Source organism: Pipistrellus kuhlii, unplaced genomic scaffold (genome assembly GCF_014108245.1).
Source record: "Pipistrellus kuhlii isolate mPipKuh1 unplaced genomic scaffold, mPipKuh1.p scaffold_m20_p_16, whole genome shotgun sequence".
NCBI lineage: Eukaryota > Metazoa > Chordata > Mammalia > Chiroptera > Vespertilionidae > Pipistrellus > Pipistrellus kuhlii.
In genome coordinates this window covers 34,161,350-34,305,528 of record NW_023425471.1, presented here as the reverse complement: position 1 = coordinate 34,305,528, position 144,179 = coordinate 34,161,350, and the positions used below count along the sequence as shown (strand labels likewise).

Sequence of the window (144,179 nt, the reverse complement as noted above, 5' to 3'; positions counted from 1 at the left end):
ATATGATCACTAGTAGCCTGGTGCACAAATTTGTGCACATTAAAAGGAAATTAATTAGAAGATATATTTTAATATCGCTATTCGCCCTTTCTCTATAATAGAAGTGTAAACCAAATTCATGATGGACAATGACAGATCAAAATGTGTGCAATTGGCACCACCAAGAGCTTTATATGTACCATGCATACGCAAGTCAATTTAGCCTTTTATAGATATAAAATAAACTTGCTTAATTAGACCAGTTTTCTGATGTAGCTAAACTTTTTTCCAGCCCAGTAAAGCATCCAACTTCTCTTTCAGGTCATTGTCAGCAGTATAGCAGTAAATATCAACATGAAGCACATTATTATTGTAGATCACACAGGGAGAACAAGAGTAAAATATTGAACTGCAACAGTGTTTGACTATATTCTGTGCAGTGAGAAAACCTGGAGACATTTTCAAGGTCCACCATTTCTAACTTCTTTTCAGTCAGGTCAAGTTTGTAAGCTTTCTAAATCTCTGTTTTCTGGCTAATGAAAAGGAAATAGGATTCCACCAAGTCTCCTATCTACCTACTACAGTACTTCTGTGAGGATCAAATGAGATGAGGCACAGGAAAATACTTCAGAGACATTTGGGTTAAAGTATAAATGTTTGCACCTAGCTATAAAGCAAGTTGTGTTCCTGGGCTGAAGAAAACTGCAAGGAGGCTAGTTGCTAGGGATAGGAAGCCCAGTGTTGCTATGTGACGAAGTTACCCTGTGTGGCCACAGCCACTGTTTCCAGGCTGGGCTGGGCTGTGGGCCACATTTTATGCCATGGCAGCATGTGCTGCAATTTGGTGAAGTGTGGCTCTAGGGTGGATATGGGGTCTGTGTACCACTTGGGGGAAGCCTAGTATTGCTTTGTGGGCACCAGGTCCGAGGTGCCACTTCTCTATGCACCTCATGGTAGCTCCTGGATTGAGCGTCTGTCCCCTTGTGGTCAGTGCGTGTCATAGCTACCAGTCAGACAGGTAGAGGGACACTTAGCATGTTAGCCTTTTATATATATACTAGAGGCCTAGTGCACAAAATTCATGCATGGGGTGGGTGGGGGGTGTCCCTCAGCCCAGCCTGCACCCTTTCCAATCTGAGACCCCTCAATCCAGGACTGCTGACTCCCAACTGTGCATCTCCCTGCCTTCCTGATTGCCCGTAACTGCTTCTGCCTGCGAGCCTGATCACCCCCTAATCACTCTCATGCCAGCTTGATTGATGTCTAACTGCTCCCCTCCGGCCTGTTTGCCCCCAACTTCCCTCCTCTGCTGGCCTGGCCACCTCTAACTGCCATCTCCTGCAGGGTTGATCACTTCCATCTGCCCTCCCTTGCAGGCCTGGTGCCTCCCAATTGTCCTCCCCTGCTGGCCACCTTGTGGTGGCCATCTTGTGTCCACATAGGGGCAGGATCTTTGACCACATGGCTACAGCCATATTGTGTGTTGGAGTCACTGTCAATTTGCATATTACTCTTTTATTACATAGGATAGAGGTCTGGTGTACAGGTGGGGGCCAGCTGATTTACCCTGAAGGGTGTCCTGGATCAGAGTGGGGGTTCCCTCGGAGTGTGGGGCGGCCTGAGTGAGGGGCCTGTGGTGGTTTAGGCCAGCCAATCCCGCTTGCAACCCAAGCAGAGGCCTTGGTATCTGGAATTTATTTACCTTCTACAATTGAAACTTTGTAGCCTTGAGCAGAGCCAAGCCTCTTGCTCACTCGGTGGCTGCAGCCATTTGTTTGGATTTGTTTACCTTCTATAATTGAAACTTTGTAGCCTTGAGTGGAGGCTTAGGCCAGGTAGGGCAGGCAGAAAGCTTGGCTTCCTCTATTGCCTGGGAAACCCAAGCCTCCATCCTACTCTCTGTGGCTGTAGCCATCTTAGTTGGGTTGATTTGGATACTTGCTCTGATTGGCTGGTGGGTGTTGTGGAGTGATGGTTAATTTGCATATTGCTTTTTTATTAGGTAGGACTAGTGACCCGGTGGATGAAATTAATGCACATTAAAAGGGAATTAGAGGAAATATTTTAATTTTGCTATTTCCCCTTTCTCTATAATAGAAGTGTCAAAGATGAAAGAAAATTAGTAAAATGTATATAAAAATCTTCCTCCTGTCAGAGTCAGGGGTGCACCATGGGAACCATAGTCAAGTCCCCACCCACCCATGGGTGCCTTGAAATTGCATAAGACCCAGACCCAGCCGCCACCACCTCCATCAAGCTTCGACAGGTGAGGAATGTGGCCTGAGGTTCCCTGGCCCAGACCTGAGCAGGGGGCATGCCTTGAGGTCCCAATCAAGCCCTGCCAGGTGGGGGGTTGTAGCCTCAGATGTTATGGCCCAGCACTGGGGTGAGGGGAGGGGAGTGAAGCCTGAGGTCCCCTGTCTAGCTCTGCGTGGCATGGGGGCTTGGCCTGAGGTCCCTGTCAAGCTCCACTGGGCGGGGGAGATGGCCTGAAGTCTCCTGTTAAGCCCTGCTGGATTGGGGGCACAGCCTAAGGTCCCTCAGCCTGGTGCCAGGGTGGGGGGCGTGGCCTGAGGCCCCCCCATCAAGCCCTTTGCAAAGCAATTGGGGCCGGTGCCAGCAGCGGTTGCAAGTGGCAGCTGCTGCCCTGATTGCTCCTCAGGAGCAGAGGGAGGTGGAGAAGCCTTCAGGGGCAATCAGGGCCTGCAGGTGCTGACAGTGCCAACTGATTGGGACTGGTGCTGGCTACGGGTGCAGGTGAGGCCAGCGCTGGCAGTGGGTGTGGGTGGGGCTGTCACCAGCTGCAGGTGCGAGCAGGGGCTGCTGGTCCTGAACACCCCTCAGAAGTGGAGAAGTCACTGCCACTCACACCCACTGACAGTGCTGAGTGATTGGGGCTGGCATAGGGCACCAGCAGCTGGTGCAAGTGGATGCTCCCGCACTGGCAGTGGGTACTAGTGGGGGCTGGTGCTGACAGAGGTGCGAGTACCAGGAAGGACTGCAGTGCATGGGAGCAAAGAATTTTCAGTAACTACCAGAGGCTTGTCCCAATGACAGTGACTGGCACCCCCGCTCACCTGCTCCACCATCCCACCTTGGCCAATGCTGGCCATGTTCTGTGCTCTGCCTCCTGCTGCCAAAGCCCACCATGTTCTGCACACACCCGCTGGTGGTCAGTGCATGTCATAGCAACTGGTTGTTCTGCAGTTTTATCTATTTGCATATTAGGGTTTTATATAAAGAGATATTATAATGCATCTTATTATGTATTGCCCCAATAGAATATAAACTTCCTGATGGCATAAACCTTCATTCTATTATTCAATACTAGAGGCCCGGTGCACGAAATTTGTACACGGGGGGGGGGGGGGGGCGTGGAGGTGTCCTTCAGCCCAGCCTGGACATCCCTCTCATAATCCAGGACTGCTGGCTCCCAACTGATCACCTGACTGCCTGCCTGCCTGCCTGATTGCCCATAACTGCTTCTGCCCTGCCAGCCTAATTGATGTCTAACTGTCCCCCTGCCAGCCTGTTTGCCCCCAACTTCCTCCTCTGCCAGCCTGGTCACCCCTAACTGCCCTCTCCTGCTGGCTTGATTGATCCCAACTGCCCTCTTCTGCAGGCCTGGTGCCTCCCAACTGCCCTCCCCTACAGGCCTGGTGCCTCCCAACTGCCCTCCCCTGCTGGCTATCTTGTTGTGGCCATCTTGTGTCCACATGGGGGCAGGGTCTTTGACCAAATGGGGACAGCTATCTTGTGTGTTGGAGTAATGGTCAATCTGTATATTATTCTTTTACTAGATAGGATAGAGGCCTGGTACATGGGAAGGGGCCAGCTGGTTTGCCCTGAGGGGTGTCCTGGATCAGGGTGGGGGTTCCCTTGGGGTGTGGGGCAGCCTGAGCAAGGGCCTGTGGTGGTTTGCAGGCCAGCCACACCCCCTGGCAACCCAAGCAGAGTCCCTGGTATCTGTAATTTATCTTCTACAATTGAAACTTTGTAGCCTTAAGTGGAGGCCTGGGCTGGCCAGGGTGTGTGGAAAGCTTGGCTTCCTCTATCACCTGGGAAACTCAAGCCTCCCTTCTGCTTTTTCTGTGGCCGCAGCCATCTTGGCTGGGTTAATTTGCATACTCGCTCTGATTAGCTTGTGGGTGTGGCTTGTGGGTATAGCAGAGTTATGGTTAATTTGCATATTACTTTTTTATTATATAGTATTACACTTGTAGTGCCTTGAACAGTGTGTAGCACATGGTAAGAAGAATTACATTCATCTTTTAGCCTTATGTCTTTTGCAAATGAGTTAGAAACCAAGGTAGAACCAGGGCTCCATATACAATCATAGAGATGACATTATGCTAGCTTTACTACCTTTTATGAATCAATCTTATAGAACAGAATCAGAATTTACCTTTGGTTCTAAGAATTTTTGAATTTATGAAAAGTGTGCATCTTTCTGAGTCTTTGGACTTTGAGTTTTCTGATATTGAAAGGCTATATTTTTTTAACATGCCATTTGTAAGAAATAGAGCAGAGTTGCCTTATTCATCTGGGGCAGCTCAAGCAAGCCTTAATACCCTGAGCCTTTTATGAATATGGCTGTGACTACATATCAAGGATAGGATACAGTCTACCAAATAGTCCTTATGTGTGCTTTTAACAGCAAATACATGATTCTAGTTTCATTTATTTTTGGGTTTATTACTATTTCATTTACATCTTATATATACTGAGTGGCCAGATTATTATGATCCTGGATGCATATAATATATGAGTGTATATACTATATAATAAAAGGCTAATATGCAAATTGTCCCCTTGACAAGGAGTTCGACCAACACCCATGTCCCCACCCCCTGGCCAGGCTGGCCAGACCCCACCCATGCACAAATTCATGTACCAGGCCTCAAAGATAAGAATAATCTGGACACTCAGTATAATAAAACACAAATAAGATGTAGGAAGTGTTCTGAATTTTTTCTCCATATAACAATGAATTAGCTAAAACATTGACCTTGCTTATATATCAATAATTGCCCATCTAGACTGTACTGTTTTTATTCCACATTCCCAAGCATTTATTGAGCAGACTAGCAGTTAATCCTCTTCTAGGTGAGACATACAAAGTAGTATAAAATATGGTCCTTATCTTCAGCAGGTTCACCATTTAGCAAAAGAAATCAGGTGCAACTTTCTAAGTGAATACTTTCATAGCTTCTATCCACATAAGACCTGTAACCATCAATATATATAGACAAACCTACTGTTACACTTAGTCCAGTAATATGAGTGATGGTTGCATATGTATAGTTTAAGGATGTTAAGTCTCTTTAAGGAAACAGATTTAAAAAAATCTATTTAGAGACTCCTGCATAAAACAGGCAATAAAGCAGCATGAACCTGGATGGATATGTACACTTCCCAGTTCTCCACAGTGACTTACAACCACTGATGATAGCATGGTTCGAGGAATCTGTGAAGTGTGAGCCACTCATCTTTGTCAATCTCATAGGTGTTACTATACACTCTAGTCCCACTCTCCCATCAATTATTTTCCAGACTATGGTTATTTGTCTGTATGCTCACAAAGTACAAGTAAAAAGGGGCCAAAGAACCCCATTATATTCCTATTTATAGTGAGGGTTGGTAATCTCAAGTCAATTCACCTAGTATAGCAACTCTCAGCAAGACAAGGCCTGGAAAAGGGTCCTCTGTATTGTCCAAGTCAGAGGATGGCATATTTCTTTTCTATAAAGGGGCACATAGTAAATATTTTTAGCTTTGTAAGTCATATGTAAATAAATGTGATTGTGCTCAAATAACACTTGCAAACAAGGTGGTAGGCTGGCTTTGGCCCATTAACCATAGTTTGGAGAACCCCTGGCCCTAAGCAAGAGGATATCATTCAATGGAAGTACCCAGCCTGTGAAGCCATAGAGTTCATTGCTGCCTAAAGCCTGAGATATGTTCCAGAAACAAATATTTCTAAGATACTTGAGTCATCCTTACCCCATCCACAATATTGGATTTAATGTACAAAATCTATACAGGCCCCAACATCTTTTCACAGTTTGAATGGGTTAGGAAATCACATTTAAAATGAGAGTTGAAAACTAAGCAAAATTAAGCCAAGTAAAGAGGGAGGTAGAGTATTTGGATAGAGGAAACAGCATATATAAAGATAAGGATTTGAGGAAGAAGGTGTCATCCATGGTAGACACTGTTCATTGCCTTCTTTACATTCATTTACCCTTTTCTTACTCTGAATGTGGTTGCAATTTTTATTTTCAGATGTCCAATCCAATCTCTGGATGGTCAGGATAAGCTGATTAGTTCAAGCTAATCAGTGGATGGCATGCCTTTGGTAACTATCCTATATAATAAAAGAGTAATATGTAAATTAGCCACTCCTTGACATAGCAGACACTGGTGACATCACCTTGGCAATGGGAGCCCAGCATCTGCTCCTTGGCCGTGGATGGAGGGGAGGGGTCTCTGGCCAGAGGACTGGGAGCATCCGAGCCATGGCCGTGCAGCGGGAGGGAAGGGGCCTGTGAGGCCACGAGCCCAGAGTCCATGCCACAGCCGTGTAGCTGGGGCCTCTGGGGCGTGAATGCAGAGTCCACGCCAGGGCCATGAGGCGGGAGGTAAGGAGCCTCTGGGGCCCCAAGCTCAGCGTCACAGCGGCAGGGGAAGAACCAGAAAAGTGGATCTTTCCAGTTCCTGATGCTGACAGAGCCCTGTGGGTGCCGGGGTCCTTCACCTACAGCCCTCAGTTGCAGACTGGGAGGGCCCTGCCAGCAGTCCAGACGGGACCAGCATGGTGCCACAGAGGGGGGGGCGGGGGGGTTGTCCGGCAGGCAGGCTACAGACATCAAATCCCTGCCACCGAGGCCACCCCCACCACACACACTGGCAAATAGTATGGTCTAAGACACATGTGTCAAACACAAGGCCCGCAGGCCAAATCCATCCCGCCAGGCCTTGCAATGTGGCCCGCACCGCGCTGTCATCACTGCACTCCACTGCGTTTCCATCACAATGACAGTTTATGACTGTTCAGTAAACCATTTGGCCCGCGATTTAGGCTGGATTTTAGATTTTGGCCCCTTCTCTGATTGAGTTCGACACCCCTAGTCTAAGGGGATGACTCCTAAGGCAAGGCTCCCATGGCAGCTGATGCTCACCATGCCAGGTGAGGAAGCCAGACCTGAAAGCCCAAGCCCTGAGTACCCGAGCTGCAGGGCATCATGGGCTGGTGCCCTGAAGAAGCCCCAGGACAAGCATCTTCCCAGAGGCTATGCAGAAGGAGGGCATGAATCTCTGACTAGAGGCCGGGGTGAGGGATGCTGGCATCTTTGCAGGCCAAGACCAGGCTGAGGGACACCCCAACCACAACCCCCATGCACGAATTTTGTGCACTGGGCCTCTGGTCCTATATAATAAAAGAGAAACATGTAAATTGACCATACCTCCACTATACTCATCAGCCAATCAGGAGTATGAAAATTAACATGCCATCTTTGTCAGATTAATTTGCATACACAGCTGCCTAGCGGCCTGGGTCCTGGGAACATCCTCAGGACCCAGGCTGCTCCTAGCCTGTAGGCCTGCGCATAAGCTCTGAGAGGCTGGGGTTCCAGAATGCCCCCGGGCCTATGGGCACAGATGCCAACCGGCTGGTGGTGGGGCAGGACACCTGGGTTGTTGCCAAGCGACAAATGCAGGCATCTGCCTCGCCCTGGCTTCTCTGGGCCAGTGGGCAGTGCATGGAGGTGTGGGGTTGCTAGTGGGTGGGGCGGGATGCCTGCTCACCAGCCTACCTAGAGCGTACTGCCCAAGGCAATGAAGCCAGGTGCCAGCTCTGGGCCTGTTGGGAGCATGTGCAGGCACAAAGAGGCTCGTGGGTTGGGCGAGGTGAGATGCCTGCCTTCCTTGCCTTGGGCAGCACACTCCAGACATGGGCAAAGCAGGGAGGTGCAGAGCTGCCAGTGGGCAGGGTGTTTTAGGCCAGTGGGCAACACGCACAGGTGTCCCATCCCACCCAGGCTGCTCCAGTCCTATGGAGAGTGCTCGTGGAGAGACTCTGGGTGGGGGAACCGAGCGGTGGAGGGCACAGTACTCGCCACATGGCTGCAGTGGCAGCCATGAGTGTGCCAAGTGGAGCCTGCAGAATGAGTTGAAGTAATGCCTGCAGGTCAGCAGTGCCAAGGAGTGACTGCACAAGTCTCGCCTTCGGGCCCAGAAGGTGTGTGATCGCAGGGACAGCCACTGTGGCAGGCCAGATTGAAGTCCTCATGGCCTTACCATGGGAATTTGCAGATCTGCACAGCCTTTAGGCCTCAGGTGCACACATTCTCTTCTCCCCATCTGGTGTGCAAACATCTCCCAGCATACTATCACCCATACACGCACATGCAACAGTCCGGGACCAAGGCACACACAAGTTCTCCTCTGCCCCTACACCACACTTCCATCAACCCCAGCATGCTTATGTCCTCCACAGGATATGTGCACAACCCCTCTGGCGTGCTCACACCTTTGGAGTATCTGGGTGTTCTGGGTGCTGAGGGTGGGCGCCTGTGACATGACATTGAGAGGGCCCAGTGATGATGCCCTATTCCCGCAGAGGCCAGTGCAGTGACAAGATCACCTCCATGGGGCTAATGCAGGTGCTGAGGTGGGAGCAGGTGTGGACAGATACACCTGGCAGCCCTTGCTGAGGTGCCTTCAGTCAGCGTTCAAGATCAGGAACCCAGAAGAGGTGAGGAATTCCTTCCTCTCAGTGAAACGGTGGGATAGTTGGGGAGACTGCAGAGAACCATGCACTTAGGGTGCCGGCATCCAAGAGCAAAGCTGCCCTGACTGAGCCTCGCTCACTCACTCTTGCTGGGTGACAGGACATGCTTTTCCAAGTTAATGAGAGAAAACGTTGATTTTCCTGCTGCCCGTGAAGGTGGAAAGTGGGGAGACATGCAGGGAGTTAGCAAGGTTCCCTGTCTGGGGGTTCCAAATCCGCCATTGGTTCCTTTCACAGCTGACTAGAGATATATAGGGTGTCCCCCCAAAATGTATACACACTTTGAATACCTACTAATTCCAATGGTTTAAGAATGAAAAGAAACAACAATGGAGCTTCCATCTGTTAAAAGTGCGAGCACAAACCAGCAATCAGACATTCCCTGAGGGGTCCTGGATTGGAGAGAGTGCAGGCTGGACTGAGGGATCCTCCTAACCCCCGTGGGCACAAATTTTGTGCACCGGGCCTCTACTTACTAATATTTGTCCAACAGCTGCCACCAGACTTAGGTTAGATCAGTGGTCAGCAAACCATGGCTCATGAGCCACATGTGGCTCTTTGGCCTCTTGAGTAGCTAGGCATTAGACCCACTTCTTCAAAATGGACTCGCCCTGGCTGAAAACCAACTTCTGCACATGGGCCATGAAGTTTCAATCGCACTTGTGTGCCCGCATGTGGTATTTTGTGGAAAAGCAACACCTAAGGGGCCAAAGAGCTGCATGTGGCTCTTGAGCCATGGTTTGCTGGCCACTGGATTAGATCAATAAAACCCACTCAGAGAGGGTGGGCAGCAAACATGCAGCTAGCTTTCTCATTTGGGAGGGAAACAAAACCTCCTCACTGCACTGAAATCCAGTTCCGAGTGAGACTTTGGGTACCTAGACTCATTTGAGGAGAAACTGAACTGTCTGGCAGCGGGCAACACTCAAGGACAGCCTTCTCTCAGAAGTGCATGCATCCATTGCTGTGGGACAAATAGACACAAGGGTCTCTTAGGGTGGGGCTGATGGGAAACCAAGGCTGTCTGCTCAGCCCTGAGACTCCACTCCATCCAAGCTGAGCACAGAAGCTCTCCCAGCAAAGGCACAGCTGATCTTCACAGCCAATTGGCCTGGAGGTCAACTCCCCCCAGTGATACCAACAACAATCAAGGTTTAACTACAACAAGACTATGAACACAACCCACAAAGGGGTGTACCAAGAGTGTCCACCTTAGGTAACTGGGGAGGCTGAACCACTGGGCCCTGCTAGGACATCTACCGTGTTTCCCTGAAAATAAGACATCCCCTGAAAATAAGACCTATCGCAACTTTGGGAGAAAAAATTAATATAAGACACTGTCTTATTTTCGTTGAAACAGGGTAGCAGACAAAGCCACTCTATCAACTTTGGGAAGCACCCAAAATACGGAGACAAAGAGGCAGGTCACAAATGAAAGAAATGAAGGAAAGGAAACAACTGGATATAAAGTTTAAAACCATGGTTATAAGGTTTTTCAAGAATTCCTTAGAAAGGGCCAATAAATTTAACAAGACCCTTGAGGATATGAAAAAGGATCAACTAGAAATTAAGCATACACTGACTGAAATTAAAATATATATTATACAGAGACCTAAAAGCAGACTAGATGATTGCAAGAACCAAGTCAAAGTTTGGAATACAAAGAAACAACAACAACAACAACAAAATACTCAACTAGAACAGCAAAAAGAAAAAAAAAAATCCAAAAAGTTGAAGATAGTGTAAAAAGCCTCTGGGACAACTTCAAGTATACCAACATCAGAATTATGGGGGTCCCAGAAGAAGAGAGAGAGCAAGATACTGAAAACCTATTTGAAGAAATAGTGACTGAAAACTTCCCCCACCTGGTGAAAGAAGTAGACTTACAAGTCCAGGAAGTGCAGAGAACCCCAAACAAAAGGAATCCAAAGAGGACCACATTGAGACACATCATAATTAAAATGCCAAGAGCAAAAGACAAAGGGAGAATATTAAAAGCAGCAAGATAAAAACAGTTATCTACAAGAGAGTTTCCATACAATTGTCAGCTGATTTCTCAACAGAAACTATGCAGCCCAGATGGGAATGGCAAGAAATATTAAAAATGATGAATAACAAGAAACTACAACCAAGATTACCCAGCAAAGCTATCATTCAGAATTGAAGATCAGATAAAGAGCTTCACAAATAAGAAAAAGCTAAATGAATTCATTACCACCAAACAAGAATTATATGAAATGCTGAAAATTCTTTAAGAAGAGGAAGAAGAAGAAAAAGGTAAAGATAAAAATTATGAACAACAAATAAGTATCTATCAACAAGTGAATCTAAAAACCAAGGGAATAAAAAAATCTGATGAATAGTATTAACTGGTGAATATAATAGAATCAGGGGCATAGAAAGGGAGTGGACTGACAATTCTTGGGGGAAAAGGGGAGTGGGGTTTGCGGGAAGAGACTAGACAAAAAGCATACACCTATGGATGAGGACAGTAAGGGGGAGGGCAGAGGGTGGGTAGGAACCAGGTGGAGGGGAGCTATGGGGGGAAAAAAGAACAATTGTAATAATCTGAACAATAAAGGTTTATTAAATTTAAAAACAAAACAAAAAAAGAAAATAAAGCTGCACTAAGTGACACATGGATAATTTTTTTTAAAAGGAAACTTTGAGCTAAAAAGGGTCAATATAATACAAAGTAAATGAGGCAAGCAAGACCAGACATTTCCTGGTTGGAATTTTTAAAATTCAAAATTTATAAGTAAGTCTTATGAACATTTAGCTATATAAAATAATTTCTCTATTTTAAACTAAAATTGTGTGGGGAGAAAGGGAGAAATAAAACAATACTGTTATATTTTCTTATCAAGGTTAAGTAAAGTACAACTTTTAAACACAAAGGTGAATTAAAAGATGTTTAATTTGTTCCAATTATCTAAACAAAAACAAGAAAAAAAGAAAAATGTAGTATATAAACCAAATAGCATGAAAATATAATATTAAAAAAGGAGCTTATAAAAGATAAAGCAAATATAAATGAGTTAATTCCCCTAATAAGAGTTTCAGACTGAATTGACAAAAGAAAAACAGCTATTTGCAACTATGAGATATCTAAAATAAAGTCCCCTAAAAGTTAAAAATATTTTTATTTCAAGTATATAAGTGACCCTTAATAATCAAAGTAGAATTTAATAAATGAGGCAAAGTCATTTTATGTTGATAAAATAGCATATGGTCAATGAAAATAAGAGGTGTTGGCCTTTATATAATAATAAATAATGAAGCCTGGACTGAGCTACCATTTTCACTTACATTAGCTAATTTAATGTTCAGAGCAACACTATGTAATAGACATGATTATTATTCTCATTTTACAGATGAAACAGCTGAGCACAAAGAAGCTCAATAACTTGTTCCAAGTGCTCACTGTTGAGGACCTAACTGGGTTTAGACCTTGGTCTCTAAGACTTGAGACCCTCTAAGATACTATGTTAGTGTATAAGAAAGGTTAATCCTTGCTTTATCTGCTTACTCAAAATGCAAACTCCTGGCATCACCTCAGATATATTCTAGAGCTATGACATTTGCATTTTAACAAGTACTCCAGTTCATTCTCATGCATGCTAAAATTTGAGAACCACTATACTACATGTGCTGCCTCCAAGAAAATGAGAGAAACACAGCTGAAGTGGAAATCTTTAATCTGCCCTTTCTATCTTAAAGAGATTAAGTAGAAAAAAAAAACAAATGATTTAAATATTAATCAAGCTGTCAGAACAAAGGTAAAACAGTACAGAAAATCTGTATTACTTCCACATATTCCTTGTATAATTACAAAACTGATCACACAGACTCTAAAAGAAAACAAATTTTAAAAAGCAGAGGTAATAAAGGCCACGTGAGTTGATCACAACGTGCTACAACCAAAGTTTAATAATAATTTAAAGAAAATGATACAGCTAGTTGATTTTTAAAATAACTTTCCTAAATAGCTATTTAATTAACAAAGAAAACCTAAAGCTTCACTTATAGAACTTCTAGAGGTCCAGTGCATGAAAATCTATGCACTGGAGGGGGGGTCCCTCATCCCAGCCTGCTCCCTCTCACAGCCCAAGAGACCTCAGGGTTGAGAGGCAGCACGGCAATCAGGGGAAGGTGATGCCCTATAACACCTCTGCTGCTGCCACTGTTGGCAGTGCAAGCCTCAGCCAGCCCTGGTTATCTGAGCCTTGGGCGGCCCTGGGAAGCTGGGAAGCCACCATCTGAGGTTTGCCTGCACCTCAGGCGTTAGCTGGGCAGCCGCCATCCAAGACTTGCCTGCGCCTTGGGCCAGCCCTCGGAAGCTGGGTGGCTGAGGAGACTGGGGGACTCTGGAGGCAGATGTGCAGAGCAGCCAGGCCCACCTGGAGGCAGGCTCAGCCTTGCAGTGTGCCTGCAGCCCTGGCGGGGCTGAGGGGACTGGGCACAGCCATCTTTGAGGGTGGGGCAGTCAATTAACACATTCCCTCCTTATTGGCTGTGGGCACCGCCATCTTTTCGGTTTCTATATCTGGAAGCTGATGACACAAGTGTGTTGATAAATAGAAAGCCATTTCATAATTGACACGGTGGAGATGGAGATGGGGAGACAGAAGGACAGGGTCATGTCTACATTTCAGAAGAATCACTCTACTAGCTATCGCAGTGCAGAATTGAGTGTAGCAAAACTAGAAAGACATTTGTTATGTAGATTATTCTATCCAGAGATGATGGTGACATGAACCCAGGCAGGACTGGTAAAGAAGAGTGCATGCACAAGTCAAATTGTTAAGTGTTCTCCAAGTCCTTATTGAAAGAATGAATATGATTATCTCAGAATTGTCCCCCTAAAATATTTTATTCTAGTAATTTATCTTAAGGTAAATTAGAATTACCCACAAAGATGTATGTAAAAGATATTTATAAACAGTGTGAATTAGGTTTTTCAAAATATTAAATATAACCTACAGGTCCAACAGTAAAGAAGAGGTTAAATAAATTACAGCAAAGCCCTAAAGTCAAATAATATTTAGCATTAAAAATCATGTGTGTTTTCTTTTAAAAGTTTAATGATCTAGAAAAATTCTCAAAATATAAGTACAGTGGAAGGAAAGCAAGATATAATTTTGTATGTTCCCAATGGCAGAAAAATATTTTTAAATCTACACGAAAATATTTGTGTGGTAAGCACCACAATAATGCACTCTCACCTCCAAAGATGTCCATGCCCTAACTCTCCAAACCTGTAAATAAGTTACTTTACGTGGCAAAAGGAACTTTGCACATGTAGTTATCTTTAAGGACCTTGAGATGAGGATAGTGGGTTTGATGTATTCACAAGGGTCCTTAAAAGCAGAGAATCTTTCCATTGGTATTTTTAAAAATATGTTTCCACTGATTTCAGAAAGGGAGAGAGGAAAGGAAGGAGGGAGGGAGGGAGAAAGGGAGGAAGGGAGGGAGGAAGGGGGAGACAAGGAGAGGAGGAGGGAGAGGGAGAGGGAGAGGGGGAGGGAGAGGGAGAGGGAGAGGGAGAGGGAGAGAGAGAGACATCATGGATTATCAGCTGCCTCCTGCACGCCTCCTACTGGGGATCAAGCCACAACTCGGGCATGTGCCCTGACCAGGAATTGAATCGTAACCTCTTTAGTTCATAGGTCGATGCTCAACCACTGAGCCACACCAGCCAGGCTTTCCATTGGTGTTTGAAGGAAGATATATCTATGAAAGAAAAGCTGGCTTTGAAGATAAAGGAATGAGGCCATTAGCCACCATAGGGGTGGCCTCTACAAGCTTGAAAATAAAATAAAATCTCACTTAGATCCTCTAGAAAGGAAAGCAGCCCTGGCAATATCTTGATTTTAGCCCAGTAAGGCTTGTATTGGACTTCTGACCCACAGATTTGTGTTGTTTTAAGCCACTAAGTTTGTGGTAATTTGTTAGGGCCTCAAATAGAGAACAGCTCAGTGTGCAAGAAAATAACACCAAGAAGAGTGTAATTACAGTGATTGTCCCAGGCAGTGGAATTACAGGTGATTCTTACTATCATGACCATGTTTTTTTGTAGTCTCTAACTTAGCTATAATGGAAGCAAGGGGAGAGAGAGAATATTGTTAGTTTTCTTTCATTTTGTGTATAAAACCTTACATATAATATATTTGATTATTTCCTTAAGATTTCTTTTCTTTTCTTTTCTTTTTTTTTTTTCTTTTTCTTTTTTTTTTTTTTTTTTTTGTGGAATGAGTGAGTCAAAGACTATAAATATTTTTAAGGGCCATGAAATTCAATGCAAATTTCCTCCAGAAAAGTTATACCAATTTCTACTCCAACCCAATATTTCTCTTCACTAAAACTTTGGGTGAATTAGTTCTGCCAGTTCTCTTTCACTCACTTGTAAGTAAATTAAACTACACAAAAAATATAGAGCCAGGAAAAAGGAAGCAAAATTGAAATAAAAGTCAAATACTCAATTTCACATTACCTTGTAACATGCATTTAGGGCCACTTTACCCTACAGAGTATGCTAAGGGGTAATTCTTAAGCCACTCAAAGTTAAGACTCCAGTGTAATATTACTTATTTTCTCACCACTTTGTTGAAATCAAGAAAGACCAGGCGCTTCTTCAGAATAGTCTCTTTCTGAAACATCCAGGAGTGCCCATATTTTCAAAAAGCCATTACTTTGGACTATAACCTCCCTTCTAACTTTTTTTCTTTCTTTCTGACATCTTACCTCTCTCCCGGAGCTTCTCTCTGCAACAAGTTTCCAATATAAGTCCCTAAGCACCTGAACTTCTACTCAGTACTGCTGGGGGCGGGGGCACCATTCTTCAGCTGATTCTAGTCAAGACACTCAGGCTGGCAAATAACTTTAAGGTGGAGATTTAAGAACAAAACTTTTGAAATAGAAACAAAATATATGTGATTCTCATTTGCTGCACTGTGTTCCTAAGAACGATCATAAACTGAATTAAAATTTTCATAGGTACAATTATTATTGAAATTTAGTAACTTCACAAGGAACCAAAAGCAAAAAAAAAAAAAAAAGTGACAGCTTTAAGTAGTGATACATAATATTCATGCCCTCAACATATTTTGGAGAGCATGTATTATTGTTAATTATCATGTAAAAAATGCAACTATCACTAATCACTATCCCTTCTAAATCAAAATTTTGAAAAAATACAGTGTATATCCCACATTGTATATAGTAAATATAGTAAAGTACTATTTTTTTCTTGGCTTCTTAGAATTTAGAAGACACATGTGGGAATGGTTTAGAAGATAACCCAGCTGTCTTTTAAAAAGCCATCCAAGCAATTTCCAACTGATGTCTTCTTTTTTTTTTTGATAAATCTCCAAGCACTAAGCAGTGACATTTAAAATCATTCCTCTGACCTTAGAACTACTCTCAAAGTACTAAGTACTCAACAAATGTTTGTTGTTGATGATGATGATATTTTTCAGACCAAAAAACATTTTCAAATCAAAGTAAGGGCTGACCCACCATTTTTCCCCTTCACCCTTCCCTACCTCCCTCAGTTTATTTAAAGGTACAAATGGAACTAGTCAAACATTGAGTGAAGTAATGTCACTAGCAAGCACTAAAGGCTGTTAAGTCATTTTTTTTTTTTTTAGCAACCTTCATTGCCACAGTGGTATGCACAGCTCTATTCAATGTGATGGTTTCAGTATGACTACTCTGCTGTAAAAGATTTGAGCAGCCACCCGGGTATCCTTTGCCCTTGATCCTCTCTCAGTCTCAATCCAAAAGAACATCCTTTTTCTTTTTTTTATTTTCAATATGCTTTTATTGATTTTTGGAGAAAGAGGAAGGGAGAGGGAGATAGAAACAGTGATGAAACATTGATTGGCTGCCTCCTGCAAACGCCTCCCCCCACCCCCAATTGGGGATTGAGCCCGCAACCTAGACATGTGCCCTAATTGGGGATCTAACCATGACCTCCTGGTTCATAGGTTGATGCTCAACTACTGAGCCACACTGGCTGGGCTAGAATCTTCTTTTTTTCTCACAGCATTTCTTTCTGTTTTATGAAATACAAGCCAGCTTTCCCTCTTTAATTTTTTTTTTCTTGTTGCCCATTCAATTGCCCTTACCTATTTAAATGTCAGAAATAAGCCCTTCTCATTCAATCCCACTCTTTTTAGGACTATCAATAATGGTCCAATTCCATTTTATCCACACACTTTTTTTATTGATTGATTGATTGATTATGGTGTTAAATATGTGTCCTTATTTCCCCATTACTCCCACCTATATCCCCCTCATGCCCTCACCTCCCTGTTTTCTGTGTCCATTGGTTAGGCTTATATGCATGCACACAAGTCCTTTGGTTGATCTCTTCCCCTTACCCTGACTCGCCCCTACCTTCCCTCTGAGGTTTAATGATCTGATCAAAGTTTCTCTGTATCTTGATCTATTTTTGTTCATCAGTTTATGTTTATTATATACCATGAATGAGTGAGATCATGTGATATTTATCTTTCTCTTCCTGGCTTATTTCACTTAGCATAATGCTATCCAGTTCCAACCATGCTGTTGCAAATGGTAAGAACTCCTTTTTTACTGAAGCATAGTATTCCATTGCATCCACACACTTCTTACATCTTCTATGTTTTCTCTCCTCTAGCTTAGCTTATTCTCCTTAGCTATGAAGCATGATCAGGTATTCCCATATCCAAAAAAAAAAAAAAAATCACACAACACTTTCTCAACTCTGTGACTTTTTTAAAGGCACTTCTTCTTAAGCTAGCACTATGTTCCACAACTTTATCAAACTTAACTGTTTGCATGATTTATTTCATTTCATCCTCACCTCTACTTTATGAGGTAGGTAATTATACTCAATAGACAAACTATTATACTCAATAGACATACAAAACTGAGGCTCCTAATTTTAAGCAACTTGTCTCAAATCATGCAAGTATGCAAGTATTTAGTGGTGGAACTGGGTTTTAAATACCTAACAGTCTGATTCCAAAGCCTAAGATTTTAACCACTGCATTGGGCTTTCTCTCCTATTTCTCTCTCTTTCTGTTTTCTGCCATCCCCTCCCTCTCTCAACCTGCCTCCCTTCTTATCTTTCTCTCCCTCTCTTACTTGTTTTAAATATATTTTTTATTGATTTCAGAGAGGATGGGAGAGGGAGAAAGAGATAGAAACATCAATGATGAGAGAGAATCATTGATCGGCTGCCTCCTGCACACCCCATACTGGGGATTGAACCCACAACCTGGAAATATGCCCTGGCTGGGAATCGAACCATGACCGTCTGGTCCATAGATCACTGTTCAACCACCAAGCCACACTGACCAGGCCCTCCTTTTCCTTTAATTATCCTTTTTCTCAGAAGGATATTCACAGTCTTTATGCTTTCCTACCTCACTCATTTACCTTCTGGCAATGATTTCCTCTTCCACAACAGCATTATAACTAGTCTATCAAGTAAATAGAGTGTTTTTTCTTTTTCCAGTGTCATCTTCTATCTTTCTACAGCATTTGACACAGAGGATTCTATCATTGTTTTTTGTAACCCTTTTCTTCTTGACCACAATATAATATTGCACAATCCAAGTTCTAATGTGACTTCTCCAAAAATCCAGTTTTTCATTCATTCCTTCACCTATTAATTCACTCAATAAATATTTATTGGATATTTACCACGTGTTAGGCCTTCTTCTATGCTCTGGGAATACCACCAGGAACCCAACAAAGTTCCTGCCCTTAGTGGGCTTACATTTTGGTGGATGGTGAGAGGCATATATATTATATATATAAAACACGTTTATACCAAAAAAGAGGTAAATCTGGGGAAACAGAATTCAGGCAGAGGAACAGCAGAAAGAAAGGCTTTGAGGTAGGAACAGCATGGAAGCCATTGTTGCACAGCATAATGAGCAGGAGAGAGGAAGGTATGCTGGCAGAGACAAGTCATGTAGGGCTCTATAGAACATGTAAGGACATTGGCTTTTGCTTGGGGTAGGACAGGAAGTCATAGGAGGATTTGAACAAAATAGTAGCATGGTATGACTTTTATTTTAAATAACCACTTTGCTGTGTTGACAATAGACTATAGGAGAACAAAGATAGAAGCAGGAAGACTAAGTAAAAGACTATTGTAGTAATCTCTGTGAGAGACGGCTTTGATGTGAAGAAGCATGGTAACAGCAGCGGTTGTGATATGTGAAGGAATTTGGGATATACACTGAGTGGCCAGATTATTATGATCTCTGAATGCATAATAATCTGGCCACTCAGTTTATATCCTATATAATAAAAGGCTAATATGCAAATTGTCCTCTCAACCAGGAGTTCTACCAGCAGGCAGGCCAGCCAACTGCCCATGTCCCCTCCCCCTGGCCAGACTGGCCGGACCCCACCCATACACAAATATATATACTGAGTGGCCAGATTATTGTGTGTTCAGAGATCACTCAGTGTATTTTGAAGGTATACCTAATAAGAGGTACTAACAGACCAACTATGGGGTATGAGACAAGGAGAAAAGTCAAGAGTTATTGGAGATCTGCCCTGGTCTGTGGAGTTCAGTTGGTTGAAGGGTCATTCCTTACATGAAAAGGTGGCAGGTTTGATTCTGGGTCAGGGCATATACCCAAGATGCGAGTTTGATCCCCAGTTGGGGCTCATGTGGGAGGCAGCTGATGGATGTTTCTCTTTTGCATCAATGTATTCTCTCTCCCTTTCCCTCTGTAAAATAAATTTTTAAAAATTATTATTATTATTGCCCTAGCCAGTTTTGCTCAATGGATACAGCTTTAGCCTGTGGACGGAAGGGTCAGGGGTTTGATTCTGGTCAAGGGCACAGGCCTGCGTTATGTGTTCAATCCCCAGTAGGGGACATGCAGGAGCCAGCCAATCAATGATTCTCTCTCATCACTGCTCGCTCTCTCTCTCTCTCTCTCTCTCTCTCTCTCTCTATCTCTCCCTTCCTCTCTACAATAAATAAAAATATACTTAAAAATTTTTAAAAAACTGTTATTGGAGATCCACGTGCTGTTGAAATGAAAAAGTATACATGTAATATATATAAAATTACAAATGAAAGTGAGGTGTGAAAGTAAAATTTTTATTTTTATGTTTAATGAGTGTGACCTTCTTCCAAGATGGTCCCAGATGTCTTGACTGAAGTTTCATAAGAGATCCTGAATTAGAATCACCCAGCTAAGCCATTCCTGAATTCCTGACCCAAAGGAACTGTGTGAGGTAATACATGGTTATTATTTTAAGACACTAAATTTTGGGCTAATTTGTTTTGCCGGAGAGATATGTAATACCGCTTTTGGTGCCAGGAATGGAGTGCTATCATAATAAAACTCTAAAATATAGAGAAGCTGCCGAAACCGGTTTGGCTCAGTGGCAGAGCATCGGTCTGTAGACTGAAAGGTCCCAGGTTCGATTCTGGTCAAGGGCATGTATGTTGGTTGCAGGCACATCCCCGGTAGGGGGTGTGCAAGAGGCAGCTGGTCGATGTTTCTCTCTCATCGACGTTTCTAGCTCTCTATCTCTCTCCCTTCTTCTCTGTAAAAAAAATCAATAAAATATATTTAAAAAAAATAAATATAGAGAAGCATTGGGACTAGGTAATGAACAGAAACTAGAAGATATTGAGGAGATGTTAGAGAAAACCTAAAAAACATTAACAAGACTGCTAGTAGAATCATGATGGGCTTTAAGGAAGCTGCAGATGGTTTAAAAGAAAGTGAGAAAATGTTACTGGAAACTGAAGAAAAGAGGATCCTTGTTATATAGGGGTTAAACGTTTAACAACATTGTCATCTGTGCTAATAGGGAAAGTAGGAAATATATGTAGGGAACTGGGTGATCTAGCTATAGAGATTTTTAGGCAGAGTGTTGAGGGTGCCTCCTAATGTCTTCTAGCTGTTGATAATAAAATGTGGCAAGAGAATGCTAAGCTTAAGAAAGGACCAAGGTACCTCCAAGTTTTTAACAAAAAGTAGCCATCTTAAAATTCAAAAGTTGCTGAGAGAGTAAATCTTTTATTTATTATTTTTTATTTTTATTTATTTCAAAGAGAAGGAGAGAGAGAGAGACAGATAGAAACATCAATGATGAGAGAGAATCATTGGTTGGCTGCCTCCTGCTTGCCCCAACCCCCTGTGGATCAAGCCCACAACCCAGGCATGTGCCCTTGACCAGAATCAAAACTGGGACCCTTCAGTCCACAAGCTGATGCTCTATCCACTGAGCAAAACTGGCCAAGTAGAGAGAGTAAATCTTAAAAGTTCTCATCACAGGGTGGGGGGGAGAGAAAGAAACCAAGATGGCAGCATAGGTAAACACGTTAACTTGCTACCTCACACAACAACTTCAAAACTACAACTAAAAACCAAAACAGACATCATTCAGAACGACAGGAAGACTGGCTGAGTGGAAATTCTACAACTAGAAGGAAAGAGAAAAGCATACTAAGACTCGGAGGAACTGTGGAAAACAGAGGTATGGAGGTATGTGTGTGGAGAGGGCTAGCAACTGAGTATGCAGCTGGCAATCCTCAGGGGGAAAGGGGTGTGAGATGTGCGGGAAGAGACTCAACAAAAATCATACACCTGTAGATGAGGACAGTGGGAGTGGGTAAGGGCATGGTGTGGGGTGGGTTGGGAACTGGGTGGAGGGGAGCTATTGGGGGGGAAGAGGAACAACTGTAATAATCTGAACAATAAGAATTTTTTTAAAAAAGGAAAGAAATACAATCTCTGTGGAGTGCAACAGAGTGAAGCACCATGAAAAAAAAAAAGTCACTATGTGAGGTGATGGATGTTAACTAAACTTATTGTAACCATTTCACAATATATACATACCGTATATTAAACCATTATGATGTATACCTTCCATTCATATAATGTTATATGTCAATTCTATCTGAAATAAATAAAATTTATATCTCAATAAAACAAGAAATATTAAAACAAAAACAAACAAACAAACAAAAAACAGGAGCTACAATAGTTTGAAGGTTTTGAGAATTCTCAATTTCTCCAGATGGCAGACATTGCTAAACTTAAGGGATGGTTCAGGGGCAAGGATCAAATTCTGTTCACTTTCTGGAAAATGGGATATAAAGACAGAGATCAGACTGTGGCTGTAAAATTAAGACCTCAAAAAATGCAACACAGTGCTTCACAGGTCCATTTAGTTAAACAATAAGACTTTTAAGAAGCTTAGGAGTGATGCTCCTCCTCACTTTGAGCAAAAGCCCAAGTCAGAAACTGCTTATCTCAAGATTTTATCTAATGGAGTGAACCCCCAATAAGATTCATGGTATGTTCACACAGTTTTTAAAATAATTATATTGGAAAAATACTGCTAGCTTGTATTAAAAAGGATGGAAAAGCACATGAAAAGAGAACTTTGAATCCTCTAACTTCTCCAGATGGGAAACAGGTTGAGAAAACTATACCAACTTCAAACAGGGACTCAGATGGTTGAACCAAGAGCACATGAGGCAGAGCCAAGGATCATGCAGAATAATACCTGAGCAGGAGGAAGATGTGAAACTAATCAAGAAACTTCCATTTGCCTAGCTAATTTTCAGAATTTCTTAGGACTAGGGTACCTCCCAGTTGTTTTTCCCCCTCTTGAGCGAGATGCCTAAAATGGTTATAATAGCTATGCCTTTCCCTCTATTGCATATTGGGCACATTGAGAGCAGGTAGGTTATCTCTTTAGTTGATATGTCTTAGTATCAAGAAGAACCTTTCTCCCTCGGCACTGCTGGTGGGAATGCAGACTGGTGCCGCCACTGTGGAAGACAGTGTGGAATTTCCTTAAAAAATTAAAAATGGAACTACTATTTGACCCAGTGATCCCACTTCTAGAAATATATCCCAGAAACCAGAAACACCAATTAGAAAGGATATATGCACCCCTATGTTCATAGAAACACAATTTACAATAGCTAAGATTTGGAAACAGCCTAAGTACCCATCAGCAAATGAGTGGATTAGAAACCTGTGGTACATCTATACAATGAAATACTATGCCTCTATAAAAAAAAGTAGGTACTTTTAACATTTGCAACAGTATGGATGGAACTGGAGAGTATTATGATAAGTGAAATAAGCCAGTTGGAAAAAAAATAAATATTGCATGATCTCACTCATATGTGGAATATAATGATCAACATAATTTGATGAACAAAAATAGATGCAGAAACAAATGGCAGGGAGTGGGGGAAGGAGGTGTTAGAGAGCAACCAAAGGACTTTTATGCATGCATATTAGCATAACCAATGGACACAGACACTGGGGTGGTGGGGGCTTGCCCAGGGTGGGAATGGTTGGGGGGGGGGAGGGGGAATCTTTCGTGGCCAGAGGGAAGACTGTGGTAGCAAGCCTTCAAGACTACCTTTAATTATTCTTGCTTCCTGATATTTATGATCTTGAGTAGTCTCTTCACAAACTAACAGTACTGAGCTTTGTATCAGTAGAATAGTGCCATAATGATGGTATGGGACTCCAGAAGCTAAATGATCAAACAAAAACAACAAAGTAAAACAACTTTGTGGAATTTATCTCTTAAATATATATTTTATTGGTTTTTTACAGAGAGGAGGGGAGAACTAGAAACATTAATCAGCTGCCTCCTGCACACCTCCCACTGGGGATGTGCCCTCAACCAACGTACGTGCCCCTGAGGTACGTGCCCCTGACCAGAATTGAACCTGGGACCCTCCAGTTCGCAGGCCAACGTTCTATCCACTGAGCCAAACCGGTTTCAGCAATCTTGTTCTTTCTTGAATCACTTACCACTCTAGGGGAGGTCAGCTATCATGTTGTAAGAAATCCAATTAAGAGGTCCACGTGGGGAGAAACTGAGGCTTCCCACCATCAGCCAGCAAAGTTGGTTTTGAGGCAGCCGGAAATAGATCCTCCAGCCTCAATCAAGCCTTGGCATGTGCGCTGCCCCAGCCGACATCTTAACTGCAGCCTCCTGAAAGACCCTGAATGAGAACCTCCAAGTTAAGACACTTCTGAATTCTTGACTCACAGATGTGAAATAATACGTGTTATTATTTAAGTTTTTGGATAATTTGTTATACAACAATAGAGAGTAACAGTTGTTATGGGGTGGGTGAGAAAAGGTATCACAATTTACTTTTTTAAAAGGTTACAAATATCACAAACATGACACAAATCCAGAAAAATAACATTATACTCATTAAATAAACAGCCTGGTACACTGCTGTATTATCTTTTTGCCTATAGTTTTTTGTTTGTTTGTTTGTTTTACCACCTTCTCAATATATTATTGGTAATGTCATATATAGTTGATGGATTTTTGTCAAATTTGAGTAAATTCTATTAAGTTTATTTAATTTATGAATTGTAAGACTTCAGAGTATTTAAAATTTTCTTGTACAGTGACTAATATTAAATACTATTTGAATTGATGACACTCATTAACCACTTTGGTGTCAACGTGCTCATTGTAGTAGCATTATTATGAGTTTTATGTTATTTTCATCAGTGTCAGTATTTTGTATCAAATCAGCAAAATTTTAAATCTCCTCCTGATACATCATATGATTCACTTTTCTTCACTATTTGGATTCTTAAACAATCCAAGAACCTATTCATTGCTTCTATTCAAAATTTATATCTTTCTCTTAATGAATTACTGCTTTTGGCATAACCTGGAAAAAATGTTTCAATTCACTTCTCTCCATGTCAGGATAATTTCTATTGATTCAATCACTCATCTTTATCACTTTGGCTTTATATTTCATTAATTTTTTACCAGAATTTTCTCTCTCTGCTTTAATAAATAAATTTAAAGATAACAAAAGGAGTACCTTTCATAATCAGCCAAGTCAGGAGTCTATACATTTTCATTTGTTTTAAAGAACCTTTCCAAAACACCTTTTTCAAATTTGCTTCTTAACATCAGAATAATTTGTATCTTACTTCATAAATTTTATAAAACTATATAGGAATACATATCTGCACTTAGGGTCTTAGCAGGACACATGAAAGGAAGGAGACCTTGAGACTTTATCATCTACACAGTAAGTCAGCCTCTGGTTCTAAGAAGCTGCATGAGCAGTGATGTCCTTCACTGAGATCAAGAAGAGTGTGGCAGGCTTGGGAGAAAATCAGGAGTTTCTTTTTTAACATGTTCAATGTGAGATATCTAGGTAGGATGACCATATAATTTCTTATACAGTCTACTAGTAGCCCTGTGCACAAATCCATGTGCCAGTAGCTCTCTGTGGGGCCTGGCCACTCTGTGGGGTCTGATGCCCAGAGGCTCTCCATGGCCCAAAAGCTCATCCATAACCAGGCATGGAATTCTTGCCTCATCACCATGGAGGCAAAGCAAGCATTCTGCCAGGCCAGTCACGCTGCCTGCTCTCAGCGTCTGCCCCGCTGGTACTGGGGGACTCTGGTGGGGCTGAGATAACTAGGTGCTGCCATCTTGTGGCTATGGGTGCCACCATCTTTGTGACAGAGTGATGGTTAATTTGCATATTACCCTTTTATTAGATAGGATTACACTTTTGAGTGAGAAAGAGAATACTATTTATAAACAATAGATATTAATCAAACTGTCCCAGAAAAATACCGAGTCCTCCTATCTAAGGAACATCCAAGTAGATATACAGAGTGGGGCAAAATTAGGCTTACAGTTGTGAATACACAAAACAGTTTATTCTTCTACTACGATTGATTAATTATTGTATAATTTTCCATACTAACAACTATAAACCTACCATTACCCCACCCTGTATTGATTAAAGAATTGTTTATAGAAACTTAAGAGTTCAGAAGAAAATTTCTGACTCAGAGGTGTAAATGTGTGTGAAGTGCATTAGTATTTAAATGCTATTTAATAACTTGAAACTAAATAAAATTACTGAGAGAAGAAACATAGCTGGAGAAGATGAAAACACTGAGATCTGAACTCTTGAATATTCAACATTTTAGAGGTCAGGAAAATGAGGACTAACCAGGTAAGAGAGCCAGAGAGATAGGAGAACCAAAATCATGGTGCTCACAAGCAATGTAAACAAAGGGTTTCAAGAAGTGTATGATCAGTTAGAGCAAATGCTGCTAAGCAGAATGAGAACTCAGAATGACTTTTGGATAGAACCAGCAATATAATTTTCTGGGTCCAGTGAAAAAATGAAATTGTGGGGCCCCTTTTTTAAAAGTTATAAGAATTTTAGGATGACAACAGCAAAGCATTAAGCAAAGCACTGGGCTCTTCTAAGCATGTGGCCCAGTGCTATTTCATAGGTTGCATGCCATAATACTGGCCCTGTCTTTGGATCTTACAATGGGGGGGGGGGGGTTGGTGACAATTACTGGAGCAGTTTTGATAGAGTTGTCAGGACAAAAACCTAACTGGATTGGTTTCTAGAGAGAATGCAAGGAGAGGAAGTCTGGATATTAAGGTAGATAACTATCTGAAGGTTTTCTTTTTTTTCTTTTTTCTTTTTTTTCCTTTCCCTTTTAAAATTTTAGCAGAGATATGGGGTGGTGGCTGGAGGGAGTGCTGAGATCAAGGGCATGTTTGTTTAAGATGAAAGAATAACAGAATATTTCTGTGCTGATTACAATGATCCATTAGAGGGGGAAATTTTGATGGTGCAAAACAGCTGGGCATTTATGAGAGTGATGTCCTTGAGGGGGTGACAGGGAATGAGATTCAAGACACACATGAAGGGGTGGACAGGTCTTCCATTTTAACAGGAAGAAAGGCAGAATATCTGTTATAAGGTATAGTGATATTAGTAGACTTGGAGGTAGGACTGTGAATAAATTCTCTTCTGATTGCTTTCATTTTTCAGACCATTAGTTGAGAGTGAGGAGTGAGTGAGGTTTGTTGAAGGTTTGGGGAGTGAGAAGGTGAATTTTGTTTACTGTTATGCAATCTACATTACCACATTATCTAGTACATATTAGGCATAGCTACCCATGAAAAGTCATCAAATTCTCTTCTTCATATTCTCAGGATATCTCTTGATTTTTGTCCCTTTCTTTGCATCTCACACTAACCACCCTGTTTCAGGCATGCAACTTTCCTTGCCTAACTGGTCTCCCATCTTTAGTTTTCCTTCTGCCAAACTATCTCCCAATCATATATAATAAAAGCCTAATATGCTAAGTGTCTGAGTCATCCAGTCATTCAACCAATCAAAGTGTAATATGCTAATGAGATGCTAAGGCTGCTCAACCACTCACTATGATGGGCACTGACCACCAGGGGCAGATGCTCTGACCAGTAAATTAGCTTGCTGCTGGAGTCTGGCTGATCAGGACTGAGCGAGATGTGCTGGACACACCCTGGAGCCCTCTTGTGGTCCCTCCCCAGCTGGCCAACCTCCCACGTCCCTCCCTGGCCCTGGCCCCAGCTCCAATCATGCACCAGTAGGGTCCCTCGACCTGGCTTGCACCCTCTCACAATCCAGGACTCCTCTGGGGATGTTGGAGAGCTGATTTCAGCCTGATCCCACAGGCCAGGCTGAAGGACCCCACCTGAGCATGAATTCATGCACCAGGCCTCTAGTAACGTAATAATATGCCTGTGTTCCTCAATACCAGACTGTTGAGTGAATTCATAAACAAATAAATGACTATACAAACATTAAAATTTGACAATTATAAGCCCAACAGCTATCTTTACAGAAGAAACTAAATGTAATCTGAAATGGAATGTTTCAAGCTTGGATTTATAGAACTCTCAAGTATGAGGGTCACATACCCTAACATAGAGAGAGAGCAATAGAAAGAGTATTAAAAGTAAAATTCTTTCACTCTTGCCCTTTATCAGAATAACTTTTGTCTCTAGAAAAATAAAAAGAAGTCAACTTATGTTACTTGCCTGAAAATAAATGGACATTTTTAACTTTAAGAAAAGCAAATATATGCTCATAAGATATTTGAAAAATAAAGTATAAAACATCAAATAAAAACACCACCAAAGATACTCATTAACATGAATGTTTCTTTTTTCCTAGTTATATGTTTTAATTAAGTTCATACTGTCACTGTTGTAATTATATAGTTATTAATAGTAGGAATGGAGCAAAGGGGAGGCCATACATTATAAACATGGCCATCTGGGCAACTTCACCAGGAAGCTACAATTTCACACTCCCCAGGAATGTGTCCTGCCAGCACAGTCAAGGGTGAACCTGAGTAGTGGGGGTGGCTGGAAGGTTTAGAAAAGACAGACAAGAGAATGAAAGCTGGATCTCAGTGGGACGCTGCTTCTCTGAGAGACAATGACCACACCCACAAGCCATGTCTTTATTTTATAGCCGATGCCATGAGGCAAAGTAAGGGCATGATCAAGATGTTTACAACATTCTCGTGAGTTTCAGTCCTACTCAACTACATGCACCTAAACTCTATCAAGCCTACATTACTCAGGCATGTACGGCCAAGTGTTTGGACCAATAGGTTCAAGCTTACTACTATAGCTGTTGGCTATAATTGTGCTGGGAGGGTCCTGCTCTCCAAGCTGGGACTTGCATGTGGCCACGAGAGGACTGTGCCCTCTCATCAGTCCTAGGCTTGAACCTGTCCAAACACTGTAGCCACTTTCCACACAGGAAACCACCAGTCTATTCCCTGCAGATCACTGGGGTAAGGGGCCCACCAAAGGGAGATGGGCACATGTGCAGTGAAGTAGGGGTGATGAAGGGATAGTGCCCGTCAGTCTAGTCTGGGAACAAAGATAATTGGCTAGGAGGTGCACAGCCACTGCAAATGCATGAAATCCTAAAGGCTTAATTGGTCATGCTCCTAGTTAAAATCCCCCAAATAAAGAAATTCTTGCTCTTTGGTATGTCTCTTGTGCTCCTGGTTTTGCTCCTGCTTCCTTGCATTTGCCCATGTTCCTAGAAGCTGCATAGTCCACAGCTATGCAGACTACACACACAATGGACTGATGGACTGCAGCTGGGAACACAAGCTATGCTAGCCTGATGCTGGACTGGACTGTGCAAATACTGAATGGCAACTTCTGGCAATGGCTTTAAGAACACAGCTACATTTCTTCCATGGTGAGATGGAGGAAAAGGGACCTGGGAAGCACAGGGGTTTAATTCCACACAAATGAATGCCACTGATTCTCAACCAGTGGGGACATGGTGAACTCACCATTGATAGCAATACTCTTCTTACAATTTTGTATTCTGTTATTTTTATTCAGTTATATTATATTTTAAATCTGTTATTAAGTGTTCTTCTAAAGCATTTGTTATAATGGCTGCAGCATATTTCTATCATACAGGCATTCATAATTTAAGCACTTCTTTACAATTGGTCATTCATGTTAAGACTTTGTTTTTAGATAAGTTAAAAATATCAGGAGACAAAAGTACAGTCATGACCTGGCCGGTGTGGATCAGTGGTTGAGCATTGGCATATAAACCAGGAGGTCACGATTTGATTCTCAGTCAGGGCACATATCCAGTTAGAAGCTACCCCCCAGTAAGGGCATTCCCCTCCAGAGATAATCCCCCCAATAAGGGCATTCAGGAGGCAGTCAATTAATGGTTCTCTCTCGTTATTGATTCTCTCTCTCTCTCCCTTCCTCTCTGCAATCAATAAAACTATATATATTTTTTAAAAGTACAGTCATAATGATTATCTTTCTATTAAATTATGATTTCATGAGTTCAGAGGAATGGAATTAAGAGGGTAGTTTTCAGCTTCTTTTTTTTTTCCTCCTTGATCTTTGTCACATCATCTTATATCTTATATCTAAAATAAAATTTATACCCTTCCTTCTGAAAAATAATTCCAGGGAAGCAGTCTACATTTTTAAAAACCATCTGAGCTCTGAAGCAAACAGTTTTGCTACTCTCCTTTTTGGTTTTCTTTTAATCCTTTAAGATAACACAGCAGGGACAAAACACTTGAAAGAAAAATACCGGTATAAAAGCAACAGAATCATTTTTAGATAGCGTTGCTACATCACTTTTTAAATCGGACTCTACTTGTAGTTTACATTTTGTTATAACTGAATTTATTAAGATCACATGAAGATGAAAGTAATGTGGGAGCTGAGACTAGATATCTCCTACTTTCTGACTTTCTTTATTCCTATTTGCAAGTGATTTGGAAATCCCAAAATTAGAGAATATAAAACAAACTTTTATTATAGAGGTTCTGAATTCCCAGAACATCTGTTTTAAAGGCATGCTTCTCTGTTAATGAATCACCCAAGCTTTATAACACGATTCATCATCAATCATTATAAAAAACAGGCTTAACAATTCATAAGCTTAAAATAATACTATTTTATTAGCTTCACATTTTTTAAAACTGTAGTACTTTGACTACGCCTGGAAACAAACAAAAAAAAAATTCAAAAAGTTTACTCCTGGAAGTGACAGACCTTTCCATTCTTTCAATGCTCTATTTAGCGAGATCCATCAAGGTGACATTTAGTAGCAGAGGGAAAACTTGGTAAATGGCTTTCTTTTCCCCTAAAGGGGAATAGGTCTTTTGTTCTTTTTCCTGTATAGAGCATATACTTAACTCCATACAGAACACTGTATTGTTATATATCAAGGATGACAGTGTAGGTTCTTAAAATTTCCTGTCACCTAGGATCTGTTTCAAAGTATTCCATGTCTCCATGTCTGAGTCACAGATAAGAAAACTGAGGCCAGCATGGTTCATTAGAGAGATCAAGGTCACATCTGTGCTCAAACAAAGCTTTTGGGAGAATTAACAGCCCCTGGGATTTCAATCTGTTGCTAAACCAGCCAGTGATTGTGTTATCCAGGTGTAAGTATACTGCAATTCTGCTCTCCCACACCTGCCTGGGACTCTTTCTAATCAGTGTCAGACCAGGAGTTTCAATGCTAGCGCCTTTACTTATGTGCTTTAGCAGCATGCTCTCTTCAGGGGAAGCTATACACTGTGATGAATACATGGAATTCTATGAACATTGTACCAACTTTAGAGCAGCTTCGCATTTAACGGGGCAGATAAGCTTTCAGCCTCAGTTGTCTCCTGTGTACAGTGGGTACATCTAAGTATCTATGTCTGAGGATCTTTATAGTATTTAATGAGTTAACTTATGTATGACACTTAGCACACGTGGCACTTAATAAGCACTTTATGTTTTCTCTACAGGGATATGCACACGACTGTGCTGGCAAAATCTTAGATTGCAGATCCATCTTTTTGTTATTGTTCCGTCAACGAATTTATGAAGGTTGTTTGGTTGTTTTCTATTATATGAGTAAATGAAGCACTTAATTCTAGGATTAACATGATAGAAGAATGCTAAACGTAGTTATTTTCCAGAAGCCTAAATAACATTGTAATTTTTTTAAAAAAATGACTTCAAAGTTTCCCCAGGAAAAACAGTAATGGGCAGAATTTCTTTCTCATGCCTCTGTTTCATTAAACATGAAACTAGAAACTTAAGAAATGCTAAGAGAAGCCACCCACTCATTTTATTGAAGCTGCCTTTCCCCTCCCCCCAGGATGACATTAATTGCTTCTTGAATAGTTCCAGTGATTGCTTTTAAAATTGTGACTTTATGTTTCTAAAAGCATTTTTTATATATCTGACTGGAAAGAATATGAGGCTATACAAAATTTACACTTGTTCTTTAGCTTAAAACATGTGCTCTGCACAGAACAGCCTAATATACTGAAACAAATAACAGGTCCCGAATCAAAAAGAACTCAACCACTTTATCACTGCACCTTGCTGTTAGCTGCCTTGGACCCTGGGTAATTTCTCTTAAGGGAAAAAAAATGTTGGAGCTGTAAGACATAGGATTAATTACTTTAACCTACTTCTGTTTACAAATGTACAATTCCCATGGATTAGTCTCAACCCCACTGCTTCTGAAGAACATAACAGCATAATTTAGGCTCACCCACTAAGGTCCTGTCCTCATTACTGCAAACTAGACCAAGAACTGTCCCTTCCTTGATAATGGCATATTCCTGGCCATTTTGGTAATGTTTTAAGATCATATTAAGACAGTTTTTCATTAATTACAAAAAGCCAAAACCAAAAACCCTTTATTATTATTTCAAATTTTAGACCAATTGGATCATATCAAACTTTTTGGCGGAAAGAAACCCTAGAATGTATACAAGCATGCCTAGTTTTATTGTTCTTCACTTTAATATGCTCTTCAGATTTTGCATTTTTTACCAATTAGAGGTTTGTGGCAACCTTGTATTAAGCAAGTATATTGGTGCCATTTTTGTAACAGTGTTTTCTCACTTTGTGTCTCTGTGTTAAATTTTGGTAATTGTTATAATATTTTCAAACTTTTTCATTGTTGTTATGGTGACCTGTGATCAGTGATCTTCAATATTATCATTGTAATTGTTTCAGGGCTCCACAAATGGTACCCGTATAAATTGGTGAACTCACCTGGCCTGCATGGCTCAGTGATTGAGTGTTGACCTATGAATCAGGAGGTCACAGTTTCTTTCCTGGTCGGGGCACATGTCTAGGTTGTGGGCTTGATCCCCAGTGTGGGGCATGCAGAAGCAGCCAAATGATGTTTCCCTCTCTTCATTGATGTTTCTTTCTCTCTTTCCTTCTTCTTTCCTCTCTGAAATCAATAAAAAAATTTTAAAGAGAATGAATAAAATGGCTAACTCAATTGATAAATGTGTGTGAGTTCTGACTGCTTCATTGACTTGTGGTTCCCCATCTTTCTCCCTCTCCTCAGGCCTTCCTGTTCCCTGAGTCACAATAATATGAAATTAGGCTAATTAATAATCCTACCTTGAACTCTAAGTGTTCAAGAAAAAGGAAGAGGTGCATGTCTCTTCAAAAGCTAAATCAAACACTAAAAAATAATGAACTTTAGTGAGGAAGGCATGTTGATAGCTGAGACAGGGCAAAAGCTAGACTTCTTGCACCAAACATTTAACCCAGTTGTGAATGCAAAGGAAATATTCTTGAGGAAAATTAAAATTGCTACTCCAGTGAGCACATATGATAAGAGAGCAAAGCAGCCTTATTGCTGATATGGAGAAAGTATTAGTGGTCTGGATAGAAGATCAAACCTGCCACCACTTTCTCTTCAAGCCAAAACAAAATCCAGAGCAAAAGTCCTAACTCTTAAATTCTATGAAGTCTAAGAGAAGTGAGAAAGTTGCAGAAGAAAAGTTTGAAGCTAGAAGAGTTTAATTCATAAGATTGAAGGAAAGAATGGTTTATTCCATTAAAAGAATATAATGTCAAATGCAAGGTGAAGCAGTAGGTGCTAATGTAGAAGCTACAGCCAGTTATCCAAAAGATCTAGCTAAGCTAAGGAAGATGGGTACACTAAACAGATTTTCATTGTAGATGAAACAGCCTTAACTTTCATAGCGATAGAGGTCAAGGCAATGCATGGCTTCAGAGCTTTAAGGGACAGGCTGACTCTCTTGTTGCAGGCTAATGCAGCTGATGACTTTAAGTTTAAGGCAATCCTCATTTACCATCCTAAAAACCTTAGGACCCTTAAGAACTATGCTAAAAAAATTATGCTAAATTTACTCTGCTTGTGCTTTCTAAATAGAACAATAAAGCCTGGATGACAGCACATCTGTGTATAACATGGTTTATAGAATATTTTAAATCCACTATTGATAACCACTGTTCAGGAAAAAAAAAATTCGTTCAAAATATTACTAATCATTGACAATTTACCTTGTCACCCAAGAGCTCTGATGGAGATGTATAATGAAATTAATGTTATTTTCATGCCTGCAAATATAACATCTATTCTGCAGTCCATGGATCAAGGAGTAATTTCAGCTTTCAAGTCTTATTATTTAAGAAATACATTTCTTAAGGTTATACCTACCATAGATAGTGATTTTTTCTGATGGATCTGGACAAACTCAATTGAAAACTGTCTGGAAAGGATTCACCATTTTAGATGTTATTAAGAACATTTATGCCAAAACCGGTTTGGCTCAGTGGTAGAGCGTTGGTCCCAGGTTTGATTCCGGTCAAGGGCATGTACCCGAGTTGCAGGCACATCCCCAGTAGGGGATGTGCAAGAGGCAGCTGGTCGATGTTTCTCTCTCATCGGTGTTTCTAGCTCTCTATATCTCTCCCTTCCTCTCTGTAAAAAATCAATAAAATATATTTAAAAAAAAGAACATTTATGATTCATGAGAAAAGCTCAGATTATCAACATTAACAGGAGTTTGGAAGAAGCTGATTCCAAAGCTCATTGATGATGTTGGGGAATCAAGACTTCAGTGGAGAAAGTAACTGCAGATATAATGGAAATAGCAAGAGAACTAAAATTAAAAGTGGAGCCTGAAGATGTGACTAAATTGCTATAATCTCATGATAAAACTGCAATGGATGAGCAAAGAAAGTAATTTCTTGAGGTGGAATCTACTGGTAAAGATGCTGTGAAGATTGTTGAAATGACAACAAAGAACTTAGAATCCTATCTAGCAGAAGAGTAATATGCAAATTTACCATACATCCACTATACCCACAAGTCATACCCACAAGCCAATCAGGAGTGAGTATGCAAATTAACCCAACCAAGATAGCTGCAGCCACAGAGCGAGCAGGAAGCTTGGTTTTCCCAGGAAATGGAAGAAGCCAAGCTTTCTGCCTGCCCTGGCCTTTGCTCAAGGCTACAAAGTTTCAATTATAGAAGATAAATAAATCCCAACAAAAGTAGTTGCAGCCACAGAGCCAACAGGAGGCTTGGGTTTCCCCAGCATTGGAAGAAGCCTAAGTTCCTGGCCGGCCCAGGCCTCCACTAAAGGCTACAAAATTTCAATTATAGAAGATAAATAAATCCCAGATACCAGGGTCTCCACTTGGTTCACTGGGGGGAGTGGCCAGCCTGCAAACCCCTACCCTGAATCAGGATAGGAGTTCCCTTGCCACCTCATACCCCAAGGGAACCCCTACCCTGATCCAGGACACCTTTCAGGGCAAACCAGTTGGCCCCCACCCATGTACCAGGCCTCTATCCTATCTAATAAAAGAGTAATATGCAAATTGACTTTCACTCCAACACACAAGATTGCCTCCACAAGATGGCCAGAAGAGGAGGGCAGTTGGGAGGAACCAGGCCTGCAGGGGAGATTGGTTAGGGATGACCAGGCTGGTAGAGGAGGGAAGTTGGGGGCGACCAGGCCTGCAGGGAAGGGCAGTTGTTGAGGACCAGTACTGCAGGGGAAGGCAGTTAGGGGCAATAAGGCTGGCAGGGGAGCAGTTAAGCATCAATCAGGCTGGCAGGGGAGTGGTTAGGGGATTATCAGGCTGGCAGGAAGAAGCAGTTAGGGGCAATCAGGAAGGCAAGCAAGTGAGCAGTTGGGAGCCAGCTGTTCTGGATTGTGAGAGTGTTGTCTGACTGCCTGTTTAGGCCTGATTCCATAGGGGTCCCAGATTGGAGAGGGTGCAGGCTGAACTGAGGAACATCCCCCTCTCTGTGCATGAATTTTGTGCACTGGGCCTTTAGTATTACATAAACTTAGTTGATAATACAGTGGCAGGGCTTGAGAGAATTGACTCTAATTTTGAAATAATTTCTGGAAGATGAGACAGCAGGCCGGAGACCAGGACACAGGCTTTATTAGAGGAGAAGGAACCCTGTTGGGCTGCCTTTCATAGGAAGAGAGCACATGTGCAGGGGTGAACAAACCTTTTGAGGGGAGAAACGGGAAGGGATGGGGCTTAGGGTACTTGGCACACACTGATTGGTGGTTTCATATAAGGCACATGATTAGGCACTTAGGGACTTAGGAATCGGGAGCTTAGGGTGTAAAGTGGAGAGAAACCAGAATGCCGCAATAAACGTAAGGTTGAGTAAATAAACGTAATGTTTGTCATAAAATATTACATTTTATGACAAACATTAAAGCAGGGCTAGGTCCCGAGGGAGTGTTTCATCCTGTAGGTACAACATCTCATGATATTCATCTTATGAAGACCAACCTCACTGCTGTGGAATTCTCCTCCTGGGAACTGAGCTGAATGCCGCGGAATGTACCTCCTGGGAACAGACCAGCCTTACCTGTAATTACGAGAGATGACCACCCTGGAGATGCCAAAATGGCGAACGAGGACTTACACAAGGGAACAGGAAGAGGGGAGGCAAATGGTGCTTGCTTGCATAGCTGGGCTAGAGTATAAAACTGAGAAACTTAGTGCGGGGTCCGAGTTTGGAATGGGTGAGTGCCACTGCGCTGGTGCCCTGGCTCGGACTCTAACCCGGGTTAGCTTAATAAAGACTTTCTGCATTTGCATCAGACTTGGCTCCGTGGTGGTCTGTGGGTTCCAGAATTTACTGGGCACAACAAGGGTATTTGGCAGGTGCTGATTGGTGGTTCAATGTACAGTTATATGAGGTGCCCTGGTTAGGTGTTTGGGAATGTCCATGCTGCAGGTGGAGTTTACATCATTCTCTGTCCATCAGTTGGGGGAAGGGAGTGATAAATTAAATAGAGAAGGTAGACCGGAGACCGGGATGGCAGGACACACAGGCTTTATTGGAGGGAAGGGTACCCCTGCTGGCTGTTTCCACGGAGAGGTGTGGAAGAGAGCGAGTGAGGGGCTTACAAGCACCTTTAAGGATAGAGGGCGGAGCTTAGGGCTCTCAGCACATGATGATTGATTAGGGACCTAGGGACTTAGGAATGGGGGCTTAGGGTATTTGGCAGGTGCTGATTGGTGGTTCAGAACTCAGGAATGTCTGGCCGCAGGTGGGGTTTACATCTGTCCATCAACTGAGGGAAGGGAGGATCTATCAGGGAGGATCTATCAATTTCTAGGGTGGGTAAAATGTGATTAAAATATCATCACATGCTACACAGAAATTGTTTGTGAAAGGAAGAGTCAATTGATACAGCAAACTTAATTGTTGTGATGAAGAAAATAAGGCATTTTGGGAGACATTTGGGGCTGTGGGGTATAGCAGCCTGTTAATCAGTATCCCAATGCACATTCTTATTAGCCTATAATCAAGTCACTGCCCCTTCCTTAACTTTCTGGTCTTGCAAGACCTGTTTAAATGCTTACATTTTACAGAAGCCATAAACCATGAACGTTACACTATCTCCGAGGGGTTATCAGCGCTGGCACCAGACCAGGCCTTTGGGTGTGGTATCAGGGCCCCCATCCCAATACACAGGGCTTTTTGCAAAGCCTGTGAAAGTTCCAGAAGTCTGATCCATATTTGGAGACAAAGAAACCAAAGTGTATAAAGAGAAAGCTTTCTCCATATTGGCTTGCTCAGGATTTGGAAAGAGGCTCCCTGAGTCATAGTACATCTGGAAATAAATGGGTTTTTCCTGTATCTCTGAGTACTCCTGTGCGTATTTTCCAGTAAATTCTGTGACAGTTGTCCTATCTTAAGAAATTGCCACAGCCATCTCACCTTTAACAACCACCACCCTAATCAGTCAGCAGCCATAAACATCAAGGCAAGACCCTCCACAGTGTAAAGGTTAGGACTTGCTGAAGTCTCAGATAATGGTTAACATTTTTTAGCAATAAAGTAATTTAAATTAAGGATATACTAAAGTATTTTAAATTAAGGATATATACACTGTAATATTCATCCAGTTTATTGCAGCTGTCTGGAACCAAACCTGCAATACCTTTGAGGTACATCTTTAGCTACTGAAGATATAAAGTAGTAACTACATAAGGTGACAAGAAAAATTCCCTAACCAAGAAGATCAATTGTCTTTTCATTTTACATAAAGTATGTGTTTACTCCCTTTGCCTAGAAAACAATCAGGATCAGCAGAATCTAGATTTTATTGTGTTCATTGGAAAATGCTTATCTCACTGAAAAACTTAAGGAGAATGTATAGAAAAATAAAATTCAAGAAAAGATGCAGGGAAAGAGTGGATGTGTGAATTTGAAGTCCTAAGGCTTTACCAAAATGGACTCTACTCCACCCTAAAATATACAATTGTTAAATGATAGAATTTGCTGCAAGTTTCACTCTCCATACAAACTTTTCAGGACCCTTTGCCAGTCTCCAAATGCTTCAGGTATAATTAATTTCTTTTGTTTGGAAGATTACCCATTATTAAAATGTAAATCCCCAGGGGGATTAAACTGAAAGAATCCTTTTGTTCCTAGCTATATTAGGTTACTATGCACTTCCCAGCAGGGAGGTGATTGGAGTTTAGAAAGAAGATGGAAGGACACACAAAGGTTAGAGGAAGTGGTCATTGTAAGGAATGCATTGAGGGCTTTGGAAGGTGCTAAAAACAAACTGAGAAATTGAATAGTGAAAGGCTTTTCTTCCTGCAGGCAGCTGGAGGCCAAGAAGAAAAGGTCTAACTTTAGAGCAGAAACCAAATATTTCAAAAGAACAAGTGCACTTTGTCTTGGGGGCAGGGGTGCAGACTGACTGAGCAGCCTTGGACTGGGCAGCCTTGAGAGCTGCTTTTAAATTAAACAAGATAGTATTTTTGTGTGCATACGTTGAGTGTGGGGGTGGGGTCTGAGTTCCTTAAGGAGTAGCTGAAGAGTTTTCCATTTCTGGAGATGTGGTTAGTAGCTTAAAACTTTTTTGAGGCCAGAGCATTATAATGTTTATTTGTAGCTCTCCATGCCTTGTGGATTGTATGCTAGTGTCAAAAAAAAAATGTAACTGAGTAAATTTTGAAGATCTTATTGGCTTTATTTAACAATTCGCTAATTGGGTAACCTTCCATCTAGCAACAGAAAGGGCACTCTAGGAGCTGTACAAAATTGAATACTTTGATAGGCAGAAGGAGGTGGGGCAAGGAAGTTATTCTAGCAAAGAATGGATTGTTTCAGGCGAGGTCACCTGGGATAAAGCAGGAGTCTATCAGGCAGATAACCTCACAAGTGCTGACCAGGTAATACCAGATTCACTGATTAAAGTTACAATCCTGGGAGAGGCTGAAACTGAAATTAGGTTAAGTATTAAATCTTGCTTTGCTGGCTTAGGGCCTAGCACAAGTATCAAGTATCTCCATTATGTGTGGGCCCTTTTCTTCCTTTCTCTCTCTCTCTCTCTCTCTCTCTCTCTCTCTCTCTCTCTCTCTCTCTCTCTCTCTCTCTCTCTCTCTCTCTCTCTTTCTTTCCTTTTTACCACTAGTATGGGAAAGTGCTACCAACTGTAACCCAGATATTCAATGACTTGCTAACTTCCAACTGTGTAGAAGGCAGGTCTCAGACTTACAACCTGCAAATGTTCCCCCAGTTATTTCTGAGAGTCCCCAGAGGAGTGCTTCACATGAACCTACAAAACAGCCTGTCAGTTGCTTTCATCAGTGCGGTCTTCTATATTCTTCCTCTCTGACCCTATTTGTTTGTGTCTACTGTGCTTAAAATATTCCAGTGGGACCTCACTGCTTTATAGACCATAATGATGAAGGGAAACAGAAAATGCCACCCCAAAACATGCCTCATTGGCCTAAAGATTTTTTTATCTGATTATTTTTGACAAACATTAGAAAAATAGTCTCTGAAACCAGAGTAGAAGTTTCCCTTTTGTTAGGGACATTTACATTTATAAAGGAAATCTCCATTTGTAATTGTCTCTCTCTGTACCAGGAAGAAAATGTTATCAATGGAGAAGGTGCTAACTTAAATCTGCATCATAACTTTACCCTTGCTTACTGTGCTTTTCCTGGTCATTTCCCATAACTGACTCCCCTTCCCCCCGCCCCTCACCCCCCCCCCCCACACACACACCATATCATTCTTTTGTTTTTAGCTGAAGACGGTATTTTAAGATCGTGGCTTGGGCCACCTTCCCATTCTCCCCCATGGGAAAAGCCTGCTCTCTCACTTGCTCTAATAGGAAAATCAATCTAAAAAAAATATGTCTTGTGTCCCTATGTCTCCGGTTTATATATGTTTTTCTTTGTTTGAACCTGACCTTTTAAAATTGGTCCTTTTCCTTAATTTGGGACACCCCTCACCCCCTTGCTTTTCTCATTGGTCATTCTGTTGCAAAGAATTAATTTCAAAGCTCTAAGTGTTGTGATGTACCCCGAATCTCACAAAGGACGCTTCAAGAAAAGTTGAATTATGGAGTTATTTATTAAAAGCCAGAGGCTGACGAGGGGCAAAAGGGTCCAAATCTCACAGTCCCAAACAGTTTGCCACTCTGGCTTATATTGGCAGAATATCACAAAAGTATTGATTACATCTTTGGGTCTGGAATGAGGAACCTGTTTTACGATTTTAACAGAAGTGAAACTGAGCAAGTTAGTTATCTAAAGTATCTATGAATCACTGAATCAACAGAAACACACTATCTGTAGTGTTAATGGAAAAAAAAAAAACATTGAAACCTGTAAAAAAATTTTGTGAGTTTATTTGAGCCAAACTGTCAGCATATTCTGGGAAGCAGAACCTCAATGTGTTGCGATAATGCTCAAAAGAATGGCGGGTTACATTTCTATTTATACATTGCAATCAAAGGAGGGACATAGGTGGGTTTCATGAAATTCATTGGTGATGGATTAAGGAGGCAGAAGAAAGCAAAAAAGTGGGAAACCTCTGGGATTGGATAAAAAGTAAAAAGATAGATGCCTACTTAGGTGAGTGCAGGAACAATTAACAAGCTAACAAAGGAATTTGAGGCATCTGTCCTGGCGCCCACCATATGTGGTTGTGCCCCAAAGGCTCCAGAAAAAGGGAAGTTCCAAGTTACCCAGACATCTCATAGACATGTTATCTTAGAGGCAGGAAGGCAAATAGGCTCAGTAAAGAAGATCTAAGTTGATCTTTGTCAGGTGAAATATCAGTCTAGGACATGACTACCCACTATAACCTGTTTGTAGTTAGATATTTAATTTTCAAACCATCTTTTGTGGTTATTTTAGGTCTCTGAGTTTGCAAGACTGCCACGCAGGCCTCCCCTGAGCTTGTCAGGTTAGCATATGGCTCTTTTCCTTCACAGTAGCTACTGAGGCAATTTAGGATAATTTGTGCTGTCCAGATTCTGGGATCACTGAGTCAACCGAAACTCAGTTATTTATCCTGGGTCCCAGAAAAATGTGCTTCGATGACCAGTGAGATCACAATCAATGGGACATTCAAACCATCATCAATCGAGTATTAGAATAGCATACATAAGTTCAGAAAATCAAAATAACTTTTAAATGAGTACAGAACACAAAACAGCAAGGTTAAAATATTAAACACCAATTTTTACCCAAGTATGGTTGCTACCATACTTCAAAAGCTCACATGGTGCTCCCTTCTTTTTTTCCTCCTTGTCTTGCTGGTTGGAGTTGCCCTTGATCTCCTGGCTGCTCAGGCCAGAGATATCTCTTTCCTTGGTTTATAACTGTTTTAATTGCCCAGGCCAGAAATATTTCCATCTGCTTAGACCCCATCTTCCTCTGGCATTTCTCTATCCTCTGTATAAGATAAACACCCTGGCATCTTGAAGTCTCCATCTATGCATTCCTCTCCTATGGACCCTCCTCATTCCCTAAACTTTCCTAAATAAACTAGCTAGCTAACCCTTTCATTTTGAACTCTCTCTCCCTTTTTTGAAATAAATAAAAAATATATAGTAGAAAAAGATATAGGCAAAATTGAGGTAGACTTTTCAGAGATTTTGGAAGATTGAAAAAACTTCCAACAGCTTCTAGGTTATTTAGATGAGCACATTGGGACCCTAATGTTTCCTTCTCTTCATCAATATTAAAATATCCTCTAGAAATCATGGAGTCCATGGATCACACTAGAGGCACATAGTAGGCTCTCAGTAAATACCTGCTGAACCCAACTAAATTGGAGGCTGCCATTTTACCTTTGGTTGCTTTTGTTTCAGGCTATGAATCCAAACAATTCATCAGTTCAGGGAATAAATACTATACATGCATTTATTGAGAGGGCAGGGCGGGGCGAGGATGAGCTCCCAACTCAGCCCTGCAGGGTGGAGTTATCCCTAGCCTTCACCCAACCAATCAGGGTTAGCCAAAGCAGTGACATCACCACCGACCGGAGTAAAACCCCTGGACTGGGAGAAGTTCACTCTCTCTTCTGCCATGCTGCCGGCGTGGGTGGGAGGAGCCCATGCTAGCATGGTACAGGCTCTTTTGTTTATTGCATCGGACTTGGCTCCCTGGTGGTCCTTGGGGATCACGAAGTCTGGGTGTAACATTTATCATATTTGCCTAACAACTAAAAGTGTCAAAGGCATAGACTTGCCCAAGACAGTACCACAGAAATGCTGTTGGAAGATTGTATTTTGTCATCTGAGTATATTCAATTGTCTTGGAGGTGGTCCTTTGCTAAATGCTAGAAGCAGGAGGTACTATTTGTAATGGCCCTTTTAGCTCTATAACCAGAGGATGTGGATGCTTCAAATCACTGATGGAGATATTGAGATACTCTCCACTTTCCCAGTGATTTCAAGATTGATGCCTTAAATTGCTTTTAATATAGAGAGGAAAAATTCCACCTTGTAAAATAAAGAAACAAAATAAAAGTCTCTTAAAATAAACAAGAACTTTTTTAAGGGATTCAACACCACCACCACCACCACCACATACACACACACACACACACACACACACACACACACACACACACAAAGCCCTTAAGGGCAAGCAAACACTGTTTTAAATAAAATCAAGTTTGCATAGCCAAACCAATTGAGTGGGAAGGATAAGCAAGGGTGTGTGTAGTGATACTCAAGGTTAAGTAAAACTAACAGTGTTGCAGAAGACCAAAGAAATCCAAGGACACTTCTGGGAAAAGGGGAGGACACTGTTTAATAATGCCAGTGGACTCAAGGAACAGCTTTCTAAATCTGAGTGAAGGAACATGCATGGGGCCCTTCCTTATATCTCCCTGTGGTCCTTGTCCCACAGACATGGATTATGCTTCTGCTCCTTTTTGCGGGCCTTGCAAGAAGGCTCCCGGGTGTTGGGGGTCTCCGGGCCATATTTGATGGTCTGGCCTGGCTCAGAGTTAATAGCCCTCCCTCTGGGCAGTGCACTGTCCACAGTCTCTCTAACCGGTTCTGCAAGACCAGTATCTGGGAAGGAGAGAGGGACTTAATTATAGGTTATCAGGAATGTACACTGAGCTTGCTGGCTTGGATTCAGATCACTAGCATCCAAATATGTGGGTTACATTGGAATTACCCCTTTTAGCCTCCTCAATGGGGCTAGACCCAAAATAGAGTGATTATGGACCAAAAATAACTAGACTTGTGAGAATGGAAGAAAGCTTTAAAACATTGAAATCTCAGTAAAGGTTTAGGTAAAAAAGATTGAAACCAAGGTATTAAAACATATTTAAAAGATAATAAAGTCATGTACACTAAACTGGAAACTAGAAAATCGAGATTTTAGTAACACTTTCTCCTGAAGGGGAGAGAAGCTACGCATTTAGAAAACAAAGAAAATTTTTTATAAAGATAATAGGGGGACTGATTAACTGGGAGAAACATACAAAGCAAAGCACATGATACAGGGAACATCTGGGAAATGGTTGTTATTGATTTCATTTTTATAACTAATCCTATTGATGATAAGGAAACAAACTTTAAAGAAATAATTTTTTTGGGAGGGAGAAAATGTGGCAAAGGCTGATGGGAAGAAATGGAGAATTTCCTGTCATGCTACTTAGGGGAAAACAAGCTACAAATGCAACATAAGAGACAAGCAATGTTATGCAAAAATGTTTTCTATAAATAAATATAACTAAAGGAAAAACGAATCATTGGAGCACTGTTTCAATACAAGCCAGGATGTAGTGCTAATGTGAGAAAGAAAGAGGGGGAATCTGAGCATGTGGGGAACCGGATGGCTAACTAGGGCCCTGGAGGATGGATGCAGTAAGTATTTGTGGAGCCCTGTGGCAATCTCCTAGGCTCTTACCTACATTAGCTTATCTTACTTTTGACAACCACCCAAGGAGGTTATGTGTGAAAAGGGCCACCTGAAAACCTGACTAGCTCAGGGAGAGCCTGTGTGGTGGGCAGCCTTGAAAACTCAGAGACCTAAAGTAACCACAAAGATTGGTCTGAAATTAAAACTTTATAAAGTAGAAAGCAGTTTATGGTGGGTAGTCATGTCCTAGGCCGGATCTTCCCTGACAAAGGTCAATCTTTACCTTAACGGAGCCTATTGTCTTTTTGCATCTATGATAACACATTTTAGGAATGTCAAAGTAATTTTCCTTTTCCTGGACCCCTCAAAGCACAGGCATACTCTTCGGAGACTACAAATCCCCTTATTCTCATTAGTTCATTGTTGACTGTTAACTATTCTGCACCCATAAGTAAAAGAAGTGTGTGTTATCGTTTTACTTTTTATCTAATCCCAGAGGTTTCCCCACTTAGCTTTCTTCCAACACCTCCGTAATCTATTACCAATGGATTTCATGTAACACACATCTCTTCTTTTTATTGTAATGTATAAAACAAGATCCATTCTCTGGAGCATTATCTCAATGAGACTCTGCTTCCTGGCAATTGTCAAGTTTAGCTCAAATAAACTCACAAAAAAAATTCTTTATAGGTTTGAATGTTTCTTATATTAACAAGGTGGTGGTGAAGTGACCTACCAGTATGTAAGCAGAGCTGCAACTTAGCCCACATTATTCTGACTATAAAGCCTATGTTCTTGTCATCAAACTGGTATTTATGCAGAAAATACCAGGTGATCCTTTCAATACATTCAGTACAAAGTGCAGTTTTCAGAAGGTTTGCTTTCTCAGCTCCACAATCCCAATCTCATTAAGATCAAGAGGTGTTTTAGGGGTTCAGAATGAGTTGCCCAAAATGTGCCACTCTGGGATTTCAAGCTGGAAATAATCAAGGGCCAGAAGGTTCAGGAAGAACCTTTGAACTTCCCCCAAACTGCCTGAAAGAATTGAAGATAGGAGGCTTGTGCCAGGAAGGAGCTATCATCATAGATGAGATGACTATAGCTTCATCTGGACTGGGTGTGGTAGACGGAGGATCCTAGCAAAGCCCCTTGGATCAAAGTCCTCTCTTTGTTCCATTGTTTCAAGATGGCCCAGCAAAAAAATTGTTTACTAAACTTGAACTTTTTTTCAATGCCCTGTGAATTGCTTTATTTCCTTTTGAAGTCCCAAATACCTACCTCCTCCTCCTTAGTCCAGAATGACATATATATCCCAATGTGTCTTTCTGTCTTTGGAATTTTCATGCTTATGTGAATTCCCTGTGCACACATGTTAAACCTTGATTTTCTCTTGTTAATCTACCTTAATTCATTTTAATTATTCAAACTGCCATAAGAATCCTGAGGGGAAATTCCATCCCCTTCCCTCCAGTGTGTTTGAAATGCCTCAAATCTGAAAACACAGCAATGAAAAGTAATAAATAAATTCCTATTTACTTAGAAGAAAAGATAGATCTGGAGATGGGCATAAATAAGTTAAAATACTCTATCTCCACACGCCCAATAGTATAATAGATGATGGAGATGGAATGTTCTTAATTGCTAAAATAGACTGAAGGAAAACATTTTAATACAGGATATTATAAAGAATATCATTATAAAGAACATAATTATAAAGAAGACATTGGTATAACAAACTGATTTTTATTTTCCATAAGGTAGTTCAAGCAAATTTGATGTGGTAATGAGAAATTATCTACAATAAATAATCCCATACAACAATTTTTTTTATCTACTCCTTCCATTTATGTTAATTATCCTTGTAAAAAAAGTGATTATATTGTATTTGCATATTTTATTTTTTTGAGCTGACATATAAACACTAACCCTTCCATTCACCTCCCACACTCCAACAGCCTCATAAATAGTTTCCTTCACTCCAGTCTAGACCTTCTGGGTCATGTCCTTCATGCTGCTGCAACAATGGAAACACAAATGTGTAAACCACATATCTGACAATGTCAGTTCTTTGCTCAGAGGTTGTCAATGACATCCCATAGCTGGAGCCTGCCTTTCCAGACTCATATCGGGTCACTTCCCTTCAGCACTCTTCACTTTAACTGTAGCGAATTACTCACTGTTCCCAAAGGGAGGATGTGCACTGGCTTTGTTCACAGTCTTCTCCATGTCCAAATGCCTTTTCCCAACTTTTTGAAACCTGACAATGCCATCTTCCCATTAGCTCAAATGACATGTGCCCAGTGAAACCTTACAGAGCCTATTAGGCAGAATTATCATTAATTTTTATACATTATTTTTAAGATTAATATTTCTAACTCTGGATATGTCTTAACAATAAGGATATTTATTATGGTGGTGATTCTCCACCCCACTGAAAATCTGTTATTCATTAAAGAGTACATCTTAGAATAAAGAAACTGTTATAGCCCTGGCTAGTTTGGCTCAGTGAATAGAGCACCAGCCTGCAGACAGGTTCAATTCTGGTCAAGGTCACATACCCGAGTTACAGGCTCAATCCCCATTAAGGCTTGCAGAGGGCAGCCGATCAATGATTCTCTCTCATTATTGATGTTTCTATCTCTCTTTCCCTCTGGAACTGGAACTATTATAGTATTTCCTCTTTTTTATTTTTATTTTTATTTTTATTTTTATTTTTATTTTTATTTTTATTTACAATAGTACTGGCATTCATTCATTTAACAATTCTACCTGCCTATGAAGTACCAGACACTATACCCAGTGGTGGGAATACAATAGTGGAAAACACAGACATGGTCATTGTCCTCAATATATTCTTGTTGGGGAGACAGACAAAACAAAACAACGGGTAAACCTCAAACTAATCAATAGATAGAGTAATGGCATTTTGTGGTGTGTTACAAAGTCAACAAATAAGGTGCTCTCAAGGTGCATCATTTGAAATGTGTTTATTGTTGTTTCAAGTACAACTCATTTCCTTCCCTTTCTTGGGCATTTCACATTTCCTAGTCTCTTGCATCTAGGTGGGTCTATGTGATTATTTCTTGTCCACGGAAAATGAGTGGAGGCTATGCATGTCATGGCTTTGCTAAGGCTGTTAAAAGCTGGTGAATCTTTTCCATATTCTCTTCTCTTGTCACCCAGACAGATGAAAAGGATCCAATGTAGGACTCCGAGGCACTGGGGGAATGGCAGGCCACACCTTAGGAGAAATCTGGGATCCTGAATGGTTTTGTAGAGGTTTCTCACTCATCACCAAATTGGTTTATGCAATGAATGAGAACTCAACCTTTATTCTGTATAGTCACTCAGATATTGAAATCCGTTGTTACCAGAGTTAGGCTGCCTTAGTTTATAGGGTGATCATAGCCTCTCATGGGCCAGGGTCAACATCAAGATTTGAGACAGTGGTATGAGTATCTCAGAAAGCATTTATTCCCTCTTGGGGGCTGTCACAAAGAATCCTAATTTCACAATTCAGGAATTGCTCTGTAGGTAATTCAACTCTTCCCATTGTGTGTCTATTGCTCTATCAAGGACCTGACATTAACAACCCTGCCTAAGCAAAAAGAACCCTGACCTGGCCCAGAGCAAAGCTTAGTAGTTAGGTAAGCAAACTTTCTAAGTGTCTTTTGTCATTCTAATGTTTAGTTAGCTAATTGTTGCTATAGACACTTTTTATAGTGTTTAATCATTCTTGTAACTACTAAATGGTATCATATGTCAATTGGAAACTTGAAGCAAAACAAGATGAAAGATGTGGCCTCTGTCTTGGTGTGATGACCCATATGAACACACTGCTCCAACAGGAACTGGGATATGGAGAAGACATATTCTACCTGTCAATTAATTAAGCTCATGGTTTTTTAGTACTATTGGTTCATGACATACAGGTTAATTTGGTCAAGCATTACCAATTATAGAGAAACATTTGCTAAGACTGCAGCGGAGATAATGTATTAATAGTTGCCTCCAAGTCGAGCCACACACATTCTAGAAATAAAGAACCCAGAATATAGCCTCTAACCCACTTTGTCTAGGCTGGGTGATTTCTGCAAGATGAGAAATAAATAATAATAATTTCATTAAGTACCATGAACCTACATGGATATGTTAAAATAAAAATGGGAGAGCTTAATAAACTTAATGAATACAGTTCAATTTAATACTTGAGAATATGGATGGGACTTAATCACTCCTTTAAGAGGGGGGCCAAGTGGACTATTCCTGTGCAATGGGCCCAAACAACATCAAAGCTTTCACATGTTACTGCAATCGAGGATATAATATTTAGAAACTTCATTAAAAACTGTCAAAACTGCCCTATCCAGTTTGGTCTAGTGGATAGAGTGTCAGCCGGTGGACTAAAGGGTCCCGGGTTCGATTCTGGTCAAGGGCATCTGCCTTGGTTGCAGGCTCAATCTCTGGCCCTTATTGGGGTGTGTTTGGGAGAAAACCAATTGATATCTCTCTCTCACATCTATGTTTCTCAGTCTCTCTCTCCCCTCCTCTCCACCCTTCTAAAAAACAATGAAAAATATCCTCAGGTGAGGATTACCAGCAAAACTAAAATAAAAAATAAAAACCCTTCTCTAAATGAACATCTCTAAGGCTGATAAAAAAATTGATGAACAGAAATATGATTGTGTTTTATGCAGTATTTTCTAGGGAATCAAGTGCTGCTGGGAGTGCTCTAGGAATAAATCAAAAGAAAACCAAGCAATGTGTTAAGACTGCAGGTGAGAGGCAAAAGGCAGTTCCTGGCAGCCAAACTGGACAGGATGTCCATGGCTCTAAGCTGTAAAGGAGTGAGCAGTTGATAAATTCTTCTAGAGATTCTACCAGGCACTTAACAAAAATCTAAATTTCTAATGGGCTCAGTATACAAAGAATTATAGGTCATACTCTTGCCATTCCAGACATCTAAATCAAAAGCAGCAAACTGCTAACAGCCTGAATCTATTAATATAAAAAACCCTGGGTATAATACTGTCATGGCAGAAGTTCCACCAACCGGAAGGAAGTCAGTCCTGCAGGGGTCACCTTGGCAATGGCTGCACCCTCCCCAAGCTGTTTCCCTCCAGGCTTGAGAAAAGAACCCACCCTGGGAGTGCCAGGAGCACCCAGTGGATATCAGTCCTGGGTTGCCGAGGCAGAGGCCACTGTGTGGTAGAACTCTGGGTCTGGCCCAACAGGGGGTGTGGCCGTCCTTCAAACCAGACCCTGACAGGAGGAAGGAGGGAGCCCCATTCCTCACAGAATCTGCTATTGGATAGCTTGCTGTCAGTGGCCTGCCAGCCAGAAACCCCATTCACCTGCATATCTGTATGTGCCATGCCAGCACAGCAAAGGGTTTACCTGAGTGGGGGTGGTGAAAGGCTTAGAAAAGACAGACAAGAGAATGAAAGCTGGATCTCGGTGAGACTCTGCTTCTCTGAGAGACAGCGACCACGTCCACAAGCTGTGTCTTTATTTTATAGCCGATGCCACGAGGCAAAGTAAGGGAGTGATCAAGATGCTTACAACTTTCTTGTGGGTTTCAATCCCACTCAACTACATGCATCTGAACTCTATCAAGCCCACATCACTTTAAGTGTTTCCCAAACTTCTCTCATGATGAGAATCACCTGGTGGGGTTGTTAAAATACAGATTCCTGAATCTCAACTAAGAAGTGCTAAACTAGAATTTTTGGGAACATATAGGTAAAATTGTAAACTTAACTAGTGCTCATACAATTTTACCTATATGTTCCCAAAAATTCTTGTTTAGCACTTCTTAGTTGAGATTCAGGAATCTGTATTTTAACAACCCCACCAGGTGATTCTCATCATGAGAGAAGTTTGGGAAACACTGAGTCTTAAGCCATAGGTTCAAGCTCACAATCATAGTTGTTGGCTATAATTGTACTGGGAGGGCCCTGCCCTCCAAGCTGGGACTTGCACGTGGCAATGAGAGGACTGTGCCCTCTCATTAGTCCAAGTCTTGAACCTGTCCAAACACTGTAGCTGTTTCCCACATCTGTATAAAGTTTTAATACATTATATTAGAGGTCATGGTGGTACTGTTTTACCCACAGCATCTACAGGAATTGCTGCAAATTTACTTCTCAGTGGAAGAACCTTTCATTCCCAATATACTTACTGTAAATTACCAATTCCATTAAATGAAATTTCAATTTCTAGACTTGATAGTAACAGTGAAGTTGCTAAAACTATTTAAAAAGCCCAACTTCTCATTACTAATGAATGCACTGTTACGCCCAGACTTCGTAATCCCCAAGGACCACCAGGGAGCAGAGTCCGATGCAATAAACAAAAGAGCCTCTTCCATGCTAGCATGGGCTCTGTCCACTCATGCCAGCAGCATGGCGGAAGAGAGCAAATTTCACCAAGTTCTGGGGTTTTACTCCGGTGGTGATGTCACTGCTTTGGCTGACCCTGATTGGGCTAGTGTCCAGTTAATGGAGGATAACTCCGCCTGCCCCACAGTGGAGTCAGGAATTTTATCCTCGCCCCGCCCTGCCCTCTCAGCACCATGGCATCCAGTCATGCTATAAATGCCATAGACAGATTACTAAGAGAAATTATTCATTTCAATGTTGTATTTGGTGGGAAAGTTCTCCTTCTTGGGGGATTTTTGACAATGTCTCAGTATTGTACCACATGCTATGCAATCGGCCATAGTACAAATAAGTTTAAACTACTGTGATGTTTGGGGATGTTTCAGAAAGTTGTCTCTTACAACAAATATGAGATCAGAAGATTCTGCTTATAGAAAATGGTTAGTAAAACTTGGAGATGACAAACTTGATAGCAGTTTTCATTTAGGAATGTATATTATTGAAATCCTTTGTGAAATTATTTGTAATGGATCTATTATTGAAGCTACCTTTGGAAATAATATATCTATAGATAATATTTAAAATATATCTAAACATGCAAATTTTTGTCCAAAAAATAAGCATGTTTAAAAATTAAATGAAGAAATTTTGAATATACTAGATGGAGATTTTTAGACATATTTGAGTGATGATTCCATTGACTCATCAGATAATCTGAAAAGGAAATTTTTCCCATCGAATTTCTTAATAGTATCATAAATTAAAAGTGGGTGCAATCATCATGCTATTGAGAAATCTTAATAGTAAGTGGGGTCTTAGTAATGGTACCAGATTTATTATAAAAAGATTACAACCTAACATTATCAAAGCTGAAGTATTAACAGGATCTGCAGAGGGAGAGGTTGTTCTGATTCCAAGAATTGATTTTTCCCCACCTGACACTGGCCTTCCATTTAAATTAATTTGAAGACAGTTTCCCGTGATGCTAGCATTTGCCTTGACTATTAATAAATCACAAGGACAAACTGTAGATAGAGCAGAAATATTCCTATCTGAACCTATTTTTGAACATGGTCAGTTATATGTTGCTTTCTCTTGAGTTTGAAGAGTGTGTGACATTAAAGTTGTAAATACTTCATCACAAGGGAAATTAGTCAAGCACTCTGAAAGTGTTTTCACTCTTAATGTGGTTTTAAGGGAGATATAAGAATAAGTTTAATCACTTTATCAGTCATTGTTTGCATCACTGTTGTTTTTATATCATATTTTTGTTGTTCTTATATCATGTTTTTATTGTTTTCATATCATGTTTTTGTTGTTTTTATAGCATGTCTCTGTTGTTGTTATATCCTTTTGTTACTGTTTATTTATTGATAAATTTATATATAACTTTCATATACATTTTACTAATTTCCTTCCATCTCTCACATTTCTATTATACAGAAAGGGCAAATAGCAATATTAAAATATTTCCTCTAATTAATTCCCTTTCAATGTGTATGAATTTTGTGTACCAGGCCACTAGTGTGGAAATAAAAGACATTCCTTTGAATCTTGGCTAAATAAGTTACAACAATGTGACCATGCACATATGATTCAACCTCTCTGGGCTTTATTTTTCTCAAATGTGAAATGGGGATAAAAACACCTATTTGATATTAAATGACATGATATAAGAACAGCATTTACTTAGCATGATGACTAGCACATTTCAAGAGTCCAATAAATGGAAGATATTAATCATACTGCCTTCCCAAATGAACTGCGTCCAATCCCCCCTCAACCCTCCACTGCAGTCTCAACAGGAGCAGGATACACTCGGGTAATTTTGGCAAACAGACTAATATTATGAAGCATATCCACAAATCTAAGTTATAGCAATTTCAAAGTATTTTAAATCAATGCCAGAAAGGGAAATAGACATGTTAGTAATTATGACACAGTAAGATTTTGTTGATAAGTAAATTGTCTTCTTTCACAAAAGGAAAATCTGTCAACTTTGGTCTTGAAAAAAATCACAGATGTGATTAAAAACCTCAGAGAATTAGTGGAATTATTTAAATTATATTCCATGGCTCTATATTTCATAATTATGAGAAGCTGCTTATTCAAAATTGTGTGTAACAGCATGATTGTGGAATTTCCTTGCTAATAAGGATAAAATACTAATAAAGAAATCAATTTTTCATCAGTTCCATAGTGCTTATCAGAGTAACCAATCTCAGTGGTGTTATTTCATTAATACTAATTGAAAGAGGAACAAACTTTTCCAGTTCAGATTTAAATTATGTGGGAGAGTTTAAAAATAACAGCTATAGAAAACAAACTGTTCTTCTGTTTGTCATTACTGTGTGAATGACTTTAATAATTTCTCATTGGTGGGCCCTGCAAAGCGTATATTGACCATTTCTTGTGCACCACTTCAAATCCTCTGCTTTTATCTCTATCCAGTCACATCTGGGCAACTGAGTAGGCTTTGACCAGTCTCCATGCCAGGAGCCCCTGGCAGTGCCTTGTTTTTTGGCCAGCCACAAATGACTCTCACTTCTTGTTGGGGAGCACATGAGATTGGTTGGAAAGTTTGTAAGGAGGACATTTTGAGAAAAGGGAAGTGTGTGGAAAGCTGCCTGCCCTGTTTACCAGAAATCCGACTTAGGGGAGTGCCGAAGGCGGAGCCCCTAATTATTCCTTGACTTTTCCAAACAAGTCTGTGCACAAGTGCAAACCCCCAGATGTTTACTGGAATTCTTATGCTTAATCCCTGGATGCCCTTGCCTTGAGAATAATGTAAACACTTACGTCTTCCCAAGATTACTCATCCTACTGATTGTGCCTAAAAGATAAACTTGACCTCAAACTGCTGTTATAATAAAAGGCTAATGAGGCAGGCAAACGAGGCAGGCAAGTGAGGCTGCTTGGTACCTTGAGCCAGGCAATCCCTTAGTCCTCCCTTTCACAGGGAAACTGTATTGGAGTAATCTATTCATCTGTCGCTAAGGATCTGCTAGTCAGCCCCAGAAACTTCTGGGCCCAGAGTTTCTCTGATTCCTCGCCCAGGGATGCTCCAAGAAGGCAACTGGCATTCAAACAGGAGCAACCCGGGAGCAGGTGGGGAAATTTACCACCCTGTAGGGTAACTTTTAGCCAATAGGAAATAGAGATGTTGGTTAAATGCTTTTCCTTTTTAGGTGGTTGGTCTTGGATTGCATTTCATGAGGTAAATTTAAATTAGATGGTCCTATAATGACTGAACACTCTGAGTGGTGGTCCACCTGGTAATGCATCATTGACCTGGTTCTCTTTTCTTCCTGTTTCATGCCTGCTGTCTATCATTTCTGGCTTGTTCCATAAACCAACTCCGAATGCCTGGGAGTAGGCCTGGTTGAATCTTGCGGGTACTCAATGAGAAAGAATCCATGATTCATTACCCCCACTAAGTGCTTTCCATTCTTGATTTAGAGGGTTAAGGTTGTCACCTGAGGGATTTCCTCCTCACTAAAATCTATCCAGTTCATGAAAATCTTATATAAATTTGATATCTGATAAACCCCAGTAGATTCAATATCACAAAAACCCAAGTAGGATGTGATTTCTGAAAAAGTTGCTTTGCCAAAATTGTGGTCATCTTCCGGAAATATGACTTTTTATAGAAATCAGATCTTATTCTCTATTCTGAAGTGTATACTAAGTTCTCATCCTGAAAACTCCAGAGGACTTAAGAGTAAATGAACTTGAATATAGCACTACGTGTGTGTCAAGTAATTTCTTAAATTCAATTTTTAAATTTAGATGAACTATTTTACATTTAACACATGAGCACCCTCTAAATCTCAGATAAAATCACAAAATTCAAGCAAACTAGAGTTACATCAAATTATATTCTTTTTTTCCGCCTCAGCCTACAATACTTTGACCAAACAGAATACAAGTGGCATAACTTTGAGCCTAGAATGCTGTAAGTATTTTAAATATTCCCCATAAGTTATCTTTATTGACAATTTAAATATTGGGAAAATTTGCAGTGCAGTTAGATGATATTGCAACCCTTGAGTGAACCCTTCTTGCCTCTTATGAGCTGGGAAAGACTGATCTAAATGTTTTCTTATATTTTAAAATTTTACTACCGATTTAAAAACAAGTTCCTTGTGGGGCAGCCAAAGTCTCTCTGCACAATTCATGATTATGTTTACTGCTCTTTATTTCTTCTGATGGACATGTCTACTCTGCAAGAGACATAAGATCCTGGGTATTTGAAAATTAAAGAACAGCAGCAAAGGGCCAGATGCTACAGTTATAAAAGTTGCAAAAGTATAAACACCAGGTGTGCCATATAAATGCACAGGTTCTTTTACCCTGCCACACTATTATCATATGGTTCTAACATCTGCTCATTTCTGTCCAGGCTTCCCACAGACAGCATTTATTAAAATTAAATATGAACTTATTTTCACTTATATGCCTTGAGCAGGAAGTGCCACAGTGGCCTTATTATGGAGAATAAGTGAGCCGATAAAAATTGATTTTTATCAGTAAACTAACAATTATCCTTACAAGCCAAAATAGTGTCATTTGCCTTTGATGTGCCTTCTATTGGGTCGGCAACTAAGTACGTGCGGATTTTTTAAAGAAAATCAAAGGCAATTTTTTCATGGAACTAAATAACTTTATTCTGTAATGTATTGCCCATTTTGATCAATGACCTTTTGCCATCTTTCAGGCAGCATCATAATCCCACGTTCAAAAAACTTCTGGTTTTTGTTAGCAAAAAACTGAATCAGGTACGATTTGACATCATCATCATTATTGAAATTTTTACCATTCAAGGAGTTTTGTAAAGATCGAAACAAAAAGTAATCAGATGGTGCAAGGTCAGGACTATATGGTGGATGTGGCAAAACATCCCAACCAAGCTCCATTAATTTTTGCCGAGTGACCAAAGATGTGTGTGGCCTTGCATTGTCATGATGGAATACAACACCTTTTCGATTTGTCAATTCGGGCCGCTTTTCTTCAACTGCATTGTTTAATTTCGTTAGTTGTTCAATGTAGACATCAGAATTGATCGTTCGGTTGGGTGGTAAGAGTTCAAAGTAGACAATTCCTTTGTAATCCCACCAAACTGATAACAAAACCTTCTTTTGATGAATATCAGCTTTTGATGTTGTTTGAGTTGGTTCACCTGGCCTGCTCCATGATCTTTTCCGCTTGATATTGTTATAAACAACCCATTTTTCATCGCCAGTTATCAGTCGTTTAAAAAATGGATCATTTTCATTACGTTTCGTTAGCAAATCGCAGCTGCTAATGCGTTGCGTTAACTGTGATTCTTTCAGTTCGCGAGGAACCCATGTATCGAGTTTTTGAACATAGCCAAGTTGTTTTAAGTGATTTTCAATGCATGTATGTGATACATGAAGCTTCTCTGCAATCTCACGTGTTGTACTGTGACAGTCCGAATTGATTATTGCTTTGATTAGGGCGTCATCAACTTCAACTGGACGACCAGAGTGTTTTTCATCTTTGAGTGAAAAATCACCAGAACGAAATTTGGCAAACCAATTTTGACACTGCCGTTCTTTTAAGGCTTCGTCACCATAAACAGCACATAACTTTTTATGAGCTGGCGATGCGTTTTTCCCTTTGCGGAAATAAAAAAGCAAAATATGACGAAAATGTTCCTTTTGATTTTCCATTTTTCAACGAACGCCAAACGAAAACTACAAAACAGATCAAAAAACTTTTTTTACTGATTAACAGCTGAATAGCCAACTATCAAATAACAAAATGTGTTTTACATTTGTACTACGTCTGCAAACCTAAAAATTCAACTGAAGCCATATATGTGTGAAATCCGCAATTACTTAGTTGCCGACCCAATACTTGCTAATTACTCTGTGGTTTTCTATGAGAGTTAGACCAGTACAAAAAATGTTACACTAATTCCAGGTAATTAGAGGATGAGAGAAGAGGCCAGTTGAGCTTTGTGAAGAGTTTTTATATTAGAGAATATTATTTTTAAAACTAAAATTTTAGCCCTAGCCGGTTTTGCTCAGTGGATAGAGTGTCGGCCTATGGACTGAAAGGTCCCAGGTTCGGTTCTGGTCAAGGGCACATGCCTGGGTTGTGGGCTCGATCCCCAATAGAGGGCATGCAGGAGGCAGCCAGTCAATGATTCTGTCTCATCAATGTTTCCCTCTATCTCCCCCGCTCCCTTCCTCTCTGAAACAATAAAAAATATATTTTAAAAAAAGTTTTAATGTTTTCTACTGGGAGACATATTAACAAGTATAAATAAATCTAAACAAATACATTTTTAAAAATTCTCATCCGATGATATTTTTTCGTTGATTTTTAGAGAAAGTGGAAGAGAGGGGGAGAAGACAGAGAGAAACATCAATGTGAGAGAGACTTATTCATTGGCTGTCTCCTGCACAGAGCCGGGGATCAAGCCTGCAAATAAGGTCATGCCCTTGACCAGAATCAAACCAGGGACCCTTAAGTCCATGGGCCAACACTCTATTTACTGAACCAAAGTGGCTAGGGCAGGAAATATTTATTTTTTAAATTAATGTCTTTATTGATTAAGGTATCACATATTTGTCCTCAACCCCCCCCCATTCCAATCCCCCACCTCTCCCCACTTATGCCCCCACCTCCCTATTGTCCTTGACCACTGGTTAGGCTCCTATGTGTGCACATAAGTCCTTTGGTTGATCTCTCCCTTTTATCCCCACCCTCCCTTTGAGGTCCAACAGTCTGACCCATGTCTCCTTATCTCTGGGTCTGTTCTTGTTCATCAGTCTATGTTGTTCACCATTTCCCCTAGATGAGTGAGATCTATCTTTAAAATAATCTTGAGTGTGAGAAAGTCTTTCCTATGCAGAACATAAAAGCCAGAAGCCATAAAGGAAGAAATGAAAACATGTGACTACACAAAAAATTTAAAAACTCTTTCTGTATTATGAAAGGAATCCTAAACAAAAATATAGGCATTGGATTTGGAGAAACTATTTTTATTTTATTTATTTATTTTAAAAATATATTTTATTGATTTTTTACAGAGAGGAAGGGAGAGAGAGATAGCAAGCTAGAAACATCGATGAGAGAGAAACATCAACCAGCTGCCTCTTGCACACCCCCTACTGGGGATGTGCCCGCAACCAATGTACATACCCTTGACCAGAATCAAACCTGGGACCTTTCAGTCCACAGACCGATGCTCTACTACTGAGCCAAACCGGTTTCGGCAGGAGAAACTATTTTTAATATACACGTTGAACAAAGAATGCATAGCCACAATATATAAAGAACTCCTATAAATCATTAAGAAGAAGACAACCCTCTGCAAGAAGGCTAATGTATATAAAGAAGAAATTCAAGAGAGATCTTGACACTTAATAGAATTATTTAAAATCAAAGAAGCCTTACTTAAAGTCAAAGAAATGGAAATGAAAATAATAAGCTAGCTTAAAAATGTAAAATATTGATGATACTCACACAACTAGCAAGAGAGTGAAAAAATGAACACTTGATATTTGTGGATATGTAAAGTTTTTGAAGGACATGGGCAATAATCTAGCAACGTTTTAAATATGCATATCCTTTGATCTAGCAACTCTTTTATGAATATATGCTATAGAAATATTAACACATGCATACAAAAATATGTGCTCAAGGAAGTTTATGGAAGAATTACTTTTATAAAAATAAGAAATTTGAAGTAAACATCCAAAAAAGGGTGCATATTTAAAAACATTCCATACTATGAAATATTATCAGATACTAAAAAGAATGAAGTTGATCCATGTGTATTGATACAGAAAGATATTTATGATATATTGCTAATAAAAAAAAGGTATGAAAATGCATAATACATATAGGGTGGGGCAAAAGTAGGTTTACAATGCTGAGCATGTGGTAGGCAGTTAGACACCAGCAGAGCAAGGATAATGGGCCAGGTAAAGAAGGTCACCAGGGTGAAAAAATGCCAGGTGTCCAGCAATGGACAATCAATTATAGGATGGGGTGTCGCCCCCAGGGTGGCTTCCTCCTCTAGCATATCACTGGTTATGAGGTTTGGACCTCCTGACCTTTCCAACCTAGAGATAACATCTAGGTCTTAATAGTACTTCAGTTCCAGGCTCAGATAAGGAACAAAACCAGCCAAGGCTGACCTTAGGACCAACTGCATTGAATAATGCCCCCCTGCCCTGGTGCCAGCCAATCAGTGGAGACCACAACCTGAATGGACACAACCTGGAAAGTCACTGAATATTCTATTGAGATCTTCCCCTGGGACCGCCCCTAAAACCTCCACCCTTAAAACTCTTAGGACAGAGGACCCAGTGTGCTCTCCCTCCTCAGAGCATGCCTCATCTTGTGTCTTTCCTTTCCTTTTCCTTCCCTCCTCCTCTTCTTCCTCTATCACCTTCCCTCTTCATCACCCTCTCCCGACCACAGGCATGCTACCATTAGCTTCCTCACTGACAAGCTCCAAAGGCCCTTCCTTTGTCTCCATAACTTGTTTCCTGAGCCCACTTCTTTTAGAAATTACTTCTTATGCCTCAGTGATTTTCCAAATAAATGTTCTCTTACAGTTTGGGTCTTGCTCTGAATTCTTTCCTAGCCAGAACCCAAGTACTAAGGCTGCTGAACCAAGATCTGGTCTGATCCCATCAGTCAGACACCTGGTGCTATCCGCACCACCTTCAATAAGTATGTGAAATGCAGTTTATTCTTGTAATATTATTTATTATATTTTTCATATGAACAATTGTAGACTTACTTTTGTCCCAGTGTATGTTAGTGCGCGGGCGCGCGCGCGCACACACACACACACACACACACACACACACACACACACATTTTTAATTCTTTATTGTTTAAAGCACATGTGTCAAACACAAGGCCCGCGGGCCAAATCCGTCCCGCCAGGCCTTGCAATGTGGCCCGCACTGCGCTGTCATCACTGCACTCCGCTGCGTTTCCATCACAATGACAGTTTATGACTGTTCAGTAAACCATTCGGCCCGCGATTTAGGCTGGATTTTAGATTTTGGCCCCTTCTCTGATTGAGTTCGACACCCCTAGTTTAAAGTATTGCATATGTCTTCTTTTCCCCCATTGACTTCTCCCTGGCCACTCCCAAATCCCCTATACATATTTTATAAATGTATCGGAAAAGCTCTGGACAGAGGTGCACACTAGAGGAGGGGTGTAGGAGTGGTGCGACGACAACGACATGTACTTTTACTCCAGACACCTCTGAATCATTCAGTATTTTTACATGGAGCTTGCATTACTGTTATAATGAAAGCAATTAAAATGATAATAAAATATATTAGATGAACAAGATTTGTGCCCTTCATTTCTTTGCAATGCTTCATTACAACTACTACTGCTAGAGACAGTCACTTGGAACTTCTTTTAGTCCAAATACTCCACTGTAAAATTCCTTTTTTTTTCCTCCCTGAAAATGACCTAATTTACATGATCTCATAACACTCCATCCTAATCCTCTTTCATATAAATATCTTGCAAGCCAGCTATAAGAAGTGGGCTGCTGAACCTTATAGCAAATAATTTATATTTAAAAATTTCTGGATTCAAGTCCACAGGATTCACTTTATTCCCCCAGGAGCTACAGCCATCTAAAAGTGAATGAAATATCTAAAAGATGGCAATGAGCTCTGAAAAGTGGAAAGTAGAGCTTCAGAATATGAGAACAACCCTGAAGCCATTTCTTCACAGAATAAAGTGAAGTAGAAATTTGGAAATGCCAAGGGTGAAGTGGAGATGAGCAAAAGGCTGTGTGAACCAGTTTAAAGAAGTCAGCTTTGGAAGGTGAGATTTACACCTGCACCCTTTGCTCTATGATGCTAAGTTAAAACCTTCACCCTCCAGTAAAAACCCCTGCCCCTTTGAACTTCTTGCCCTCCAGCTATGCCATAGTTGGTTCCTCTTCCCTTTTCTTACTCTGACTGCTCACTATCTCACATTCAGTGAAGACTTCACTTTCTATCCTTACAGAAATTGCTGTCATCTGGACATTCAGGCTTTGTATGGATAACCATCCAACTTAAGCTCAGGGGCTGCCAATTTAGCTTACATCTTAGAAACATCTGCAACAGATTTTTAAGTGCATATGCTTGACTTCTATTATACAGAATCTATGTGGATGCGAACCTAGCTTCTGTGACTTTTAAAACCACTACAGATGATTCTGATACACAATCAGAATTGTGAATCTCTTGTAGCCTTGGCTTTGTCTGCTTCTACCCCTGCCTCTGCATTTGACTTCCGTGGCTACACAGTAGACATTTCCATTACACTGCAATTCTGCATAAATACCAACATATGCTTTCCCCCCCACAACAAGCAGTTCCTTGAAACCAGCTGGCTGTGCTACAATTCAACTCAATTTTGAGACTATCTACTTGGAGATAGCATCAGACAGGTTAAGTGCTCAGCCTCACAAAACTGCCCTCACTTCAGATGCCAGTCACAAGACCAGGCTGTCACCTGTGCTTCCAATGGGCTGGTTGTAGATCAGAGACTTCCATGACCCTTTTCTTGGGTTCAATGAATTTGCTAGAGCCACTCACAGAACTCAGGAAACCAGATTACTCACCAGATCACCTGTTTGGTGGGAAGAACATGAAAGGATTGGAATCAATAGCCAGATGAAGAGATACATAGGACAAGGTCCTGAACACACACAGAAGCATCTGTCCCTGTGGAATTTGAGGCTCTGCATTGCGGCACATGGATGCATTCTGGTTCACAATCTGGAAGCTCTCTGAACTCTGTCCTTTTGGAGTTTTGTGGAGGCTTCATTACAGAGGCGTGATTGATTAAATCATTAGCCATTGATGATTAATTCCACCTGCAGGTTTATCCAGCTGTTTGGACTGAAAGTTCCAACCCTCTAATCTCAGTCAGTTCCCCTGGCAACCAGTGCCCCCCCCCCCCCCCCCCCGCTCCATTTTGAGGGGATTTCCAAAAGTCACCTCATTAGCATAAATTCAGTTGTTGTAGAAAGAGACTTGTTATAAATAACAAGCTCTGAACTGAGGACAAATGACAATATAACAAAAGATACTCCCATAGCTCTTATTGCTTAGGAAATACCAAGGGTTTTGGGAGCTCTGAGTCAGGAACCTTGGACTGAAACCAATATATATATTTATCATTAATCACAATGTCACACATAATTTGAACCACACCACCCAAGAAATGTTGAATGCCAAGAACTCATTATCAGGTTATAACCTCCAAAGTTTGCACTCACTCCTTCCCCAATTCCATTCCAATTGCTCTTTCCTATAAGGAGGCATTTACTACACAGACAACTTTACTTTCCTCCAGTTTATTTGCCTCTCAAAACTCATGTAACCTGTCCCTTTTGCAGTTCCAGTCCTACAAAATTCCAGATCTCAGGTATTCAAAACTATCTTCATTCCCTGTCTTTGCCCAATTCATTCTCCATCCTGTAACATAGGGGTGTCAAACTCAATCAGAGAAGGGGCCAAAATCTAAAATCCAGCCTAAATCGCGGGCCGAATGGTTTACTGAACAGTCATAAATTGTCATTGTGATGGAAACGCAGCGGAGTGCAGTGATGACAGCGCGGTGCGGACCACATTGCAAGGCCTGGCGGGACGGATTTGGCCCGCGGGCCTTGTGTTTGACACGTGTGCTGTAACAGGAGTAACCATTTCAGATGCAAATTAGATCACATGATCAAGTCCCTCTCCATAACTTGCCTTGCTTAAGTCTATTTGTTTTTACAGTGAAACTACTTTTTTGAATTTAGAATTGGCCAGCTGAACTCAGTGTAGATGATCCCAATTTTGTTGGCAACATCCAAAGCATCATAGTCGGGAGTCAATGGAATGTATGCTTTCTTCTCTCCACCAGGCCTGATCAGGGCTTGACCTTCGCTACGTCAATGTCAGATCTTCTTCACAACCTGTTTGATCTTGTCCTTGTTGGCCTTGACATTCAGCACAAGGTCTTGTCTTCTTTCTTCTTCATAGATGACTCAGTAGTCAGAGGGAACTTAATGATGGCATAGTGGCCAAGCTTATATTGCTTGGGGGTGCTCTTCTGAGGATATCTGTGCTGCCTTTGGCAGTGTCTTGGGCTGTTGGAAGATGGATGACCTGCAGATCTTCTCACTATGGACGCCTTTCAACACTGCTTTCTTTCCTTCAAGCCTTTGCTTTGGCTTCTACTTTGGGAGGGGCGGGGACTTCCTTTGTTTTCAATGCCATCTTCTCAGAAAGGCACTTGCTTTAAGTCTCATGGTGCCTCATGGTTCTTTTTTTTTTTTTTTTTTTTAAATAAAATTTTATTGTTCATATTATTACAAATGTTCCTTTCCCCCCCTTCTCACCCCACCCTCTGCCCTTTCCCCACCCCCCATTGTCCTCATCCATAGGTGCACAGTTTATGTTCAGTCTCTTCCCACATCCCCCTCTCCCCTTTTCCCCAAGAATAAACAGTTCACTCCCCTTCCATACCTCTGATTCTATTATAGTCAACAGTTAATATTGTTCCTCAGATTTTTTTTTTTTTTTTTAGTTTCCTTGGTTTTTAGATTCACTTGTTGATAGTTACGTATTTGTTGTTCATAATTTTTATCTTTATTTACTTTCTCTTCTGAAAGATCTCCCTTCAGCAATTCATATAATTCTGGTTTGGTGGTGATGAACTCCTTTAGCTTTTTTTTATTAGTGAAGCTCTTTATCTGACCTTCGAATCTGAGTGATAGCTTTGCTGGATAGATTATCTTTGGCTGTAGGTTCTTGCTATTCATCACCTTGAATATTTCTTGCCATTCCCGTCTGGCCTGCATGGTTTCTGTTGAGAAATCAGCTGACAATCGTATAGGTGCTCCTTTATAGGTAACTACCTTCTTTGCTCTTGCTTCTTTTAATATTCTCTCTTTGTCTTTTGCTCTTGGAATCTTAATTATGAATTGTCTTGGTGTGGTCCTCTTTGGATTCCTTTTGTTTGGAGTTCTGTGCGCTTCCTGGACTTGTAAGTCTAATTCTTTCACCAGGTGGGGAAAGTTTTCTGTCACTATTTCTTTCAGTATGTTTTTGATATCTTGCTCTCTCTCATCTTCTGGGACCCCCATAATTCTGATGTTGGTTCGCTTGAAGTTGTCCCAGAGGTTTCTTACATTATCTTCAACTTTCTGGATTCTCTGGCCTTCTTGTGTCTGCGGAGGAGTGTCTTCTGGCTCTTTATGTGCCAAATCTTTGACTTGATTCTTGCGATCTTCCATTCTGTTTTTAGGACTCCATAAAATATTTTTTATTTCAGACAATGTATTCTTTATTTCTTGTTGATCCCTTATTATTTCTAGTTGATCCCTTTTCATATCCTCATAGGTCTTGTTTATTTTATCGGCCTTTTCTAGGAGATTCTTGAACAACCTTATAAGTGTGGTTTTGAACTCTATATCCAGTCGCTTTTTGTCCTCCTTTTCTTTCGTTTGTGATCTATTTGGTTTAGGCATTTTCGCAGGCAGCTTTCCTGATGGGGCGGGGTTTCAGGGTGGAGCCTACAGCCTCGGCTTCCGTCAGCCCCGCCCTATGTGACTCCTGAGACTCAGGGTCCTTCAGTACTTGTTGCGAGCGCCTCTGAGAGAAAGGTGCCCTCGATTTTCGCCTGCTGCCAAACTGTCTATGCTCTCCCCCAATGAGTCCGGTATTAGGGTTCAGTTCAGTTGGTAGTGGGATTGGAGGTGGTGTTCAGAGCAGTCTGGAGCCCCTGTCTCCTTCCCGTCAGGGCAATCCCGCGGCACAGCCGGCCGGTCCTTCTCTGCACAGTGTGCGCGCCTCCGGGGACCTCCTTTCGCCGCTTCCCTGGAGTCCCGCCTTACAGCCCGGCTCCCTATGGATGAGCCTGGGTCCCCGGGGTCTGGCCTAGAATTGGGGTTCAGAGCAGTTGGAGCTGGGCCCAGCACAGTCGGAGCTTTTCTCTCCTTCCCGCTTGGGACCGCCAGCCAGGCACTTGGCCTCCCTCCTCTCCGGCTCTGTCCTCTCCACGCGAGCCATGTGTCTCCGTACCTTGGGCTTTTACAGCTCCTCTGCGCTTCCTTCTGGTTTTCTCCTTGCTTCTGGTTGTAGAATTTCCAGTCAGTCGACTTTTCTGTAGTTCTGGGTAATGTCCATTTTATATTTTAGTTGTATTTTATTGAAATTGTTGTGTGCGGCTGCGGCTAGTTGCCTACCCGAGCAGCCATCTTGGATTCTCTCTCCCTCATGGTTCTTAATATACAGTCCAAGCTCCTTAATGTGTCATTCAAAACCAGTTACAATTTTTGACCAGTATACATTTCTGTTCTGATCTCATCTACTTCTCTCCACCCACACTCATCATGATATTTCATATTAAGTTTGTCTCTCTTGTCTAGAAAGACCCCCCAGTCCTCTTTTGCAGGCCTCACTCTTTATCATATAAAGACTCATCCCAGGAGGTAGCTCATCTCTAACTGAGTCTTTTTGAAACTCAAATTTCCTTATTTTTTTGAGTTCTTCAACTTTTTATTGCAGTAAGAACATTTAACATGAGATCTGCGCTGTAGAAAACTTTTAAGTGGACAATACAAAACTGTTATCTTGTTGTACAGCAGATCTCTAGTTATCTTGTATAACTGAAATTTATTCTCATTGAACAACAGTTTCCCACACTCCCACCAGCCCCTCTTAATGACCATTCTACTCTGTTTCTATGAATTTGACTATTATAATAGGTATACAAATGGAATCAGGCAGTATTTATTCATCTGGGTTTGGCTTATTTTACTTAGCATAAGGTCCTCTGTGATCATCCATGTTGTTACATATGGTAGGATTTCCTTGTTTTTAAAGACTGATTAACAATTCCACTGATGTATATATCATATTCTTTTTCAATTCCCTATATTTTGTATAATAAATTTTGTACCTAGATCCAGGATGATATTAAAAGAGTGAGCAATCAGAACAGATGACTGACCAATGTATACTGATTATATATCATCACATTTATTAGACCTGTGGTCAGCAAACTGAGGCTAGCGAACCAAATGCAGCTCTTTGGCCCCGTGAGTGTGGCTCTTCCATAAAATACCATGGTCTGGGTGAATCTATTTTGAAGAAGTGGTGTTAGAAGAAGTTTAAATTAAAAAAAAATTGGCTCTCAAAAGAAATTTTAATCATTATACTGTTGATATTTGGCTCTGTTGACTAATGAGTTTGCAGACCACTGTATTAGACCATGAAATACCTTAATATTTAAAGAGGTTTTTCTCCTTTCCCATCTTCTCTTCTCCTCAATGGCTATACTCATCAGCAAAAAAAAAAGGTGAATGAGCTGGGGCAGAATCAGCAGCTGAAAACCTCACTGTGTAATACAGGGTGGTACAAAAGTAGGTTTGCAGTTGTTCATATAAAAAATGATACACTAATAATCCTAATATATAAAAGCCCTGGGTTGTAATAACCAGTAACAACCGAGGCTTGACCAACCCAAAGTCAGTCCTGCAGTCAGCACTGGGTTGCCATGGCTTCTGCTGCAGGTGTGGTGCCCCAGCACCGACTGCTGAGGGAGCTGTAAATCAGGGCCAGAGAGAGGCCTAAAGAGAGAAGCAGGGTCTGATCTATTGTATCTGTGGCAGCTTTTGATCAGCTCTTGCCTCTCTCTTTCTCTCCCAGTTTGGCCAGCAGCCGCACCTCCATTTCTCTCCAGGCCTCCACCAGGGCTACTGATCAGCCCTGCCTTTCTGATCAGGCCCCGTTGATAGGTCCAGATACACTGACATAGAAACTGACCAATCAGTACCAAATCTGGGTCAACTGTGAGGAACCAATGGCTGCCTAGGAGGCGGAGCTTTTGATGCTGATTGGCATAGAAACTAACCAATCAGAACCAAATCTAGATGAAGTGTGAGGAGCCAATGGCTGCCTGTGAGGCAGAGCTTTTGACGCTGACTGGCATAGAAACAGAATAATCAGAATCAAATTGTCTGGCAGAGGAAGGCAGTTGGAGGCAAGATCAGGCCTGCAGTGGAGGGCAGTTGGGGGCAACCAGGCCTGCTGGGGAGGGCAGTTGAAGGCAAGATCAGGCAGGCAGAGGCAGTTGGGGTCGAGATCAGGCTGGCAGGGGAGAGCAGTTGGGGGTGAGCAGGCAGGCAGGCAGGCAGGTGAGCGATTAGGAGCCAGAGGTCCCAGATTGTGAGATTGATGTCCAACTGCTGGGTTAGGCCTGATCCCACAGGGGTCCCCAATTGGAGAGGGTGCAGGCTGGGCTGAGGGAAGCCCCCCCCTTCTTTGCATGAATCTCATGCACCAGGCCACTATATATATATATGCCTAAGTGATTGTTATGACTGAATGACCAGAATGACCGGGAACAACTGGTCAACCAGTCACTATGATGCACAATGACCACCAGGGGACAGATGCTCAATGCAGGAGCTGTCCCATGGTGGTCAGTAAGCTCCCATAGCCACCTTCCACTTTGGCCAACCTCCTGCGGTCCCTCCCCCTGTCAGTCCCTACTCCCCACCTAAGGCTCCAGGAAGCCCATAGGAAGAGAGTGACCTTGATGCTGATTGAGACAGAGTAGCAGCTAGGAGAGGACAAAAAGGGCAAGGCAGCAGCCTAACTACAATGACATAAAGTAAGGACTACTATCATCTTACCTCTGCCACTGCACTGTGCATGCCACTTGCCCTTCTGCCCCCATCAGCCACTTCTACTGTAGCTTGGCCAGTGCCTTTCTGGGCTCCCAACTGCTAATTAGGAAGTGCTCTTATGCTGGTGTGCCACCATTGGCTGAAGTCAGCTACCTATCATGCTTGTGGGTGGAGCGCTGAGAAAATGTGTGGTTGAAGTAGGATAGATGATCTGTCTGTCAGCAACTCTACCCCAGGGAGAGGGAGGCAGCCAGAGTGTGGCAACAAAATAGAGCTGTATTTCTACCTCAGTGCATGGCTGATGTTCAGGCAATTTTGGGGCATTCTGTCTGTGGTCTTTGCTTGCCGCTATCTTACTACATCTGCACAACTAGATTGGGTCCTGCTGGTCAACTTCCTGTGGTCCCTCCCCACAGCTGGCAGGCCCCAATTGCCTCCCCCTCCACCTCCTGCACAAATTTGTGCATCGGGCCTCTAGTATAAGAATAAATTGGATTTGTATACTCACAACTGTACCATCCTGGTAGTCAGTGTCCTACATACAATGGTAGGCTCTGGCTTATTGTTTTTGTTGTGTGTTTTTTTGTTTGTTTCTTTGTTTTTGTCAAGAAAGATGACTAATAAGAGGAATTTCTCAGAGATACACATAAATAAATAAAAACATAAGGTCACAGTGTTATACAGGGCTAAAAGGGAGACTTATTATATTAAAACAAAAATCTCAAATTAGGGATATGTTTCCCTTTCTCTTTTGGCATAACTAGTTTCCATATATGTCTTTCATATCTATTAGGGATGCAAATTTTAATGGCTTTATGCCACACTTATTTCTCTATTTCTGGTGTTTAAGATTGTACTAGACACAGAAGAGTTTCTCAATACATGTTTCTTAAATAACTAAATGAATGAAAAGATTGATGAACCACTTTTTAGTAGAGATGAGCAATTATTTAGTGGAAGAAACCAGAAGTAAAGAAGGGTGTTAATCTCCTACGGAAAAAAATATAGCAGTTGGAAGGAGCAATTTAAAGTTGAGCTGAAATTCTTTAGAATTGTCATCTCAAGTGTCACAATAAGGAATTCATTCTTTTGTACTGTGAAAATTCACTTGTGTGATACCTAGCATGTAATCCCAAAACCGTTTGCATGCTGTTCAAAGAATTGTTCTGCATATAGATTGGTTTGTGTGCCCATATGTTTAAAATTTCAATTTAAAAGAACAGCTGAATTAGTCAATGAGATTGAAGCTTCCTTCTTTTCAACATTCAGTTTTGGTGAAAGGGGAAATAGCCCATATTCATTTGTATCTTTAGGGAAAGAAGCTAGGGATATTTGATGCATGTCTTGTGAAGAAGAAATTGAATATTAACATTTTCCCTGTTTATCATTGTTTTCTCCCTTGCTTGCTCTCTGTATTGCAGATGTTGTGGCTATTTCTTGATGGTTGTCAGGCTCCAGTTCATTAAGATCACTGCAATTTGTGCCTCTGCTGAGGATTTCACTACTATCTTCCACTAGCAGGCACATAACAAGGTGAATACACTTCTAAATCACATTTATGCTTACTTCAAAATTATAACAGCTGGGTTATCTTACTCTGTACTGTCTCTCTTCTCAAATAAATGAATTAACCCCTAAATCCCTGCAGGAGCAGAGCTCAAATCAGTGTTTCTAACAAGTATCAAAATGATTTTTCCCCCCTTCATGTTTTGTTTTAAGCAGGGTAAAAATCCTGACTTTAAAATATTGGAAAAATATTAGATATTCTCAGCCATGAAATAAAAACGGTTTTTATAGTTCCCCATAGCTATCTTTTCACATGCAGCGGAGGTCTCTCTTCATTGATCAGCTTCCTTTTATTGCATGGTGTTCTGGGAGAAGCAAAGCAATCTCGAAGACCACAAGGGTCAGAGAAACTGTGAACTTGTGGATTAAACTTGCAAAAATGCTGCATTGATGAAGACTGTTTGTCTTTCCTGGCTTCTGGTAAATCTCAATTTGCAAATTAAAACAGAACCTTTAAGGCCTTTCTGATATCAGCTTGAATTCATAATAGGATACAACCTCCTCCTTCCTTTATCTGACATTCTAACTCATTGTAGTATTGCTCAAAGCTGCCAGGACTTGTTTTCAATTGGAGCACATGAAACTCCTTTGTAAGTGTCAACCAAGCCCTTAATCCTCTTCAAATTGGTTAAATAAGTCAGTGTGAGAAGTGGTGTCATGGGAAGGAGTCTCATGGACTTGGAACTAAACAGATTTAGAGGGAATTAGTTAGCCTCCTCTCCCTTCTCCCCAGAGGGCAGGGCTGCTTTCTGTAATGATCACCCCTTTGGCATGACTGGTAGAAAATAAAAAGCAAAATGTCTTCCAATTTTCTCAATCTAGATTTCTTCAGGCAACTGAGCTCAGTCTTGGCTCAGGGGCCTGTTTGTCTCCATTATTAGTGTGGAGGAAACTGGTCTTCCAAGGCATGTCAGGCCATAAAAACTGTGAACAATGCACTACCCTGGGTGGGCAGGGAGGTCATTATGGCTGGCCTCAGGACAGATCATCTGACATGGCCTGGAGACCCCCAACACCTGGGGGCCTTCCTGAAAGCTCTTAAAAGGGGGCAGAACCATATTTGCAAGACAAATACCCCAGAAGGTTATAAAAAGTGAGGCCCTCTGCATATTTCTTCACTCTGATTTGGAAATTATTCCAGGTGTCTACTAGGGTTAATAAACTGGGTCCCTCCCTTTCTCTAGGAATCATGCTTAGAATTTCTTTTTTTAAAAATTTCTTCATTGATTAAGGTATCACATATTTGTCCTCAACCCCCCATTCCAATTCACCCCCTCCCATACCCCTACCCTCCCTATTGTCCTTGACCACTGGTTAGGCTCATATGTGTGCACATAAGTCCTTTGGTTGATGTCTCCTTTTTATCCCCACCCTCACTTTGAGGTCCAAGAGTCTGACCCATGGCTCCTTATCTCTGGGTCTGTTCTTTTTCATCAGTCTATGTTGTTCACCATTTCCCCCATATGAGTGAGAACATGTCCTGCTGGAAATATACTTACAAGAATAAAAAATGAGACAAGCCTTAGTATTTCTTTGGTCTTCTGCAACATTTGGTTTCCTGAACTGGGAAGCAAACCGCGTTTGGCTTTTGCCTCCTGTTGGTTAGTGGATGTGGTTTGGGCCCCAGGAGCGTGGGACAGGCCTCCAAAAGGCATGTACTGCTGATTTTAGCAGAATTGAATGGGACTCCAGGTGCTCCTGGACCTCAGCCCAAGACCCCGCCGGCATCTGGAGAAAGTGGACAGTCACCTCTGGACCTGTGGACAGAATCAGTAAGGTAGGGGTCCCAATCAGTCAGGCCCACTTCAAGTGAGTGGAAGTCATAGGACTTCGTCAGGTAAATCAGGAATCAGGACTCCAGAGGTGAGTGAATTCAGATTCGATTAAGGAATTATGGGTTCACTCTTCTGTTTGTTTGTGTGTGGGACTAGCCCATTTGTTACCGAGAAGGGGGGCTGGACACAGTCTTAACTCCTCCAGTAGGTTCTCACCAAGACGTCGGTCAAGAATTCTGGTCCTGGGTGTGGGTGCCAGGAGTGTCCCCATGCCCATCTGGAGAGTTGGGGATTATCTGCTCAGCTCCAGTCTGGGCTAGTCTACTGAGAGAATGTGAGTAAGGATGTTTGTCTGTCTTGGTATAATTATCTGCTGATTAACTGGTCTGTGTGAAAGCGAAAGCTACTTTGATTTTCTATTTGCTCATCTGGTTAAAACATTTGATTTACTAAAAGCTGAACCCGTGATGGTCCGCAAAAGTCTCTAGCAGCGCTGTTGAGTTAGTTTTCAGAGACGTTTGCTCTCTATCATGGAGGGATAGTTGATAAAAATTTCTGTCTATGTTTGTGTACTAGGGACTTTGGTTTTCTCTGTGGTTTTGCTGTGTTAAGTTGAAATTTTGGAATTCTGGGATAGACTTGAAGTATTTGCAGCTTTTCTTGTCTCTTTTGGCTGGCTGGGACTTTCAGGGGTGGGACTCACAGCTTCGCAGGGTGGAGAGATTTTACCCACCCTGGCCCTGCCTGTGCTGATTAAGTATCTTTTCTTTAAGGAGACCCTCCAAGCTTTTAATAAATTTCCCTGCACTCTTGTCTGTCTCTCGCCACCAATCATCATGGGGTTGGGACAAAGTAAACCCATTGTTCCTAATTGCAGATTAGAAAAAATTTAAAAAGGGTTTTATTGAGGACTATGCTATTAAAATTAACCCCAAAACACTGAGGAAATTCTGTGAGTTAGAATGGCCAGCCTTTGGGGTCAGCTTGTCCCCGAAAGGCTATTTAGATGTAGGACTAGTCAGGGTGGTCTGGAATGTAGTCAAGATAGACCTGGACACCCAGATCAGTTCCCTAACATAGACAGCTGGTTAGGAATTGCTCAAATCTTGCTGCCTTGGGTCTGGTTCTGTAAGGTTTTAGTAGTAGGAAAAAAGAAACAAGTCTCTCAGAAGGGAACTCAACCCCTTGTTCTGCCAGGATCCCCTGAGGAAGTTCCGCTAGTCTCCGTGTGTACCACAGGCTGCTCCAAGTGCTTCTCCAGCTGGTCTGAAAGGTCTAGAAACAGCGCCCCCTTCCGTTTCTACTCAACCAAGTTCTCCAGAGCCAGTTGGGCCGCACTTGAGTTTATCCAATCAAGGGCTCAGGCCACAACCAGCACGTCAGATCCTCTAAGGGAGATTTGGGGTGCCAAAGTAGTTGGTTGAGATGGGACTTTGCAGGAGGGAGGGCCAGTCTGTTATTATCAGCCCTTTACAACTTGAATTGAATTCAGCTTATTCTGAAAAACCTCAGGCCGTGGTAGACCTCCTAGAAATGATCTTCCAGACCCAGAAGCCCACCTGGGTGGACTGCAAGCAGCTCTGCCCCAGCAGGAATATTAGATTCAGACAGATGGGCCAGGAAAGCCTTCTCAGATGAGGAACCTGATTGGAACCCGAACTCAGAAGATGGAAGGACCAGGCTAGAACGATATCAGCTGGTCTTCCTCCAGGGCATCAGGGCCAGAGACAAGAAGCCCACAAACATGTTTAAAATCTCTGAGGTTTTCCAGAAGCCCGATGAAAGTCCAGCAGCTTTCTATGAGAGACTGTGTGAGGCATATTGGATCTACACCCCCTTTAGACCTGAGGCCCCAGAAAATCAAACCATGGTAAATGTTGTTTTTATAGGCCAAGTCCAGCCTGTCATCAGGAGAAAATGACAGAAACTGGAAGGGTTTGCAGTTTCTGCTAGAATAGCTAATAAGGTTTTCATCAATTCAGACAGGAGACAGTGCAGTAAGGAAGGAGGAATAAAAGGAAATACAAAGAAGGGACAATATAATAGCAGCAGCTTTTAGAGGTTCAGGCTGTCAGACAGATCAGCAAGGATACAGACCAGGGGGAAAGAAAGAGTGAGCCTGAGATGAGACCATTGTGCCTATTGTAAGGAAACAGGACACGGGAAGAATGAATGTCCCAAATGGCAAAGTAAAAAGACTGGGCCCCCTTTTCTGCCCCCCTTTCTGCCCAGTCAGAGCCACTTGAAGCAGATCTCATTGGGCTTAGCAATGGCATATTCCGACTAGGACAGACTGGGCTCATTTCAGCTAGGTTCCCACATGCCCATGGTCAGAATGAAAATTGTGGGCCAGATTGTGGACTTTATGGTTGATATGGGAGCTGAGCACTCAGTAAGTAGAGCCTCTCTCACAACAGGAGGTCACCATTATTGGAGTTACTGGAGACCAGATCCGTAGACAATTCTGCCGCCCTTGCCGATGCCAACTTGGCGGTCATCAAGTAATTCATGAATTCCTATACTTGCCAAACATGTTCAGTGCCTCTAATGGGTAGAGACCTTTTAGCCAAAATGGGGGCAGAAATCACTTTTGCTTCAGATGGCTCAGCACAGCTTCACCTAAATGAGGAGACCTCCCCAATGATCCTCTTTGTGCTGAGGGAGGAAGAATGGAGACTTTTACCCACAGACAAAGGCCTCATCATTAGAACCTGAATTAGAGAAAGAATTCCTGCTGGTCTGGGCAGAAGGGAATCCTCCAGGCATGGCTAAGGACCATGCCCCTGTGCTAATTGAGTTAAAGCCTGGAGTACAGCCTGTTAAAATCCACCAATATCCATTTCCAAGAGAAGCTTGCCTAGGAATCCAGGTTCATTGGATGCTTTGGTGGGGATTATTTATTTATTTATTTATTTATTTAAAATATATTTTATTGATTTTTTACAGAGAGGAGGAGAGAGGGATAGAGAGATAGAAATGTCGATGACAGAGAAACATCGACCAGCTGATTCTTGCATACCCCTTACTGGCGATGTGCCCACAACCAATGTACTGCCCTTGACTGGAATCAAACCTGGGACCTTTCAGTCCGCAGACCGACGCTCTACCATTGAGCCAAACCGGTTTTGGCCTGGTGGGGATTTTTTAAACGATGCAGGTCTCCATGGAACACCCCTCTCTTGCCTATCAAAAAACCTGAGAGTAATGACTACTGCCTGGTGCAGGATCTATGGGCTATTAATGAGGCTGTTATAACCCTGCATTAAGCACTGATGAACCCCTCCACTCTTCTAGGACTGATCCCATCAGAGGCCGAATGGTTTACATGCCTAGATCTAAAAGATGTCTTTTTCTGTCTTCAATTAGTGCCTTCCAGTCAGCCTCTCTTCGCTTTTGAATGGGAAAACCCAACTACAGGGACCAAGGAGCAATTCACTTGGACCAGACTGCCACAAGGATTCTAGAACTCCCACACTTTTTAGTGGAGTGCTAGCATCTGAACTGTCTAAGTTCCCAGGACAGGACTTGGGGTGTGTTCTACTCCAAATGACCTCCTACTGGCCAGCTCCACAGGATCTCAGTGCTGGGAGGGAACATGAGCCCTTCTGAGACTACTAACTGAAACAGGTTATTGGGTGTCTAAGAAAAAGGCACAGATTTGTCAGGAAGAAGTCAAGTATCTAGGCTTCCAGATCATTCAAGGGAATTGAAGGCTAGGGACTGAAAGGAAGCAGGCAGTATGTGCCATCCCAGTCCCTAGCACTCGGTGGCAGATTCGGGAATTTCTAGGAGCAGACTCTGATTTCGTAATTATTCCCAGAGTCCACTAGTGTTAATAAACAGGGTCCCTCCCTTGCTCTAGGAAGTGTGCTTGGTATTTCTTTGGTTTTTCTGCAACATTAGAGTCAAAGAAGAATTTTTAGTGAGTGAAATTTCCTCCAGAATCAGATTGAGAAAGATAAAAAAATATATAATAGAGCTTTGCATTTATACCAGGACAGAAGAGGAAAGAAGTGGAAGTGGGAAGAAAAGAAGACATATTTGTGTGAATGTGCCTTTCTTACTTTCAACATTTTGTCTACACATGTGTCTGGATCATACTCATTGGCTTATAATGAACAAGGAAGATCCATTTGGCTTCCTGTGTTGAAGAGAGGGCCAATCCATGTGAAATGGAACAATATGTACTGGAGTAAGTACAAGAGGAGACCCCTTGTCTTCTTATCATACAATCTTCTACCTCAGAGTCAGCAAACTGTGGCATGCTGTATTGGTAGATAAAGTTTTCATGAATATAGTTATGCTTGTTCTCTCATTGGTTTGTTTATTTAATGGCTGTTTTGAAGTAGTTGTAACAGACACACAAGGCCTAAAATATTTACTGTGTGGACCTTAAGAGAAAGATCACCAACTCAGTTTTACTCAACAGAAATCTGGAAGAGGCAAGGTTCCTCAGAAGTGGTCAATGGATTAGATCACTTTGGGAAACACTGATAGTTATAGTATGTTAATTTAAAAACATTCAAACCTGTAAATAATTTTTTGTGAGTTTATTTGAGCCAATCTGTTGACAATTGCCAGGAAGCAGAACCTCAATGAACTGAGATAATGCTCTGGGAATTGGCAGGTTACATTTGTATTTATACATTGCAATCAAAGGAAAGGGATGTAGGTGGGTTACATGAAATCCATTGGTGATAGACTAGACAGACAGGAGAAAGCAAAGCGAGGATACTTCTGGGATTGGATAAAAAGTAAACATGATAATGAAGGAATTTGTGGTATCTGTCCTGGCACCCAGCACATTAGGTTATGCCCAAGGGGTCCAGAAAAAGGGAACTTACAAGTTACCTAGACATTTCAAAGGGTATCCTATCTAATAAAGAGGGGATATGCTAATTGACCATCATGCCCTCAAAGATGGCTGTGCCCACAGCCACAAAATGCAGCATCCAGTCCCCTCAGCCCTGTTGGGTGGCAGGCACATGGCAAGGCTGGGCATCAGGTACCCCAGTTCCCTTATCCCTCAGCAGTTCAGGGCCAGCCTGAAGCACAGGCAAACTTTGGATGTCAGCTGCTCTGCTGATGCCAGAGGCACAGGCAAGCCTCAGATGTGGGATGCCCAGCCACCCAGGGTGGGCCTAAGGCGCAGGCAAGCCTCAGATGTTGGCTTTCCAGCTGCCCAGGGCTGCTTGAGGCTCAGGTAACCAGGGCCAGCTGAGGCTTGTGCTGTCAGCAGTGGCAGCAGCAGAGGTGTGATGGGGGTGTCACCTTCCCCTGATCATCAGGTCACCTCCCACCCCTGAGGGCTCCTGGACTGTGAGGGGGGAGAAGAAGCTGAGGGACCCTACCTCTAGTGCATAAATGTTCATGCACCAGGCCTCTAATGTTATTATAGATGCAAAAAGACAGATAGGCTCAGTTAAAGTAATGTTGACCTTGTCAGTGAAGATACTGGCCTAGGAGGTGACTCGCCACCATAATTGCTTTTAGTTAAAGTTTAATTTTAGACCATCCTTTGTGGTTACTTTAGGTCTCTGAGTCTGCAAGGCTGCTATGCAGGCCTTCCCTGAGCCTGTCAGGTTATCATGTGGTTCCTTTCATCCACGATATCATGGATTCATGTTGTTGCTGTGTTACACAGACTTTGTAGTAAATGAAATGTATAGTAACAAGGCAATATCTAAAATGCTATTAATAGTGTGAGTCAATAGCAGTGATTGGGCACCCACTAGCTAAAGAGCTCTGTTCCAGGCTCAGTGAGAGGAGGGAAGACCCCCAAAGGAGCAGAGGTTGTTACTAAGAGCCTTGCTAAATGGTTGTTGTCTATTCCTGCAGTGACTTCAGAAAACTCACTCAATAATGTAACCCCCATAGAACAAATGAAAAGAGCTGAGGATATAAGACACAAGGATAAGAAGATGAATTGCCTGTGTCAGTCACTTGAATGCTTTGTAAGCCTTATTCCTGTGAATTTGCCTGATTCCTTTGTTTTAGAATTTGTCTAAACATAGATTTCAATAATCAGCAAGATGACTTTTGAATGTTATCTTGCTGATTATTGCCTATCATTAAGTGTGTTGAGATTAGTTTGGAACTTGTATCTGGAGTTTAATGTAGAGGTGTGTTATGCTGATATTTTATTTCCTGAAAAATATTCAAAGAATGATTTGTGTCTTTCATCAAAGTCATGATAGAGATGATAGAGGCCTAGAACCCTAAAGTGGGGCCTTATAGGTGATTGAGGGCAAAGCTTTCTCAAACTTTATTTATTTATTTAAAAAATATATTTTATTGATTTTTTTTTTTTTAACAGAGAGGAAGGGAGAGGGATAGAGTTAGAATCAGCTGCTTTCTACCCCCCCTCCCCCACTGGGGCTGTGCCTGCTCTATCCACTGAGCCGAACTGGTTAGGGCCGCCCTCTCAAACTTTAATTTTCATGTGAATAACCTGAAATTCTCATTAAAATGCAGATCCTGATTCAGCAGGTTTGGAGAAGTCTGGAGAAGTCTGCAGTTCAGACTTGGAAAAGCAGGATGGTAGAGGACCAACTAGTGACAATTCACTCTGCAACATCTCTGCACCTTTGAATGTAGCTTCCATGAGAACATTCCTAATTTACTCAAAGAACTCTAGTTTTCAATGTAACCTATTTCACTGTGGAAAACTTAAAAACAGTTAGAAAATCTTTATAGTGCCAATACTGTATCTTGTAAAGTTTCTTTCTCAGGGATTTGATTTGCCACTTTTGAGATCATCAGCCAATTCTTATTTGTGGGCCCAAATTAAACCCACTAGTAGACTATCACAAATGGTTGCAAAGGCCATTTTCTGAGGGAGGCAAGCTATGATGGGAGTTTGGGTTTGGAGCTTCTCTCAGTTGCTGGTAGGTTACCTCCCTTTTTTCACATTCCTTTCCTTTTCCCATTTTTCTCTCCTAAAGCCAACACATATCACATGTATATCTTATCATATGTGCACATTAAAACATTTAGAGGGATTCAAGGCCCAGAAGAGTATGTTGTCTGACCTCAATTGGTGATCTGATAAATGTTAAACAGCTGGCTTTGATGGTGGTCGTGTGGGTGGTGGTCCTGTGTGCAGCGTTTTCACATTTGCCAATTTCCACGGTGTAAATACTCCCACCACAAGCTACTTTGAACTACCCATAATTTAACAACCAACATGCAAAAGTCTGAAAATTTAACAGCCAGTAGGAATCTACTCCAGTACAGCTTAATCTGACAGCATTCTAGCAAATAGTTAATATTTACTGAACACTTACTTAGTGTTGAGTTTTATATATGTAAGGCCTCTAACAAAATTAAAATAAGACCCTATTCACTTATTCAAAAACAATTTACTGAATTCCTTTCATACTTGGTGCCAGAGAAATAAAGATGAATGGGAAACAACCCCTACCCTCAAGCAGTTCATGGAGTCTAGTGGGGGAGATATTTAATATATAGACAAATAGATAAATTACAGTGTAACATAGTAAATAATAGAACAGATGGTGATAGTAACTGATTTAGTACCTCTTCTGCGCCCACCTGGGGGTAAGGGATGCTGAAGAAATCCCCCTTTTTTACCTCTTTGCAAAAGTCCATGCTGACCATGCCAAACCATCTTCTGTGGATAAAGTTTATGTAGATATCTTTTAGATTTAATGGATTTGAAGAGCATATCAGTTCCTTAAAAAGAACATTTTTGACATGCATGTTACATTTTATACTTAGAATTGGGTCCAAATTATGTGTCATATAGGCTTTTAAGAAACTATGGAATACAGAGAAGGAACCTTTTGAGAACTGACAATTTACAGATCTCAGGAGTGCTATCCTTATTCAAATTCAATTTCATTTTAGAAAGCTTGAAGGCATCAGACTGTTACAGAGATAAAAGAGCCAAGTATTAATCTTTTGAGTTAGTATGTTATTCAAGCTGTTGAACCTGTAAGAGTTTGCAGGACTCTTAATTCATTTTAAAACTAAAGACAAAGGGAAAAAAAGAGAGTGAGGCAATGTAGTGATAATTTCTTTTTTGATTATTGCTAATGATTGTAATTCATGACCAGAACTGCTTATTTATTTTATTACTTTATGCCCTTTATGAAAGTAAGATGGGTAGAAAGAATAAAATATGATTTTAGTTTTCTCCCCATCTTCTTTGCTTCAGTACTCTATTTGTCCATCAGTTTCATATTGGCTTACACAGGCCAGAATTATATTTTAGCTTTATGGGCAGAGTGTGAAAACAGGGTTTGAGGTGTATCAAAAACCAATTTTGATGTGACAGAACAGTGTGCCACAAAACAAAGTTGTTATACTTCTTTCTCTTCTGTCTGCCCTATGTGGACCTAGCATGAGTGAGGTGATGATTTAGTGCAGAATTCTTGATATTTCACCAGGAGCCCTACTGAGCAAGCTTGCTTTGGCTTCTCACAGGATCACAGAAGACAGTATGAAGGATGACTCTGAAAGGAGAACAGTCAGGGACCTAGAAACCAGTCACAACCTCCTAATTTCCTCCAAGGCCTTAGGGCACTCTGTTGAAATGTTTAAGTAACAAGGGATAGTAAGGCTTTCAATGTTACACAAAATTTAGTACACAGGGAGAAAAAGTAAATTGAAAGAACTCAATAATTATTAGAGGATCAAGTCTATTATATGTCATTAAATGATTACCTTGATGCCCATTTTATCTAGATTTCCATTGTTTTACTTTTCTATAGGCCTTTGTACATGAACAAATCTCTCTTGGTTTATATCCAAAAGATGAATTTATTAACATTTTTATGTTTGCTTTTCTTCTCCCTGAAGAATAGTCAAATGGGGAAGCTATTATAAGTTAGGGTGACCATAAAATTTACTATCCAAACCAGAGCACTTTTGAGAATGAAAGGAGGTGCTATTATTAATAGACTAAAATAATTATGCTGTTAATCAGTAGTCAACAGGGTGTATCTCTTTGCAAAATGCAATATATGGTCATCCTAACTACAAGTCATTTAATTACTGTTATTTGGTTGCCATCTATTCAATAGTTTTCATAGAAACATATCTGAAAAATATGTGAGGCCATGTACTTAAAAAATTGCCTGGAATTTATGGAATTAGAGTAGGGCTCAGAAACAGTGATTCTGTCCCTTATGACTAAAACAAGACAGAGAGAAGAAGATACACAGAAGCCCTCCAAAGTTAAAAGATCCTTTTCTGAGGTCATTATTTCCCTTCCAGATCTCTTGAGCTTATCAACCTACTAGAGGCCCAATGCATGAAATTCCTGCAAGAAGCTCAGCCCTTGCAGCCCAGCTTCATCTGGAAGGTCGTCCAGATGGTTGTTCTGCTATTTGGTCTAATGAGCATATTAGCTTTTGAGTATATAAGATACTCCACAAGGCTCAGAACCTTATATTCCCATTGTAGCTGACTGAGCTCAGAATTTGTTCATAGCTCTCTTGGGCTATAGCAAACATCTTCTAACTGATCTCCCTGCTTTCTTTCTTTCCACATGTCAAATCCTTTGTCTCTATCACAGCCAGACTGGTTTACCTAAAATGTAAAGCTCTGTTGGGAAACATGAGACTAGGTTGGATAGTTGTAAGGAGGGCATTCTTAGAAAAGGGAAGTGTGTAGAAGGCGCCTGCCCTGTTTATCGGCATTCCGACTTAGAGGAGACTTAGGGGAGTGTCAAAGGCAATGCCCCTATTTATTCCTTGACCTTTCCAAACAAGCCTGTGCATGTGCAGATCCTTGGTGTTTACTGGAATCCTTATGCTTAATCCCTGGATGCCCTTGCCTAGAGGACAATGTAAACATATGTCCTCCCAAGATTGCTCACCCTGCTGATTGCATCCAAAGATAAAAATTCCAATAAAGGCCTAACAAAGCAGGCAATCCAGGCTGCCCTGGCTACTAAAGCCAGAGGCCTCTTAACCTTCTCTTGCACTAACTGTGTCAGAGTAATATGTTCATCAGTCATTCTGGGGCTGCTGGTCAGCCCGATAAAGCTGACCACGTCACTCTCTTTCTCTAAATCATTTAGTAGCTTCCCTGTAGTGCAGCACACAAGGCCCTCCATACATTCATTCCTGTGCACTTCTTCAGCATCACTACTTGGCAATAACCCATTGTTTCTACTTCTCCAAACACAGTATGGCATCTTTTGGTTTACCTTTAATTCATCCTTGAATCTAGGCAAACTAGGCAAATGATTTCTAGGAGGAAGGATGGTGTGAGGCTGAGTCCATCAATTTTTATCACTATTTTTTTTTATTTATATGCAACAGAGGTGACTGTTCTATGAATTTTGACAAATGTACAGACTTAGGTAGCTACTAGCACTATATTCCAGATATGGATCAGTTTCATTGCTACTCCTCCCCCTTCTTCCCTCCCCCCCAGATCTTTTGCTTGTTACCTTTGTAGTCAGAGCCTATTCCCTGGCAACCACTAACTGTTCTATACTCTAAGTTTTGCCTTTTATAGAATAGCGTGCAAAAGGAATCACACATTATATGTGTATCATTCAGTGTAATGATTTTGAGACTCATCTGATTTGTGGCAGTTTCAGAAGTTCATTTTCTTTCAATGTTGAGTAGTGTTCCATTGTACAGATGTACCAGTCTGTTTAGCCACTCCCCTGGTGAGAGACTTTGGGTTGTTTTCAGGTTTGGGTAATCTTGAATAAACATTCTCTTATAGATTTTATTGTGAACATAGGTTTTCATAAGGCCAAGAGTGGGATTGCTCTTATGTATAGACAATGTATGTTTATAAGGAAACTAGCCCTGACTGGTTTGGCTCAGTGGATAGAGTGTTGGCCTGCGGAATGAAGGGTTGCGAGTTTGATTCCAATCAAGGGAATGTACCTTGGTTGTGGGCATATCACAGTAGTTGCTGTGCAGGAAGCAGCTGATCGGTGTTTCTCATCGATGCTTCTAACTCTCTATCCCTCTCTCTTCTTCTCTGTAAAAAATCAATAAAAGATAAAAAAAGAAAACTGCCAAGCTGTTCTACTGTGGTTGTGCTGTTGTGCATTCCCACCAGCAATGCATGAGGGTTTCGGATTCCTCACATCTTCAGGAACATTTGTTATGGTCAGTCTTTAATGTTAGCCATTCTAACCATTGTATAGAGGTAGCTCATTATAGTTTTAAATTGCATTTTCATAATGACTATGTCAAGCATCTTTTCATATGCTTTTATATCTGTCTACCTTTGATAAAGTGCCTGTTCAAATCTTTTGCTAATTTCTTTGTTGAGGTTTTAGTTTCCTTATTAAGTTTTTAGAGTTCTTTATCTATTTTTTAATAAAATTTCTTTATGAGAAATACAGTTTTAAATATTTTCTTTTATTCAGTGGCTTTTCTATTTTCTTACTAGTATCTTTTGCAGAGAAAACATTTTAAATTTTGATTAAGTTCAGTTTATGTTTTTTTTTCTTTTATGCATTATGCTTTTGCTGTCATATCTAAAAATTATTTGATTAACCCAAGGTGTATTCGTTTGCTAGGGCTACCATGAAAAAATATTACATAATGAAAAGGAAAACTGGGGAGAAGGCTTACAACCTAGTTCAGTATCTGGTTAAGACTGTAGGCTTGCCGAAACCGGTTTGACTCAGTGGATAGAGCATCGGAATGCGGACTGAAGGGTCCCAGGTTCAATTCCAGTCAAGGGCATGTACCTTGGTTGCAGGCACATCCCCAGTAGGGGGCGTGCAAGAGGCAGCTGATCTATGATTCTCTCTCATCGATGTTTCTATCTCTTTATCCCTCTCTCTTCCTCTCTGTAAAAAATCAATAAAATATATATATTTTTAAAAAGACTGTAGTCTTACTCCCCATTCTGACTGACATGGGCAGAGCTGCAGGGACCTGCCACAGAGGGAGATATAGAGGCCAGAGCCTCCCCATGATTTCAGTTCAGGCTTTGGATCTGGAATTTCCCTGGACTAGCAGACCTGCAAAATAAAGGTTAAACTTTCCTCCCTCAGAGTGCTGGAGAATCTTTCTCCCTTGCGTTCTGCCACAACATTACTAAGTGGCTTAAACAACAGAAATTGATTTTCTCACAACTCTGGAAGCTAAAAGCCCAAGATGAAGATTTGGTCTCTTCTGAGGCATCTCTCCTAACCTTAAAGATGAGGCTGTCTCACTGTGTCCACACATGTTTTTCCCTTGTGCGCACACATGTCCCTATTCTAATCTCTTGTTATTCTTATAAGGACACCCGTTATATTAGATTATGGCACAGCCAAATGACCTCATTTTATCTTAATTTCTTCTTTAAAGATTTTGTCTCCAAATACAGTCACATTTTGAAGTGCTGGGGATTAAGACTTCAGCATATGATTTGGTGGGTGGGGATGAATAATTTATTTCATAAAACAAGGTCACAGATTTTTCTATGCTTTCTGCTAAATGTAAATTATTTCAATAGAGGGAATTGTAAAGTTATTTGGTGAAAACCGAGACTGCTTTGCTCAATGCTGTACTTCCAATGCCTAATATAATCCTTGACATCTTAAATCGCTTACCAAAACTTGTTGAATGAATGTGAATCACATTCACTATTCTGTGGATGAAAAGGGGCCACCTGCTAATCTGACCAGCTCATGAAAAGCCTGTGTGGTGGCCTTGCAAATTCAGAGATCTAAACTAACCACAAAGATGGTCTGAAATAAAAACTATTTTAAACTAAAAGCAGTTTATGGTGGGTAGTTATGTCCTAGGCTAGTATCTTCCCTGACAATCTTTACCTTTACTGAGCTTATCTATTGTCTTTTGCATCTAAGATAACATTCCTTTGAAAAACCTGGGTAAGTTCCCTTTTACCAGATCCTACTGGACACAACCAGAGCAGAGACCATAATTCCTCTCATTGTTTTATCATGTTAATTGTTGACTGTTAACTATCCTGCACCAGTCTCTGTAAAAGATTTATGTGCCTATCATTTTACTTTTTATCCAAACCCAGAGGTTCCTCCTTCCCTTTGCTTCCCCCTCTTTGCTTTCTCTTGCCTCCTTAATCTATCATTCACTTATTTCCCCTCATTTGATTGTAATGTGTAAGATGCAAAACCACTATTCTTTCAGTCCCTTGAGCTTCTGCTTCTGACATTTGTTGAGAGTTTGGCTCAAATAAACTCACAAAATTCTTCATAGTTTTGAATGTTTCTTAGGTTAACAACTAGAGGCCCACTGCACAAAATTCATGCAAGGGTGTGTGTGTCCCTCAGCCCAGCCTGCATGCTATCCAATCTGGGACCACCTGGGATCTTGCCTAAATGGGCAGATGGACATTTCTTTCACTCCAGGACTGCTGGCTCCCAACTGTTCACCTGCCTGATTGCCCCTAACTGCTTCTGCCTGCCAGCCTGATCACCCCTAATCACTTCCCTACCAGCCTGATCGACTCTAACTGCTATCCTGCCATCCTGATTGCCCCTAACTGCCCTCCCCTGCCAGCCTGGTCATCCCTCAATGTCCTCCACTATAGGTCTGGTCACCCCCAACTCCCCTCCCCTGCTGGCATGGTCACCCCTCAGTGCCCTCCCTTGCCAGCCTTGTCACTCCCAACTGCCCTCCCCTGTAGGCCTGGTCCCTCCCAACTGCCTTCCCCTGTTGGCCTGATCACCCAAGACTGCCCTCCCCTGCCAGCCATCTTGGGGCAGCTATCTTGTGTCCACATGAGGGCTACCAACATGAGGGTGGCCATCTTGCATGTTGGAGTGATGGTCAATTTGCATATTACCTCTTTATTATATAGGTTTCTACTCATGCTTCTTGAATCTCAGAGAATAATTATAGCTTTCTTGATGAAGAATTAGTATGGTATTTATCAGATCCAAATTATTCCCTAAAAACCTACTAATAACCATTCAAAATTGACCAGATAGTAATATCTACTAAAAACAAAAATGAGACTACACTAAAACTCAGAAATTTTGTTCCTAGGCATATACCCTACAGATTAGTGCATATGTTCACCAAAAGACACATATAAAAATGTTCATAGAAACAGCATTCATAAAAGACAAAAGTCGATGTGTCTAAAATGTTCATCAATAATAAAATTAATACATTCTCACATAATAAAACAATGGAAAACTATACAACACTGACAAGGAACATATTACTTATAAATGTAACAACATAAATATGTCACAAACCAAAATATTGAGCAAGAGATGTTAGACAAAAAGAATATATACTCTATTTTATTACCTAATTTATATAAAAGTCAAAATCCAGCAAAACTTACCTATGGTGATAGAACTCTTGACAATTAACTTTAGGGAAGAGGGTATTGGGAAGAAAGATGAGGAGGTCTCTTGAAGTTTGTAATGTTTCATTCATGTGGTAGTGGGCACATAGGTACATTCACTGTAAAATATCATGACTTATGATTTGTGCTTACTTTAAAAAATTACTGCCTATGGGCATAGCCTTGCTATTTCTATATAAACTATAGGAAATCTTGGGAAGGTATTTTACTAGGCTTTATTGAAAAATACAGCAAAATAAAATATAGATTATTTTTCTATTTTAAAATATTAGCTACTTCTTTTCCCCTTCTAACATTTCTACATGACTTCATTATCGAAATTCTTTAGCTGTGTGAAGAGAAAGTCTGAGAAAGAAACAACACAAAAAGGAAAATTCTTTTTGCTGAAGTCTTAAGGAACTAGAATCAGAAAAAGCTTACATGGTTTTATCCGTTGACTGCCCATAGTATGGTTACAAATGGCACTTCTGGTCCTTAGGTAAAGTTGAATTTGTCATACCAGCTGCTTTTCTATTAGTAGCCAAGGCATTGAACCAAGTGCTTCTTCAATGTTAAGTGTTGCTCTAGTTGTAATCTACACTTAAATTTCAATAGTGCAGAGACATTCTTTGTAAAGAGGTGTTAAGCATTAGTATCTGAAATGTTAAAGAATGAAGTTTCATTTGTTACCTTCCTGGAGAAATGTCACTTGCTTCTTTCTTTCATGGTACTCTTACACACAAGTGGAATCAATGGCTGAAAAGTGGAGGTGCTTTAAAAATATATATATGTTGCGCTAGTTGGTTTGGCTCAGTGGATAGAGCATCAGCCTGAGGACTGAAAGGTCCCAGGTTCGATCTGGTCAAAGGCACATATCCAGGTTACATGCGGGATCCCCAGCAGGGTGCGTGCAAGGAGACAGACGATTAAGTGATTCTCTTTAAAAAAATATATATATTTTATTGATTTTTAACAGAGAGAAAGGGAGAGAGATAGAGAGCCAGAGACGTCGATGAGAGAGAAACATCAACCAGCTGCCTCTTGCACACCCCCTACCAGGGATGTGCCCGCAACCAAGGTACATGCCCCTGGCCGGAATCGAACCCGGGACCTTTCAGTCAGCAGACTGACGCTCTACCACTGAGCCAAACCGGCTTCGGCATGATTCTCTCTTATCATTGATGTTTCTATCTCTCTCTTCCTCTCACTTCCTCTCTGAAATCAATAAATATAGATAAAAAAAATACATACATTAAAATTGATGTCTTTTCTAAAAGTATTTTACTTTGATATATTTACATCTGGAACCATTAAAAGGAATTTTTTCTCCTAAATTAAAATCTTTTCTCACCTGGTTGATGTGGCTCAGTGGTTGAGCATTGACCTAGAAACCAGGAGATCATGGCTCAATTCCCAGTCAGGGCACATGCCTAGATTGCAGGCTTGATCCCCTGTAGGGGGTGTGTAGGAGGCAGCCCATCAATGATTCTTTGTCATCATTGATGTTTCTGTCTCTCTCTCCCTTTCCTTTCTTCTCTGAAATTAATAAGAATATATTTAAAAGTATTTTCTCAATTAGCTTTCTAAATTAATCCACATTTTTATAAGCAAGAAAGAAAACTATAAGATGCCATTCTCAACTTCTAAGAAAATAATGTTTTCTTTTTTTTTAGACATTGCCATATACTATATATTATTGATTTCAGAGAGGAAGAGAGAGGGAGAGATAGAAACAAAAGATGAGAGAGAATTATTGATTCGCTGCATCCTGCATGTTCCCTGCTGAAGAATGAGCCTGCAACCTGGTCTGAGCCCTTGACTGAAACTGAACCTGGGACCCTTCAGTCTGCAGGCTGACTCTCTATTCATTAAGCCAAAACAGGTAGGGTAGACAATGTTTTCAACCCAGTTTTCTAAAGTAGAATATTTCATTGGTATGCAATCTTCTCTATGTATAAACCCCAAATTGGTAGAATTCAGTCAAGTTAATATATATTTCAAATGGGCTAATAAGCTGCTGAATCATATCATAGCTTCTTGGTAGACACAGTGTGCTTTAACAAATCATATTTTGATTGATTGAATAAATCAACCCTTTTTTATAAGATAGAGGATTTCTACCTTCTTAATATCTTTGCGATGGTCGCTGAGATGATCTAATCAATGGTTTAGCAATTGGCTATTTCTGTGGCTATGGGGGAAAATAAAATCAGACATACACTTGAAATTCTGTCCATGTGGTGCCAGTAAGTAAAAAGGGGGGAAAAAATTCAATTGTCAATTTTGTTATAAAAAATTGTAATGACTACATTAAGCCCACAAATTCCTTTTAGAATCTTTTAAAAGTACTGTTTTATTGAAATACTTCCATTAATGACAGCAAAGTGAGGTGGTTTTTTGAAATCTTGTGCCACTAATAATTATGAAATTTAGAAGAAAAAATGTTAGGTATATATATATATATATATATATATATATATATATATATGTAACATTTTAAAGTACTGGAAATCATCCAATTACAGACAGGTGTAGGAAAGTTTATTCTTGAAAAGCTGCAATCAGAGGAGGAAAAATTACAAGTTTTTGGCTTTCTTTCCTAAATATTCTCCCTAACACCATAGTGATGGCAAAAATTCACAGCATTATGATAGCAGAGAAGAGTTCAAAACTGGAAAGCAACTGTAAATTTAAGGGGACATATTTGGGAGCAAGAAAATTGCACAAGTGAGATATAAAGTCTGAGCATAAACTCTTCCCTAACGTTGGTTGATTGCTGGACTATATGTGTGTGTGTGTGTGGGGGGGGGGCGGCGGAGTGGAGGGGGTTGGTGGGGGGAGTAAGACATCAAGGCATCTGGTGATAAAACAGTGAGGGTTCAGAGAGGAATCTATCTTTGAAAATCAACTGTACTAGGTGCACTGAGAGATTTAAGAATTCACTATTTTTCATTTTTAAAATCTGGTTGGATTCCTTAACCTGCTCAAGTGGTAAAAAAACTGAAGTGTTACTGGCTTAAGGTATCAGAGGACAGAGCCTTAGGATGGTAGAAAAATTTAGGGGCAAAAATCTCATAAGAAAAAAAAACAACAGAGAAGGTGAGCCCCAATATCTGAATGCAAACTGTGCCCAAATCCTTGGCTGATCACCAAGGTAAGTGGGTGCAGGTGAAATTCCAAGGAAGCCAAGGAATTTCCTCTTTGAAATCAGAAGCAAGAAGCTATAGAAGCAGCAAATACTAGTGTATCAGGGCTATATACCATGGCAGAGACAGAGTTTACATTTTGAATCCTTGCAAGTTAACTGCCTGTAAAAGCAATGAAAAGCATCTTTAGAATATAAGATAATCCTGAATTGTCATAATGTATTATCTGCAATGACTAAAATTATAGATGTGCAAAGAAACAGGAAAGTGTAACTCACATTCAGGAACAATGCAGTCCATAGAAAATGCTTCAGAATGTTGAGTATAACTGGCAAGGCTTCAAAGGTAGTATTACAAATTTATTTAAAGAATTAAAAGTGAAATAGAATTAATGAATAAACAGAGTAAGAATCTCAACAGAGAAATACAGTAAATACTATTTAAAAATGAAAATTCAAGAATGGACTTTAAATTAAGAAGACACAATTTTGCATATAAAAAATGCTAAGGAATCTATAAAATACAATAATGGTAATTAAAATTTACTAGATAGGCTTAATAACAGGTAGGAGATAGCAAAATCCAAAGTGGTGAACTTGAAAATAGGTCAGTTAAAAAGATACAATTCAAAGAGAGAGAAAAATTAAAGAATAATAAACAAAAATTTAGACACTTATGGGAGAAAATAAAAAAGAAGTGAGCCCTAGCTCGTTTGCTCAGTGGATAGAGCATCAGCCTGTGGATTGAAGGGTCCCGGGTTTGATTCTAGTCTAGGGCACATACTCAGGTTCAGGCTTCTGGCCCTCATCTGGGGCATGCTGGAGGCAACCAACTGATGTGTCTATCTCACATCACGGGTTCTCTCTGTCTTTCCCTCTCCCCTCTATTATCTCTAAAAAGCAATGGAAAAAATATCCTCAGGTGAGGATGAAGAGAAAGAAAAATAAGAATAAGAATAAGAATAAGAATAAGAATAAGAATAAGAATAAGAATAAGAGGAGGAGGAGGAGGAGGAGGAGGAGGAGGAGGAGGAGGAGGGAGGAGTGAGGATGAAGAGGAGGAAGACGAAGAAGAAGAAGAAGAAGAAGAAGAAGAAGAAGAAGAAGAAGAAGAAAAAGAAGAAGAAGAAGAGAAAGAAGAGAGAAGAAGAAGAAGAGAAGAAGAAGAAGAAGAAGAAGAAGAAGAAGAAGAAGAAGAAGAAGAAGAAGAAGAAGAAGAGGAGGAGGAGGAGGAGGAGGAGGAGGAGGAGGAGGAGGAGGTGGAGGAGGAGGAGGAGGAGGAAAAAGAAGAGGAGGAGGAAGGAGAAGAGGAGGAAGGAGACAGAGAAGTGAGAGAAGGATAAAAATATAAGAAAAACAAAGAAAATGCACTTTCAAAACTCAGATTGCTTAAAGTCAAATATGAAGTGTCATGTCAGTCTTGGTATTAGAGCAAATTGATACATTAGATATAGGGGCATACAAACATGATTATGACTGATTTCCTCACAGACACCATGGAAACTAGAGACATTGAAACAACATATTAAAAGTGCTAGGTGTGGCCCTGGCCCAGTAGCTCAGTTTGAATAGAAAAATTGGAGGGCTTGCAATCTGGTTAAAACTGTAGTCTTACTTCCCCACTTTGACTGACTTGGGCAGAGCTGCAGAGCCTAACCCCAGGGCCCTGCCACAGCTCACTCAGGCGGAGCTAAGGGGACCCTCAGGGGCCCACCACAGGAGGGCCTCCCCAAGAAGGCAGTTCAGGCTTTGGATCCAGAATTCCCCTGGACTAGCACATCTGCGAAATAAAGGTTAAACTTTCCTCCCTGAGAGTGCTGGCTGATGGTTCTCCCGTGCATTCTGACACAAGAAGTTGGTTAGAGAATCATTCTGACACACCAAAGTTTCAGTTGCTATCCCCAGTCAAGGCACATGCCCAGTTTTGGGTCTTGGGAGGCAGTCAATCCAATGTTTTGCTCTCACATCAATGTTCTCCTCTCTCCTCCTCCTTTCTTCTCTCTCTCTCTCTCTTTTTAATTTTTTAATTAAATTATTTCTGTGTACATATTTTACCATTGCCCCCCATCTCCATACATACCTTCTCTCCCCAGAGTTTTGTGTCCATTGGTTGTACTTATATACATGTATACAAGTCCTTTGGTTGATCTCTTATCTCCCCCAGATCTCCCTCCCCTCCCCGCTGTAATTTGACAGTCTGCTTGTTGCTTTACTGTCTCTATATCTATCTTTTGATTCATCAGTTTAGAATGTTCTTTACTATCTATAAATGAGTAAGGTCATGTGGTGTTTCTCTTTCATTGATTGGCTTATTTCACTCAACATGATGTTCTCCAATTCCATCCAGGTTGCTGCAAATGATGAGAATTCCTTCTTTTTTATGGCAGCATAATATTCCATTGTGTAGATGTACCATGGTTTTTTGATCCAATCATCTGCTGATGGACACCTAGGCTGTTTCCAAATCCTAGTTATTATAAATTGTGCTGCTATGAACATAGGGGTGCATATATCCTTTCTAATTGATTTTTCTAGCTTCTTGGGATATATTCCTAAGAGTGGGATTACTGGGTCAAATGGGAGTTCCATTTTCAGTTCTGTTCATACTGTTCTCCACAGTGGTTGCACCAGTCTGCATTCCCACCAGCAGTGCACGAGGGTTCCTTTTTCTCCACAACCTCACCAACACTTGTCGTTTGTTGATTTGTTAATGTTGGCCATTCTGACAGGTGTGAGATGGTACCACATTGTTGTTTTGATTTGCATCTCTCAGATAATTAGTGACTTTGAGCATATTTTCATGTGACTCTTGGCCTTCCTTCTGTCTTCTTTTGAGAATATTCTATTTAGATCCATTGTCCATTTTTTAATTGGGTCATTTATCTTCCTTTTATTAACTTGTATAAGTTGTCTGTAGATGTTGGAGATTAAGCTTTTATCAGTGATAACATTTGCAAATATGTTTTCCCATACAGTGGGTTTTCTTGTTGTTTTGTTGATAGTTTCTTTTGCTGTAAAAAAGCTTTATATTTTGATGTAGTCCCATTTGTTTATTTTCTCTTTGGCTTCCATTGCCCTAAGGGCAGTATCAGTGAATAAGTTCTTTTGGCATGTGTCTGAGATTTTGTTGCCTGTGGATGCCTCTAGTATTTTTATGGTTTCCTATCTTATGTTTAAGTCCTGTATCCATTTTGAGTTTATTTTCATGTATGGTGTAAGTTGGTGATTGAAACAGTCATCAAAAAGCTTCCAGCAAACAAAAGCCCGGGGCCAGATGGCTTCACAGGAGAGTTTGACCAAACATTCAAGGAAGAACTAAAACCTATCCTCCTCACACTATTCCAAAAAATTCATGAAGAAGGAACACTTCCAAACTCCTTTTATGAAGCCAGCATTGCCCTAATACCAAAACTAGATAAAGAAAACACAATGAAAGAGAATTATGGGCCAATATCCCTCATGAACATAGATGCCAAAATCTTCAACAAAATTCTAGCAAATTGGCTCCAGCAGAACATCAGAAAGATCATACACCATGACCAAGTAGGATTTATTCCAGGAATGCTAGGATGGTACAATATCCACAAATCAATAAAGGTGATACATCACATAAACAAATTGAAAGATAATAATCATATAGTCATATCAATTGATGCAGAAAAAGCATTTGATAAAATCCAACACCCTTTCCTGATAAAAACTCTCAACAAGGTGGGAATAGAAGGATCATACCTCAACATAATAAAAGCTATATATGATAAACCCACAGCCAATATCATACTCAATGGGCAAAAACTAAAACCATTCCCTCTAAGAGAGGAACAAGTCAGGGATGCCACTCTCACCACTCCTGTTTGACATAATACTGGAAGTACTAGCCATTGCAATTAGACAAGAAGAGGAAATAAAAGGCATCCAAATTGGAAAAGAAGAAGTAAAATTATCCTTATTTGCAGATGACATGATAGTATACATAAAAAAAAACAAAAGACTCTATCAAAAAACTAATTGACTTAATAAATGAATTTGGCAATGTAGCAGGATACAAAATTAATGCCAAGAAATCGATGGCATGTCTATACACCAATAGTGAACTTACAGAAACAGAGACTAAAAAGGCAATCCCATTTACCATCTCACCAAAAAAATTAAGATACCTAGGAATAAACTTAACTAAGGAAGTAAAGGACCTATATGCAGAAAACTACATGGCACTGAAAAAAGAAAAAGAGGAAGATGTAAACAGATGGAAGATCATACCATGTTCATGGATTGGTAGAATCAACATCATTAAAATGTCTACACTTCCCAAAGCAATCTATAGGTTCAATGCACTCCCCATTAAAATTCCAATGGCATATTTCACTGACCTAGAAAAAACTCTCCAAAACTTCATTTGGAACAATAAAAGACTCTGAATAGCCATAGTAATTCTGAGAAAGAAGAGTAAAGTAGGAGGGTTCTCAATACCAGATTTCAAGCTGTATTTCAAAGCCACTGTTCTCAAAACAACCTGGTAGTGGCACAATAACAGACATGTAGATCAATGGAATAGAATAGAGAATCCAGATATCAACTCAAATCACTATGCTCAATTAATATTTGACAAAAGAGGCACAAACATACAATGGAGTCAAGACAGTCTCTTTAATAAATGGTGTTGGGAAAAATGGACAGACACATGGAAAAGAATGAAACTAGATGACCAACTTACACCATACACAAAAATAAACTTTCTTCTCTCTCTAAAAATCAATAACAATCTTTAAAAAAAAGAATTGACCAATGAATGCATAAACAAGTGGAATAATAAATCAATGTTTCTTTCTGTCTCTTTTGCTCAAGCTCTTTTCTTCTCTCTAACATTAATCAATTGAAAATATTCAGCAAAAATAACTTTCAAAAATTAAGGCAAATAATTACATCTTCAGGTAAACAAAAATTGTGAGAATTTGTTGCCAGCAGACCTACATTATAAGAAATGTTAACAGAAATTCTTTAGGCTGATAGGAAATTACTACAGAGGGCAGCTCCCAAGTATAAGATTGAAAGGAAATCCAAATATATTTATATAACTCTTCTTTTTTCCTCTTAAAGTATTTCAAAGCCATATTACTATTTGAAGCAAAACTTATAAAAGCTTATATAAATGTATTATTGGACTATATATGACTAAGAAAGTAGGATGATAATTAGAAATATATTACTGGAAGGTTAATATATTTTACCTGAGGTAATTCAATATTCACTCTGAGGAGACTGTGCTAGGTTAATATGCAAAATGTAATCTCCAGGACAACTGCTACAAAAATTGTGCAAAAATATCTATCTTTCGCCAAAGCCAGTTTGGCTCAGTGGTAGAGTGTCGGTCTGCCGGACTGAAAGGTCCCAGTGTAAATCATTACACTTTATTTAAAATAAAAGATCTATCTTTCAAGGGAATAGAAAAATTAAAATAAGATAAAAATTAATCAACAAAAAAAAATGCAGGAACAAAATCGGGTATAACTAACTGAAAAAAAGGTAATAAAGTGGCAGAGTTAGATACAATCATATCAATAACTAGTTTAAATGTAAATGGACTAAACATTTCTATTAAAAAGTGGAAATTGTGCCGAAACCAGTTTGGCTCAGTGGATAGAGCGTCAGCCTGTGAACTGAAAGATCCTGGGTTGGATTCCTGTCAAGGGCATGTACTTTGGTTGTGAGCACATCTTCAGTGGGAGGTGTGCAAGAGGCAGCCAATCGATGATTCTCTCTCCTCGATGTTTCTAACTCTCTATCCCTCTCTCTTCCTCTCTGTAAAAAAATAAAAAAAAATATATTTTAAAAATAAATAAATAAAAAGTGGAAATTGTGAAATGGATACAAGAAAAACTATATACTCTCTACCAAAGTTACACATTGAATATAAACATATAAATAGGTTGAAAATTAAAGGATGGAAAATGGTATACAATGCAAAAACAGTAAGCAAAAGAACATTGGTGTAAGATTAAACTAGTAAATTATACTGTTACAGAGAACCAGAATAATCAAACAATGGCGTAGAGTTTGGAGTCAAACTTTATTCACCACGGTGGGCTTAGAGAAAATGAATTCAAATTTAAGCAAGGCTATAAGCAGAACTTCCCTTTTTATTAAAGAGCCAGCCCTATGTGTACTTAGTGCTTATTTCATTGCCGGCCTTGAAAACACAATTCTATCCAATTAAAAAATGCACCTGGCATGGCATTGAAATTGTGGGCATATCTTGTCTCTGACCTACAAGGTCAGACAGCTAAGTTTATCTTCCTCATTATTCAACCAGGCTGAAGCAGGCTAGAAAGCAAAGTTATTTTTTCAGAATAAGAGGCTGTCTAAAAAAAACAGCAGAGAATTCCAAACAGTAGTTTTACAAAATAGGGGTTAGCCTTCTCAATAAATCTCAGATGAAAAGTCCAGGACCAGATTGCTTTACTGATGAATTCTAATCAATTGTTTAAGAATTAAGATCAATTCTTCAAAAATTCTTTCAAAACTTAGAAGAGGGACAAACATTTCCTAATTTGCTTTAAGATACCAGTATTTCCCTGATATCAAAGTTAGACAAAGCCATCACAAGAAAACTATAGCTCAATAGTTTAATGAATATGGATATAAAAATCCTTCATAAAATACTAGCAAATAGTATCTAGCATTATATCAGAAGGATTATACATCATAACCAAGTGGGGCTTATCTTAGGCTACAAAGGTGGTTGGTAAAAAGCAATTAATCCAATAGGCCACATTAATAGAAGAAATGAAAGAAACCACTTGAGCACTTCAATAGATAAAAATATTTGAAAAAAATCCAGCAGCTTTTCATGATTCAGCACCTAGGGATACAAGGGAAACTTTTCCACCTGATAAAGGGTATCTGAAAATCCCTCAGATAACATCAGACTTAATGGTGAAAGTTTGGATTCCTACCCACTAAGATCAGGAAGTTGTCAAGGATGTCCTTTCTCAACACTTTTATCTACTCAACACTGTATTGGAGGTTCTAGCCAGGGAAATTCAGTAAGAAAAAAAAATGTAAAAATATCCAGATAGGAAAGAAAACACTAAAACTATATTTTAAGAAGACACACTTTTGCATATAAATATACTAAGGAATCCATAAAAAGTATATTGGAGCTAATGAGTTCAGCAAGGTTGCCTGATATAAGATCAATATACAAAAATCAATTGTATTTCTGTCCATTAGCAATAAAAATCTGAAAATGAAATGAAGAATATAATTCCACTTGTAATAGCATTAAAATAATCAAATACTTAAGAATGAATTTAATCAAAATGATGTCAGACTTAGATGTTGAAAACTAAAAAGCATCATTAAAATCAATTTAAAAAGAACTAAATTAATCAAAAGACATGTTCATGGATTGGAAGATTTAATATTGTTAAAATAGCAATACTCCCTAAATTAATTCCCAGAGTCAATGCAATCTCTATCAAAATCTCACCTGATCTTTTTTTTGGAGACATAAACAAGCAGATACTAAAATTTATATAGAATTACAAGAAATCCAAAATAGCTGAAACGAATTGAAAAAGAATAAAGAAGGAAGGATCATACTTCCTTATTTTATTTTTAAAAAATATTTTATTGATTTTTTTTACAGAGAGGAAGGGAGAGGGATAGAGAGTTAGAAACATCAATGAGAGAGAAACATCGATCAGCTGCCTCTTGCACACCCCCTATTGGGGATGTGCCTGCAACCAAGGTACATGCCCTTAACCGGAATCAAACTTAGGACCTTTCAGTCAGCAGGCTGATGCTCTATCTCCTGAGCCAAACTGGTTTCAATTCATACTTCCTTATTTTAAAACTTACTCCACAGCTACAGTAACTAAGATTGTGTGGCACTAGCATAAAAATAGACATATAAGTCAGTAGAATAGAATTGAGATTCCAGAAGTAAACCCTCACAGATATTGTCAATTAATTTTCAACAAGCAAGCCAAAACAATTCAATTAAGAAATAGTCTTTTTAAGAAATGGTGCTGGGTCAACTGGCTAGCCATATGTAAGAGTAATACCAAATTCAACAAAAACTATATACCACACATTATATACAAAAACTTAAGATGGATTAAAAACCTAAATGTAAGAGCTAAAAGTATAGAAGTCTCTGAAGAAAATATACATATAAATCTTTGTATCATTGGTTTAGAAATGGTTCTTAAATATGACATGAAAAGCATAAGTAACAACAACAACAAAGAAAAAAAAACAGACAAATCAGACTTTAAAAAAATTTTTATGCTATAAGGTAACAAGAAACTGAGAAGACAATTCATAGAATAGGAGGATATATTTACAAATCATATATTGGAATAGAATCTAATAACCAGTATATAGGGAGAAATCTTAGAATTGGACAACACAAATGCTAAACACCCAGTTAGTAAAATGGCAAGAGACTTGAATAGACCTTCTTCCAAAGGAAATAGGCAAAGGGCTAACATAGCTCATGAATAGATGCTCATAATTATTAGTCATTAGGGAAATGCACATCAAAACCACAATGATGTAATACCACTTCACACCTATTAGGATAATGACAGTAAAAAAGATAGGCAATAAAATGTGGCAGGGTTGTAGAGAAATTGGAACCTTCAAACATTGTTGGTGGGAATTTAAAATCATATAGTTGCTGCCTTGGCTCTGTTGGTGCTAGGGTTCTTTCCCCCAGCCTTACAAAGGGTTCAGCATTCTGGAGAAAGGACTGCACGTAGATGATTAAAAAGGAGTCCGAGGACAAAAGATATTTTGAAAGGCATTGGGGGTCAGAGGAGCTTCCAGCTGAAGGAGCTATCGGGTCTAGTAATAATTAATGTCGTTTTTAAACATTCGTTTAAAATCTTCCTTGGCGTTGACTTGTATTGACATAACCTTCAAACATGTGGTATCTACAGAACGTGTGAAGTGCAATTAACAAGTTTTGCTTGAAAAAGTTTGTGTTTGGTTTGGTTTTTGTTGCAAAACTAGGGCTAAGAAGATGGCGGATGAAGAGCATATTCGGCACTGCATGCTTTACGAGTTCCAATTAGGAAGAAAAGCAAGTGAGGCTGCAAAAAACATCTGTAGTGCTCTTGGTCAAGATGCAGTTAGCGCCAGAAAATGCCAGCGTTGGTTTGAGAAATTTTGCGAGGGAAATTTTTCGTTAGATGACAAGAGTGGTCGAGGCTGTGTGTCCAATTTTGATCAAGAAGCTCTTCAAGCTCTTTTGGTGCAAAATCCTCAAATTACCCAACAAGAGCTTGCGACAACTTTAAATCGTTCACAAAAAACAATTTCCAATCAATTGCGTGCACTTGGCAAAGTCCAAAAGTTTGGAAAATGAGTTCCTCATGAGTTGACCGACAACAACCGTAATCAAAGAGTCACAATTTGCAGTTCGCTCCTCTCTCGTCAAAACCGTTTGCCGTTTTTAGAGCAAATTGTTACCAGACATGAATAATGGGTGCTGTATGTTAATTTGAAAAGGCGGCCTCAATGGTTGGACAAAAATGAGGCTCCGCAGCCCACTCCAAAACCTGACTTGCATGCGAAAAAAGTGATGTTGTGTGTTTGGTGGAATTTTAAAGGAATTCTTCATTATGAACTTTTACCATCTAACCAAACCATTACAAGTGCAGTGTATAGTGCCCAATTGGAAAGGTTAGCCCAAGCTTTAAGAGAAAAAGAACCCGCGCTGATTAATCGGAAGGGCGTAATTCTTCACCACGATAACGCACGACTGCATACTACAAGAATCACTGCTGAAAAACTGTGCCAGTTGGAATGGGAAGTTCTCCCTCAACCTGCATATTCTCCTGATATTGCCCCTTCCTATTACCATTTGTTTCGTTCTTTGCAAAACTTTCTTCTTGGAAAAAAATTTAATAATGAAGAATGCCTCAAAAATGCATTGACTGAATTTTTTGCATCAAAATCACAATAATTTTACAACAGAGGGATTAAAATGCTTCCTGAGCATTGGGCACAAGTAGTAGAAAACAACGGCAACTATATTGTTGATTAAATTTTGTTGTATTGTTTAAATAAATTCGATTTAAAAAAGTATTAGAAAATGACATTAATTATTACTAGACCTAATAGAAGACTCTCCTCCTAGACCAAGGACCAGTGCTTTTATTAAACACAATTTATCCCAAGGCAAGGTGGAAATACATACTTCAAAGGGTATGGTTTACAGAGATTGTCAATTTTTGGAATAGCCTATAGCTGTTCAGGTATTTGGCCAACAGAAGGCAATAAAATGCCCTGAGCTGTCTGGCAGTTAACAATACCATTCAGGTCTGGGAGAGATGCTTTGTAGCCTTATAGCCAAACTACATGTGACTCAACCCTGTTGAGTTCCCCAAGCTTCTTAGTAAAACTCTTATAATTATTACATGCTGGAATTGGTTCTTGGCATGTTGGTTGGAGCATGGTCCCATGCACCAAGGTTGAGGGTTCAATACCTGGTCAGGGAACATACCTTGGTTGTGGTTCATACAAGAGACAATCGACCTATGAATCTCTCTCACATTGATGTTTCTGTCTCCCTCCCTTCCTACCTCTCTAAAATTAAAAACAAAGCAAATAGAAATGAAGCAGATCCTTTATAAACTGGGTTGGCAGTTCCTCACAGAGGTAAACATAGATTTATCATATGACCAAGCAATTCCACTTCTAGGTATGTACTCAAGAAAATTGAAACATGTTCTCAAAAAACTTCTACATGAATGTTCATAGCAACATTATTCAGAATAGTAAAAACTCAGAAACATCCTTAATGGCATTAACTGATAAATGGATAAACAAAATGTGATATATCCATACAATGTAAGATTATCCAGCCATTAAAGTAAACGAATAACTCGTTGAAGCTACAATATGGATAAAGCTTGAAAACATGCTAATTGAAAGAAACCAGACACAAATGGCCACATGTTGTATGGTTCTATTTATATAAAATATCCAGCATAAGCAAATCCATAGAAAGTAAATGAATGGTTACCATGGGGTTTAGGGAATGGAGAATGGGAGTAACTGCTAATGGGTCTGTGATTACTTTTTAGAGTGATGAAAAGGTTCTGGGGTTAGATAGTGGTGATGATTGAACAACTTTGTGATTACATTAAAACCATCAAATTGTTCACTCTAAATGGTGAATTTTATGGTACATAAATTATATCTCAATCTTAAAAAAGAAAAGAAAATATTATTGTAATTAATCACACCAATAGAATATGGAACAAAAATAATTTTAGTAACAACAGAAATAACATTAAAAAGAAATTTAACAACTCCCAGAAAACTAAGATCTGAAGGGTACTTCCTCAACAGGATGAAGGTCTACAAAAAACTCACAGTTAACATAATATTTTATAATGAAAGTGTAAGAATTAAAAATACACAAATTCTAGAGGAAAATATAAAACTTAATAGACAAACATTTCTTAGGACAAAAAAATATGAACCATAAAAGAAAAAAAAAGATAAACTGGACCTTCACAAAATGGAAAAAAGGTTTACTATTTGTAATTCATCATTTAGAAATAAAAAGCAAGCCTCAGAGTAGAAAAAATTTATAATACATATGTCAGACAAATAATTTGCATCTCAAATATATAAAGAACTCTTATAACTTAATAATAGAAGGACATCTCAATATAAAAATGAGTAAAATATCTGAACAGACACTACACTAAGCAATATATATCAACAGCCAAAAATACATGAAAACAGCGCCTAACATTTTTAGTTATCAGGAACATGTAAATTAAAATGACAATGACATATTAGTACATATCCAATAAAAGTCTAAAATAAACATTAGAATACTAAATAATGGATAGGATGGAAGAGCAACTGGAATTATCATACAGGTGAGGGAACAAAATTATACAAATATTTGGCAGTTTAACAGGCTTTTATTTTTTAAGTTCAAAATTTAGCTACTATACCTCCCAACTGTTCTATTCCTGTGTATTTATCCAAGAGGAATAAAAACATAGGGTCACATTAAAAATTCTCTGTTAATCTTCATAGCAGCTTTGTTCATTGTGGTCACAAACAGTAAGCAACCCAAATATGCCTCAGCTGGGGAATGTATAAGCAAATATTGGCATGTCCACACAATGATATATTACTCAGCAATAAAAACAAACAAACAAACAAGCAACAAAATCTCAATAACGTGCCAGATGAACAAAGCTATACACAAAAAAATACATGAATTATATTTTCATTTATATGAAATCCTAGAAAATACAAACTACTCTCCATAGAGAGAAAGGCAGGTCAAGTGGTTGCCTGGGTTTGGGATGAAGATAGTGTTACAGAGAACCGGAATAAATCAAGCAATGCTCCGAGAGTTTGGAGTCACACTTTATTATGCGCGGGTCCAGAGGAAAATGTATTTCAAATTCTAGGCCCCAACATGGAGGAATTTTTCCTCTTTATATGTTTTTACCTTCTTTGTCTCCCAAATATGGGGTGTTTCTGGCCCCTTTTGCAAGTTCTTAAAGAGCCCCTATGTGCTGGGGCCTTGAGACCTCAACCAAAGACTGGCCTGGTGCCAGCACTGATAATTTTGTCCAGGGAAAGTTTAATGGCTTATCTGAAGTGGGAGTCGTCTTATTTTCCTTATTATTTAAGCAAGCAAGCATTTACAGAAGCCAAACAGCAGGGTTAAAATTTCAAACAGCACTTTTTTTATATAAGATGGATGCTACAATAGTAATAAACTGTAAGAAAGCATTTTTGGGGTGATGAAAATATTTTGCATCTTGATTATAGTAGTGGTTGTATAGATCTACATTTTTTTGAAAACTCATGGAATTATGCACTTAAAATAAGTGCAGTTTTTATATGTATAATATATCAATAAGATTGATTGAAGCCCTAGCCAGTGTGGCTCCATTGGTTGAGCATTGTAAGGTCATCAGTTCAATTTCCAGTCAGGGCACATGCCCAGGTGTCCACTTGATCCCTGATAGGGGGTAGGTGCAGGAGTTAGCCAATTGATGTTTTGTTCTCACATTGATGTTTCTTTCTCTCTCCCTCTCCCTTCCTCTCTCTCTCTCTAAAATTTTTTTTAAACAAAATAAAATTGTTAAGAAAAAGATTGATTGACATATTTTTAACTGACAATCAGATCATGGACTTATTAATAGGGTAGTTGTGTTTGTGTGCCTAACATTCCTTCACTTTTTCTTTAATAGCAACATGGTCATTTTCCTTTGATTACCCTTGCACCACTTTCAACTTTGTCATTTTATCAAGACAGTCTTCATCCTCCAGATTACAAATTTACAAAACAGGATCCTGTGGGCCTACTAAATCAGAGCCAGAATAATTAGGTCAGGAATGTATCCATAACATAAGAATGTGATAAACTTTAGTAGAACTTTTGGGAACATGAGATTCTTTTTCCCCCTGGTAGATTGTGAGACTCTAAACTTCGGAAACTGTGGATGGCCATTTTTGGTTCCCCACAAAAGGTAGGTACATCTGGAAGAAACTGAGACTTGAAGGAATGTTAGGCACACAAACACAACTACCCTATTAATAAGCCCATGATCTGATTGTCAGTTAAAAATATGTCAAATGAGATTTGATAATATTTTCTGAAGCTCTGATTTTAGTGATTTACTCCTTGCAAGATACTCTAATTACATGAGCCAAGCAATTCCTTTCCTTCCTTAAAGTTATTTTTAAACTATTATTGTCATTTGCAATAGTTAATACCAAAATAAAATCAATTCAACTAATCTGGACATTTGTCACAGTTGTAACATCACATTTTACAAAGATAACCTAAATTACACTGACAAAATAATTTCACCTCCCACTACCTGGCAATTATGATGAAGTTAAAGAATTTATAAGCCTACCAAAAAAACGAGAGAGAGAGAGAGAGAGAGAGAGAGAGAGAGAGAGAGAGAGAGAGAGAGAGAGATAGAGAGGAAGAAGAAGAATAAGAGAAGAAGAAGAAGAAGAAGGAAGAAAGAAGAAGAAGAATGGGAAGAAGAAGAAGAAAGGGAGGAGGGAGGGAGGGAGGGGAGGGAGGAGGAAGGAAGGCAGGAAGGCCGGAAGGAAGGAAGGCAGGCAGAAAGCAAGAAAGCACAATAAAAGAAGAATAAGAAAGAAGAAAGAAAGAAAGAAAGAAAGAAAGAAAGAAAGAAAGAAAAGAAAAGAAAGGAAGGAAGTTGGAGAAATGTGGTGACCTATAAACATGAATATGTGAAAATTCAAAAAAATAAAATTAGAAGTGTACTAAAGAGTACATCAATGGTATTTTACATTGTATAGTAATTAATTTTTCCTTGCCGAAAGACAGGTCTGGTCTTTGTCCCTGGGTCCTGGGAGGTAGCCTCCAAACCTTTCTAACTTCCTGATTAATAGAAGAGTTTTGTTATTTATGGTGGGCCCCTTGACCATACCTGATAATTTATGCTAACAAGGTGACTTATAGACCCTGTGGTATCAATCAGCCTGATTTCTGGGGAAAGGAGGAGGTTGCTGGAAACTAAATTCAACCACATAGATAATCAATCAATCAATCAATCAATCAATATACCTAGGCAATGAAAAAGCCTCAATAAAATCTCGGTACACAAACTCATGTAAGCTTCCCTGACTGGTAACATTTCACATATATTGTTATGCATGGACACTGGAAGGATAATGCATCCAGAGCACAATGAAGGCTTTATATTTGGACACCTCCCAGGCCCTTCCCTGAGTCTCTTCCTTTAATCTGTGCCCCTTTCCTATAATAAACCATAACTGTTAGTATAATATAATAGCTTTCAGGGTGTCTGTGAGTCTTCATAGTGAATGATCACACTTTATGAAGGCTTTGGAAATTCCCCTGCACTTGTAGTAAATGTCAACAGTGAGGGCAGTCTTGGGGACTGTGCCCTTCAACTTTCTAGTTAGACCCTAAATCCTTGAAGTTGATAGCTTAAGTCTTGGGCAGATTAGGTGGTCTGAAGGACTGTGCTCTCAATCCTCAGAGTTTGGCTAACTCTGGGCATACACACTTGGTAATGAATGGTTCTGTCTAGTTAATTCTCTGCTGTTAATCTTCACTCCAGCATATTTTTTTCATAGAGAGATACCCATTGGTTGCCTCCTGCATGCATCCTGACCTGGGTTGGAGATTGAACCTGCAACCCAGGTACATGCCCTTAACTGGGAATCTGAGCCTCTATCCTTTGGTGCATGGGCCAGTGCTCTAACCACTTAGAAACACTGGCCAGGGCTGAATTGTTAAGTTTTATCTGTCATGATGAGGACACATTCTGAGAAATGCATTACTGGGTGATTTTGTGGTTATTCAAACATAAAGTGCACTTACACAATCTAGATGGTACAGCCTACTACACACCTGGGTTACAAGTGTGTACAGCATGTTACTGCACAAAACTACATGAGATTAAATTCAACACTAGAGAAAATAAAGCAATCAAAAGATGTAAACTTGAGATGTATGAGACTGCTGCTGGTGTAACATGGCACACTTTTTTACAGCAATTTTTTCAATAAGTAGAAATAGTGCATTCTAAAATAATGATAAAAAGTATAGAGTATAGTAAATACATAAATCAGTAACATAGTCATTTATTATAGAGTATTATGTACTGAACATAAAAGTAAGTAGATACTATACTTTTATAGGACTGGCAGTGCAGTAGGTGTGTTTACACTAGCATCACCACAAACACATGAATAATGCATTGCGCTATGATAGTACAATGGTTACGAGGTAACTAAGCAATAGGGATTTTTCATCTCCATTATAATCTTTTGGGATCACCGTTGTATATGTGTTCCATCATTGATGAAAATGTCGTTATGTGGCACAGGACTGTACTTAGTACTGGTACTTTCTGGAATGTAATGGATTCACTTCCTCAAAGGTGCATTTACTGTGAAGCTAATGAGGGTCCCTCATGTGCAGGAGCCTCCTCCAAGTCCCGGAAGGGTGATAGCCATGTGCTCATCACATGGTTGTGTTTTTGTAAAATTTGTAAATGTAGGCTATTTATTTGCATTTGATCCAGACTGCTGTGCATTTTGTATCTAATTTTGTATTAATAATTTTCTATTCTTCTAAAACAGGTACCTCCAAACCTAAGGCAAATAAGATTTGGTTTTACTCCTGGCCTTTTTGAAAGCATCAGAAACTGTAAATGCATTTTGCTTTGTTGTGGATAATACGCCTACTACATGACAATTTGATTTGTGAGTGTCTGTGTATTTCGCCTCAACTAAATGTGATATGCTTTTCTGATTTTAGACTCTTAAGAATTATTGCAGTTGCCTTCCTAAGCCCTGATGTCATCGTGGTCCAAGAGAAATGTTTTCTTTTTAAATCTTCACCCAAGGGTATGTTTATATTGATTTTAAGAAAGAGAGAGAGAGAGAGAAACATCAATGTGAGAAAGAAACATCTAAGATATCACTTTGTTTCCTTCTGTATGTACCTGATACTGACTGGGAATTGATCCCACTTCCTTTTTATAATCAATATAGCCACCAGGCCAGGGCAATTTTTACACATTTTAGTCCTGTCCTTGCTAACTGAGGCAGCTCCAAGGTCAGGGTTCAGGTCCTTTTAGAGCTGAGAAAACCCTTACTCTTTCTCAAATAACCATTTGCCACCTTCTCTTACCAATTCAATATTTCCAGAAATAACTATATAACTCAGACTAAATCCTTGTGGCTATAAAAGTTATGCAAAAGTAAATTACTTTATTTATGGAAATGTTGTGGTTGGTGAGCAATTACATAAAGAAAATATCATATATGTGAGATATATCTAATTTCATCTCATTGTATTATTTTAAATAAAGGGACATTATTTTATTTTTATGCTTTTGCAAGACTTCTTACATAAATAGACTTAGAGAATGGAGAAAAATGTTTTCTCAAACTATATGGCCAAACTTGTAGTTGAAAAATATGGTCATCTTAACACAACTTCTTTTGTAGGTAAGTAATGTTCCACATAAATAATTTTTTAAACAGATACAAATGCCCAAAATCTCAAATTGTCAATTCATAAGCATGGTACCCACAAGAAAGCAAATTGGATTTATAACTATCTGATATATATAGCTAAAGAACTGTGTTGTTATAACTGATATATATATTACATTGAAAGCTATGGCTTAATTCTTAAGGAAGAAATACTGCTAAAATATATAGCATAATTCTTTGTCTTCTTAAATAAAATCTATTAGACGTAATTTCATTTTTAGGTTAATCAGGAATACCAGCAATTGTAATACCCTATGCATGATGCTGGATTGTCTTCAGAGATAGTTTTTGTATTTCAGCTTCTCTGGCTCACTAATGCTGTAGTTTCTGACTCTCTCTTTGTCTCTTTCTCTCTCTTCCTCTCAGTACCTACTCCTAACAACACTACTTCCACAAATATTTCTGATTTACTACTTCTAAACTTTTATGGTTCCCCAAATCAGGTTTGTTTGAATTCTGTACAAAATAAGAATAAACAGCTCTAAGGACCTAAGGAGGGAGGAGGTCCTCTGACTGAAGCTATGAACATTCTTGCAAGAACTTCATTCTGTGTAATGAGGCTTTATAAAGTAATAACTTATCCAAGGAAGTATTATTTGTCATCTCTCAGAATCTCAAGTACATAAATAAGAAATAAATTAAAAGAACATTCTCCCTGGCTCAGTTGGTTGGAACATTGTCTCCTATACCAAAAAGATTCAGGTTCAATTCCTGATCTTGGAACATGCTCAGATTGTGGGTTCGGACCCTGTAGGGGTGCATACCTGAGGAAACCAATTGATATTTTTCTCCCCTATGGAGGGTTTTCTCCTCTCTCTCTTCCTTTCTCTTTCTTTAAAAGTCAATAAAAAACATACCATTGGGTGAGGATTAAAAATAAATAAATAAAAGAGCTTTCTATAAAGCCTCATTACACATAAGAGCATCTTATTGATATGCAAAAGTTGTGGTTCAATCCCTGGACAAGAATATACAAGAATCAAGCAATGAATGAATAAATAAGTGGAACAACAAATGGATAGTATTTTTTTCTCTCTCTCTAAGGAAAGAAGGAAGGAAGGAAGGAAGGAAGGAAGGAAGGAAGGAAGGAAGGAAGGAAGGAAGGAAGGAAGGAGGGAGGGAGGGAGGGAGGGAGGGAGGGAGGGAGGGAGGGAGAGAGAGAGAGAGAGAGAGAGAGAGAGAGAGAGAGAGAGAGAGAGAGAGAGATTTCTGGATTTAAAAATATCCCGTGTAATTAAGTTACATGCCAATGTAGTCATATATGTTCATTTTATTTACAGAATAGGAGTAAGCCTATAAAATATCTCACACAACATTGGGGTAATATAATCGACCTCAAATGTTAAATCTTTCTAAAAAGACTGTGACAAGCCATGTATGGGCCAAGTAAGAAATTGCCTGTGAGAGCTAAAGAGTTTGAAAATATCAAAAAGTCTAATCCAGGTAAACTATTGATAGATACAATTTCATGAAGTTGTTACTAAAAGTGGGATTCAGTTAGTTGGCCCTAATTTTATTATATCTTGCAGTTGAGAGTAGTAGTAATTCTCAACCTATTTTGCCTCAGGATTTCAAAGGGATTTTTCCATGCTCTCATGAGCAATAATGGTTTTGCTAGGCATTCTTTGGTGGAAAACTATTTTTCCCATATCAGAATACTTTTTTTTTTTTTGCAATTCACCTATAGAGAGGGAATAATAATAATCCCTTCATCATTCTAGGTTCTTGGCTGAGACACCCCCTCCACAATAATAAAAGACAGATTAACAGGAGAAAAGCAGAAGTTTAATACCACCCACATTAGAGTTTTAATTTTCTAACTAGTCTGGAACAGAGAGGAAGATATCTTTACAAGTGGAGATTTTCCTTATAAATGTACATTTTCCTAACCAAGTGCAACTTCTGTTTCCAGAGATTATTCTCCTATGTCCATAACTCCTCAAAAATAATAATCCCCAAACAACCTTTATGCCAAAAAGACATATTTTAGTGTAGCATATTCTTGTTCCCTTTACAACCAACTCAAACTGGGTTAAATAATGATACCTTTGTACCTGAAAATTTTTGTGTTCCTTTGGGTGAGGGTTGATCCTGAAGCTCTATCAAGTCCCAAAAGACCCTATTTATTTTGGTGTTTTTGCTGTCTCCTTTAAGACTTGCTTCCTTTGTAGTCCCAGGATGGCTGTCAGCAACACCAAGACACACTCACCTCCTTTATTCATATGCAACAGAAAAAACAGTGAGCATCTTTTCCAAGCATTCCTAGTAAAAGTCCTGAGATTCCCTTTAATTGATTTGGGTTTGCTCACATTCCCACTGTTGAACCAATCCATGTGGCTAGAGAAAAGGTATTAGCTTATTGGCTTCACATGCAGCTTTCTTTTCTAAATGTATCAAACTAAACTGCCTGTATAGGCCAGGAAGGGAATATAAATGAAGAAAATGTGATAGATGGGGACTCTAGTATATTGGAGAATTCATGTCATTCAAAGGACTCAAACCTTCTCAGAAACAAGCGATAGATGCCATAATAGGAGGAACCCATTAGTAGGTATTATGATTTTTCAAAAAAAGTTATAAATCCAGATTTTATGTGATGTTCCATTGATACCATTGTAACTAGCTAATTATTAATAATAGGAAAAGAACAAAGGGGGATTGCCAAACATTAGAGATGTCATTTAGGTAGCTTCACTAGGAAGCTGCTATTTCACACTCTCTAGGGAACCACGTAGAGAATATAGATGCATGCCCAGCAAACTTGAGGTGACATAGGGAAGGTACTTGTCTGTCAATCACACCTGGGGACAGAGATGGTTGGTCAGAATGGGCATGGCTACTGCAAGCACAGAAACATTTGGGGCATACATAATCCTTTAACAAAGAAGTTCACTCTCTTGGAACTCTCATGCTCTTGGTTCCCTCTTGGCTTCCTTGCATTCATCCCTATGGCCTAGGGTCATGTGGATCCCACATACAATGGACTGATGGACTGCAGCAGGAAACACAAGCTAAGTTAGCCTGATGTGGGGCTGGACCTGGCTCCAACACGAAAAGGAAACTCTGGAGATTGGTTCGGATTTTAGCTCTACTGAAACTCCAGCTACTTCTTTTATGACTGGACTGAGAGAAAAGAGACTTTGGAAGCCCAAGGGTGTAATTCCACAGGAATAAAGCTTTCTACCATATTGTATCCCTCAAGGGGGGGGGCTCTGGAAATGCTCATTCTAGTAGTACCCCAAGGACCCCACTTTCATGACCAACTGGTAGAGTCGAGGCCCTCTCCCCTACAGTAGCAAATGACTTGAGCATACCACACACCTAAGGAAAGCATATGGAGGCTGAATCAAGACAATCAGGATGAAACTTCTGCCCTAAAGAATGAATGCAATGACCTGCTGATGAAGAATACTGGTCCAACTGAAGATTGTTTTTTCTCATTGCCCATTAATCAATTGGCATTTTGGTTTTCTATTTTACTCTTTGTGAGCTTGCTTAATGTGAATCCTCTCCTGGGAGACATCTTATTGCACCAACTAAATCAAATTTCTAACCTACAAAGGTGAGAAATCCAGAAATTAATGAAATCACTAAAGTTATCGCTATCTTTCTGAGACCATGAAAGCCACCTAAGTAGCACTCTCATAATTGCTGTGAGTTACTTGCACCTTTCCATTTGGTTTGTAATGCCTTTCCTTAAAAAAAAAAAAAATCTGTACTATAAAAGATTACCAACAAGTCCCCTTTAACAATGTATTATTCTTGATGTAGTAAGTGTATGGGAGAAAAAAATAATTTCTTTCTGAGTTCCTGTCTGAAACCCCCTTCCAGTAATACAAAGATAGATTAACAGGAGAAAACAAACAAACAATTTAAACATATACACATATGTATGTATGGGAGCCCCAAAGACTCAAAAGGCAGCCAGGCAATTGAGGATAATGTACCATCCTGCACTAAGGAAAGAAATAGGGGTCTGAGGCTTTAAAGAGGAGAATCAATTTAGAGGGAGGTCAGGGAAAATTATGTTAAACAAGGGTTGCAAACAAACCTCTCAGATAAAAATGTGAGGTCTGATGATAGCTGTCTTCCTTCTATAAGCCCCCTTTCTAATGTATCTTCCTTACAAATGGGTAATTTCCACTCTGTTTTCAGAGCCTCTCCATGTCTTCAGTTTTTCTAAACAGCTGAAATGATCCTTATGTAAAAGAAGCATATTTTGGGTTGCATATTCTGCTACCCTTCATATGATTTGATTCACAAAATTTATTTACCCTCATCTTCTGAAAAAGAGTCCAATTACATAAAGCAAGGTATTTCTTTATATTTAATTCCTTTTTCTTAATTAAATCATATAATTTGGAAATATTTTGGTTGCAAGTATCAGAAATTCAGTACAAGTTAGAGTAAGTAAAGAAAGATAATGTATTGGCTCATGCATCTGTGAAGTGGAAGGGGGCTTTCAATTAGCAACAGGCACGGTTAGATCAATGAGTTCCAACTCTCTCCACCCATCACTTCCGCTTGCTTTTATTCTCATACAGCTCCTCTCCACAGAGGCACAGCCATGACAGGATGACCATCAGCCAACCTAGACTTGCACACGGCAATGTCAACTGAAGCACCTTGGATAGCCTTATTTCATGTGCTCATGCCTGGACCAATCACTGGGGCCAGAGAGAAATATTCTTGATTGGCCAGCCTTGGGTTATAATGTTATTGGGGAAATTAATATTGTAGATGGTCTTTCTCCTTTGCTAGTGGGAGTGGGGTTCTTGGTGTGCTGCTGGAATAGCATTTCTGGAGGCCACCATGGGAGAATGAGATGTAGTAGATAGGTACATTCTTGCACTCCATTATGCCCCACTGGGGGCTCTTGCCCCTCCTGGGGATATTCCTGTTATTCTCTTGTAGATTAACAGCCTTTGGTTTCCAGTAAACCACTTCATCCAGTTTCCAGTGGTCCATCTACACTGGCCCCCACCTGCACCTGGTCTGACAGGTTACTCTGACTGTCATAAATAGCCCGCTCCCCCAATTCTGCTCAGCTGGCATTTACACAATGGTCTCAGCCAGCTATGAAAGAAGGTAATAACATTTCTTAAACTCTCACAACATCTCTTGGCTTGGCTCCTTTCAGGATGACCTAACAGTAGAAAGCTTTGTATGTGTGGAATTACATCCCTGTGTTTCCCAAGTCCTACTTTCCTTAACCCAGTCCTGGAAGATGTGTATCTGGGGATTCATCAGAGCTAGAAGCAGAGCCAGTGTCCATAGTTTCCTTACATAGTGGAGCTGCATCTGGTATAGTATGAGGCTGGTTACAGTCTATCAGCTCATTGTGTGGGGTCCTCATGGCTGTGGACCTTGTGAGTGATTGCCAGGGCATGAGAGAAAACCCCTTGCAACAAGAGTTAAGGAGATTAAATATTTTATATCCTCCAGAGCTTGTAGTGGCCACAACTTTTCCGGCCAATGAGCTGTTCCCAGGTGTGACTGACAGTCAAGTCTTTTCCCTAAGTCAGCCAGACTTTAGTGGGCATGTGTCTATCTGCAGCTTTCTGACAAAGCTGCACAAATGGCATGCCCATAATATTTGGCCTTCCCTTTGCTCCTTTCCAGTTATTCATAATGAATTTAAGGTACAATTGTATCAATAAGATCACTCCTATGCCATAAGACCACCCCTGTGGCCAGGTAGGATTAAAACCACATGAGCTGTGTTTCCCTACAGAAAAGAAGGATTCTACTCCCAAGTGAAGGAAGCAAAAGGTGCTGGGCAGACATCAGCAAGAGAGGTCCCGTTATAGCAATTCACAGCCTCAGGTATTAACCCTTTATCTACTCCTGGTAGAAATGCTATGCAGTTAGTAAAGAGGAGATTCAAATATGTTCTATATTAAACCCCAATTAAAATACAATGAAATAGAGTCTTCTATGGTAATGTGAAATTCCTTGGAAAGTACAATGCTACTTTATTATATAAAACACTAGAGGCCTGGTGCACGAAATTTGTGCATAGGTGTGGTCCCCAGGCCTTGCCAGAGATCAAAGCACAAGTGTCTGGCATGGAAGGGCAGGTCCCAGCTGACCTCTGGGCCCTAGGCAGCACCTGGGCCCCCCTTTACCTGAATCATGGTGCTTAATTCCCCACATGGAAATGCAGTGAATGTGGCTGGACACTACAAACCAGGGAACAGCATGGGCCTCTGGGCCACCCAGAGCGCTGCAAGGAATTTGGTCAGGTAGCGTGTTCTCTACCAGCCAGCCTCACAGACCGGCTCCTATGTGAAGCCATGGGGATCCTGACTGGCCCCTCCTGTGACCTGGTTCACCTGGAAGAGGCTGCACAGGTGTGGGGTGGACTCCTCACAGGTTCCTGGCACCTGAGCAAGGGGGCTTCCCCAGTGTGCGAACCCTGGTGTCCCAGAGGAGAGTAGCAGGGGGAGTAAGAACAAGCTCAGTGAACACCCTGCATTTTCACAGCACTTCTGTCCTCATTACCCCTGCCCCCAGGTAGCCAGCAAGAAATTGCAGCCCACCTGCCTGGGTGCCACTGCTGGTTGCTGTCTGCAGAGCAATTGGTTGTGGCCAGGTCCCCCATCCAGCAGCCTCAGCACCTGGGAGCCAGTCAGCAGCCCTGCCTTCCACTGCCGCCACTGGTTGCCCTCTATGGGGCAATTGGTGGGGCGATCAGGCCCCTGCTTGCACCCACCTTGGTCTGGTGACACCTGCTCACCTGCTCCACCGTCCCACCACAGTTCTGCTCTCATCAGGGCCCATTGGGTGGCAGCACCTCCACTGCTGACCACTGCCAGCTACACATTGCCCGCCATGTTCTGCGCCACCCCCTGGTAATCAGTACACATCATAGCGAGTGGTCGAACTCTCAGTCTCCGAGTCGAACAACCTCCTGCATATTAGGCTTTTATTATATAGGATATAGATGGAAGAGATCCAGCAATGATTCAGGCCATCCATCAAGTGGTATATTTTAAGCCCTTACTCTGCATTTCTGCTTTTCAGTCCAATCTAGCTTGAGCATCAAATTATGCCACTTATGCCACATTTCTTAAGTTAATAATTCTCTCAGCCAGGAAATTTTTGGCTGATTGAACAGCATTCTAAGCTCACGTGAATTCACAGTTAAGTGAGCTATCAAGAAACTCTAAAAGGACTGGGAAGGAAAATGCAGGTGGTATATGTGGATCTTTACATAAATCTGAATAAAATTGAGAATCTAAAGTTACAAACTGCTATGCTGCAATGACAGCCCTTCAGTAAGTGGTCTCTGTAAAGCGCTGACAGGTTAATGTCCCTGGGTTGTCAGGGCACTGAGAAGGTAGTAGGGGGCATTATTCTAACATGCAGATTTTCACAGCACTCACTGATCAGTTCGGAGTTTGGAGGGAGCAGTGTAGAGTCGCTAATGTGATGAAGGGGAGCAGAATATGCCACCCCAAAATATGCCTCTTTGGCATGATAATTATCGGGGGCTGATTATTTTGGCAGCTGCAAACACAGGAGACTCTCCAAAAACAAAGTAGAAGTCCTTTTGTGAGGGAAATTGACATTTTTCTAAGCAAAATCTCCATTTGTAAGCATGTCTCTAATCTCTAGAAACCCTTATTAATGAAGAAGTCACTGATTTTAATCTTTTTAACAGCCTAACCCCTGCTTACTAAGCTTTTCCCGGTAACCTCCTATAACTGCCCTTTTCCACCCCCATTTTCTTTTGTATTTAGCTGGAAATGGTTTTAAGGTGATTTCTTGGGCCATCATAGCTCAGGGAGTTACTGGGTTTTTCTGAGTATCTGCCATGTTTACAGGAGGTATATGTCTTATTAAATTTCTGTTTGTATTGCTCTTGTTAATGTTTTTTATTATGGAAGTGAGGGTGTTTCAGCCAAAAACCTAGAAGGGAATAGGGAAAATTAATTTTTTCTCCCAGATAGAGTCACTAACGTGGTAAACTGGGATCTATTGGTGGTGTTTCTCTTCCCCCTCAAAATCTCAGTACCCAGGTGCCCAGTGTATAAAATTCTACTTTAGAAAGCTTATCTATAATAAGTGTAATATGCTAATTAGACCAGATGCCCTTCTAGATGTCCTTTTGGACGACCTTCCAGACATAGCAGTGGTGGTGGGGGCTGAGCCCCTTGCATGAATTTTGTGTACCAGGCCTCCAGTATTTGATATAAGCATCTTCCTTTTTCCACAGGGCTCTTAAAGTGATCACCATCCCTGCTCCCAGAGGGAACATATTCCGTACACCAATAATGTCTATTTGATTCCTTTCTCCTCTTACTGGAACATGTGGTATTCCCCTGGGCAGGATGGCTCCTGGGCTCTTTGTCCTACAGGATCTAAGAATGAATCCACAGATGGAAAGTGGTAGAGTAAAGGTAGAATTTTATTGAAGAAAAGTACAGACTCCCAAATGGGAAAGGGGAAAGAATCTCACAGCACAGACTCCCACATGGAAAGAGGGAGTTCCTGTTTCCATGGCTTATAAAGGCTGCAAGTCCCTGTGTCCTGATATCCCTTCTGATTGGTCAATATTCCCTTTTGAATTGGTTAGTGTAGTAACTCCTGAACTCAAAGGTCAAACATCACATGGGACATGTGAGGCCCTCCTTCCTCATTTTTCTCCTTTTCCTTCTGGGCTTTCTTCTTTATTTTGTAAATATAGACCTTTTGTCTACTCCTAGTTCCCTTGTCTTATGTAAATGTAACTTCTCCCAATATGTAGCCCTGTGTTGTTGTTTTTTTCCCCATGGACGCCAGTTCTAAAAATTCCCTAAACCTGCCTATATTCCCCTAAAATTCCTATTTCACAGGAGTGACATATATTTTTTGAGATGTCTGAGAGTTGAGGTAGGGTTGGTACCCAAAAAATACTAAAGAAAAATTTTACAACTACCCAAGTCTGGCCCTGCTGCCAAGCTATTTCTCAGCTTCTCAAAGTGGAGATCTCCAAAGCTCCAGTACAGATCCTTCTATAATGCTCTTAAGCTGTGAGAGCTGCTACACCTGCAGGCTTTGCCCAGGGGAGCTGGAGTTTAGGCTGTAATTTTGGAAAGGAGTGTGGAGGTCATTCTGTGCATATTTGGGGGTGGCATATTTTGCTCCCTTTCAAAAGAGTGTGCTTGAACAAAGGCACAAACACTAGTGATGCTCAGGCTTCTTTGGGGATGGGGACAAACAGAGCATACACCTGCAAGCAGAAGTTGGACACAATATAGAGAGCAGGAATGATATGGAACAAGAATTTGGTAAATTACATTCTCTTAATGTCTAATTATCCCTCCTTGTTCTTACTTAACAAATTCTTCCTCCTCTTTTTAGTATATGATTCAAACATTTGTAAACTGTTATCACACCCCTGCTTAGTGATCACTTAGCAAAGCCACATTTTAAATTTCTTTCATCTTTTCTTGTAAATCAATCCCTTCACTCCATGAGTTTTTTTCCCCCTCTCATTGCTGCATTGCTGGACTTTTTACTTTCTTTCTTTTTCCTTTTTTAAAAAACCTTGTTCTGGTATTAGAATACTCCAATTAAATTCAGTGCTTACCTCCCAGGATGTAGCCTTACTCTTCTGCTCTGGGGCAGATTGCCTCCTTTAGCTAAATTCTTTCTTCACCCCCGCCCCCCTCCACCTTGTCTGTATCTACAAAGATAATATAGGGGTGGGTTCTGCCTTCCTCAGTAATTGCTATTACTATAGCTCTGGTTTTCAAATTTTATTGTGCATCATAAAACACTTGAAGGTATTCTTTAATTATGTAGTATTTTGGGTGCCAGTCCCCATATTAAGTAGTGAATCATTAGTTACCTCATCAATCTTTCTTTTTTTTAAATTGTTCATCCTCACCCGAGGATATTTTTCCATTGATTTTTTGGAAGAGAGGGAGGAAGAGGGAGAGAGAGAAACATCAATGTATTCTCACACTGATTGATTTCCTCCTGCATACTCCCGACCATGGCTGGAGCTCTAGCCTGCAATAAGGTACATACCCTTGACTAGAACTCTTCATTCCCCAGGCTGATACCCTATCCAGTGAGCCAAAATGGCTAGGGCAGTGGTCGACAAACTCATTAGTCAACAGAGCCAAATATCAACAGTACAACGATTAAAATTTCTTTTGAGAGTCAATTTTTTAAACTTAAATTTCTTCAAAATAGACTTGCCCAGGCCATGGTATTTTGTGGAAGAGCCACACACAAAAGGTCAAAGAGTCACATGTGGCTTGTGAGCCACAGTTTGCTGACCACGAGGCTAGGGCAACTTCAAACTTTTTAAAACAAGTGTCCATAGGTGATTTTGATGCAGGTGATTCTGATGCAGATGATTCAAGGGCTACAACTTAAGAGACCCTCTTGTCCAGGTGTTAGGAGATCCCCAAGTCATTATCATTTATCATCTATGTCAGTGTTTTGTGAAATTACAAAATGATTTTGGGTGGTCCACATAATATACAGACATTAAATGAGAATGAATCACAGAGTAGGGAAGTTTTCCTATTTAAATTCATTTTCAGATCTCACTTTTGTGCAACTTTGTCTTGAATATTTCTCTGACACATTCTAATCAATATTTTTTAAAACAATACTTTTATTGAGGAAGTGAAGATGGGTGCTAACAGGAAGCAGACTGCAAGATAGTGCGTGAGTGAGAGAACAAAAGGAGAGAGTGTGGTCACACAGGGTGTGTAAATTTCTGGGATGAAGGACAGCTATACTCCAAGGAACTGTTGGGGATTACAAGACTGGTTTTCCCTGAGCGGGCAGCCTCCACAGCTGCTGAAATCTCTCTTGGAGCAACCCACTCTGATGCGGAGACCATGCCATCTTGAAGGGGAGAGTGGCTATTATGCTTGAAGGGGAGAGTGGCTGTTATTGAAAGCCTAAAAATCCCAGGAATCTACAACAACAACACCCAGAGAACACTAGACCTCAAGCAGTGCAAATAGGCGGACTCGGGTGAGCTCTGCACTTTCTCATGGAAAGGTCAGATTTTGCCTAGGAAAAGAAGAGATAGAACTATATAACCAGATAACTGGAGAAGAGAGATCATGGGAAGACAAAGAAACAGCCCACATAGGAAAGACAAGGAGGCATCACCAGAAAAGGAAGTAAACAAAATAGAGGCAAGCAATATGTCAGAGGAAGAATTCAGAGAAATGGTCATAAGTTTGCTGAAAAGAATAGAAGACAAATTCAACAATATGTATGAGAACCAAGAGGAAATGAAGAACCAAGAAGAAATGAAAACTATTAATAACATTGCTGCTATAGAGAACTCAATCGAAAGTATCAACAGTAGACTAGAAGAAGCAGAGGACTCTATCAGTGAACTAGAAGACAAGATAGAAAAAAAAAATACCCAAGCAGAGCAGCATCTAATAAAAAAACTTAAAAAAACAGGAGGAGAGCCTAAGGAAAATTTGGGACAACATGAAATGAAACAACATCCACAAAATAGCAGGCACAGAAGGAGAGGAAACTAAACAAGGAATAGAAAAACTGTTTGAAGAAATAATGACAGAAAACTTCCATGACATAAGGGAGAAAAAACTCACACAAATCCAAGAAGCTCACACAGTCCTAAACAAAATGAACTCCAAAAGGCCGATGCCAAGGCACATTATAATTAAATTGGCAAACACCAATGATAAAATAAGAATTTTAAAAGCAGACAGAGAGAACCAGAAATTACCTACCAAGGATCTCCCATCAGAGTAGTGACTGATTTCTCAACAGAAATGCATTAGGCCAGAACAGAACAGAGTCTACATATATAAAACCCTAATATGCAAATAGACCAAACAGTGGAGCAACCAAACTGAACTACTAAACAACCAGTTACTATGATATATGCTGATCACCAGGAGGCACGTGTGAAACATGGCAAGCATTGGCCACGACAGGATGGTGGAGCAGGTGAGTGGGAATGCCAGACCAATGCAGGGGGACAGATGCTGTCATTGGGGCAAGCCTTTGATGGTTACTAAAAATTCTTTGCTCCTGCATGCCCCAGTCTGATCTAGTGCTCACACCTGCTGCCAGCACTGGAGCCACTGCTTGCATCCTCTGCCAGCGCCCAGTATTAGCCCTGACCCCTCAGTGCCATCAGCAGGTGTGAGCAGTGGATGCTGGCCTTGATCACCCTTGGGGCTTCTCCACTTCCCCCTGCTCCTGAGGGGCAATCACACTGTCAACAGGTGCAAGTGGAGACAGTGCCATTAATATGTGGGAGTAGTGGCAGCAAGAACAGGGTTGCTGGCAGACAGGGGACTGGGAACTACAGCGGAAGGGGTGCAGAGGATGGAGTGAGACATGACCCTGTGCCCACCACAGCCTCACAGCCCACAGTTCCTTTTAAGGTGCACGAATTTGTGCACTGGGTCCCTAGTGAAATATACAAAGTCATGCAAAGGAATGGTCTGAGTCCAAGAATACTGTAGCCAGCAAGGCTATCATTCAAAATTGAGGGGGAAACCAGGAGCTTCACAGACATAAAAGGATTAAGGGAGTTTGTTACCACCAAACCAGCAATGCAAGAAATGCTAAAGGGTCTGCTGTGAAAGGAAGAAATAAGAACCAAAGAAGGAACACAGGCATAAAGAATAAAAATGGCAAGAACAATATCTATCAATAATAACTTTAAATGTAAGTGGATTAAATGCCCCAATCAAAAGACATAGGGTAGCTGAGTGGATAAGAAAAAATGATCATATATCTGCTGTCTATAGGAAACCCACTTCAGAAAAAAGGACTCACACAGACTGATGGTGAAGGGATGGAAAATGGTTATTCAGGTGAAAGGAAATGAGGAAAAAAAAAAAAAAAAGCTGGGGTAACAATACTTTTATATGACAAATTAGATTTCAAAGTGAAGGACATAATAAGAGATAAGGAAGGCTATTTCATAATACTAAAGCAGGAAATCCAACAAGAAGAAATAACACTGGTAAACATATACACACCCAATAGAGGAGCACCCAAATACATTAAAAAACTGGAGAATATCAAGGGAGAGATTGAAAGCAATAAAGTCATAGTAGGAGACTTTAATATCACACTATCAGTATTGGACAAATCCTATAAACAAAAAAATCAACAAATAAACATCAATCCTAAATGACTCACTAGACCAGATGGGATGGATTAATTGACATCTTCAGAACATTTCACGCCAAAGCAACAGAATATACATTCTTCCCAAGTGCACATGGGTCATTTTCAAAGATAGACCAAATATTGGGTCACAGGCAAAGTCTCTAAATTCTAGAAAATAGAAGTTATACCAAGCATCTTTTTAGATCACAATGGCATGAAACTAGAAATCTACTAAAATAAAAACGGTAAAAAAATCAAACACCTGGAGACTAAATAGCATGCTATTAAACAATGACTCTGTTACCAGAGAGATTAAAGAAGAAATAAAAAGCATCATGTCAACAAACAACAATGAAAACAACAATCCAAAATTATGGGACATAATGAAATCAGTTTAGAGAGGGAAGTTATAGCTCTACAAACTTACAGCAAAAAAAAAAAAAAAAAAAAAAAAAAAAAAAAGAAACAATGGTAATAAATTACCTAACCCTACAACTCAAAGAGTTAGAAAGAGAGCAACAAGGAAGTCTCAGTGTAAGCAGAATGAAGAAAATAATAAAGATCAGAGCAGAGATAAATGAAACAGAGACCAGAAAAATAATACATAAGATCAACAAAACAAAGAGCTAGGTCATTGAAAGGATAAAAAAAATTGATGAACCTCTAGCCAGGATCAGCAAGAAGAAAAGGGAGAGGACCCAAATAAACAAAATAAGAAATGAAAGAGGGGAAATAACTGATCCCACAGAAATACAAACAATTATGAAAAAAATACTATGAACAACTCTATTCCAAAAAAATGGACAAGCTAATGGACATATTCCTAGAAAAACACAAGCTTCCAAAACTCAACCAATAAGTATAAGAAAAACCTGAATAGGCCAATAACTACCAAAGAAATTAAAACAATGATGAAAAATCTTACAGCAAACAAAAGCCCTGTTTCAGATGGCTTTACATGGAGTTATACCAAGCATTCAAAGAAGAATTAAAACTTATCATCTTCAGACTATTCCAAAAAATTCAAAAGGAAGGAACACTTCCAAGCTCTTTCTATGAAGCCAGCATTACCCTAATTTCAAAACCAGATAAAGACACCACAAAAAAAGAGGACTACAAACCCATATCCTTGATGAACAGAGATGCTAAAATCAACAAATTTCTAGCAAATTGCATTCAGCAACACATTAGAAAGATCATACACCTTGACAGTGTGAGATTTATTTCAGGGATGCAAGGATGGTACAATATCCACAAATAAATAAATGTGATACATCCCATAACAAACTGAGATATAAAAATTACATAATCATATCAATTGGTGCAGAAAAAAAGGATTTGACAAAATCCAACATTCTTTCTTGATAAAAACTTTCAGCAATGTGGGAATAGAGGGATCATACCTCAACATAATAAAAGCTCTATATGGCAAACCTACTGCCAACATCATACTTAATGGGTAAAAATTAAACTCATTTCCCCTAATAACAAGAACAAGACAAGGATGCCCACTTTCACTACTCCTGTTTGACATAGTATTAGAAGTACTCACAACAGTGGTCAGAGAAGTAGAAGAAATAAAAGGCATCCAAATTGGGAAAGAAGCAAAACTGTCATTATTTTCAGATGATATGATACTCTACATAGAAAACCCCAAAAGACTCCATTAAAAAACTACTAGACATAATAAATGAATTTGGCAATGTAGCAGCATACAAAGTTAACACCCAGAAATCTATGGCCTTTTATACACCAATTATGAACTCAAAGAAAGAGAAATGAAAAAGCAATCCCATTTACCATTGCACCAAAAAAAATTAAGATACATAGGAATAAACTTAACCAAGGATGTAAAAGACATATAGATGGAAAATTATAGGACATTGAAAAAAGAGATAGATGAAGACATAAACAAATGGAATAACATACCATATTCATGAATTAGTAGAATCAACATTATTAAAATGTCCAAACTACCTAAAATAATCTATAGAGTCAATGCAATACCTATTAAAAACCAATGGCATATTTCATATACCTAGAATGAACTCTCCAAAAATTCATATGGAACAAAAAAACCCTGAATAGGCACAGCTATCCTGAGAAGAAAGAACAAAGTAGGAGGGATCACAATACCAGATATCAAACTATTACCAAGCCATGGTTCTTAAAACTGCCTGGTACTGGCACAAGAACAGACATCTGGACCAATGGAACAGAATAGAGGACCCAGAAATGGACCAAACCATAATACTCAAATAATATTTGACAAAGAAGGCAAGAGCATACAATGGAATCAAAACGGCCTCTTTAATAAATGATGATGGGGAATTTGGTCAGATACATGCAAAAATATGAAACTAGACCATCAACTTACACCATACCCCAAAACAAACTCAAACTGGATAAAGGACTTGAAAGTAAGATGGGAAACCAGAAAAACCTTAGAAGAAGCTATAGGAGGCAAAAGAGCAGAAATTTGTCATAGCAATATCTTTATCAACACAACTCACAGGACAACGGAAACTAAGGAGAAAATTAACAAATGGGACTACATCAAAATAAAAAGCTTTTGTACAGCAAAAGAAACCATCAACAAAACAAGAAAGCACACTGCAAGGGCGAACATATTTGCCAATGTTATCTCTGATAAGGGTTTAATCTCCAAAATTTTCAGGGAACTCATACAATTTAAAAAAGGAAAGATAAACAACCCAATTAAAAAAAAAATGGGCAAATGACCTAAATAGACACTTTTCCAAAGTGGACTTACAGAAGGCCAAGAGACAATGAAAATATGCTCAAAGTCACTAATCATTGGAGAGATGCAAATCAAAACAACAATGAGGTACCACCTCACACCTGTTAGAATAGCTGTCATCAATAAATCAACAAATGACAAGTGCTGGAGAAGATGTGGAGAAAAAGGAACCCTTTTCACTGCTGGTGGGAATGCAGACTGGTGCAGCCATTGTGGAAAACAGTATGGCATTTCCTCAAAAATTTAATAATGGAACTACCATTTGACCCAGGAGTACCACTTCTAGGAATATATCTCAAGAACACAGAAACACCAATAAGAAAGGATATATGCATCCCTATGTTCATAGCAGCATCATTTACAATAGCTATGGTTTGGAAACAGCCTAAATGCCCATCAGCAGAAGAGTGGATTAGAAAACTATGGTACATCTACACATTGGAATACTATGCTGCTATGAAAAAAAGGAATTTTTACCATTTGCAGCAGCATGGATGAAACTGAAGAGCATTATGCTAAATGAAATAAGCCAGGCAGTGACAGAAACATATCACATGATCTCACTCATGTATTGATAATAAAGAACATTATAACCTGATGAAGAAAAAGATAGAGGCAAAGAAGCATCGATTAGACTGTCAAATTACAGTGGAAAGGCTGGGGAGTTTTGGGAGATGGGTAAGAGATCAACCGAAAGACTTGTGTGCATTCATATACAGATAACCAATGGACACAAGACACTGGGGGTGGGATGGGGTAAGGGCATGTGACAGGAGTAGGGGTGGCAGGGGAAAGGTCAATGGGGGGGGAAAGGAGAGATATCCACTACTATTTATAATACCTAAAACAATAAAAAATATTTTTATTGATTTCAGAGAGGACAGAAGAGAGAGATAGAAAGATCAATGATGAGAGAGAATCATTGATCAGGTGCCTCCTGCATCCCCTATACTGGAGATGGAGCCTGCAACTGGGGCATCAAACTATGTCCTCCTGGTTCATAGGTTGATGCTCAACCACTGAGCCATGCTGGCTGGGTTCAAACTTTTTAACAAAGAAAAAGCAGGTTTAAAAGCCACATACTCAGGATACTCTGTGAGGCAACAATATTTAGCTAGATTTTATGAACATTGTTTTGTTTTTATTATAGACTAAAGGCCTAGTGCACGAATTCGTGCACATTGGAAGGAAATTGATTAGAAGTATTTTAATGTTGCTATTTGCTCTTTCTCTATAATATAAATGTCAAGAAAATTCACTATCGACAATGATAGATTGAAACCCATGCATGCGATTGGCACCAGCAAGAGCTTTATATGTATTGTGCATATGTGTGTCAACTTAGCCTTGCTTAATTAGACCTGCTCAATGGGTCTAATTCAGGTAATTGTCAGAAGCACAGCAGTAAATATCAACATGAAGCAGATTATTATTGTAGATTACTCAGGGAGAACAAAGGGTAAAATATTGAACAGCAGCAGTATTTGACTATATTCTGTGCAGCGAGAAAACCTGAAGTTATTTTCAAGTTCCACTATTTCTTACTTCTTTTCAGTTGGGTCAAGTTTCTAAGCTTTCTAAATCTCCATTTTCTGGCTAATGAAATGAAAATAGGATTCCACTGAGTCTCCTTTTTACTTACTCCAGGACTTCTGTGAGGATCAAATGAGATGAGGCATGGGAAAACACTTCGTAGACATTTGGTTAAAGTGTAAAATGTTTGTACCTAGTTAAAAAGCAAGTTGTGTTCCTGAGATGAAGAAACTGCAAGGAGCTAGCTGTCACTAGCTAAAGGAAGCCAGACGTTGCTATGTGATATGATGTCATTATCCGAGTCCACAGCCACCATTTCTGGGCTGGGCTGGGCTGTGGGCAGCATTTTGCACCATGTGGTCTCAGCAGCATGGGCTGTGATTTGGTGGGGTATCATTCTGAGGTGGTGGTAAAGCCTGTATCCCACTTGGGGGAAGCCAAGTGTTTTGTGGTTGCCAGGTCTGCAGTTCTGTTTCTCTGTGCGTGTCATTGCAGCTCTTCCATTGAGTGTTTGCCCCCTGGTAGTCAGTGCGAGTCATAGTGACCAGTAGGACAGTTGGACACTTAGCATATTAGCCATACACACACACACACACACACACACACACACACACACACACACACACACACTAGAGGTCTGGTGCACAAAATTCATGCACGGGGGCGGGGGGGGGGGGTTGTCCCTCAGCCTAACCTGCACCCTCTCCAATCTGGGACCCCTCTCACAATCCAGGACTGCTGGCTCCCAACTGCTCGCCTTCCTGCCTTCCTAATTTCCCCTCACTGCTTCTGCCTGCCAGCCTGATCACCCCCTAACCACTCCCAGGCCAGCCTGATTGATGTCTAACTGCTCCCCTGCCAGCCTGTTTGTCCCCAACTTCCCTCCTCTGCTGGCCTGGTCACCCTAACTGCCCTCCCTTGCAAGCTTGATCCCTCTCAACTGCCCTCCTTTGCAGGCCTGATGCCTCCCAACTGCCCTCCCCTGCTGGCCATCTTGTGGTGGCCATCTTGTATCCACATAGGGGCAGGATCTTTGATCACATGCGGCAGCCATATTGTGTGTTGGAGTGATGGTTAATCTGCATATCACTCTTTTATTAGATAGGATAGAGGCCTGGTGCATGGGTGGGAAACAGCTGGTTTGCCCTGAAGGGTGTCCCAGATTAGGGTGGGGGTTCCTTTGGGGTGTGAGGTGGCCTGAGCAATGGCCTGTGGTGGTTTGCTGGCCGGCCATGCCTCCCAGTGACCCAAGTTGAGGCCCTGGTATCTAGGATATACTTACCTTCTATTATTGAAACTTTGTAGCTTTCTTTTATAAAAAAAAAAATATTTTATTGATTTTTTACAGAAAGGAAGAGAGAGGGATAGTGAGTTAGAAACATAGATGAGAGGGAATCATCGATAGGGTGCCTCTTGCACACCCCCTACTGGGGATATGCCCACAACCAAGGTACATGCCCTTGACCGGAATCAAACCTGGGACCTTTCAGTCCACAGTCCGATGCTATATCCACTGAGCCAAACGGGTTTCTGCGAAACTTTGTAGCTTTGAGTGGAGGCTTAGCTGGCAAGGTCAGGCAGAAAGCTTGGCTTCCTCCGTTGCTGGGGAAACACCTCCCTCCTGCTCTCTGTGGCTGTAGCCATCTTAGTTGGGTTTATTTGCATACTCGCTTTGTGGGTGTAGTGGAGTGGTGGTTAATTTGCATATTATGCTTTTATTAGGTAGGTTTTATATATAGATATAGATATAGATATAGATATAGATATAGATATAGATATAGATATAGAGATAGAGATAGAGATAGAGATAGAGATAGAGATAGAGATAGAGATATAGAGATATAGAGATATAGAGATATAGAGATATAGAGATATAGATATATAGATATATAGATATTTTATCCTTGCCTTCTATTTATGACTAATGATACTGGCCTCCATTTAATGTAATGATATAAAGTATTCTTTTCAAATCAATCAATAAAAAAAATTAAGTAAAATTTAAAAAAGATACTAAGTAAATAATAGTAAAGTGATATGTTATGAAGGATGAACTGTGAAGGAAGTTTTTAGTGGCATACCAATGAAATGAAATTTGCATAGAGAGTCACAGAAAGTTCAAGTGTGAGAGTTACCCCATAGCTGTGTCTATATAACACCATTAGCTTGGGCTTTTTTTTCTGAATCATCTACTGTAGTCACCAATATTTTTAAGTAAAGGGTAGCAGAATATACCACCTATTATAAAGATTATTTTGAGAAACTGCAGACATAGGAGAAGCTCTGAAAATAGAGTAGAAGTTTCCGTTTTGGAAGAAAAACCTACAATTTTAAAGTAAATTTCCATTTAAAAAGGGGGCTGCATTTTTTTTAATCTGAGAAACTGATCTGCATGGCAGGACTGCCTTTGCTTATGAAAACTTGTTCTTCTCATTCCCTAGTGAATGGACTTTTCTGCTCTGTAGCCCCAGATGCCTCTCTCTTTTCTTAGCCTCAATTGTGTGACTGCTTTTTGAGTGTCATATCTTTTTGGGACTCCCATACAGATGTTGTGCACACATGTAATTAAATTTTTTTCTCCAGTTAATTTGCTTTTTATTACAGGTAGGGGAGAGGAGTCTCTGCCAAGAACTCAGAAGGAAAGATGGCAAATAACTTGTCCTTCCCTACACAAGTAAGATGTAAAACACCAAATTGCATTTAAAAAATATGTATTTGTATTGATTTCAGAGAGGGAGGGAGAGGAAGAGAGAGATAGAAATATCAATGAGAGAGAATCATTGATTTGCTGCCTCTTGCATGCCCCACACTGGGGATTGAGCCTGCAACCCAGGCATGTGCCCTGACTGGGAATCGAACTGTAACCTCTTGGTTCATAGGTCAATGCTCAACCATTTGGTCACACCAGTTGGGCCCAAATTATCTCTTGATGATATTTATAATTTATCCCAAATCAATTTTGCTATTTGACCTATACCATCAATTTTTAGTAAACCCAATCTTTTCACCACTTATGAGTCCACCGTTTTTATATTTGAGTTTCTATTTTTGTGTGATGACTTGTTACTTTATTCTTTCTTTTAGCTATAGTTGTCATTCCTATTTGCACAAAACACTGTGCTAGACATTATATTGTCATGAAAAAAGTATAAAACCTGTCCTCTATGAACTTGAAAGCTAGTCAAATAAACAAAAGGAAAACATAAAAAAAAGCTAGCATTTATTGAGTACTTACTATACCAAGCTTAAAAACATGGCAGGGAAAACTTTGCTTATGAAAAACTTGTTCTTATGTAATGATAGAATGTATTCTTTTCTAATCAATAAATAAAAATAATTATTCTAATAACTTTCTGTGGTAGTACTTGTGACATATATTTTTAAAAATATATATATTTTATTGATTTTTTACCGAGAGGAAGAGAGAGGGATAGAGTTAGAAACATCTGTGAGAGAGAGACATCAATCAGCTGCCTCTTGCACACCTCCTACTGGGGATGTGCCTGCAACCAAAGTACATGCCCTTTGACCGAAATCGACCCCGGGACCTTTCAGTCCGCAGGCTGATGCTCTATCCACTGAGCCAAACTGGTTTCGGCGACATGTATTTATTGAGCTCTTACCAGGTGTTTCACATGTATTCTAAACTTTTCAAAATGACCATATGAAGTCCTGACAATCAGTTGGCCTCATCTTATTGAGAAGGAAATTAACCCACAGAGAAAATAGGCAATATGCCCGAGGTCATAATGCCAGTACATGGTGGAACTGAGAGTTTGAATGCAGGCAGTTTGGCTGCAAAGCCTAGAAAGTAAAAAGTAACCTGCCTAAGACCACATGGCTAGTAAGTAATGGAACTGGAATTTATTTTAAACCCAGGGCTCATGCTCTTAGCCCTTAAGCTTCACTGTCTCATAAGGCTGACAACTTGAAAGAATAGTAAAGCATAAGTGATGACAAGTTTTGCAGAAGAGTTTCCAGATTTCGTCTTGTTTTTCCAGGAAGAAAGCTTTTGTTCTTTGCATTGCTCTCAATTTCCTTGTTGTATTTGTTGTTATACTTCGACTGTTGATTTTTTTTTCTCCCAACAATAAGGACAACTAGTTTAACACCTGGGACCTTCCATGCTCTGTGCTTTGCAGCCCTGATGATATGGACATACTCGATTTTCTTGTGTTCCATTTGCTGTTTTATCGACACAGTTATTGATAAAAGAAAACTCCTTGCCCAGATATATTCTTTGGTCTTAAATTGGCTTGACAGGTGGACATATTACCTTTGGACAGTTAACCCCATTGGTAGCAGAAGCCTTTCCAGACCAGCCGTGCTCACTAACCTCTGAATTAATATTTTCTTCAGCTTTTAAGGGTAGCAGCCTTCTGTTTTTATTTTTGCCAAAGAGGGTCCACATGTATCTTCTATTGTGGCTTTCTTCAATTAATCAATTTTGCCAGTTATCTCCAAGCCAACAAATAAATAAATAATCCTGTGTCAGACACAGCCCAGAAAGATGTTGAGGTGATAGAAGATGAAGAGCATTTTGACTTGTGGGTTTGATGGTGGTGTGTGGATGTCTATGAGACAGAGGGAAGTGTGAGTAATAAATAAAGAAGCTTTGTCCCTTGGAGTCGGCAGCGGCAGCAGCTTGCGCAGCCAGGGCCAAGACTGAGGCTTGAGACCTTCCCAGCAAGGAGGAGGAGCTGCTGAAAGAGTTGGATGACCTGGAGGTGGAACTGTCTCAGTTGTGTGTCACCAAAGTGATAGGAGACATGCTGTCTGAGTTGTCTGAGTCCTGAGTTCCTTGCAAATCCATTGCTCATGTTCTCACTGTTATTAACCAGCCTCAGAAAAAGGGCCTCAGAGAATTTTTCTAGGGCAAGAAATACAAGTCCTTGCATCTATGGCCCAAGAAAATGTGTGTCATGTGCCCCAGGCTCAACCAGCACCAGAAGCTGAAGACCAGAAGCTGAAGACCGAGAAGCTGCAAGGGCAGGAATGGCTGTACCGCTGCAGAAGTTTGTGATTAAGGCCTGAGCATCATGGTGTCAATAAAACACAAACAAACGCCCCCCCCCCAAAAAAAAAAAAAAGTGAAATGGCACAGAAAACAGATACAGAAAAATCTATTGTAGTTTTATGTATTGCAGTTCTCTTTCCACATGCTGCTGAATCTACTATTCCCTTGACCAGTGGCTCTGTCCATCAGCGAGACGGAAGCAAAGGGATCCAGATGCGGTCTTCTAATGGAACATCCAACCAAGACAGTGCTTGATTTCCAGCCAGAAAGAAAGTTTTAGATCCCTGCTCTACTTGGAAAGAAAGTGCCTATTTCCCAGTTATGTAATAGATTATTAAATCTTCTTAATGAAACTTAAAGTACCAGTTGAATACTGGTGACAGTATTCCTTTAAAAATGTTCCTGTGGAGTCACAAAGGACAGGATAATTAAAACTCCTCACAGAGTTTAGTTCTTTGACCTCTCATTAGTTTCAGCATTCTAAATTGCCACTTGTTAGCAGCCTAATTTGATTATTAGCCCCTCTGAGCTTGCAGCACGGATTCTGAAGAGTGGACTCCGCATAACTCGGAATCCAGGCTGCTGCCACACATGCGAGGTGGAGAATGGAGGAGCAAATTGCCTTACTTCTGTGTGTTCATGAGCTAGTTATACTAAAGCGGTTAAACAAAGGGAAAGCAGCCCTTTCCAACACCCATGGCTGAGTCTGATAAAAGAAACTCAGTATGTGTTATGACTAGTTCATTCTGGAAGCAGCTTTATGAGGTGTCATGGAGGGAGGAAGAGAAAGAGGGAATTTGGGGCCTCACAGTTTTATCATTAAAAACCATTGGTATGTCATATCACCTTTTGTCACCCTCCATAGTGAAATAAAACTGACTTACTTCCTCAAGATATTTCAACAAACGATTGCAGAAACTTAGAGCTGGGGTCTATAGCACACTAATTCTCTGTCTCTCTGGGTAAGGTACTCTGGTCTTAGCTTTTTAATTAATTCCTCGATATTGCTATGAGGAGGCTTAGTGAGTGTAATCAGGCTCCTTGCCAAAGCCAATGTCTGTAAAGCAGCCTAACTTCCATTTTTTTTAAGTGATCAGGTTAAATTAGAGAGTTGTGGGAAAGCAGAGAAATAAAATAACAAGCATATGGAAATTAAACACTCCCACTCTTGCTTGCCATTGAAAAATCTGGTCTCACAGACACCATTATCCTCCAGAAGATCATTTGAGGCAAGCAGAGTCTTCAGTACTGACTGCTGAGGAGCTGCAAATCAGGCCTGGAGAGAGGTCTGAAGAGAAAAGCAGGGTCTGATCCATAGCCTTTGTGGCAGCTGTTGGTCAGCACTTGCCTCTCTCTTTCCGGGCCTCCACCGGGGATGCTGATCAGCCCTACCTTTCTGATCACATCCCATTGATAGGCCCAGAGATGCTGACTGGCATAGAAACCAACCAATCAGAACCAAATTGGCCTGCAGGGGAGGGCATTTGGGGGCAAGATCAGGTCAGCAGGGTAGGGCAGTTAGGGGTCATCAGGCAGGCAGAGGCAGTTAGGGGCAATTAGGCCGGCAGGGAAGGGCATTTGTGGGGGGCATGGCCTGCAAGAGAGGGCAGTTAGGGGGACCAGGCTTTCAGGGGAGGACAGTTGGATGTGATTGGGCAATCAAAAGAGGGCAGTTGGGGGCAAGATCGGGCTGGCAGGGAGGGCAGTTAGGGGCAATTGGGCTGGCAAGAAAGCAGTTGGGCATCAATCAGGCTGGCAGGGGCGTGGTTAGGGGATAATCAAGCAGGCAAGCAAGTGGTTAGGAGCCAGCAGTCCCGGATTGTGAGAGGGATATCTGACTGCCAGTTTAAGCCTGACCCTGGAAATCAGGCCTAAACTGCAGTCAGACATCTCCTGAGGGGTCTCAGATTGGAAAGGGTGCAGGTTGGGCTGAGGAACAACCCCTTTCCTCTGCAGTGCATGGATTTTGTGCACTGGGACTCTAGTGTAATTATATTATTTAATTAAATATTATGTAAACTGATGAAATATACATGCAAAGTGAGTAGTTGATGCAGTGAAATTTAGGCTGAATGCTTTTGGGAGACTAAGAAAAGGCAGGGTGCTAAAAAAGTCTGTCAAATTAGATGGTGGTGAAAAAAGGTACAAGATGAGAGAAATTGTAATAATTAAGAAGTTTCTGCATTCAGATTGCTTCATATGTTTTTTTCTTTTTACTTAATTTATAGAAAATTTCAACACATCTAAAATTAGAGAGTCTAGTATAATTAACATGGTACTCTCATCACCCAGCTTTAACAATTATCCATTCACGCCGAAAACGATTTGGCTCAGTGGATAGAGCTTCGGCCTGCGGACTGAAGGGTTCCGGGTTCGATTCCAGTTAAGGCATGTACCTTGGTTGCAGGCATATCTCCAGTGGGGGGTGTGCAAGAGGCAGCTGATCGATGACTCTTTCTCCTCGATGTTTCTAACTATCTCTCTCCCTTCCTCTCTGTAAAAAATCAATAAAATATATTTTAAAAAAATTATCCATTCATGTTCCAGCTATACCTCACCCATTCTCATGCCACAATTATTTTGCAGCAGATCCCAAGTATATCACTTCCTCTCATAGGTCTTTTTTAGTTCTCATTCTACTTTAAAGGAACCCAAACTGGAAATTATTATGGATTTGACTAGTGCAAGCAATATAGTACAAAAAAACAAAAGTTAACCAATATCTAATGAAAGGGTTGGGAGTAGGAAAAAATCATGAAATCCATGTATTTTGTGATAAAAAAAAATTTGTTAAAATATCTAAGGTATACAACATATTTTAACAATTGGTTATTTCAATCACTTTGTTTGACTAAGCAATGAACTACTGAGTCTTACATATTGGATTAGAGAGTTTTTAACATAAAATGATGTAATATAATCTGCACGCTGGGAATGATTTGCCTGCCAAGGTTAGCATAAGCCAATATGTGCACAATGCCACCAATAATCACTGACTGGGAAACAGGATAACTCTGATATACAGGGTGCAAGTAGAGAATCAAGAGGCACAGACAATAAAACACCTCATAGTTTAAACCAAATATAGCATCAGACCAGGGTTTCTCATGGCAAGCCCTTATTTATCCATGTATATGTGTATGAGCTCTGTGTGTAGGGATATGTATGTATGATTTTAATATCCACTAATACCCATGCTATCTGTAAAGCACCCATGGCTGTGCCAGCTTAAGATTCTTGATTCACATACAATTATTAGGTCACCTAAGGAGGAACACATGAGGCCAGAATGGTGAGGGATTATGAATTTATTTGATCATTTGCACACCAGGTGGCTGAGCCTGGATGGCTCCAGCACCCAGTGATGTGAGTCAGTGTCTTTAAAAGGACTTTTGAAGGGCCTTTTCTGGGTGGAGACTTCTTTATGCATGCCAGGAGGGGAGAGAATTGAATGTGGTCAGCACAAATGAAATGTGGTCTCTGCAAAAGGAATGTCCTTAGTGAAATAGCCTGAAAAGCCAGTTCCTGGGGGAGGGGCATCAATTCAATTGCTTGATTAAACCTAACAATGATTATACAGGAAGAAGTAATTATCTAGTGGTCAAGGCCTATGGAATTGGGCAAGTTTACATTATTTTATTAATGTTTTTACCACTATGCTCCTCCATTGTTTTAAAGTTGCTTATGAGCCCGAAAAAGAGCATTTTCTATTCTCCATGAACCTATTCCAGGTTAGTATTAGAATATAATGCTTTCACAAATATTCAGATTCAACTATTGTAAATATCCAACATGACAAGCATTTTTGATGAATGATCTTAGTGAACTCTTTCTGCGAATTGTTAAGCATATTGCCCAAAGTTGCACAGTTAGTGAATGACAGAATGAGTAATGCTTTCTGTGGCAAGAAAGGGGCTTTCTTGCGGCAGAAAAATGTTTATCCTCCAACTGTTAGTTCAGGAGGTTTGAGTATGAAAGCAGAATGGAATATATAGCTTTAAATGAGGCTAAAGGTGGCATTCTTCAATGATGAAGAAATACTTAGTAGCATTATAGATGAAATTCCTTTAATTTTAGCACTCTGTTAGTTCACCACTTGGGCTATTAAATTGGAATATTGCTATTGAGCAAAATATGCTTTGTAAAAGACAGAAGGGAGGTGATCACAGTCCTGTGCTCAGATGAGAAGAGGATACCTTGGTTCATTGGTTTAGGTCATAAAGTAAATTTGAATCACCTCTGATTTGACCTTAGCTTTTTTAATTTTTTTTTAATTTATCACTAGTACCTACAATATTCACTCTGCTTTGGTCATGAAATTCCCTGAGTGGAAATGTCAGGGATTATTCTGTATTGTGAATAAGAACGATGAGGTCTGCAGTGGAGGAAAATCTGGATCAGTACTTAAGAAGGCTGGTTGGAACATTTTGCAAGCAGCTCTACCCAAGTACATAGTGATCCAGTACTGGTCAGGTAGGTCTTTGTTTTTCTATGTACCTTCCTAGAGGAAATCACTTCCTTTACCTGGGTCTCAGTTTACCCATTTATAAATTGAGCAACTTTCTCTGAATTATCTCTATAAATCTCTCCTACTTGATAATTTTGCTTTCCATGAGATACACTTTCTAACAGCAGTGGCTCACTAAACAGAATTCTCTTATTCTTTTGCCTTTTAGGAAGTCACTTAATTGGATATTAATGCATTTCATAGAAGCTAGTGAATCTATTAGTGATGGATACCAGCTTAATTTGTACTGACATCTTATGTGGCTTCCCTTGGACATGACTCTTCCATATAGCACATCTGGCCCAGAAGTTAAACCTATTCATTTGCTTATTATCAAGGTTCTGCATACACATGTCTGCCAACACTTCTAGCGCTTGGAATTGTAGAGAGAAGCTTGGCATTTCACCTTTCTGTTTGTTCTTGGCAGGATTGTTTGTTTGCCTTGGAATTTCATGAGCATTGTATGATATTTATTGAATGACTAACATGCATTTGTTTTTGGAGTATGACAGAGACTATCCTTTAAAGAAAATAAAATTGAGCCCTAGATAGTTTGGCTCAGTGGATAGAGTGTCAGCCTTTGGACTGAAGGGTCCAGGTTTGATTCCAGTCAAGGGCACATGCCAGGTTGTGGGCTCCATCTCTATTGTGGGGCGTGCAGGAGGCAGCTGATCAATAACTTTCTCTCATCATTGATGTTTCTGTCTCTCTCTCCTCCCTTTTCTGAAATCAATTAAAAAAATTTAAAAAATAGTCTTCAATATAAAAGGCTATCATTCATTCAAATATATTAAATGTGTTTAAAACAGATGAATCATTTGTCAAAAAATGAAGCATATTATCCACAATTCCACATGGCCAATTTTAGTTTCCTTTAGGAAATACAAAGCCAATTCTTCCTCAACTCCACCTGACTCATCCAGTGCAGGGCTTACCCATGAATCCCTCCACTGTAGCTTTGCTCAGTCTATTTTCTCTGTCCCCATAAGTCTACTTTCAGTGTTAACAGCGGAACTGAAGGAGAGGTTGTGTGGTCATTCAGATGTGCGCATTTCTTCTTGGAGCTTTTACATACCAAAGGTTCATTTCCTGAGTCTTGGGAAGAGTCAAAGCAATGAGTTTTATTATCATAGTAACTTTATATCTAGGGATAAAACTTTTGGTTTCTCTATCATTCAAATGGATGTTCCTATTTCTGAAGCATTTTCCTTCTTTGTTTTTACATAAATTGTCTTTTCTCATACCAGTTTTTCTTTCTTTTCTAAAAATATGTTTTTATTGATTTCAGAGACAGGAAGTGAGGGGAAGAGATAGATAGAAACATCAATGAGAGAGAACATCAATTGATCAGCTGCCTTCTGCATGCTCCCCACTGAAGATCAAGCATGTAAACAAGGCATGTGCCCTGACTAAGTAAGAATAGACTAGTGACCTCCTGGTGCATGGGACGACGCTCAACCAACTGAACCACACTGTCGAGGCACACCAGTTGTTCTTGAGTAAACCCTTGACATCACTTCCATGCTGTCATGTATCTTGTCTAACAGTACATATTCAATTATTGTATTACATGGCATCAGAAGATGATATGGCTAAACCCAGTGCTACTCATATTTTGGAAAAAGTGTTCATCTTTCTAACTGGCTGCTGAAGCCAAACTAGCAAAGAAAAAATGGTTCTGACTTCATTCGGACATGGCTTTCTTGCCTTGAACAATTTTCTGAGACATTTCTGTGCTGTCATTTCCCCCCTTATATTAGAAAGCAGCTAATACATAATGCTTTACTATTTACTGCTCAGGCCATGGCCTATCCTTACTTTTTAAGATGAGCATTTTGAATAGGGAATACTCTGGTTTATTGGCCATATATATTGAAAAATTATTAAGAAATTGCAACCTATGAATCCTGTGGGGGATGGTGACATTTGAGACATGTATGGATGTGCTTTAGGTTACATTTCTGACATTTTGATCCACATTTTTGTTTTATTTATTGAGAACTTTAATATGTTTCAAAAGGGCCAGAAAGTCACCTGTGACTTCAAAATTATTTCAGTCTTTTCCAGCTTATATTACATTCTAGACAATAGTAGAAATGATAGTGGAGGAAATAGCAGAGCAAAAGAATAGGTTACTTTCTCTATTTCTGCTATTTAGGAGTCAATGTAACAACCTAATATATTTTTATGAAGAGTTTATAAAGTGTAGAGACTATCAACAACTGTCAAGAGTATACAGAGTATATTAGAAACACTACATATTAGCAAAAATATATAGAAATATATCTTGATGAGAAAGGTTACCTTGCAAACACAGATTGTTAAAAAGAATCAAGGTTTTACTCACATGGAATGGAATAGTCACTGACCAGTTGTTGGACTGAATTTACCAGTTATTTCCATAAGTATAGTCCTACAGACACCTGCCTTTTCTATGAGTTAGGATGAACACCTCTGTACATTATTTTTAACATCTGAAGAGTGACCACACTGTGCCCTAGTCCCAATTTTTGCTATAAGCAAAATACATTGTTCATTAATCATAGCAGTGCAGGCCAAGCCTTCAATGTGTCTGAATGGAGCCATCAGAATAGGCACTTCTGCAAACAACCTTGAATGAAACAAATGTTTGAGGTTTTTGTCTTCTTCCCAGGTGAAATGACATTAACATTCTAATACCCACTTGGACATGAATCTAGCTTCCACCCTAGCATATTCCTTGTTGTAACTCACATATGAAGTCCCTTGACCCTTTAGTGCTGCATCAGCATGGCAAGCAATTCTCTGCTACTTCCTGGTGTGTATGGAACAACTTGTTCAACTCAAGTGTGAGAGCTGATTTGATGACTCTTACAGACCCTAGGGTCCCTCAGGAAGAAGAGTGTAGACAAAACCTCATCAGGAAGCATGAGAACTAAATGGCCAGTCCAGTCATATGGGTGGTTCAGGGAGAGGAACTCTGAGATTTTCCTTTTCCTCACATACTCATTTGGTAATGGTCTCTGGTCTGAATCATTCATTCTGATTGATGGGTACATCCCAGACCTCATAGTGGGTGGGGACAGTATTAATATATTGTATATGCATGCATCCTAGGTTCTTCCCACACACCATGAAATTACAATTGTGAATGTAGATGTTTTTTTTACAAAGCTTTTTCTCTGCCTGTGGTTGTAGTCTCCTTTCTAAATCATTCTGACCTCAACTTTCAGTCAAACTGATCAGCTATTGTTCTGCTCAGTGACAGGAACAGATTTTTTCATGTCTTTGCTGCTGTGGGACAGGAGCTCAGTTAATTAGTTCTGTTCAAACTTACAACTGATGTGGTTCTGTAACAGTTTTGGCTCTATGTGTATAGAAATAGCCTATATTGAGTTTCTTTGTGTTATCTATTAGATCACAAGCTTCTAGGCTTTACAAAATTTGTCTTTTATTTGAATCATGGACTATAGCTTTTTTATGATTCTAACTGAACCTGTTATTGGTTGTGTATCACAACAAATATAATATTAGCTTGTGAATTAGCACAAGCTACTAAGTTTGTGGTAATTTGGTACAGCAGCAGAACACTAATGCACCTTCTAATTCTCATACCAGGTAATTAAAGTGTCCTGCAATGGCTTTGGTTAATTCAGGCTGGACCTTGGGCTTTCTGACTCTAGCAGTTTTACTTCTAGTCAAGAAACTCAGAGGTCACATTTGTTATCATTTGGAATTCATACCAGATTACACATGCTCATGAATTTTGCATATTATCCTTTGTTTACTTAGTCCCATTTTATAGGTGTCTGACTTTAAACACTGATGTTAGGAATTAGAACCACAACCCTATTTTCCCCAGCTTTCTACATAATATTCCTAGCCATAAAACTCTGTAGATACACTAAAGAAAACTACTGGGAACAAAGATTTTGGTGTAAAAATTATCTAAGAGATTGAAGATGCAAAAAAATATTTTTAGAGGAATTGCAGGTGTGTAAGATGCTATGTATAATATATCTTATTGCTAACCAATTACATTTCATTTTTTCTTTGGTAGTTAATCCTGCTTGTTTTATAAATGGCATAAAATGTGAAGAGAAGATAAAAAATTATAGAACATTATGATTTTAATGAGAACAAGGCTCAATAGATAAAATGATAGATTTTTATGTTTCAGTATCAGGTATATTTACACAAGCATTGATTTATAAGTCAGTTGTGGTACAAATATACAAGTCCGAAAATAGCTAGTCAGCAGTCTGGAAGCTGTCGCCCTATCTTGCCATATCCCGGGAATAAAGATTGAGCAGTCATAATCTAACTGATGAAATTGTTGCTGCTCAAGGCGAAATACAATTCCGTTTCACACTCTCATAGTAAGATGGGTTCAGTGGAGCTAATAGGAAGGAAAAAAAAATGTATTTGTCAGTAAGTGAAAGAGATAGATCTCAACAGTACAAAGGAAAGATCTGGAGCGTAAATGAGATTTGTTCCCTATGTTGTCACTCTCTGGAGCAATACCATGATTACTTGGAGAATTTCAGACACAGAAGCAAAATGGCCCTAATATGCACAAGCTAGGATTTCTTGCAACTGATTGTTAAAAATTTACTACTCTTGAAAGCAGTTGATCAAATTCCTTTTAGGAATATGTGACACTTATAGACTTGCTCCACCCTAAAGGATAGTCAGCTTAATTAAAAAGACAAGTACAAGAGTACCATATTTTCCTGCGTATAAGACGACTTTGGAAACGAAAAAGTCAACCAAAAATCCGGGGTCATCTTATATGCCGAGTATATCCCGAAAATCGTCTGGATATGCCTTTAAACGAATTTTCCAACTCGATCCCGCACCAATCACTGCAAGGCTGCTCGGACCGCCTCTCTAACTCAGCCAATCCAAGCAGGCTTTTTGTGCTCGCAAATTTTCGGGTACACATGTTCTGTACCCGAAGCTACACTGTGTTCTAGTAAAAAGCCTGCTCAGATTGGCCAGAGTCAGAGAAGCGGTCTATTAAAAAAAGAACTGGTGTTGCCTCGGAAGTGGAGGTTAGTCTTATACAGAGAATATAGGCCTAAACCTATGTTTTAACTGTAAAATTAGCGGGTCATCGTATATGCCGGAAAAATACGGTAAGTCCAACACTTACTGCCAGGTGTATCTGCAGAGGGTCTATATGCTCCCAAACCTATCACCACCATCATATTAATGGGAAAGCTGAAGTGAGGGAGTTATACTTATGTGACCAGTCCACTGCTATGCTTGCTCTTCTACAGGGAAGGTGATAATAGAGGTTAGCCAGGTGGTGACTTTAACTGAGGAAAAAAGTTAACATGATATACAAATTGTGTGTGTGTGTGTGTGCTCTCGCGCACGCACGCATGAATGCAGGAATAGCATGCTGTGGTTTACGTCCTTTGACTGAGTAGAAATTTTTACCTTAGATTTTAAAGGTTGCTTCAAAGTGGGTTGCTATGTTTTCAGTGTTCCACATATTTCACATTATCATTCTTTTCACTGCAAAAAAAATGAACACATTTGAGTAAACAGAATTTCGCAGTAAATGATTTTCCTTGGCAAGAAAGTTTTAAAGATATTCTATTTATCATTTGAAATTAGGTTGACTATCAGCACCAGTAAAAAAAAAAAAAAAGTTTGTATTTTGAAATGATGTCAAACTTACAGGAAAGTTGCAAGGACAATGTAAGAAGACTTCTGATTGCTCTTTAACCAATATTTAATTATTTGCCACTTTTGTTTTATTATTATTGGTCTCTGTCTTTCTAGCTATATATGTATATTTATACAGACACACACATTTATTTAGACATTTTTTCTGAACTATTTAAGAATATGCCTCACAAGCCCTTCACTATTCTGTGTGTCTTTCCTAAAAAACAGGAAATTCCTTCACAGTGCAGTTATGAAATTCAGGAAATTTAATATTGATAAAATCTTTTATCTAAAACCTATGGTCCATATTCTACTTTTGTCTGTTGGCTCATTTATGTCCATTTACAACATTTCCCCCTCTTATACAGAAGTTAATCCAATCTCGTGTATTACATTTAGTTGTCAGGTCTCTTCAGTCTTTAATCTGGAACAGTTCCTGAGCCTTACTTTGTTTTCATGATATTGGCATTTCTTTTTAAAGAATGCAGTTCTGTTTTTTATACAATGCACTTCAATTTAAGTTTCTCTGATGTTTCCTTATAATTAGATTCAAGTGAGACCTCTTTATATACTACAAGGGTGATATTGAATCTGTTTCAGGGAAACACATCCAAAGCACACATTTCTCATCTGCCCTTCACTGATGAGGTTAATTTTGATCAACTAGTCAGTGTATTATCTGTTTTCTCCACTGTATAGTTACTACTTTCTTCTTGCAATTAATTAGGAAACTGGGAAGATATTTTAAGTCTATGAAAATATCCTTCTCACACATCTAGAGGAAATAATGAACAACATAAACAGACCCAGAGAAAGAGAACCAGCGATCAGACTCTCAAACCTCAGAGGGAAAATAGGGGAGGGTGGGGGTAAGGGGAAGGGATCAACCGAAGGACTTGTGTGCATGTCCTAGCCAGTGGCCATGGACAACAGGGGTTGGGGGGGGGCATATTTAGGGAGGGGTTTGGGATGGGAATGGGGGAATAAGGACAATTATGTGAGACCATAATCAATAAAAAAATAAATAAAATTTTAAAAAAAGAGAGAGAGAAAGGAAAAAAAAGAAAAGAATGCCACGTAAAAGTACTGATTGCGTTAAAATACATCTGTTGAGCCGAAACGGGTTTGGCTCAGCAGTAGAGCGTCAGTCTGCGCACTGAAAGGTCCCAGGTTCGATTCCGGCCAAGGGCATGTACATGGTTGCTGGCACATCCCCGGTAGGGGTTGTGCAAGAGGCAGCTGGTCGATGTTTCTCTCTCATCGATGTTTCTAGCTCTCTATCTCTCTCCCTTCCTCTCTGTAAGAAAATCAATAAAATCAATAAAATATATATAATAAACATCTGTTAACATCTGTTAAAATACACTTTCTTCTCTGAGGACTCTATGACAAAAAAAAAATAAATAAAATAAAAAAAAAAAAGAAGAAAAAAGGAAAAAAAAGAAAATATCCTCATCCAAATATTCTCATCTATCCATTTACCACACATTCAGTATCAGTTGATGATTCTTGCCTTAACCAATCTTTACTCTAACTAGAGGTCCAGTGTACTGGGGGTCTTTGTCCCTCAGCCCAGCCTGCCCCCTCTCACAGACTGGGATCTTTCAGGGGATGTCCCACTGACGGCTTAGACCCATTCCCCACATCTGCAGGAGGTGATTGGGCTGATCAGGGGAAGGCACCAGCCCAATTACCCCGCTGTTGCAGCCACTGCCAACAACTGCAGCCCCCAAGATATTTTCATCAACACGAACTCCAGTCCCTTAACCATGAAAAAATGACAACTTTCTTTAGACATTTTCAAGATGTCTCTTTCATAGAATATGATAGTTCTTTCTTTTTTTTGAAATCCTTACCTGAGGATATGTTTCCATTGATTTTTAGAGAGCTTGGAAGAGAGAGTGAAAGACAGAGAGAAACATCCATGTGAGAGGGACACTTTGATTGGTTGCCTCCTGCATGAGCCCTGACCTGGTCCCTGGCTAGGGAGGAGCCTGCAATGTAGGTATATGCCCTTGATCAGATTTGAACTCAGACACTGTGGTCAGCAGGCCAAGGCTCTATCCATTGAGCCAAACTGCCTAGGACAGGATATGACATTTCTTAGCTCCTCCAGCAGCAGATGTTAGTTTTTTTTCCTCCAGGAGTGTGGTGGAAAAACCCTAGGTCACTTTGGATTCTTATTACCCAGTTACCAAGAACATTGTGAGTGGTGGCAAACAGGGAGTTTAGCCAATGGGCGGTCAGAAAAGGTGTTTCCTCTGAAGTTCATGTGCAGAGGACCACCTGCGTTCTGTCCTCTGAGCTAGGAACATTCTGTCCACTGGGCAAGCCCACTGGGCAAGCCCCCAGGCATGCAGCAGCTGCCAATGTGGGCACACCTCCAGCCCAGCACCCCCATGTTCTGTCCGCTGGGCCAGGGGCGTGCCCAGCCACCCTGCATTGTGTCTGCTGAGCTGGGGGCATGCCCCAAACCACCCAGCAGTGGCTCAGAGCACACCCCCAGCCAGTAGCTCTATGTTGTGTCTGCAGCCCTCCCTCCCTCTGCAGTCTGGGTGTGGGATGCTAGCGTCATTGTGCTATGGGCACTGCCATCTTTGTCATGGAGTGATGGTTAATTTACATATTACCCTTTTATTAGATAGGATAGTTACAAAGTGATGCTATTATAAATCCATCACTCCACATTTATTAGTTGGTATTCTGTCTTTTTCTGTCTGGCTGGCTCTATTATCACTATGGACTAATGGATTCTTAATTTATTCAATGGGTTATAATTTATTATCTCCCTTATTTATTTTGATGCTCAAAATATTTCAGATTTGCTCATAGGTGGGAGTTCCTTCCTAGATTCTTGTCTCAAAACATTGACCATTATTGTTATTTTATAATTTTCTTATTTTTTAGTAAAACAAGATACTCCAGACTCATGTTGTATCTTTCCTCCCCTATGCTGCATCAGACATTTCTGTATGGAGTCATAGTTTCTTTTAATGGGGAAAGATTTTAGAAACCAAGATCTAGACACTAAATATGTTCATTACTAATGTGATATCATTGCTCAGGCATCATAATGATACCTCCAATCCTTAATTTTATTTTCCTTCTTCCATGATAAGAACTCTGACTCCATACAACATCAACAAATACACTTACCTGCTCAATTCCGAAGTGCATATAAATGATTTTTTACTGTTATTATAGTAAAACATATTAAATATATTATTATAGTAAACATATTAAATGAGAATTTCAGGCAAATTTTGATTCCACATTTCAGGTCTAGGTATTTTCACAAGAACTCTGAAAATGGTTGAGAGAAAAGAGTAGAGTCTAAATCACCACTTATGTTAGGACAATATCAAGCCTCTCATCTCTGCTGTATTAAATAGCAGGCCCATTGGGAAAGTAGTCACTGATGTGCCACTTAGTGGTATTTCATGCCAGTCCTTTAATTAATAAAAGTTTCACTGTACACTTAAATATCTGTTAAGAAGATAGATGTCTTGTTAAGTGTTCTTACCACAAAAAATAAAATTTCAAAAATTCTTTCTTTCTGTGAAGCAAAGAAACTTTGGGATATGTTGTACTTCTCAAGCACCATTTGGATCTCCATCTTTTTTTTTTTTTTTTTTTTTTTATTGATTTTGTACAGAGAGGAAGGGAGAGAGATAGAGAGTTAGAAACATCGATGAGAGAGAGTCATCGATCAGCTGCCTCTTGCACATCCCCTACTGGGGATATGCCCGCAACCAAGGTACATGCCCTTGACCAGAATCGAACCCGGGACCCTTCAGTCCCCAAGGCAACGCTCTATCCATTGAGCCAAACCGGTCTTGGCTGGATCTCCATCTTTTAAATGCAAAATATTGCAATAAATAAAACATTGCAAAATAAAACAACAAAACAAAAACAGACTCCCTCAAAACCCCAACAACTTATGGGCTCTACTGCAAGAATACTTTACTTTTGCACAAAAATTCAGAGAGGTTTTAAAATCCCTAGTATATAGTCCTATAGAATGCCTCAGATCTTATTTTTTAAAAAATATATATTTTATTATTTTTTTACAGAGAGGAAGAGAGAGGGATAGAGAGTTAGAAACATCAATGAGAGAGAATCACCGATCAGCTGCCTCTTGCATACCCCCTACTGGGGATGTGCCTGCAACCAAGGTACATGCCCTTGACCAGAATCGAACCTGGGACCTTTCAGTCCGCAGACCGACGCTCTATCCACTGAACCAAATCAGTTTTGGCTCAGATCTTATTTTTTTTAGACTACTGGTTGTATGAAATACCAAACAACTAAACAGGTTTCATGATCTGCTTTCTGGGCCAGATTTCTAAATATATATTCTTAGTATTATTGAATCACATTTTTATGGTGTGAAAAGACCCTAGAATGTATAACCCCTCTTTTTACAGATGGAGAAACTGAAGTATATTGAGGGGAAATTACTTGTCCAAGAGCAGAAAGGCTATTGGGAAAAAAGCCTTGAGGGTTCTTGTTGTAGAAGGGAATTCAACTAAGGGTGTCTGGTTGGATGGAACTATTTTATGTTTCATTTCTATCCTGGGAGTCTATGAATCTATTTTCTGATAACCAGTACAGTGATCTTTCTACTCTAACCTCATTAGGTTGAGATAGAAAAGGAACTAGGGAGAGCATCTCTTTTGTGTGTGTGTGTGTGTGTGTGTGTGTGTGTGTGTGTGTGCATGTGTGTTCTTTTGTTTTGTTATTTTACATATTCGTCTTTTAGGAATTTATTTTTTCTGGAAGAAAGGGGCTTGGGAACCATAATATAATTCAGTTGTAATACTGTCCAGGACTATATTACAGTCAGAAGTGATTGCCATATGTGAGTGCATCTTTCAAAATACTGAAGTATTTTTACAGCTAGGAAACTTGATGAGGACCAGAACTTGGCTAAGAATGCTTGTCAATTCTGGCAACCCAGTCACTGCTGGCCTAGTATGCTTCTCTCTATAGCCAACTAATTGCTCAGACAGCCCATTATCTCTAATAATTTCTGAAATTCTTCTGAGTCTATTACTCTCTCGTACAATGGTGTGCAGAGCCATGCAAGCACTTCTTCAATAAGATGGAGTACAGCTACTTTAGAGTGCGATGCCAACTCTCAGACTACTTAATAGTTATTTTTCAACAATTCAACCAGCATTAATTACTCATGAGTCTTTATTCAAAATAATATTTCTATTATTATAAAGCAGAATAACAGTAAGAATACAAGTTCAAGTAATAGCTGCTAAGATGTTTTCTGCACATATTATCACTCTCTCTTCCAAGTGTACAAATGTTTCAGATGATGACTGAAATGCTGGAGACATATTAGTTTATGGAATGTAACTTACAAATGTGTCCATCAGTTCATTGATAAGATCACCCATTCCTAAGGCCCCCTTACCTCCCTCCACCCCACAATTACAAATATGGCAAAAGAATTTTTGTGGTGTCTATTTATTTACTTACTTCCCTTCACAACTGTTTATTTAATGTCTTTATGTTATCAGACATTAACATTGGGGAAAGAGTGATAAACAAGACCTAGAGATTCCCTCATCTTTCAGTGTTTTGAGTGAATTGAGGTAAATATGTAAATAGATAAAATACAAATGGTCTGAGATAAGAGGAAAGTTAAGAAATAAGGGGGACCTATTTCAGTTACAGAAATCTCAGAAGTGATATTTAAACTGAGATCTGAAAGATGCAGAGTTAAATAGTGAGGGAGGACTGGAAGACAGTATTTTCTGAAACAGGGAGAGTGTAATTAAATGCCCAGAGGAAGGGGAAAAAAGCATGAAAATTTAGCATGTAATGGAACTACAATAGTACAATTTAGAGTGTAACTTTGTGAGGTAAAAAATGTGGCTAAATTTTAAATCAGTTCCCCAGAGGGCAGTAACCTTGTCTATTTTGTTCAAAATAGTATTGTCATTATCTACCATGGTTACTGTCTTGTTAAAAAATTTTTGTTGAATTATAGCAATAAAAACAAAGATAAGTCATTTATTTAATTATGAGACAGAAAGCATTCTAAAGTGCTGTTTTCTTTTTTTTAAATACTTTATTGATTAAAGTATCATATATTTGTCCTCATCCCCCCCCATTCCCATTATAACCCCTCCCCATGCATGTCTCCACCCCCCTGTAGTCCGTGACCACTGGTTAGGCTCATAGGTATGCACGCAAATCCTTTGATCTGTCTCCCTTATCCACACCCTCCTCTACCTTCCCTCTGAGATGTGACAGTCTGATCAATGCTGTTCTTGTTCATCAGTTTATGTTTTCATCATTTCCTTAGATGAGTGAGATCATGTGATACTAGAAATACACTTATAAGAACCAAAAATGAGATAAGCAATAATGGTTATGCTGAGAGGCAAATGAATCAATCTATAGTGAGTTTCTTTCTGGGCCAACAGTTATTTTGAGTCCCAATTTCTATGTCAAACTGTTCTTCATGTGTACATGTCAGCAATGATATTTCAGTTCTGGATGGTGTACAAATGGTAGTAATGCAGATCTGACCCTCTCTGGTTTGATCCTGGGCAACCTGCAGTGACTCATAGCTGCTGACTGCTAGTATGGCAAGGCATCGTCAGTGTCTTCCATCTTTGGACTGTTTCTCTTCTGTCGTCATGGTTGGAGCACTCCTGTCAATTCCTCTCTGTTGCTGGAATCCACATGGTCTCAGAGTTGTTTTCTGAAAATATACAGACATATTCTCGACCAAAAGTTAATAAAGGAATCTTTTCTATAAATTTGACTTGAGATCCTTTTTCATTTTTTTACCCAAACGATTTTCCTTTGGTTTGTTTTGACACCATGTATGTTTTACATGGGTGTCTTGTTGTTAACTTACAAATGAAAGTTAATTTTCTAAAGTACAAATTTTCTAGATGTAATTTACTTACAGGATATTTTTCCTTACATGATATTCTTCTACTATTCCCCCCTTTTTTGATTTAAGTATTAGGAGGCTTTTGGAAATTTTATAATGTAATCTTAATAGCTTTTAAATTTTAAACTTTTTTTGCACTAAAATATG

The 144,179-nt window shown here is 39.9% G+C and overlaps 1 long non-coding RNA gene across 1 annotated transcript; it reads left to right on the top strand.

Moving 5' to 3' along the window:
• Positions 1-52,524: 52,524 nt before the first annotated feature.
• On the top strand, positions 52,525-79,876 carry LOC123652443. The gene is made up of 2 exons (XR_006741798.1): positions 52,525-52,643; positions 79,698-79,876. It is a non-coding gene; the product is annotated as an uncharacterized LOC123652443 (long non-coding RNA).
• The last annotated feature ends 64,303 nt before the right edge of the window (positions 79,877-144,179 follow it).